The 138,559-nt window shown below is 34.8% G+C and overlaps 3 protein-coding genes across 3 annotated transcripts; all 3 read left to right on the top strand.

The window, feature by feature from the left end:
* Positions 1 to 8,369: 8,369 nt before the first annotated feature.
* Positions 8,370 to 11,386, top strand: LOC308649500 (activator of apoptosis harakiri-like; the record flags this gene model as incomplete). Its single annotated transcript, XM_081295034.1, has 2 exons — positions 8,370 to 8,394; positions 9,875 to 11,386. The coding sequence occupies 2 exons, from the start codon at positions 8,370 to 8,372 to the stop codon at positions 10,282 to 10,284; spliced, it is 435 nt and encodes a 144-aa protein (XP_081151160.1). The 3' UTR covers positions 10,285 to 11,386.
* Positions 10,603 to 77,764, top strand: LOC308649501 (jouberin-like; the record flags this gene model as incomplete). The annotated part of the gene is given in 18 exon segments (XM_081295035.1): positions 10,603 to 10,782; positions 23,414 to 23,958; positions 26,132 to 26,313; positions 31,179 to 31,398; positions 32,468 to 32,660; positions 35,542 to 35,637; positions 37,752 to 37,937; positions 39,068 to 39,106; positions 39,110 to 39,220; positions 44,234 to 44,366; positions 48,018 to 48,141; positions 52,329 to 52,558; positions 54,535 to 54,641; positions 57,908 to 58,026; positions 62,060 to 62,190; positions 63,491 to 63,631; positions 76,627 to 76,823; positions 77,744 to 77,764. Coding segments are annotated over 18 exon segments (2,955 nt in total).
* Positions 77,765 to 90,216: 12,452 nt separating this feature from the next.
* Positions 90,217 to 90,633, top strand: LOC308649730 (histone H3-like centromeric protein A; the record flags this gene model as incomplete). Its single annotated transcript, XM_081295513.1, has 1 exon — positions 90,217 to 90,633. One exon carries the CDS (start codon positions 90,217 to 90,219, stop codon positions 90,631 to 90,633), a length of 417 nt encoding a protein of 138 aa, XP_081151639.1.
* Between the last annotated feature and the right edge of the window lie 47,926 nt (positions 90,634 to 138,559).

Genomic DNA, 138,559 nt, shown 5'->3' on the forward strand with positions numbered 1-138,559 from the left:
CGCGCCTGAGCCCATGGCGAAGGGACCCGCCGCCGCCGCCGCCACCGCCGCCCAGCCACCGCCGCCAGCTCCCGGGCACCATGCGAGCCGCCCCGAGCCTCCGCGGCGGCGTCTGCCTGCTGCTCGCCGCGATCCTGGACCTGGCGCGCGGCTACCTGACCCTTAACATTGAGCCTCTGCCCCCTGTGGTGGCTGGGGACGCGGTGACCTTGAAGTGTAATTTCAAGACGGACGGTAGCATGCGCGAGATCGTCTGGTACCGGGTTTCTACATCATCTACAAAAAGTGATAAGTTTTCTATTCTCTTCCAACACCTGAGAGACAACGTCTCCTAAGTCAGGAACATCCGTGTCCTGGAACCAGATCTCTTGGATTCAAATCCTAGCTTTGTCATTCAGAAGCTGTGTGACTTTGGGAGAGTTGCTGTGCCTCTCTGTGCTCTAGTTTCTCCATCTCATGTAATGAACTCAGGACAGTGCCTGGCACTGGGTCGTTGACGTGGTTACACTTACGGAACTTATTATAATTTCTTGCCTTATTCCATTGTCTAAAATCTCCAGAATTCTTGTAAAAATGTTGCCCTGTCTTGTTCCTGGTTTTCATGGAATTGCATTTATTGGTCGACCGTGGCATGAGGTATTTGCTGCTGATTTCTGATAAAGGCTTCCATCTGGTCACAGACAGGAAGGTGACTTCTACTCCAATTTCTCCTAGACTTTTTATAAAGAAAAATTAATTAAATGCTTCTTAAGAATCTAAAAAAAATTAAGACTATTATAATAAATACAAGAAAGTACAACAAAATTCTGCTTTTTCCAGGATAACTGTTTTGACATTTTTTAAATTACCAAAATCTGTAATAACAAATATGCTACTCCCACAAACAAACAAAAACCTATTTTGGGTCTCCTGTTTTACCTAGAGCTTAATTAGGTAACTGAGTACTCCAGACCTGAGTCTTGTTTCAACCAGATAGATCATTTGGATCTTGATGCAAGGTGTTATAGGCTGATTCATGCTCCATAAAATTCATATGTTGAAATCTTCACCCTGGTGCTTCAAAATGTGACCATACTTGGAGATGAGGTCCTTTACGGTCATATCCACCCTTCCTACTTCATTTTTATTTTTCTTGTTTTCATTTTATTTGTTCACTCTATAATTATATGCCATCTTAATCTAAAAAATGAAAATTATTTTTCTCCAATTTATTTATATCAGTAGGACATGTGGATGGATTGAATCCAATATGACTGGAAGAGCATACAATACAGACAACACACAGAGCAAGGGGTGACTATGTGAGAACATAAGGAAAAGACAGCTAGTTGGAAGCCAACAAAAGGTGCCTTAGAGGAAATCAGACTTGCCAACACCTTGATCTTGGATTTTAATCTCCAGAATTGTGAGAACAGATTTGTGTTGTTTAATCCACCTAGTAACTCTAGCACACTAATATAGTAGGTGAACAATGTAGCAGCCTATTTGGCTTCCCTGCCTTGGGTTATCTGTCAGTGCTGTCCTCAGTAGAGAAGTTCGCCATACGCAGCGAACACCGGATCTGCCAGTGTTCACTCCCATCTGGTCTGCAGCCAGTTTTAGTCCTGGTTCTTCCTGTTCTCTCTCTCTCCCTTGCACACTGTTATTACTAGAAACTTCTGTAGTTAAGACTGCTCATGTATGCTCTGCAGGAGGTTCATAATTTCAAACTACACCAAATTCTCCAGACGTTCCCAAAGCCCAACTATTATGCATATTAGAACAAGTTTAACCAAAATATTTTATTATGAGTTGATTTATAATGACTGGCTAAATTAATACACATTTTAAATTATTATTAATATTTGTATTTAATAACAAAAAATTAGTGATTAGATATTAAAGTATTATTCTTGCCCTAGGTGAGCCAAGAATTATTTACCTTTATTAAAATTAGAATTATCTGTGTGATATTTGTCATTAATTTAAAAAGAGTTTAATGAATATGCAATAAAAAGTCCTTGATAACCTAAGAAAAAAAATTTACCTGGATGTTTTAGAGGTGAAACCAATTTTTCCTCTTTGCTAGCTTCCTGCTTTTGAATTAAATAAATAATTCTATGACTTTATGTTATTTACTTTAAACTGAAACTGTACATCAGAAGATGTCACTCCTATGCTCACTCTGCAAAAGGTCCTCATTTGCCTCCAAGAAACAACTTTTAATGCCCATAAGAGCCGACCTGATTTGTCTCCCCATGACCTGTACCCTCACCCCTCCAGCTTCTCTCTTACTACTCTCATTTCTGTCCAGATAGAGTGGACTCTTTATTGTTCTTAAACATGTCAGGAGCATATTTCCCTAGAAATTTTTTAATGACAGCTTCCTCCATCTGGAATACTATTTGCCTATATTTCCTAGAGATAAAAATCCCCTTAGTCTTCGCTCAAATGTAATATTTTCCATAAGGCCTATCTTGATCAACCTATTCAATACTACAACTATCTCAATGTCCCATCCCACATACTCGTAATTTCTTTCAAGGATAGGGATCTTTGTTTTTTCACAGATGTAAATCCCAAATTCTAGAAGTGTGCTTGGAACAGTATAAGTGCTTAATAAACATTTGTTGGAAAATGATAAACAAAAAGAGCAGATTTTTATGTAATACATTATTTGTAAACATTATTTATAAATTCACATTAATTGTATAAATGGAGGGTTTCACTGTGACGTTTTCATAAACTCATATACATGTTTTGATCATATCCATCCTTCCTACTTCATTTTTATTTTTCTTGTTTTCATTTTATTTGTTCACTCTATAATTATATGCCATCTTAATCTAAAAAATGAAAATTATTTTTCTCCAATTTATTTATATCAGTAGAAGATGTAATAGGCAAAACAGTACATACTTGAAGTTTGGTAAACATAGATTTAAATCTTAACTTTATCACTATTAACAAAAATGTACTCTATGAACCTCAATCATTTACAAAACCCTCTAAGATTGTTGTAAAATTCTAAATAAATTTATTTTCAAATTTATTGTGAGTAAATGTATAGGAAATTGTAGATGTCAAATAAATATTCCCTGAATATTATTCTACTGAATAATATTCTACTGAATAATATTCTACTGAATAATGTTGAAATAGTAAAATGCTGTGTTTATTTGAGCATGTTTGCTCAGATGTCTCCTGAGCTTATTTATAATGTTCACTTTCCATTAGCTAATGGGTAATTACATCTCATGCTATTCACTTTTTCATTTTTAAGATATGTATGACATTCTTTCACTGTCCATTAGCTGACCTCAATTTTATTGATTCCATAACACATCAAATGAGTATCCAGTATTTGATGGTCCCTTCCAAGAAAAATATGAGCTAGTGAAGGCACAACATGAAGACATACAAAATAATTGGAGAAATATTAAATATTATCTAGGTAAAATTGAATTTGAGTACAGTGAAATGAAAGATCAGAGTGGATTGGAGAGATTAGAAAACTCTTCATGGAAAGAACAGAGTATTTGAATGGATACCAAATAACCAACAATGGCATCAACAAGAAGAAGCATCTTTATAGTATTTAATATGCTCCAGGAACAGTTACAAATTCTCTGTCTTTATTAACTTGCTTAATTTCATTATAGCCCTATGAATTAGTACAATTTTAATTTTTTATAAATGATAAAAGAAGCAGAGTGAAGATTGGTAATTGCAGTTTTCAATCTTCCTCTTCAAGTCTACAGAAGGGTAAAAGAGGTTTACCAAAAGACAGAGTCTGTTATGAATATTGTAGGGAAGGAATCTATTGTAGGGAAGGAATCTTTATCATCTGACAAGGTACACAATTTCCAGATACTCTTTCATATTTATCTCTAGCTTCAGCACAATTATTTCTTCCTGCCTCAGTGTTATTCATCTTGACCTCTGCGTTTATATTTACTGATCTTTTACCATTCTCCAAGATCCGTCACAAAGCTTATTTCCTTATAAACATTTTTCATGACATATCCCAAGAAAAATTTTTGTATTTTTTTATGGTACTCATAATACATTTTTATGGATACTTATTTTTATTTCTTTCTTATATTATGAGCGATAGAAAAAATAAATAACGCCTTTTTAATTTTGATCTTCCTGATTCATTCCTTTAAGGCTATTCCCCAAACATAGTTGCTGACATTTATCCTCTGGCCTGTGCCTCTGGCTCCCTCTAGTGTTCATTATTTGTTACTTCTGTGATCTGTAAATACAAGAAGAAAAAGACCACCTCTAAGAGAAATGTCTGCTAGAAACCTGAACCTGATTTTCAAAGATCCCAAATGGCATTTAATGTGATTAATTTCCTAGTTTCCACTTTCTCTAGGCCCCTAGTGTCCTTTAATATGATTAATTTCTTAATTTCCATTAGAATTTCTCATTATTAGAAAAACTATGTTATTGAATGTATTTTAGAGTGTTGCATTTCCTAAGATCAGATTTTCTTCCCTTCCTTAATGTTATTTTTTTAATAAAAAATAATGAAACTGACTAAATACTGTTCACTTCAGGTACGACTATACACAATGGCCTATTATTTATATTTATAATAAGCTCATAACATTTTTTAAAAGGAAACTGTGATATATACTTACAATGTAATATCATTCTACAATAAAACTGGAATGAAATACTAAAAAAAAGATAAAATATGAACACATAGCAAGTGCTTCTCTTGAAGGTATAATTTTACAAAAAAGTATACAGATGTTAAAGGCATATGATTTCTCCTATTTATTTAAATGATTCACTAGGATATTGGAAGTTCAGAATATTTCTATATTATGGTTGTTTTATCATTAAATACATTTAAAAATCATTCTCTTAAATTAAAAACACATGGTCCCTTCTGAGATGTTAGGAAACAAGTACAGCACATTATAATATTTAATGTTTTATTTACATTAATAACTATGTTACAGAAATCAATAAAATGTCTGAAATTCTGTTTTTATAGGCATGAATCCATTGAGTATTAAAAACAGGCAAACTAAACTTCAAAGATGCTTTAGAAATGACAAGACCAGTCCTCCCCAAACCTGCCAACATCAAGAAAAAATACTAAGGGAAACAGAGAAACTGGCACAAAATGAAGGCGACTCAGGAAACAAAATTACTATAGGTAGTGTGATATTCTGACTTGGATCTTAGAATACAATAAGATATATTGAAGTTAGAAAACATAAAATGTGAATGAAGCTGTAGTTTATTTAATAGTAGTGAACAAATGTTGGTCTTTTGGTATTAACAAATATATCTTGGCACCGTAAAAAATAACATAAGGGGAAACAGGATGGAGAATATTTAGGAACACTTTGTGTTATCTTTGGAACTTTAACAAATAAAATTTTATTCCAAAATAAATTTATATTTAAAATTTCAAGTTTAATTAAATTGATCAATTTAATTAAAGAGATTTATGGTAAATTAATTTTTTTAAATTTAATAGCACTCATGTTTAATGCTTTAATTCAATTTTACTTTTTGTAGATTTTTAAATTAGTTCTATAGCAGAGCTTAAAAACTCATGGGATGGGGCTGGGGATGTAGCTCAGTAGTGGAATACTTCCCCAGCAGGCATGATGTGTGAAGACCTGGGTGAAACTGGGAGCACCAAAAATAAAAAATGTGGGATAAATGTAAATTTGGCATCTCTAGGTTTTGGAATTGACTCTTTTCAATATTTTTTAAAAAGTATTTTTTTTTTTTTGGTAATCAAAGCAACACATATCTTTTGTTAGAACAAAAAATAATAAGAAAGGTGACTAATGAAAATTAAGAGCCCTGTAACTGCTTTTCCCATCTCCACCATATCACTCATCAAGAGACATTGATATATATATATATATATATTATTTGTATGTGGCACTCATAATGCACCAGACCACATTATAAGTGACTTACATATATTGACTTATTTAATGTTCCTAATAAACATGAAGAGGCCACACAAAATGAACATGTACCGCTATTATTCTCATTTTATAGATGAAGTAAATGATGCACAGTGGTTTATCTTAGCTGTCACACAACCAGCATACCACTAAGGTATCTTCAAAATATTCTTATCTTTTGTATTCCTAGATTTACCAATTGTGAAGGCTCTTTATTGGCTTCTTGCAATGATAGATGAAGATTTAGCTCATTTTTACCAAGCTCTCCTATATCCTGATCTTGCAATTTGTTTTAATAAGAAAATCTGTCTTCTATAGAATCACTTTAGTTCCTGCCATTTTCAGTTTTATGCTACCTCGACCTCTCGTTTTTCCAACTGTGGAGAGTGTCTTTTCTTTCCACTCTGTGCTACAGGAGCAGCCTCCCTGCTTATCTGGTCAGTTCTACTTTCCCTTCTTTCCTTTCTACCTCCAGACAACAAAGCCACATCCCCAGTCCTCTTGACCTTTCACTTTTAATGAGGTTCACACCACTGCATTCTACTCTATAGCCACAAGACTTTCATACTTTCTCTGTAAGTTGATTCTAAAGTACAAAATTCAACAGAGTGTTAACACTATTATGATCCTGTAAGTATTGTTGAAATATAATGTCAGGAATGCATTATATTTGTATTTCCTTTCTTTTATATCTGTTTTTTTTTCTTGTAGTTTCTAATTTTTTTCTCTTGCATCATCTATCTTTCTTGGATTTTAAATTTTATTAGAACTTCCTGTCACGAGTCCCTGGTATTGTAGGTCTTTTTGCCACCTCGTTCCTGCTTGGAGCTCTCCAACTTCCTGATCCACCCTGCTGTCATCCTGGGACTCACTATTGCTCTTCTGAAGAGGATTCATTGTTTTTTTGAACTTTCCTCTTTCTTAGTGTATTCCCTCCTTTTTTTTTTTTTTTTAAAGAGAGAGTGGGGGGGGAGAGAGAGAGAGAGAGAGAGAGAGAGAGAGAGAGAGAGAGAGAGAGAATTTTTAATATTTATTTTTTAGTTCTCGGCGGACACAACATCTTTGTTGGTATGTGGTGCTGAGGATCGAACCCGGGCCGCACGCATGTGAGGCAAGCGCGCTACCGCTTGAGCCACATCCCCAGCCCTATTCCCTCCTTTTGATGAATATGTTACATCAATTCTAAAGAAATTTCATCAGAAAGCACTATAATAACTGAACTTACTCATTACTTACATGTCAGAAGATATTGATTTTTTCCAGCTCTCATATTTGGTGAATGACTTTGCTGGGTGAAAAATTATTTTCCCTCAAAATTTTGAAAACATCCTTTCATGATTTTCCCTGATATCTAGTACTGCTGGTAATTCTGATGATAGTCTGTTTTTTTTTTTTTTTTTTTTAGGGAATTTGTTTTTATCTCCACACTGGACAACTTATTTATAAATTATATTTGTATGTTTTATATTTATAGTTTTGAAGTTTTATAATGATATATCTCAGCCTATGTCTTTCTTTTAGCTATTGAATCAGATACATCATGGATGCTTTAAATTTGTTGTTGTTGTTGTTGTACCGTGGATTCAACTCATGGGCACTCGACCACCGAGCCACATCTTCAGCCCTATTTTGTATTTTATTTAGAGACAGTGTCTCACTGATTTGCTTGGCACCTCACTTTTGCTGAGCCTGGCTTTGAACTTGTGATCCTCCTGTGTCAGCCTCCTGAGCTGCTGGGATTACAGAGATGCGCCCCTGTGTCGGCATGGATGTTTTCAATTTGCTGGCTTCCATGTAAGAAGCATTTTAGCTGCAGGAGATTTCTTCTATTTTTATTTATTATTATCACCTTTTCCTGTTTATTCTGTGCTCTCTAAAGTTGGACATCTGCAAGTAAACCATGTCTCATTTTCTCTTATATTTTCTATTGCATATTTAATTTTATTATTCTGAAGATTTTTTAATATTAATATTTTAATTTGCAAGAACATACTGATTTTTTTGTGGGGGTACTGGGGCTTAAACCCAGGGATGCTTCACATCTGAGCTACATCCTGAGCCCTTTTTATTTTGAGACAAGGCTTGCTGAGTTGCTGAGTGAGGCTGACCTTCAACCTGTGATCCTCCTGCCTCAACCCTCTGAGTCACTGTGATGACAGGCCTGTGCCACTAAGCCTGGCTTTCTTATTTCTAAGAACATCTTGTACTTGTACTTTTTGTTTGTTCTGTAGATAAGAAAAATATCTTCCCAAATATCTTTGATGGTACCATCAGAAAGGTACCTATCTGTCCATCCGTCCTTCCTTCCTTCTTCCTTTTCTTCTTTTTTCTGTGTTGATGAATTATCTCTTTTTTCTGGAGTCACTTTTGCTTATTTTGAGCTTTCTCATATTGCATTTTTTCCCTCCACATTTTTGGTGGTTCTTGCTGTCCGTTTGCACTATGAAAGCAGTAACAGAAAAACCAGGTGAGTTTCTGTCAGGTGCTGTTATTGCACTAGCAAGCTTTGTTCTAAGATATGTGGGTGGGAGCTAAATATTATAGTTTTAGACTCCTGAATGTCAAAGTTCCAACTCCCACACAAGCTGCCCTGCTTCTTCCAAAGAACCATGTTAGATTTTATAGAGAAGAATGGCAGGTTTTACTCCTTCCTTCCTTCTTCCTTCTTTTCTCTTTTCTATCTCTCTCTCTAGTTGTGATGGGGTAAATCTTAGGCAGCAGCTGAACCATCTAAGAAAGCGTATGGGTGAAAGAGATGGGTTTGGGGGAAGGTGACATGCTTTGTTTGAAATCTTTCAATTAATCTCTCCATTTTTAGCCTATGCCTTAGTTCTGTTCTCCAAGTTGATCAACCCTTCAAAGTTCTCAGTTCCCCGGATTCTGTGGGGCAGAACATCTTGCTACTTCTGCCTTTTCTATGTGAGCACTTGATAGCACTTTCCATTGCCTTATTTATCAGGCACTGGTTTATCGTTTTTCATTCTTCCCAGTATTTCTTGAAATTACTTCTCAAATGCCCTCTTTTCCCCTCTTTTTCTCATTGCTGGCCTAACCTGTGTGCGTGTGTGTGCGTGTGTGTGCGTGCGTGTGTGTGTGTGTGTGTGTGTGTGTGTGTGAGAGAGAGAGAGAGAGAGAGAGAGAGAGAGAGATTATGTGTATACTTTTACTACCAGTTTTGTTGGTTTGTGGCAAAGAGAGAAGATAACTTTTATCTTTTATCTTTTTCCTCCCGTTAGAATGAAGAACAAAATTACCATTCTTGTTCATGGCTGCTGTGTGGTGAACTGGACACAGGCAATGGTGTGGAAGGGAGATGAATTTGGTAGTTAAGGCAATTGCTCATGTGTGGAGTGTTAATAATTTGCACTAGAATTGCAGAAGTGGAGATGGACTGGAGTGAACAGATTGGGGGTGACTTTACAGTGAAATTGGCGATCTGGATGATGCACTAAATAAGGAAGTAGAGAGTTTTCCAAGGATGACTTCAATAATGCCACAGAATAAAGAGGTGCACTTGAAGTTTGGGAGACACAACATAATACCTTTGAGCATGTTGAGTTGAAATGCCTTTCAGACATACACATATAAATTATAAGTTGTCTTTTAGATATTCAGAGGTGAGATCTTTGTTTCAGATATTAATTCGGAGTCATTGGATTATAACTGAAATTTTAAATGAGATTTATTAGGGAGAGGGCAAATACTGAGAACAAATGAAGGCATAGATTTAGCCCTGATTAGGTGTTTTTGATATAGCATAACATGGTATTTCCTCATTAAAAATGTGTTCATAATAAATATTGTTAGAAAATAATAACACCACAAGTACAGAGTTTCGTATTAAAAATGTTTACTCATAGGAGGTGATTCAACCATTAAAGCAACTCACTTTGTTACAGGGATGCTATGAGGCCTAGAAAAGTAATTTCTAAAAATATTTGGTGAAGGCACAACACAAGGAGAAACTTGGTGTCCAGGGGAGGCCCCCGGCTGCTGGAGCGCGGCGGCGGCGGGCGCAGAGGCCGGAGGCAGAGGAGGCGAGGGGCAGCCCGAGCGCGGGGAGGGAGCGAGGCGAGCGGTCTTGTGCCCTTCCCCCCTGCACCGCGGCCGCGGCCCCCCAGCCGTGTGCGCCTGCAGCGCGGGCCGCCTGGGTCTGCGCTCCTCTGCCGCGCAGCTCACCGCCGCCCGGCTCAAGGCGCTCGGCGACGAGCTGCACCAGCGCACCATGTGGCGGCGCCGCGCGCGGAGCCCGAGGGAGCCGGCGCCCGGCGCGCTCCCCACCTACTGGCCCTGGCTGTGCGCGGCCGCGCAGGTGGCGGCGCTGGCGGCCTGGCTGCTCGGCAGACGGAACTTGTAGGAACGCGGGGCTTCTTGGTGGGGCCAGAGCCGAGACCCAGCCGGATCGAGCAACAGGTTGGCGAAACCCTGCGTCCTTGGTGAGAGCTGCTTCCCATTTCCCTGAGGGGGAGCCCAGAGCTTGACGTGCCGCCGTCGGCGCTTGGAGAAGGAAGAGGAAGATAAAGACAGCATCTGGAGCGCAGCGGGACACGGGACGGGACTGGGGACGCCCTTGGGAAGCCCAGCTGCAGACACAGACACCCCAATGCTATTTATGATATAGCTCTATATATACAAAAAAAAAGAGAGAAAAAATATGACTATTCCGTATCAGTGCATGCCTTGTCTAGGACGTGGCCCCCTCCCTTTCGACACCTCGGATGTGAACTCTGATACTTGGTCATGTCTGGGGCACCAGAAGACAGATGCCTGCTTCTGTGTATCTAGGAAATTTGCAAAGACTGGCGGGAATTGGCCTCTGCCTTCACCTAATACCCCGGGCGCAGATGCTGGTGGGGTTGGTTAGACAAAGCAAGTGAGGACTTGGGGCCAGTTTTGTAGGGACAGTCTGGGATACCTCCTTTTCTTGACACGTCCTAGCCTCTCTCTGTCCCTGTCTAGATAGGTCGCTAAGATCCTACTGTCACAACCAGAGAAATGGGATGTGTTTTCCCCCGGCTGCTTGCCAATCTGGTGTGTCTGGTGCTTTACTTCCATTTTGCCGGTGCTAAGTGTGTCCTTTCTGGTGTCCCCATGATCTTCTGTAGACAGACCTGGAAGCCCAGGGGACGAGAGAGATTTCTATTTTGCTCTTTGGATTCTTTTTTATTTCCTCCCCCCCCAAAGGCATGAGTTGTAAAAGTGCCATCTGAGAGTCTCTTTCTCCATGTGGGAGCGAATGCGCAGAGTTGCTTGGGGGCAAAGCCTGGGCTGCATTCATGACTGTCTGCTTGGGAGGACAGAGAAAGCTGGCCTCAGGTGCCACTTGGTGGCTGTCTCTTCCACCCCCAACAGAAGTCTCCTGGGACTTCAGCCCCTGGCCTCCCCCACTCTCTAGGGGGATTCCAGGGCTTAGATTTTATGGATTTAAGAGCCAAGAAATGGCGACACTTCTGGTTGGGGGTGATTTATAAGCGAGGGACATTGGGGAGGGAGTGGGTCATTTAAATGACATGTACCAGCATCTCACTGACTGTCAGAGGCCTGATTTCCTCCCCCCCCCCTTGGATAAGCTAACTATTTTCAGAAGTTTCTAGAAGGGCTAAAAAAAGATGTGTGCTGGACTGAGACTTGGCTGCAAAGACTCTTTGGGGAGCCACAATTCCTTTTGGCTTTTATTTTTTTTAAAAAAAAACATCCAGAAAAAAAAAAAAAAACACAGGTATTATTCCTTGAGGCAGGCAGGGTCTCCCTGCCCCTCACCTGCCCTTACTTGTCCCGGCTAATGATGAGGTGAAGGTCCTGCCCACAGACTCAGTCACTCTCCAAGGCTGGATTTGCAGGTCACCACCCAGTGCCTAGAGATGGGGCTCCCATGGGCTGATTGGCAGACACCCCTGCAGTTCTAAGAAGCCAGCGCCGGGATCCATAGTCGTTAAGGTACACGGGACTGGAGTGACCCCCGTATATGCCTGGCTGAAGGTTATTACCGGGTCCTTTACACAGCACGACCTGTCAGGGTTGCTGCAAGCAGAGAGCTGGGTTTCTTTCTTCTGATTTTTTTTTTAAACCCATTGCTTATGCTTTTCTAAATAGCCCCTTTAAAGAAAAATGCGGTTCAGAATGGCTGAAGGTGAGGGAAGCTCACACACACACACACACACACACACACCCCAGCGCTACACTCAGCAATGCAAAGCAAGCAGGCTGGTTTCTGGAACACTTGTTTCTCTCATCACTCCAACCTTCCCCCAGCAGAGGCTTGCAGGGGACCCTAGAGCAGGAAGGGCTGCAGAGGATAGAAGGGGACATCCCCACCCAGCCGGGAACTTAGAGAGGGGGCAGGTTCACTGGAATGGTAGGAAAGAGTTTCTGCTTGTATTTGCTGATTTTCCCAGCCAGAGACAAGAATCCTAGCCCAGCCATTTTTTTTTTCTCTCCTTTTTTTTCTGGGAATGGTTTCCATTCCTACAGTTGTGTGCATCCGGTTCTCTGCTTCTTTGAGGCTGTACCTTCAAGGCTTCAGTGGGGGGACAGACTGACCCTGTAGATCCAGGAAAAGGGTGAAAGGTCAGAGGATCCTTTTTTTCTGACCCTGACTTGCCAGACTAGCTGACCACCTTTCCCTTGGAGGACCCCAGACTCCAAACGCAGGGGCAGGCATTTGGGGCGATTTCCATTTCAATGAAGCCACTTTGCTGAGAGAAGCGGGCACCCACCGCCCCCTGTGGAGCTTTACAGCCAAGTCCCTTGTACATAGTCTCATGCATTATCAGAACCTGTGTCTTTATTGAATCCTGGCCTTTCCTTGCACATCATTAATTTGAGTGCACTTCTCGACTGCTCCGATTTTTGACAGGGGGTTGTTTTTAATGCTTGTTTTTATATGAGATTTGACTTCTTGATGGACCTTTGTATTAGGAAATTGAAGCATGATATATATATATATATGTCTATAATGTCTCCACCATCTCTCCTGTTGCATTACTTGGATTGCATGAGATAGTGGGATGGGATTTTGTTTTGTTTTGTTTTTTCCTACAAAAAAAATATTTCCATCGTGTGCAGAGGCTGGCACCAGCCCTCCCATTCTCTCCCCCCCCACCCCTTTCCTCCGGCTGCCAAGGAGCCATTGATTTTGATTAGCTTCACTGCAGAGCGTCTGTGAGGAGAGGGAAAGGGAGAGAGGGAGGGAGGCTTTGAAATAAATTTTAAAAAAGATCTCATATCGGGTTTCAGCAGACAGCAGTGTGTGAATGTGAGTGCGTGTGCATGTGCGTGTGCGTGTGTGTGTGTGTCCGTGCAGAGCGGAGGGAGGCCTCTGAGATCATCGCTTAGGTAGCTCGCTGTATAATGAGCCCAGGGGCTGTACACCTCCTCCATCCTGGTCTCAGGCGGGGGTCCAGGGGCCATAGGGGCTGAAGCCCCATGGGACTTCAACCTTTCAGATTCTCTTGTCACCCCATCCTCCCCAGGCTCGTTTCAGATCTGAGGTTCCATCTTCTGTTCCTTGAGCATTGGATTCTTTGGGGATCCCCCCCCCCATTGCTGACCCTGCTGGATGCTGTCTGTGGTCCTAGGCTGGGGGCCCTCTCCTAAAGGCAAGGCCTGTCCCCACCTGGATCCCTTCATTAGCACATGGGGGACTTCTTCTCCATTTCTCCCAATGGTCTTGTTTTCTTTTCTATTTTGATGAAAGGGGGAAAAAAAGGGTGGTTTAAACATTGCTGTCACAGAACAATGAAGCTGTGACTGGTTTTACAATTCACGTAGCTGATCTCATGTTCTTATAACTATTGTCACGTTTCTGACAGTGACAACATATCGCTCTTCCTGCCAGTGAACTGGGGGGGGGGGGAGTCCCAGTGTACCATCCTCCCATGCAAATATCTTTTGGGGACACTGCAGCACCCCAATGGACATTCTGAGTATCCACTTGGGGTTAGAATCTGCAGGGACCAGCCCATAGGCTTTGTTCTTCTGTGGATACCAATTTCCTTTCTGAAAGTTCCCTTAAGTGAACCTAATAAGGCAATGAGTCAGCACTCGGTCAGTAAGTTAAAGGGGACAGGCCAGACACTGTGGCCGAGTCCCACAGAAGCTGATCAGAAGCTCCACAGAGGGAGCAAGTTGATGTCAGCGTGTCAATTTTAAAACTTAAGCCAAAAGTTTACTTTTAACATTTTAATTGAATCATTCAACACATATTTATTGAGCATCTACAGTACGCTAGGTTGCAGAATTCCACCTCAGAAGACTGACTGACGGATCCTTCAAGGGCAGTCCTGCCTGGAACCAGGCCATGTGAAGCGCCCTTTCCAGTCTGGTCCACAATTTTTTTTAAACAGATTTGTCAGGTCACCACTGTGACCCCAAGCTTTGCCGGCAGATTGTTCTATAGTATTTACTGTGTGCCACGCTACCAGCTGGTCAAGTGAAGTGGGCGACCTTGACTCGTTTCCCAGCATGAAGACTGGTCCTGGATGCTTTATATCCTAGTCAGAGCTCTCCTTTGCAAAGCTTTTGCCACTACCAGGCACTGTGTGAAGTGCTTCCTGCACCTTTCCTCTGCCATCCCTCACACCCCCTCTAGCAGATTCTACAGCCAGGGAGCTGGAGCTCAGACAGGTGTACAACTTAGCCTAAGGCCACCTGCGGAGTGAATGGCTGAGTCGAGCTGGGACTCAAGTCTTGGCTGGGACTCAAGTCTGTGACCCTGAAGCCCATGAGCTACCTGCTCTGCTACTCTGGACCTTTTTGTGTGGTGCTGCTAGTTCAAGGGCAAGAGTACACGTGGCCCTAGCAGGGAGCTGGGGATCTGAGTAGGCCTGCTGTATGGTGTCATGCCTGGGGACATTTGAGACTAGAAGGGTGAGTGTGAAATTTTACTGACTCATTCCCCACCCTTTGTGTTCCTGTTTTCAGTGAGGTCCAGGGCCAGAGCATCTGACTCACAAATAGGGCCTGTCTGAGGTCGTGAGAAGCTTCTCTCACCTCCCCCCTGTCCTCTGCCCAGGCCCCCTGCTCCCCCACCCCCCATCTTTTGCACTATGAATGTCAAGGAGCCTGTGTGTGTGGCAGGGATGGCTGGGAGGGTATTTGGAACCCAGGTGGGGCTTCTGGCCCAGCTGGAGAGGCCATCAGCTTGGCGACATTCCGTTCTGGGTTCTGACGTTGTTGGCTTGTTGTGCTTTTTGTAAGAGGGATTTCATACCTTGGAGATGCTTTGTACATATTTGTAATGATTTTATTAAAAACTTGGTTGTGCACTTCTAAAAAAAAAAATATTTGGTGAAAAATTCAGATCTTCTGGTTTTTTTTTTTTTGGTAATAAAATGTTTAGGTTTGGAAGTTTTTCTAATCTATGTTTCAGTTTCCTTGTTTAGATAGGAAAAAAAAAGGAAAGACAGGTTTTTTTTCCTTGTGTAAACTATTTATTGACAGCACAAATGATATATTTAATTAATAACAATAGATTTGAATGTTAGAGGAAAATATAGTTGTGCTGTCTCCAATTTATTAAAGGAGAGTTTAAAATATATTTGAGTGATAAGTTTAAGTAATTGCAAATATTTGTGCTAGATTCTAATTGATATCTGACTTCATATATATAATATTGGATGTCATATTCTATCAGTTCTACATGAAAATCATCTTAGGTAGATGAAATTGTCTCTATTTTACAAATCAGATTTGTTTCTATAACCCACACAAGCGGTTATGTTCAGTGCAAATCTTACATATTTTCCTGTAGGTGGTGCACAAGGCACAGTTATGCTAGAAAATCAGTAGACCATTCTTAAGACCTTTCTATATTTTATTCTGTATCTGAATAAAACCAAATCCTTTCTATCTATCCACTATAATTTAATAATTGAGATGATATTACATCATATGTTTGAGATATTGAAATGTATACAATATTTTTTTTGAAAATTGCTAGTATACTCTTTTTCTTGGTATTATAAAACTAATTCTTCATTTTTAATAAGGAAAAATTTGATATGCATAAGATCCATTCTTTCAGTTATTTCAAATGAATGATGAATATCTAAATATCAAGACCACCATAACAAAACAGCTATCAGTGCAAAATGGAAGATGTATATGAGTGCAAGTACTTCGGTTGAGTTCTTCAAAGGTCTACTACTTCCATATACATTAAACAATCCTTGTCTTTTCCCCAACCCTGATCATAAGTACAGGAAATCTGAATGATCAGCATATGCATTTAGGGTTATCTTCCCTTTACTATAAACACTGTTGAGGATGTTTGCTGCAAAGGAGGGAAACCACCACAAGAGTGCAGGGCAGCTTCTTGTAGGAAATGATACAGCCGTGGATTAATGATCATTCAACTAGATGTTTGGACAGAGTTCATTTTTAAGTATCAATATGATAATTTTAACATTTTAAAAAACTTATCCTGCTTTTTTATAGCTATGTTGTGTTAGTATTATCATTATGAACATTTCTTAGGAACATACTACTTGAAGGTATAAAATCACAGAACACTTTCCTAAATCCCAAATATATAGTGTTGAACAGTAAGTCTAATACCTCTAGTGTTCAGAGTTCTGTTGACCTCTCACACAGGAAATTGTAGACCTGAAGTACAAGAAATTGTTAATTTTTAAAAAGATACTAACCAAGTAGATTTGCACAAAGGAGCACAGAAACTAGTATATACTAAAGAAATAATTTTTCTCATTTAAAAAAAAACTTTAATTAAAAGATAACTTTTAAGGCAAGAGTGAAAACAGGGATAGAATGTGTGTGTGGAAGCAAAAGGTAAGAACATAGTAAATAGGGGAGGAGGTAAAGTAGAATTATACTTTTAAGGTTCTTAAAGTACATGGGAAGTGGCATTATTTGGTAAGTTTGGATAAAGATTTATATTATAAAACCTGGAGCAATCACTTAAAAAGTGGGGAGGGGGATAGATTAAAAAACCCAGCAATGTTATGATGGAATAACAAAAAGATAATGAGAAAGATGGCAGAAAGAGAGGGAAAAAAAACAGCAATACAAATAGAAGCAAATAACAGTATGGAATACTTAAATTCAGTTGTATCAAAAAAATCACTTTAAATATAAAAGGAGCAAACAGACCCATTTAAGGATAGAGATTTCAAATTGACAAATACATAGGACCCTGGTATATATTTACTATAAGAAACCCCCTAGATATATAAAGACACAGATGGGTTAAAGTTTAAAGGACAGACAAGAAGATAATACCATACTAATAGTAGTTGAAGCAAAGTTGGAGTGGTTATAGTGATATCAGAAAAAGTATATTTTAGGACATAAAAAGTTACCAAGGATAAACAGGAATATTGCCTAGCTTAAAGAAGAATATTTTATAATGATAAAAGTATTGTTTTTTCAGGAAGAAAATAATCCTAAAAGTGTATAAACCCAGTAAAAGAACTTTAAAATACACAAAACAAAAACTAATGGAAATGAACTGACAGACAAATCAGCAATTATGATTATATATTTGAATATTCCCTCTTAGAAATTGATAGAGTAAGTAGTCAAAAAATCATTAATAATAGATGACTTCAAATCACTGTCGACAAATTTGGAACATTGTATCCAACAAACAACAGTAATCAATTTCTAGCACACTGAGACAAATACCAACCTGTGCCATAAGCCTAGATATTACTATTTTAAATATAAGCAAAAAAAATATAGATACAAAATAAAAACTTTAAATGATACAGAACATGTTTTAGACCATGACAGAATTAAACTAGAAATTAAATTAAACTAGAAAGAGATATGTCTGATCTTTCAATATTTGAAAGTTAAACAGGATCCAAAAATGGCCATTATATTAAAGAAGAAACCTGAAGAAAATACTTTGAACTAAAGAAAAATGAAATCACAATGTATCAAATGTGGAATGCTTCTAAAGCAGATGGAAATTCATAATACTGAAATTAAAGAGGAACTTTATTAGAGGAATAGCAGTCTCAGATCTATTATTGAAGCCTTCTTAAACAGTATGAAGAACAAATTAAGCCCCAAATAGAAAATGGAAATAATAAGTGTAAACAGTGAAATGAGAAAAACTATAGTCAGCATGAGTATATTCAAGTGCAGATCCTTTTAAAAGAAATTGATCATCTTATGTATTGGGCATTCTAATGGCCTACTTCAGGCTTGATAATTCACTAGCGGGACCCACAGGACTCAAAAGCTCTGATATGTTCATATAGTTTATCACAGCAGAAAGAAACATTAAAGTCAACAAAAGGAAAAAGTGCATGAGGCACACTGCAGGAGAAACCAGTAGTGTGCTCCCTGTAGTGTTGTACAGTTCTTACTTCTGCCAGCAACTGTGAAAATGGGAAAAATGTTGATAACCAGGAACGTTTACCCAAGCCTTCTTGTTCATGGTTTTGTGTATGTGTGTGTCTGTGCAAGGTGTCATATAAGCATGCAGTGCCTGTGTGAATGACCTTAGTTACTCTGATATCAGTCTCCCAGACCAAAAATAGATGTTTACCATAAATCGCATTATTAGTATTTGAACAAATTGGTACAGTGTTGCCCAAGGCTTTAGGCATATAAAAGCAGTCTTATCACACATAACATTCCAAAAACTCAAAGCTCAGTTTTTAGGATCCTACCTACAGCTGGTCCCCAAAATGGATCTTATTTGGGATTTGCTGCATTTTAGCAACTGGTCTCGAGTCCCCCCCCCCCATAACCTGTAACCAGATTAATTTGGAAAAAAGAAAAAAAAACACAAATTACCAATATTAGGAATCTGAGAGGAAAGTTACTGTAGATGCTATAGATTTTAAAAAGATAATAAGGGAGTATAATGAATGATTTTCTGACCATATATTTAGCAGCTGAGATGAAATGCATAAATTACATGCAGTATACAAACTCCCAAAGCTCCCTCTAAAAGAAATAGATAAAAACTTCACAAATAAAAGTGATTCTAGGTGGGGTCATTGTAAATTTCACCAAGCGTTTGAGGAAGAATTAATACCAATTCTATACAAGCTCTTAACAGGCTAAACTAATTCTCCACTCCTTCTTGTAAACACTCATTACCCTGATACCACGACTAGAAACATTACAAGAAAATTACCAACCAATATTCCTAAGGAACACAGATTCAGACATCATCAATGAAATATTAGGAACTCATTCTTACAAAAAAAGATAATACAAAATGACTTTTTGGAATATATTGTCAGTTCAGTGTTAGAAAAACTATTCACTGGAATTCTTTTCATAAGGCTAATTCAGAAAACCATATGATCATCTTAAATATAGAAAAATGATCTGGAATATACATAGCACTCAAGGATAAATGCATCAAAAATGTGCAAGATGTTGAAATTTGCTGCATTTTAGCAACTAAAGTCTGCTGAGTTTTTTTTCTGCATAACCTCTAATTAGATCTATCAGGAAAAAGGAAAGAAGACACAAATCACCAATATTTGGAATCTGAGAGGAAAGTCATATGCTATAGATTTTAAAAGGATAATAAGGGAGTATAATGAATAATTTTATGTATATTTACATTTATATTCAGTGTATATACTGAAAGGCCCCAAAATGCTAACAATAAAGATTTGCTTAAATAGGTATCCTGTTCATAGTTTAGAAGAAGCAGTGTTGTTAAATATTCATTCTCTGAAAATCTTTTGATTCAGTTCAATACTAGTCAAAATGCCAGCAGGTTTTTAAATTGGAAATCTAAATATGAGATTTATTTGGGAATATAAACAGAATAACGAAACAATTTTAAAAAGAACAAAATTGGAGAAGTTACACAGTTTGAATAGAAACCCATAGTAGAGCTGTAGTAATCAAGACAGCTTGATATTGCATAAAGATAGGCATATGTATCAATGGAGCAGAATAGACTTTAGAAATGGACTCAGTTCTTCCTTTTTCTTTCCTTCTTCCCTACCTCCCTCTCTTCATTTTTGTACTGGGGATTGCACCCAGGGCCTTGTGCATGCTAAGTACGTGCTCTACCAATGAGTTACACCCCATTCTGGTCACTTAATTCTTAATTGTCAAGGTTAATTCAGTAAGGGAAAAGAAAAACTTTTCAACAGTGGTCCTGAAATAATCATATATCTATATGCAATAAAATAAATTGTGACCATATCATGTTTGGAAAATAGCTAGAAATGGATCAAAGACTTACATATAAGAACCAAAGCTATATAACTTACAAGAAAATTACCAACCAATATTCCTAAGGAACACAGATATTAGGAACTCATTGGTATCCTTGGTATCCTTGCTCTGGATATAAAAGCATAAGACATAAAAAGAAAATGAGATAAATTGAGGTTTTCAAAAATTAAAACATTGCTAAGAAAATGAAAGGATTAGCTTTGGGTTGAAAGAAAATATTTTCAAAGCACCATCTGATACAGAACATTTTAAGAATAGTTATAACTCAGTGATATGAAAACAATCCAATTAAAATTAGAGAAGAGGTATGGATAGCAAATAAGAACATGTAAAAATTCTCATTTTCATTAGGAGTTAGGGAAATGTATTTTTTTAATTTTTTTTTTTTTTATTTTGAGACAGGGTCTTGCTAAATTCTGGAGACTGGCTTTGAACTTATGATCCTCCTACCTCAGTCTCCAGAGTCACTGGGATTACAGGCATGCACTATCACACTGGCTTCAGGAGTTGACTTCATAAAGACATGCAGGGTGATGGAAATACATCATGATTATTGTGACCATATAACTATACATTTGCCAAAGTCGATTTATATACTTAAAAGTAGTGAATTTTTGGTAAATCATTTTTTTCAGAATAATTTTAAAAGCAGACACGATGAAGAATGGACAAAGATAAATTAGGAACATGAGCAAATGTCTTTGGGCCATTTCAAATTCAGTCACAACCAGGTCCATGAAGCTATTAAATTCCACAAAGCAGACATCTGTTATTGTACTACAACAAAACAAGAAATTAATCAAGTTTATAATTTATAAATAACTTATTCCATTAAACTATAAGGGGGAAAAAGGAAATCAAAACCACAAAAAATAAAGTGTTTAAAAAAATAATGAAAATATAATTATTATCCTTTTAAATGTATAGGATGTTACCAGAGATAAGCTGGGGATTATATTTATTGTACTATTTAAAAAAGAACTGAACAAAGAAAAAGATCAATGACAGATACAAAGTCATATAAAATTAATATTATTTGTACAAAGGCTGATGGATCAGAGTGAATTAAAATATTAAAAAAAACAAGCTTCATCTTATTAGTTTTCCCAAAGTTTCATTTAAAAATTTTTTTGAGACCACAAAATATTTCTTATGTGTCTAATTCTTGATTATGTCTTTTTACAACTATTTCCTCACAATCTGTGCAATATTGGTGCTACATTTCTAGTATTCACTGAAAAAGTAGAAAGATAGATATCTATATGGCCCATTTTAACATAATGGAAATTCAGTGTTATTGAAGTATGACTATATTCATAGAAAGAAACCAAAGAGAAGTTTCTAAAAAGATCATCAATCTTTTTCTTTGTGGAAGGCAATCAAGGATGAACTTTGGGTTTCTAATTTTGGGGGGTTATTTTGTTGTTTTTTAAAAAAAATATTATTTTTTAAAGCATATATCACTTCTAAAACAGAATATATGAAAATTGATTTCTTAAAAGAGGCAATTTTTTTTTTTTTTTTTTTTTTTTGGTATTGGGGAGTGAATCCAGGGGCGCTCAACCATTGAGCTCCATTCCCAGCCCTTTTTTGTATTTTATTTAGAGGCAGAATCTCACTGAGTTACTTAAGGCCTTGCTAAGTTGCTGGAGCTGGCTTTGAACTCGGGATCCTTCTAAGGGAAGCAATTTTTATTAGCTCTGATTATGGAAGATTTTTTAAAAAGTTATGGCTTCATAATTTATCATTAAATATAGACAGAATTAGGAAAATGCTTTAAGTGAGCAATCTTTCCTCTGCCTGTTTTTTGTTTTTAGCATAGTCTACTTTTGCTGTTTGTGGGGTGTACCTACCTGAAGCATGCTACCCTTTCTTTCTATGTTGAATATGTATTGAGCTACTTTATGTTTGGTGTTCTTTCAGCATTTTCATCTCCTTTTCATATGTAATCAATGTTTTCTAACTGCTTTTAAACATGAAGAATTTTAAAAATTGGGCCTCAGTATTCAGTAGTAAGCATATCCATTTTTTAGAGAGTTCTGAATTGTGATTTTAGCTTTTGTCCATTCTGATTTTCATTGCATCTATTAAGTTTTTATTTCTGTCACTCAGAATTTTATTTCTAATATTTATGGTTCACCCAACATTCTTTTGTATTTCTTTAATATGATGCCTATTTTAAATTCTTACTAGTTTATACTATTTATATTCCTTTGGTATTCATTTTTCTCTTTCATTGGATTTCATGGCTCACCTTAATTATACTGCTTTCCTTTAGTGTCTGTTAGTTTTTACTTGTCTGGTTGTCTTTATGTTGAGAATCTTTCCTCTGCCTGTTTTTTGTTTTTAACATAGTCTGCTTTTGCTGTTTGTGGGGTGTGCCTACCTGAAGCATGCTACCCTTTCTTTTTATGCTCAACTGCTTAATCCTCTGGGTGAGCTACCACAAGAGTTATCCATTCCAGCTCCTCAATAATAGGTTGTCCTCAGGCATATTTGCTGCTTCTTAAGAATAGCTGACTCTGATTCTTAATTGCTTCTCCAGAACCACCTGTATCTGAGGACGTCTTTCCCTATCAGTTGTGTTTTTTTCTCTGATGGTTTCTTAATAGATCTAATCTTGCCTACTTAAATCTTTGGAGAATTTCTCAAAATACTTGTTTTACTACTAGTAACATTTGTTTGTGATTTTCAGCCTCTTTTTTCCTATTAAAATAATATCTCATTTCAAATAATACTTTATTGGAAAAAGAAGTATAGCTGTATGCTTAGTTTGGCATTTGATTTAACTTGATATTTAACATTTAGCAGTGTTTTAGTTATACAGTTGGACTCATTACAGGATAATCTTAGAGCTAAAGACTTTGGTTTTCGAGTATAATTATGGAGCAAGACAAATGACCCATGTGTGTTTTCTCTTGAGGAACTAGAAATGTTTTACCCACAGTGACTCTTTTAGTAGTTTCTCATCTCCTAATTAGATTAGAGTTTGGATCATTTTTCCAGTGAGGAAAATAGCATTTAAAATTTGAGCAATTAACTCATATCTGAAAAGTCCTTAAGGACTTTTCCCCATGTTAATTAACTAACTCATTTAATCTCCAGTTACTTTTAGAGATTACTAGTCTAATTCTGGAACATAAGCTAGGATAATGCTCACCAAAGGCTCTACACTGTTATCACTCTGTCTCAGCAGAACATAATCTTCCTAATATTCCACATTGTTGAACATTAGTCATTGTTTTTCTCTATATAAACTTCATCTGTCCTTAGCTAAAGCTTTGTTGTTGTGTCTTATTCCCTAGCTTGGCACTGTTAAAAGCGGTCTTCAGAATATTAAAGAAACCAAAAGTGATGATGTAAGTTGTATTAACACTAATAACCCAGAGAAGAGCATTCGAGTCACTAAAAACAAATTGAAGAATACACATTCAGCAGCTGAAGATTCAAATGATGATGTCAGTATAGAGGAAGACAAGCAAGGGAAGCCAAGTAAAAAGATTACAAAGACCACACAAGAAATGGAACCAGAAACTTCTGAGAAGGTAGATTTTGCACATCAGAAAATGAGAACAAAGTCATTGTCCGGTGTTGATCATCAAAAAAGTGATAAGACAAAGGAAGGAAAAGAAAATAATACTTTAGAAGGAGAAGAAGAACTCATGCAAGCATACCAGCTCCAGGTAGCTGAAGAAATGGCAAAGGAAATTAAGAAGAAAATAAGGAAGAAACTGAAAGAACAGTTAACTTACTTTCCCTCAGATACTTTATTGCATGATGACAAATTGAGCAGTGAAAAAAAGAAAAAGAAGAAAAAGAAAGTTCCAGCCATGTCTAAAGCTGAAACAAGGTACTTTACATAGATACATATTTTTTTAATATATTCTTATTTTCAGCTCTTGCATGACATCTGTAGTTTAATAAAATTCTTGATCTTTCATTTGGAGACACTGCCACTAGGAGAATAGCAGCTGACCTTATGTAGCACCTTAAGTTTGTGGTAGGAGCTTTATGAAAATTAACTCATTTATTCCTTATTACAACCCAATGAAGAAAAGTAATATCATTCTGTTTTTCTGATGTGGAAATTAAAAGGTTTAAGTCACAGAGGCTGAGCCAGATCTTGGCAGCTTAACTCCAGAGTTTCTATCTTTACCCACGTACTTCTCCTTATAAATAATAGAAACCTAATTACTTCCCCCTTTTTGAGTTATAAATGCCCATTTGGACATATGAATATAACTTTCCTTATTATACAAATAACATTTTCTCATTGTAGAACAATCATTCAAAGATAATCACTGTTGGCAATTTGGTATTTAGTCTTTATATGTATATGTATATACATGTATATGTATATACACACACATACATATACATATATACATACATATACATATATATGTATATATATAATGACTATACATATATACTTGTGTTTATCATTTGGGTTTCTGTGAGTATATTTATATTTATAGATTCTCTCTTTAGAGAAAACAGTGAGATTTAAAAAATGCCTTTTACCTGCCATAATTTTTTTCTGCAGTCATCTAGAAGCAACTTAAGGTGGGAACATTCTGTAGATGACTATTCCTTGGCATTCCAGGGCATTTTCCTCTAAAGCTCTTGGCTAAAAGTAATTCCCCTCTTATCATCACAAGTTAATGGACCAGTGGTAACAAAGAGAAGGATAGTCAGTTTGCTAAAGGGATATGTTAGTATATATAATATATATTATATATATACTACAACAGTTACCTGTTGCTGCATTAAAAAATTACCCTAGAACATAGCAGTTTAGAACAACAAACACTTATTGTCTCTCAGTTTATGTGGTTTCAGGAGTCTGGAAATAACTTCATTGGGTGCCCCTGAGTCTGGCAGGGTCTGTCACAGGCAGGAGTCAGGATGTTAGCTGGGCCTAAAGCTACTGCTAGTCTTGATAGGGGCAATCTGCCAGTGGACATAGCCATTAGAAGGCCTCGGAAGATCTACTTCTAAGATCAGTCATATGCATGTTGGCAGATTTCAGGTCCTGACTGGCTTTCAGCCAGATATCATTGCCCTGCCACGTGAACCTCTCCATGTTTGCTATTCACAATGTGGCCATTTGCTTCCCCAGAGCAAGGGATCCAAGGGAGTGAGAGCAAGACAGAAGTCACAGTCTGTTTAAGATCTCATTGTAGTATTGGGTGACTCCACTACTTCTCATACTTAAAGAGAAGGGGGTTATACAAAGAAATGATTATGAAGACACAGGAATCATAAGGGCTGCTAAAAATACTGTAAATACAGTGAATCTTCCTTTTTTCATAGCTTTTTTGATGTAGAGCTAGAAAGCCATTCTTACTATAAAGTAGAACTATTTCACAAATTTTAATTAAAACCATGTCTTATATGACGATAGTATGCAGAGGGAAGCTATTATCCTTAAATAGTTGCAAACAAACTTTCATAGGCCAGCTTCTCTTTAAACTTGGTATACTTCTTGGCTGCTCTTTCTTATCATTTATTGGTTTATATGATGCAGATTTTTATTTTAATGATAGCCTTCTGAAAATATAGTCACACTGGAAAACACACGGAATTAGTTTTTACCTAGAAACCAAAAGTTATTTATCTGAAACCTCCTGAAAACAGAACAGACTTATAATGCTTTTTTTTTTTTTTTTTTTTTTTTTGCCTTTACACGAAGTGATTCAGAAGTTCATTAATTATTTACTTGGCATCAGTGGTCCTATGTAAGACAGATCTATTGCTCATAAAAGACTATTTCATTTTTTTCCCCTGGGGTTTAGAGCTCGATGTGTTGACCTTGGGGTATATAATTCCTCACCAAGCATAAAATAGTCCCTATAATACCTAGTTTGATGTTTGATTGTTATATAAGAAAATACATGCATCTTCCAGCAGAAGACAACATATCCTTGCTTCTGTTTACCATTCACTCTGTTCTACAATGAATAATGATTATTATAATATTAATATATTTGTAATTTCTTGTACTTGGTTTATATTTGCAGCACATTGAACATCTCTGATGACACAGTTGAAGATGAACAAAAGAAGTACTCGCCAGTTGGAAACATTACTTCAGATTCTCATCAAGATGATGAAATAAGCTCAGTGGAACAAAATGCAGATGATAACATGCCAGATAACACAAAGTCCAAACCAAAAAAGACAAAAAAGAAGACTAAAGCAGGTTTGTTACACTAATTAAATGAGAAATGGTGTGCTTTTGACTCTAGGAATTTTAGTTCTTAAAATTAAGCCTAAAGATATAGTTTAAAATAATCACATGTATAATAGTTGGTACTTGTTCTGGATTCATCTTGATTAAAAGCATTCATTTGTAATTATAGGTTGCTGTGATGGGTTTGTATTACTTGAGTCATTTTGAGTTCTTAATTTAATTAACTCTAGAATAATACAGACTTTGTCATTACTTTTGTGGCATAGAGAATTTCTTCTTTAAACCATTGAGTTTAGAGTCTCTAAGTGGTTAAGACTCTGTTGTGAAAGATAGAAATGGTCAACAGTCAAAAAATATTTCAGATATTCAGGCTGTGTCCCTGTATTAAACATGGCGTCCACCTGGTTCCTCAGCTAATTCAACTGCTCTCTCCTCTTCCAAATTTCCCTTCCCACTCTTGCTTTCTGTCTCTACATTTTCTGATTTTTTCCTTTTTCTTTGTGTATTCTTGCCCTTTTCCTACCTGTTATTCTATTTTTCCCCCAATCCCATGTAATTGGTAAAACGTTGGGACAAAGATAGACAATTTTAGAATTTGTGGTTTTTTAGTCATTAGAGGATACTATTGATGTTTTCTGATTCCATTGATGTTTTCTGATTCTAGTAGTTAAATTAAAACACTTGTTGAAGCACAATATACATACAGAAAAGTATATGTATCACAGTGTATTTCTTAATGAATTTTCACATACTGAACTTACCTATAAACTTGTTGTCTAAATCAAAAAACAGAACATTATTAGTCCTCAGACACCCTCCTCAGGCCCCCTTTCTCTTTATTGCTCTGGAGAGAGAACCACTACCTTGTTTGCTAACAGATCATTTTTGCACATCGATACAAATAAAATTATAAAGGTACTTTTTGTGCCTGACTTCTTAACTCAGTGTTATTTTTGAAATTTATACCAGCAGTAAAGACAGTTGACTTTATACATTCTCAGTTCTTGATTTTGTACAGTATAGATTTCCATTGTGTAAATATACCACAGTTAACTTACCTAACCTATTGATGGTTATTTGAGTTGTTTTTGGTTTTAGGCAATTACAAGTACAGCTGAAAGGAACATTCTGTTCACATCTGTTGTGAGCATATATATACATTTTTGTTGAGCACAGTCTTGGAGTTGCTGTGTCATAGTTTATGTATATTGTTGCTCTAATCATTACTTTCTATTTTCCCTGCTTGGTTTACCAATAGACACTAGCAGTGTTTGAGAGTTCTAGTTGCTCCACATCTTCACCAGCATGTACATGGTGTCTACCTGGTTAGACCTCTGAATTTTTAATCATTCTTAGGGATATATAATAATATATATCCCAATTAACCTTGACCTTAGCCTGATCCCAATTAAAACTAGTAATGTTGATTCTTTTCATGTTTATTAACTGCTTGGATTTCACATTTATAAATTTGTTCAAGTCTTCTATGCATTTTAAAACAAAATAATTGTTGTCTTCTGATTGATATGTGACACTATTTTATATACCTAGATATGAATCTTTTCTCAGATATAAATATACACAAATAGTTGCAAATATGTTCCCACTCTAGGCTTTATTATTTCTTATTGGTAGTTTTGAAAAATAAATTTTTATATTACCCAGTTTCCCTAATTTTTTTCTTTGATGGTTAAGAGCTGTCTGTGATTTGTTTAAGAAATCTTCCCTAAGTCCTGAAAATGTTTTGCTAAAAGTTTTACTGTTTGACTTTTCATGTTTAGGATTATAGTTCATCTGGAATTGATTTTGTGTATGATTTTTTGGGGACAAAAATAGACAATTTTAGAATTTATGGTTTTTAGTCATTTGAGGATACCATTGATATTTTCTGATTCTAGTAGTTAAAAACAAGTGTTTTTTAAATTTAATTTAATACAAGTGTTTTTAAATGTAACTACTAGAGCAAGACATTTTAAACACTTGTTTTTTAATTTAACTACTAGATCAAGACTTTTTTTTCACATGAGTATATAATTGACTTAGTAATTATTTACTGAAGACTATCTTTTTCTCTTTATAGTGCAGTGTCAATTTTATGATAAATAACAAGACTATGTTAAATGTGGATCTGTTTTTATAGTCTCTACTCAGTTACATAGACAGTTTGTATAAAAAAATACCTTAATTACTATAACTTTATAATAGGTCATGATATTTAGTAGTGTACTATAGATTTTTTTCCTTCTTCAGTATTATCTGTGTTATTCTTTACTCTTTGCATTTCCATGTGAATTTTACAAGTGATGTCTCAATTTCCCTCCTCCTATCCACCTTAGTCCTGCCAACCAAGCTCAGTTTTGATCTAAACTGGATAAATCTAAAAGATTCACAATATACCAACTCTCTGAGTAGACCTGGCATTTTTAGATATATTTATCTTGAAATCTATGAATTTGGCATGCATTTCCATGTATTTGTTTCTTATAAAATTTATCTTGATAATATTATAAATTTTGGCAGTCTTTCTGTAGATTTATTCCTAGTATGTGATATTACTTAATAATACTGTAAAAGGCATTTTTTAAAAAATTTGTTTCTTATTTCATATGTACTTAAATTTTAAACATAGTACCCAGTAATCTTGCTAAATTTATTTATTACTTCTAATAGTTTATTCTTAGATTATTTTGACTTTTTTACATGTATGATCATTAATATGTTAGTAATGGTAGTTTTATTGTTGCTTTTTCAGTTATTGTATCTTATTCTTTTTTTTTTTTTTTCTTCTCAATACATTGGCTAGGACTTCTATTATAGTCTTAAACAGAAGTGGCAAAAACAAGTATTCTTTTTTTTTTTTTTTACCAGCCTTGACAGAAAACTCTTTCATCATTGAGTATGATGTTTGCTGTGAATTGTCTGTACCCTTTATCAGATTAAGGAAGTTACTTCTGCTTTGCGAAGGCTTTTATTTTTCTTTATCATGAATTGATTTTGAATTTTGTCAGGTACATATGTGATCATCTTATCAACATGATCATATAAATTTCACCTTTTTTTTGTGTAAGTGTGGTTAACTGTTATTTAAATATTAAGCCATCTTTGTGTTCCTGGGAGGGTTGAAGGTACCTACTTGGTTGTGATGGATTTTCTTTTTTTTCCCCTCCAAATCTCTTTTTTTATTTGGCTTGCCATTACTTTGTATTTTTATATCTGTGGTCATGAGATTAGTTGTACTTTTCCTTTCTTAAAATGCCCTGAATTTAGACATAAAAGTTTTGGTTGTCTTAGAAGAATTAATTGGGAAATGCTTCATCTTTTTCAGTTTTTGGAGAAAATATCTAAATATTTAGAAGAATTTACTGATAAAATATCTTCTAAATATTTAGAAGAATTTATTGATAAAATATTTTAGACTAAGATTTTCTTTATAGGAAGAATTTTAATCAGATTTAGTTTATATCAGAGTCTTCACATTTTCTATTTCTTCTGGCAACTTTGTTAGGATATATTTTTTAAGGAATATGTCCACTTAATTCAAATTTTCAAGTTTTGAATGTATATAGCATCAAGAAGATTGTACCATTTTTTTTTCATTCATAATATTGTCGTTTGTTTTTTTTCTCAATTTTTGATCCACTCAAGGATTTTTGGTCTGAGTCTTCAAAGACTCAGCCTGTAGCTTTGATATTTTTTTTTATTGTACATTTGTATACTATTTTTTCTTCTATTTGTATAATTTCCTTCTTTGTACTCTCTTTGGGTTTGATTTGCTGTTTACTTCTAGCTTTATAAGATGAATTTTATAAGAAAGATTTTAGTCTATCTTTCATAGGCATGTAAGACTTTAAATTTCTACCTAAGTATTGCCTTAAGCTGTGTCCCTAAAATTTTTTGACATTCTGTATCTTTATTATCATTCAACCAAACAAAATTTTTATATTTTTATTTTAATTTATTTGGTTATATATTATTTAGAAGTCTGTTGTTCAATTTTGAGCAGCAATTGATTTTTTAGTTATCTTTTTATTATGGGATTCTATCATCCATTGAAAATTGACCAAACCTAGGCTTTCCTCTTTGCCTGCCTGTTTTGTTTCAGACCTTTTCCCCTAGTGTGATACGTTCTGCTAGCACCACCTAGCCACCAGAAGATTTCACTACCTCTCCACCCTCCCAGAATTCAATTTGTGAGGCAAATTGGCCACGTGCTTAAGGCTTCTCCGTTTTCCAGTTTTATCGCTTTATTCACAGGAAACCACTGAAAACTTTGCTGGTGAACTTCTTTCTGCTTGGACCAAATCTTGATTCTCAGCCCACACCCTGAGTCAGCAAATATTCCAGAGACAAAAGCAGCTGCCATTCTGTCTGTTTACCTCTGACTGAGTCAGTCTTTGCCCCACACCCACACCCACTTTCTCTCTCTCTCTGGAATTTTAGTCCATCTAGTACACTGTTACTGTAGTTTTCTAAGGTCTTTAAAATAAGATTTTTGCAATTGTTTGTGTTTTTTTTTTTCCTGAAGAACTGACTTGCTGCATCCTACTACATTCTACCCCAAAACAGAAGTTCCAGTTATAAATTATTTGAATGAAATATATTACACAAAGAAAATAGATAAAATTATGTTTCGACTCATTTTTTGTTATTGGTGCTTGTTGGGAAAAAACATTACTCACCCTGCTATAATATAATGCATTAGTAAATATATTTTACTCTATGTGTGCTCTGCTGCTCTCTGGCCTTTACTTCTTTTCCCTTGAAGTTCCTTTGTTAACCATGTGAAATAATCATAGATCATAAGGTTTAAATCATATGTAAATTCAAATATGAGGCTAGTTAATTACAACATTGATTTTCTTCTATACATGTAGTTTCAGATGATAATGAAGACATTGATGGTGATGGTGTTCATGAAATAACAAGCCGTGATAGCCCAGTTTATCCCAAATGCTTGCTTGATGATGACCTTGTCTTGGGAGTTTACATTCACCGAACTGATCGACTTAAATCAGATTTTATGATTTCTCACCCAATGGTAAAAATTCATGTGGTAGATGAGAATACTGGTCAATATGTCAAGAAAGACGATAGGTAATATTTTTAATAATGCAGCTAATCCTTGACATTGAAACTGTATGCAGTAGAAGTTGGTATTGTCAATGGAAATAGAGTTATGAATTTGTGTAAGAGTAGTCGACTAGTTCTAAGTGTTCATCTACCATCTAACTGATCAATATGTTTTCGCAAAAGAACTGGAGAACATTTGTTCATTTCAAGTAAAAGAGGTTCTCCCAAGCTAATTAATGCCACAAAACTTTGAAAATCATCTTATATTCATGTAAATGTTCTAGTTGTGTAACTCAGTTTTTTTTTAAATTAATATGTTACCTGTCATTTGCCTTCAGTGAGGTAAATGAATCTTGAATTTGCTATTGGCAATACATACTTGAGGGCCAAGTAAAAGAACAAGGTAAATAAAATAGATGATGATACTAACATTCAAAAAATTGGTTGTTCAGAAATATGGCAGTGGCAGAAAACATGAAAATTGTCAAAAAAAAGGGCTTTCACTTATTCAGTTGTAAAGAAAATGTGATAGCTCCAAAAATTGTGCTTTTTTTTTTTTTTTTTTTTTTTTTTTTTTTTAGTGTACCCAGGATTGAACCCAGGGGCACTAAACCACTGAGCCACATCCCCAGCCCTATTTTGTATTTTATTTAGAGACAAGGTCTTACTGAGTTGCTTAGCACTTTGCTTTTTCTGAGGCTGGTTTGAAATCATCAGCCTCCTGAGCCACTGGGATTATAGGCATGCATCACCACTCCTGGCCCTGGCCCTTTTTTATATTAACTTATTGTGCTATCATCATAAATTTGTTTAAAATTCTGAAGGAATTGCTTTATTTCCACTATATAGTGAAGGTATAATTATGTCTCACTTTATGTTCCTATAATTCTGTGAAAACTGATGGTATATAAATACAAAATGATAGTAAGGCACTATTTTACTTTAAAGTTTTATGAATTTATAATTTTCTAGATGAACTATGAAAATAATTTTTCCTTTTATATTATGATTTATTATTTCTGGTTGTGTATCATAATTTTTTCTCATCTAAAAATTATGAATTTTGTTGACAGAAATGTCTTTCTTTGAACAGTGAACGACCCGTGTCATCTTACTATGAAAAAGAGAATGTGGATTATATTCTTCCTATTATGACTCAGCCTTATGATTTTAAACAGTTAAAATCAAGACTTCCAGAATGGGAAGAACAAATTATATTTAATGAAAATTTTCCCTCTTTGCTTCGAGAGTTTGATGAGAGTCCTAAAGTCATCTTGTTCTTTGAGGTATGAATTGGATTAAACAATTCAAACTAAATTTTAGTTAATATTTAATTGTGCAAACATAAGTTGTTAAATGTAAGTGGTAAGTAGTTAAATAATTCAACAAAGTAGTGTGCAGTATGCTGTGAAGGTACAGATAAAACAGTGATAGTTTTCAGTGCCAGAAGTTAGCCATTTGACCTATGCTGTGACATCATTTAATCCTTACAGCAGCCTCATGACTGTTAATTAAAGTGATAAATCTTATCTGTATGAGTGCAGTCCTCCATTTACATAGTATAAGCTTATTTAACTGAGTATTAGACTCCATAAGAATATGTGTACCACCTGGATAAAAAAAAAAAAAGAAAGAAACATACATAGATCAGTTAACTAATACAATGTCATATATAACCAAAAATGATGAAGAACTTATTAGATGTGAAGTGAAGGGTCAGAGTACTCAGAGAAAGATTTATAAAATAGATAGTCTTTGAGCGGATTTGTAATTATAAGTTTTTCCTTTTTTTTTTTCCCCACTGAAAAGGATATCAAGGTTTGGCGTAGAGTGATTTCCTTTAAGTTACTCCAATTTTTAAGTTAGGTAATTTATATTTGATGATAATTTCAACCTTGAATACCACATTTAATTTCTCTATTTTATGTTCTCTCTCTGCTAGCAAAGTGAAACAGAGAAAGCCTGCTTTCCAGTTTAACCAAACTGGAAAATTTTAGTATGGGAACAAGGTGCCTGGCATGACAGGAGCTGATGTTTCATTTTGTAGAATGGCTTATTTTTATGATCCTTGACTTTCAGATTATTTATGTTTGTTTATAATACAAATATTCTATCATTTCATCTATGATTATGTTATGTGTAATGTATATAAAGTTTCTAATTTTTTAAAAAGAAATGTAATTTGTATCTCAAGGAATTTTTTTCTTTGTTCTAGAAACTTGTGATTTGGGGGTAACCCGTAATGGGGTCCTCTTTAGCCCCTGCAAGAGTCCTGTTTCTATACTTCACACTTGAATAAATCCCACTCCTTTAAAAAAAATAAGAAGAAGAAAAAGAAAGAAAGAAACTAGTCATTGTGATTTATTATATGTCATTTTATAATCACTTAATTATTAAGTGGTATAAGAATGATAGATTATTGGATTATCAATTTTGGTTACTTAAGTTTTACCACAGTGTGTTTCCTGCCTGCTGATTTCAATTTTTGAAGAGTTTATTGAGGAAAATTTTATAATGTCCATCAGAAGTCTTTAAAACTGTTATTCTACTCCAAGATATTTATCCTAAAAGGAAAGTAACATGTGTACAAAGATGTATATGCAAATATTTATTTCATCTCTGTTTATGGCAAAAACTTGAGAGACATTAAGGAACCTAATTTTAATCAGTAACAGATTTGATTAAATAAATTATGGCTTTTATTACATTTATTTTGTTTTATAATACAGAATTTTAGGTAGACTAGTCTAGGCAGCCATTAACATGATGATATTCATAGGTTGCAATGACATGGAGATATAGCCAACACATGCTATATGAAATAGTTTGCAAAAGAGTGTGGTATTTGTAGTCACATGCTTACATATATTTAGAAATGCACAGAAAAAGGTTTACATTTGTATAAGCCAAATGCTAATGGTAGTTATTTGTAGGTCTGGATTACAAATTGTTTTACTTTGCTTCTGTATTTTTCTATATTGTCAGTGCTTTTTCACTGGACATGTATTATATCTGAAACAAGATTTAAGAATCTAAAGAATAGGGATGGATGAAATCCATATTAATGTTTAAGCAGTCTTCTATAAAGTTTTAATATCTCTCAACTGATCTTTTGATAACCATGAATGCAAAGCAATAGCCTCTAACAAGTACCTAGAATCAATCTCTGTGGCAGGTTGATAGCAAATCCCTGAGATTTAATATATGGATAAGATGAAGGTATGAAAGAAATCTCTTGAGAAGCCTAATTACAACATGTATCCAAAGAGAAAGCCCCCAACTTCAGGAAGGTGATCCAAGCAAGGATTCAGAAAAAATGTCCTGAGTTTTTAAAATAATGAATCCTTTGAAGTCTGCTCTGATACATATTAAATGATAAAGCTTAAGAATTTTATGCCTGGTGTATTTGTGCCTAGACTGCACTTAAGTAATTATCTTTTACATTTAGGTGACACATTATAATTATACATATTTATGGGTTACATTGTGGCATTCCCATAAATGCATACAATGTAAGATGATTAGGGCAGTGTAGTTGGCATAGCCGTAATATTTGAGGTAATTAACTCTTTGCCTTAGGTTTAAAATAAATCTTAATAAAAGATTTACTAATAAGAGATAAGAGATAAAGTGGCCAAAAAATGAACCCTCAATAGCGGAGTTAACTCAAAGGTGAATGAAATGAGATAAAAATGATTTTACTCTATATAAAGAACACATTTTTAAATATTCAAATGATTTTTCAAAAAATTTTAACCATATGGGGCTGCTCAAGCAGTAGCCTGGCATGCGTGCGGCCCGGGTTCGATCCTCAGCACCACATACAAACAAAGATGTCGTGTCCGCTGAAAACTAAAAAATAAATATTAAAATTCTCTCTCTCTCTCTCCCTCCCTCCCTCCCTCCCTCTCTCCCTCCCTCTCTCCCTCTTTAAAAAAAAATTTTTTTTAACAATATATTAGGCTGGGGTTGTGACTCAGTGGTAGAGCACTTGCCTGGCATGGGTGAGGCAACTGGGTTCAATTCTTAGCATCATACACAAATAAATAAAACAAAGGTCCATCAACAACTAAATTTTTTTTTAATTTTTAACAATATTTTATTAGAAAATATTAAATTTTAGATAGTCTAGTATTCTATGAAGTAATTTTTGGAATTTACTTGCAGATTGTTGATTTTTTGAGCATGGATGAAATTAAGAATAACTCTGAGGTTCAAAACCAAGAATGTGGCTTTCGGAAAATTGCCTGGGCATTTCTTAAGGTATGTTTTTCATTCATTTTAAACACATTTAAAATAATCTCCAGTTTTGGTTGCTTTTCCCTAGACAGTTTAGTCTCATATAAGGAGTTAGAACTTAAAGGAAGATTGCATCGTGAAAAGTGATGTTAACACAAACTTGGAGACACTCGTTAAGAGTCTCAAATATTTACTGATTGCCTATCCTCTACCACTTCCACTTTTTGGTCCTGGGGATGCAGCACCAAGTAAGATATATATGACCCTGCCAATTTTATTCAATTCAACAGATATTCAGTAAGCCATTTCTATGTGCTGGCCACTGTTTTAGTCAGTAGACTTAAAGAAGACAAATTTGTTGACCTCATATTCTAATAAGAAAAACAAGCATAAAATAACTAAATAGATAATTATTAATTTTTGTAAATACTGTGAAGAGTTATGGGTTGGATTATGAAGCAAGGGTCCTGTGGGATCAGGAAAACTTTCCTAAGGAAGCACTACCTAGGTGGGAGCAGTGGAGTGGAGAGTTCTAGGAAAATCCAGTTATTATAAGTAGCAAGATCTATTCAGATAACAACAACAACAAAAAAGGCTGCTAAGATTGGAGAGTAGAGACTGAAAGAATGGTGCATAAAGAGGTTACTGAGGTCAACAGGGTCTTGATTACGTAGGACTTTCAAGCCATGATAAAATTTTTAAAAAGTAATAGGAAGTCATTACAGGATTTAAACAAAAGGATAAAACAATCTGAACCATGTTTTGGAAAGATTACTTTGATCAATGTGAAGAATGGAGTAGAATGGGAGCAATTGTATATCCTTGAAGATCCACATAGGAAATTCTTGCAGTAGTCTGATGTCCTACTTTTGATTTCATATGAAATTCACTTCTCTTGGACCCACTTTCCTTTTCTGTCCTTCAGATTTGTAAATGCAGTTACTTACTGGACATTTTAATTCAAATGACCTATAGATATCTCAGACTCCCCCAGAGTGAACAAACATCCTAACTAATCTCTTACCCATTTTCTCTCTTCTTTTTTCAGTTGGTAGTACTGCCATCTTCCCAGTCTCCCAGTTACACTGTCCATTTTGGTAGCTGCAAGCCACTTGTTACTAAATAAGTTTAGATTAATTAAAATTAAATATAACTATGAATTTGGTTCTACAGCCCCTTGTGTTTTGTAGCCCCATGTGACTAGTGGGTTCTGTTCTAGAAAGCGCAGGTGTAGAGCACTTCCACCATCATAGGAAGTTCTATTGGACAGTACTCCCTTGGAGTCTTTCTTGACTCTTTTAATGTTTCAAGTTATCAGTCAGTAAATGTTATTAAATATGTCTTCTGCACTCACTGACTACTCTTCTTTTGGTTTAAGTCACCTTCATACTGTGCCCAAGCTAATGTAAATTCTCACAACTATCACTCTACTCCTAATTTGTACAGGACACAAATATTAAAAAGATGTTTCCTAAGGCTTGGGATATAGTTCATGGTAGAGCACTTGCCTAGCATGTGTGAAGCCCTGGTTTTAAGCCTTAGCATTGCAAAGAAATAATTGATTTCCTATTTAGAGTTGTGTTCTATTGAAAGAGTTGGTGAGATTTTTGAATTTTTCTAATAAGAATCTTTACTTAATTCATTTTGTTTAGTAGGTTTCTTTAAATAGACCATTTTAAGAAGATGAACTAAAATATTGGGAAAATATAATGATTTGTTTGAATTAGTTTAAGTATCTTGATGATGTTGACTTTTTAAAAACATAATAATTTAACCATTAAAAATAGTAATAAGGAATAAATGGGAAATTGTTTCTGTTTAATATGTATTGATCACTCCTTTGTGCAGAGTGGCATCTGGTTCAGTAATGTAAATGCTTTGTATTCTGAAGTGGTTGTACAGATAAAAAGGGGGCTATTGAAAAAATATTTTACCTGTCATTTGGTTTACCTTTATTCAAAAATAATCCGAATCTGTACTTAACCAACTATGTCAATGTTCTTTCCTTTGCTTTATAAATCCAAGAAATTTCAGCATGCCACATTGATCATTTATAAAAGAGTTTCTGACTACATATTATTGCTTTATTGTATTATTTATTTTCTGTGAAAGTAATGTTTTATATGAATTCTTTTAAGCTACTGGGAGCCAATGGAAATGCAAATATCAATTCAAAACTTCGCTTGCAACTGTACTACCCACCTACTAAACCTCGATCTCAATTAAATGTTGTTGAGGTTTTTGAATGGTGGTCCAAATGTCCAAGAAATCGTTATCCTTCAACATTGTATGTAACTGTGCGAGGACTGAAAGTTCCAGACTGTGTAAGTTAATAGCACATACAAATGTATACCTTCTATTGTTGAAATTAAATGATGATATAATATGTTTTCCAGTTTTAAAAAGATAGGTCTCAAAATTTTTAATGGATTTTTATAATAGGAAAATGCCTGAAGAGATGATATATATTAAGCTTATGGTTAATAATGGTTAATACTCAGAGAGATACTTAAATGAATTTTAAGTTTTTAATGTAGATTTCAGTGTTAGAAAAAAATGTTAAAATTTGTTGTTTTTTTAGTTAAAATGAAAGGATGATTTTAAAATTATGAGAAATATATTTCTTATAAAGGGCCTGATAGTAAATAATTTAGAGTTTATAGACCATATAATCTCTCTCAAAATTACCCAAATTTGTAGTGTAAATGTAGCAATATAGATATGGAATCAATCAATAAATAAATGGATGTGATGTGTCCAAATAAAACTTTATTTATTTATTTGTTTATTTTTAATATTTTTAGTTGTAGATGGACACAATACCTTTATTTTATTTATTTGTATGTGGTGCTGAGGATCGAACCTAGGACCACACACATGCGAGGCAGGTGCTCTACCACTGAGCCAAAACCCCAGGCCCCCAAATTTTATTTTTAATAAAATAATCTTTCAGGTCAGTTGCACTTTCTGTAGCTGATTTTATATACTTTGACCACATGGTCAATTGGTTTAAATGGAGTTAAATCACTAAGAAATAAGGGTTTTTTAAATTTTTAAATAAGAGTTTTTATAATATTAGTTTTGTCATTTCAAAAAAAAATAAGATGTAAATATCATAGTATACCATAGCCGTGGTAAAATATCAGATAGGTATTAATGAGGAAATGAAAATGAAAGGACAAGGTTATTAGAACCATTTCATGCAACCATTAGAATCAACTTTTTTCAAACTTTTAAAACTTTTTGATTATAGAACTTTTACTTGAAATAATGAAAAAATAAAAATAGAATTTTTTTATGGATTGCCTTTTATAAAACATTTCGATATTTGTCTCCATATTTTAAAAGCAATATATATGTATAAATGTGAATATATATATACATAATATACATATTTTTTTTGCTAGGAAACATGAATGTGATATAAATTTTCTCATTTTCTATACATGTCTAGATAAAACCATCTTACCGCTCTATGATGGCACTTCAGGAGTAAAAAGGTAAACCAGTGTATTGTGAACGCCACCGTGAATCAAGTTCAGTCGACACAGAACCTGGATTAGAAGATTCAAAGGAAGTAGTAAAATGGAAACGACTTCCTGGGCAGGTGAAGTGTTTAATAATACTGGATTGATTTAGATATTTACTTATTACCTTAATCTTAGACTTTTAATTAATCCATTTGACAAATAATAGAATTCTATTATATGTATAGTAGATTTTTCATTTGGGTACCAGAGAAGTTATATTAGTTTGCTATGGCTGCTATAGCAAAATACCACAGGTGAAGCAGATGTTTATTCATTCATTCATTTGTTTGTTTATTTATTTATTTATTTTGTGGAACAGGGATTGAACCCAGGGATGCTTTACCACTAAATTGCATCTTCAGTTCTTTTTATTTATTAAGTTGCCAAGCCTGGCCTCGAACTTGTGATCCTACTGCCTTAGCCTCCCAAGTACCTGAGATTGCACACAGACCTTTATTTCTTACTGTTCTAGAAATAAGTGCCAAATTGTTGTTAGCTAATTTGATTTCCTAATTTGATGAAAATCCTCCTGGCTTACAAATGTCCTCCTTGCTATATCCTCACATGGTAGAGAGAGAGAGAGAGATTATGTACCACATGTTTCTTCCTTTAAGTGCAGTGATCCTATTTATGAGGACTCCACATTTATGATCTAATAAGCTCTCAAAGGCCCCGTCTTTAAAAACCATCCCATTGGAGATTAGGGTTTCAATATATGAATGTTGATTAAGGTGCCAGCAAGGCTGATATCCTCTGTGACATCTCCTTAGCTTGCAGATGACTACCCTCTTGTTGCTTCTTCTCATCATCCTTTCTTTGTGTATGGTTATATCAGGTGTCTTTTCCTACTAGAACACAAGTCTGTTGGATTACTACCCTACCCTAATGACTTCTTCTTACTTAATCATACTTTTTTAAATACTCTTATCTCTACTGCTACTTTAACATGAATTGGGAAATGGACACTATTTAGCCCATAACAGAGTCAAAACAGATTTTTGTTATGTAAGATACATATCTCCTAATCTTTATGAATTCATGAATTTTTTACAGCCTCCAGTTTTCCTGAATCACATTTTGAAGGAGATAGCATACATATGCATATCCTTCTACAACAAGTTGAGCAACATTTAAACTTTTTCCTAAGTTATTCTAACTTCGTTAGTATTTTTTGTAGTGGCAAAAACATTGGTAGTACAGCTTTATAAATATCTTACTTATTTCTACAAAGGATGGAGTAGTTCATTTTATACATTTGAGCCATGGGCAGAAGTTATCCAAAATCTAAATTTTATCCAAATCTCTAATGTAGAAATAGGAATGGTTGTTTTTCTAGGCCTCTTCATTTGCTGTGTGTTGTAACACATTTAACTTTCTTTTGAGACCAGTTTTATAGATGCATTTTAAAATATCTTTATTGGGGTTGGGATACTTCAAACAATGCAGGTAGAACATCTCTAATGTGAAAATACAAAACTCTCAAAAAGTTTTGAATTCTAGAGAATTTGAGATTTCAGATTTTCAATTTAGGGATGCTCAGCCACAAATGTCCAGGTAAATACTCCAAAAGCCAAAATATCTCCAAAATTTGAAATATTTCTCATTCCAACTATTTCAAATAAGGATACTCAACCTCTAATATAGAGAGAATGACACTAGATTATGCCCTTAAGGAAAGGAGAAATTAGTGATGTTCACTTTCATGTGAAAGTCTTGAGGAAAAATAAATATAAATGTAATTTTATACATCAGTTGTTTTCAAAGTGTGTTCAGGGACCTTCAGGAATCCTGAGGCCCTTTCAAGGTAATCCTCAAAGTGAGTCTCTTTTCATAATGATTCCAAGGCATTAGTAGTCCTTTTTATTTTCATTCTGTTTCAAATACATGCTGCAGTTTTCCAGAGGCCAAATGGCATGTGATATCTCAAGAGGGTGAATGCAGAAGTAGTTATGAAAACCTAGCGTTTATTAAGCCAGATGTTATGGAGATTTTCAAATCTGTACACACACTTTCACTTCATGTAGTTATTTTTCATAAGTGTTCTTTTGTTAACATTTAATGGATTTGTTAGTATTATTTTTGAAGTGAATTAAATATTTTTAAAATTTCTCCATTTTAAATTCTAATGAAAAATTTCCATGGATATGTCTACATAAACAAAAGCTTTGGGGGGATCTTCAAAAACAATTTTAAGACTGAAGTAATCCTGAAGCTAGATAAAGTTGAGACTTGAAATATGAAGAAGGTGAACTAGAATGGATAAAGAATATTCATTCACAAGAGGGATTCTGAGATACTAGTATGGATGATTTAGGCGTAGTGAAGAAGGATTGAGTAGGGAAGGATATTTCATATGGAAACAGAGTTGCAAATAAGTGAAAAGGGCTTCTTTGCATTTATTAGACTCTTGCAACACTTTGCTGACTGGAAAGCAGAGTTTGCATAAGAGGTAAAGTGTCTTGCCTGATACTTGATTGTGTAGGATGTGAGAAATAATGGAAGGTTCTGGGAAGAAGAGAAATTTAATCATATTTCAGATAATAAATGTTGACAATGTCATGTGAAAGTCCTAAAGCAGGATACATTAGAATTAGAGAAATATGTTGAATGGTATTTGGACATTGATGTGTGAGGTGATGAGGGGCTAACCTTGGGTTAGTTATGACAAAAATTTAAAGCAAGACATGGATATAAAATGTAGAAAATAAGACCCTGCCTGATTTAGTGACTGCAGGAAATTAACAGAGGGATCACCGGCAAAACTGTTGAGGATCTTTGTTGTTGTTATTTAATTTTTATAGAATGGGATACAATGTCAAACCCTGGAAATACACATAACATGATAGTAGCTTCAGTGATTTTAGCTGGATGATTAGGTATGGTTTTCCTCAGTTACACTTTCTCTAAAAGCAGCAGCAAGTGGTTGTAAGTAAAACCTCCAAACATCTCCTTCAGATTGTTTTTTTTTTGTCTTCCATGATGTCTGATAAATTATTTTTTATTGATTTTATTTTTAAAACACATGACAGTGGAATACATTATAATTCTTATTACACATATAGAGCACAATTTTTCATATCTCTGTATATAAAAGTATGTTCACACCAATTCATGTCTTCATACATGTACTTTGGATAGTGATGTCTATCACATTCCACCATCATTGCTAACCCCCTGCCCCCTCCCTTCTCCTCTTACCCCTTCTTCCTATCAAGAGTTCATCTGTTGTCTGATACATTATTATTCCACATTCCTAGTAGCAAATACATTCCTAGTAGCAAATTCCTAGTACAAACAAATCTTTTGAGATTTGTTTGTACTAGGAATTTGAGTTTGCTCTCCCATCTAGAGAGCAAGCCTAATAGTCTTTGAGTCCATTAAGCTAGACTTAACTCTCTGAATATCCTTATTAGCTATAGTTAGCTAATAATAGATACTCTTAGCTAATAGCAGGGATTGCTTATGGTGTTTCTCAAAGGCATTTATAGTAAGGTACAATATTCACAGTACACAACTAAGGGCTCAGTATATGTTTAATTCAGTTTTTTTGAATGACAAGAAATACAAAAGTAAGACCCACTAAAGGTTAAGAGAGAGATATTGGGGGAAAAAATAAGTAGAGTTTTCTATAGTAGATATTAATACCCAGAAAATTGGAATAGGGAATGAAACCATATAAATTATGAAGAAATTTTAATGAAATTAATGAATGAGAGACCAATAGGGTATGATTAATTACTCTAAGTATCCAATAAATACATTTTAAGACCAGAGATAGTACTAAACCCTCCATAGGTTATCTGTTCCTCTATTTATACATAACTGTTTTAAAGTTTAATTTACAAATGAGAATCTGTAGACTCCCTTCCTTGCAATAAATGGCTTTGTGTCACTCATTTCAGGGGATCCTTCGCTAAATTTTTGTATAGGCTCAATGTTTTCTGATGTTGCTGTCAGTTGGAACACCTTTTCTGTTCATGTCTTCAACCTCCAAATTTAGTGCCTTTTCCATTTTAACAAAGCACTTATTACTCACTGGAGCTATAACATGCAGTTTGAGGTATGACACAAAATTACCACAATTTTTTTCTTCATAATTTCACAGATAAAAACTTATTATAGATCTTTGCATCCTCAGTATATGATTTCTTTTCTATAATAAATCTAGAACCTTCACCTCTTCATTTAAAGGAATTATTTCAAGGCTTCTCTTTGGCATATTTGAATTGCCAGTACTTGGGTTCTTTGGAGCCATTATTGATTAAAATAAGGGGTACTTGAAGATAAGCACTGAGATATGATAGTTGATCTGATAACTAAGAAGGCTATTAAGTGATAGGTAGCATATTGGTATCTATACTTACATCTGTTGATATCTATGTCACATAGATATGCAGGATGAAGAGGTGATTCATGTTCTAGATGGGGTGGAGCAGGACGATGCTGTTTCATCACACTACTTAGAATGGTACCAAATTTAAAACTTATGAATTATTTATTTCTGGAATTTTCCATTTATTATTTTCAGACCCCAGTTGCTGTTACTAACCAAAAACCTCAGAAAGAAAACCACAAATAGGTGGGCAGGGAATTATGGTATATTTTAGAAACAGTCACAGAGGATGGTTATTTTAAGAGAGAAAAAGAAAAACGAATATTTGTATACTCTGGGCTTAAACTAGGTCATATGTAGTTTTAAAAACAAAGTGGTTATGTTAAGGAAAAAAAAACAAATTTGTCACATTAGCAAAAGTGACTTGTTAGTTGCTGTTACAAAATAAGGTGACATATATTCTTTTCTGTGCTTGTATAAAAGCAATGTGGTAGTGACAGCTTTAGAGTATCAGATATTGAAATGTTTCTATTCATATTTTGTATGAATTAAAAACTAGTTAGACATGAAGAACAATTTCACTTAATTTTATGGAGAACCAATTCTCTGGTTAGTAAGTAATTTACTATGGTTTTTCATTATTCTACCTACTTGCTCTTCCCTTTTTATTAAGAAAAGACACTATAATAATTTAAATTTAACTAGACTTTGTATTTTTAATGTTTACTAACATGAATTTTAAATGTATGTATTTTAGGCTTGCAGTATCCCAAACAAGCACCTCTTCTCACTGAATGCAGGAGAGCGAGGATGTTTTTGTCTTGATTTCTCCCACAATGGAAGAATATTAGCAGCAGCCTGTGCCAGCCGGGATGGATATCCGATTATATGTGAGAAATGATCCTACCTGTTAATCTGATTGTAGTCTGTGTGGTGGACATTGTTTAGTTTTTAGAATTCATTGAAATCTTAATTCGAGTAATCCCCAATACCAGTAAATTAAACAGATTTCTTCAGGTAAACAGTTCTTTTATACTTTTATAACTTTTGTATTTTTATAACTTGTATAAATTTTAAAACTGTTATAACTTTTATATTTTTTTCAAATATAGTGAAAATTCTGAAATGAAAGCTATTAATTTTTTTAAACATGCAGAAGAATTTTTGTAAACATTTTCTACTTTAAGTACAGAAATTTAGAAATATAAGGGATTAATAATTCTCATGGGAGATTTTAGTTCAATATGGTTAGTTGATAAAGGTGGTTATTTGAATTATAAAAACTCATAAACTTGTGCACTAGAATGCTAATAATTGGCTTAGCAGGACCCAGATAAAAACTTCTTATTAAAACAGGGAAGTCAACAGAGAGGCCAAGAAAGATTATTTTTCTGTAGCTTTAGAGATTTTTTTTTTACGTGAGCATTATCATACTGTTCTAGATTTAGAATTCTGTGTTAAATAGTCCCGTATTTATGACTCGCTCTTGAAAGCCAGCTCTCCTCAGGAGGAAGAAAGCAGCTCCTCATGGCATTAACCTCCTCTGCCTTAACCCCCAGATCATGTTGAACTTCACTTAGCTTCACGTAGTTTGTTATGCCTTGGTTGATTTAGTCAGAATTGATTCTATTGGCATTTTTTGAATGACTATTCCTTCTCATTGCAATAATAAACAGATTTTTAAAATACAAAATTATTTATGTAATTCAATTACCACTGTGCTATTTTAAAATTCACCAAGAAACCTATGTATAGTAGAAAAAGATTCTTGGGAAATATGCTCTAAGATATTAATAATATATTTTTTCTTTTGGGGGGATAGTGAAATAATTATTTTCATTCTGGTTTATATGTTGTAAATTTTTTGTGATGGACTTGTTACTTTATGCTTAAGTTACTTGTTAAAAGTGCTATGTGTATTGCTTAAATCTTAAAATAGAGGATGACTTTTTGATTTTGAACTATTATGATGTGTCCAAATCTGGCCATCATTTTAGCTTGTTAAATGTATGGATTACTGTTTTTTACAAATATGCTAAGTATTCAGTCATTCCAGTGTTCTGTTTGCCCCTCTCTTTCTTCTTCTGGGACACTCCTTGTACCTGTGTTGGTGGAACTAGTAGTGTCCCACAGGTCTCTTGAGACTTATTCATTTATTTTTTTAAATTCTTTTTTAAAAAATATTTATTTTTTAGTTGTAGTTGAACACAGTATTTTTATTTCATTTATTCATTTTTATGTGGTGCTGAGGATCGAACCGGGCCTCACACATGATACGCGAGTGCTCTACCGCTGAGCCACTACCTCAGCCCCTTAAATTCTTTTTCTTTCTGTTCGTCAGACAGAATAATCTCCAGTGACCTGACATTGTTTAGTAATTCTTCCATCAGTTCAGAGCTGCTGTTCAACCCTTTTAGCAGTTGTACATTTCAACCCTAAAATTTCTGCCTTATTCTTTTTTATTATTTCCGTTTCTTTACTGATACAGTCTTTTTTGATGAGAAATCATTGTTATACTTTACTTCTTTAGACACGGTTTTCTTCAGATTTTTGAACATATTTATAATATTATGTTTTTGTTGAAAAAGACCAACCTCTGGGCTTCTTCAATTTCTTTTTTATTTTTTCTTCAATTTCTGTATGGATAGTTTTTATTGACTGCTTTTTTTCCTCCTGTGTATGAGCCATACTTTCCTATTTGTTTTTCTGTGTATCATAATTTTGAGCTGAAAACTGGATATTTAAATTAAAAAAAGTAATACAGCAGCTCTGGGAATCATATTCCTCTTCCTATTTCCTCTCATCCAAACCAGGATTATTATTATTGCTATTTGTTTAGTGACTCTTTTTTTTATTGGTTGTTCACAACATTACAAAGCTCTTGACATATCATATTTCATACATTAGATTGAAGTGGGTTATGAACTCCCAATTTTACCCCAAATGCAGATTGCAGAATCACGTCAGTTACACATCCACAATTTTACATAATGCCCTATTAGTAATTGTCAAGTAGGATTCATCCCTGGGATGCAAGGATGGTTCAATATACGGAAATCAATAAATGTTATTCACCACATCAATAGACTTAAAGATAAGAACCATATGATCATCTCGATAGACACAGAGAAAGCATTCGACAAAGTACAGCATCCCTTTATGTTCAAAACATTAGAAAAACTAGGGATAACAAGAACTTACCTTGACATTGTAAAAGCTATCTATGCTAAGCCTCAGGCTAGCATCATTCTGAATGGACAAAAGTTGAAGGCATTCCCTCTGAAATCTGGAACAAGACAGGGATGCCCTCTCTCACCACTTCTATTTAATTTAGTCCTTGAAATACTAGCCAGAGCAATTAGACAGACAAAAGAAATTAAAGGCATAAAAATAGGAAAAGAAGAACTTAAATTATCACTATTTGCAGATGACATGATTCTATACCTAGAAGACCCCAAAGGGTCTACAAAGAAGCTGCTAGAGTTAATAAATGAATTCAGCAAAGTGGCAGGATATAAAATCAACACGCATAAATCAAAGGCATTCCTGTATATCAGCGACAAAACTTCTGAAACAGAAATGAGGAAAAACACCCCATTCACAATATCCTCAAAAAAAATAAAATACTTGGGAATCAACCTAACAAAAGAGGTGAAAGATTTATACAATGAAAACTACAGAACCCTAAAGAGAGAAATAGAAGATGATCTTAGAAGATGGAAAAATATACCCTGTTCATGGATAGGCAGAACTAACATTATCAAAATGGCGATATTACCAAAAGTTCTCTATAGGTTTGTTTAGTGACTTTCCTGGACTAATTCTGTAAAGTCTTTATTCTTTGTCATGTATTAATATTGTAGTCTCTACTCAGTTTAGTGGTCAGCTTATAGGTCAGGCAGAGTTTTTTAAAAAATAACTATGAGTGGATAGGTCTGATGTCCTTGGCCAGGAAGCTGTGTGTATGTGTTGGAATATGCTTTCAGTGTTTTGGAAGACAATTTAAAACTCTGCCTTAGCCTTCACTTTTTACTGGTGCAGCGCCTCTTCAGGTCAGCCATAGTGTCTATACATTAGAATTTTTTTCTGACAATAACAGTTTAAATTTCTTATTACTATAAATAATTACAATTGGGGTCAGCATTTAGTTCTTTTTCACGTAGAATAAATAAAACCTTATTTGTGAAGCCCCATATTATAGACTATTTAAAGTAAATTGCAATGTAAATGTTATTTATTATAAGACTGATCAATTAATTATCAAAGATACTTCGGGGTTGCTTTGAGAGATTAAAATGATTAATAATATATAACTTTAGCATATTATAAAATTTTATGTGTAAATTCTTATATCTAAAGGTAATGAAAAACTATTTTTAAATACATTGTAAAATTTTGTTTGTACTGCATATGTCTTTGGTTGTATTTTTCTTACACAGTTTTTAACATATGTCTAAATTATTATGAATTGTGTATTTAGGTAACATTGAATTAAATATCCTCTATCTGGAAGCCTATTAATTTCTAAATATTTTTATTAGTATATGAAATTCCTTCTGGACGTTTCATGAAAGAATTGTGTGGCCACCTCAATATCATTTATGACCTTTGCTGGTCAACAGATGATCGATATATTCTTACATCATCATCTGATGGCACTGCCAGGTTAGTATACTCAGCAAGTTCTGATTTTGCATGCTCTTTGCCATGGAGTAAAGCTAAGAGAAGATGAAGTCATACAACTACACTTATGCTTCTGTTTTGTTTTACCTATGAAGGGACCGTCATAAATATGCATCATGTAGACTGACTGATTAAATAAGTAGTCATAAATTTCTTCCTTGAAATAATTCTTCTTAAATATATTTATTTATATAGTATGTAGGATTTCTGGTCCTAACCATCTTGAAATGATCATTAAGTAAACTCTTTGATTAATAGCTTGAGATGAGGTTATTATACACTTGAAATTTTTCCTCTGATGTCAGAGATTCCATCTTTAATCTTCAGCCATGGCTGGATTCAGGGGCTAGAACCCAATAGAGCTCATTAGTTAGATATAGTGACGTAGAGGGAATAAATAAGTATGTGGTTTATGTTTTAAAGAGTTTTGTAGATTGTTAATTATTTGCATTTTCAATATCTTCTTAAATTGTCCCTTTTCAATTTAGTAAGTATCAATAATTTTTTAAAAAGCTAAATTTTAAAGTTTTATTTATACTGTTTTTAGATGCTTATTTGACTTTGAATGTGTTCTAAAAATGCTAGTAGATAATTTTTCAAAATGCTTTTATATACATCATTTAATTTGGTTCCAACAACTATTAGGAGGACACGTTCTCTCTATAGTTTAGTGTGACACTTAGCATTTTAAAATCCATTATGACTTCACTCTCATTTACATTTTTTTTGCTTCCTCTTTACTTAGCATGTGACTTGTAGCCTCTGGGCCCCTTTTTCTATTGATCTTACTCTTCTTTTCTATATAAAATGTCTAATTGATAATGATTTTTATCATTGTTTAGTTTATATGTAAATGAAAAAGATGACAGTTTGTGACAATTAACTTCCCTCTTTGTTTAGCTGGGAACCTACTTTCTTACTCCCCCTTTACCAATATGCTCAGGAACTGATCAGGAACAGTATTCTCAGGGGCATCCATTTAGTCTGATGTCTGTAATACTAAAGGAAAATGCATAGCTCTGTTAAGGATTGTTTGTAGATTGGTGAGTCTTAGTCACCTGAGCTCTTGTCCCTACTGAGTAATCTTTATTCTTATTTTTATTCAGCTCCTTTTCCCATTCCTCTGGTAGCAGATCCAAAGCTCACTGTGCACCAAGTTCTCTAAATCACAGTCTTCAAGTTCTCTATACTAAATTACAGTCTTCCAGTTTTTGTTAGATGACTACCTTCAGTTTACTGTCAAACTTAGACATGAACTTTCTTTATTTCCTTCTGGTTTCCTTCCTAATATCCATAAATGCACCCATCTTTATCTGTTTTGTATGTATATGGCAATTTCTCTCCCCTTCCCCAGCTTTGAGTCTCTTATGTGCTAATGTCTCTGTCTCCCACCTTTTTTTTTTTGAGTTTGTCTTTTCAAACTGTGCTCATCTACTCCATTCCCACCATTTCTGTCCACATCTAACAAGCACTGAAGTCTGCCAGTTCTCCCTCTTCAAAGACTCAAAATTCTGTCACATCCCTTCTGTTGTTGATGCATTTGCCTTATTTCAAGCCCTAGTATCTCTTCTTATGTCGGTATTTCACTTTCCCAGCGTTCAATCTCTAGCTCTTCTGCCTCTGCTGTGCTAAAATCTAATCTTTCTAAAACCATCTTTAATAATACTTTGACTTTAAAAAGTCTTTGAATACCCATTGCCTTTGGGAAATGTTCTAACTCCTTACCACGGCATAAAGACATATCCCTCATTGATTGTTCTTACATTCTTCTCTATGCACTTGCCAGATACCCTTTGCCTGACCTACACAATCTTTGGAAATACCCTTAACATATCTTCTTTGTCATCTCATGCCATTTTACCTTAGACTTATTCCTCCTATACTTAAATGCCCCTCTCTTACCTTTTTTGCCTAATTCCATCATTCCACGAAAAATTAAGTGCCTTTTATGAGCCATAGTGAATTGTGGTTGTCATTTAAAAATTCAGCCCAAATTTTCTTGAAGCTGTCCTGGGTTTCCCCACACAACATACAATACATTATAGAGAAGTATGTTATTCTTTATGTAGCTTTGTTTAGACTCTACATTGTAAAAATATTGTGAAATCATTAACTGAATGAAGGGAGAGCAAGGACAAGGAGGTTTTTGAAAGAAATAAAGGATATTTGCAAGGAATAAGCTAAAGTTAAAAGGAAGAGAATTAGGATTCCTAATAATCAGAAGTGGCAAAATGTAATTACTGCCCATGTCTTCTTCTCTTTTCCTGGGAATCACTGCTCTATGTTATCACTAATGTCTCCTGAGTAACATTTTCTCACTGACTAGCTTTCTGCCATATGCCTTTAGTCTAAATCCTCTTCTTTAGCCATTTGTAGAATTGTGTGTGTGTGTGTGTGTGTGTGTGTGTGTGTTTTCACATCAACAGTTCCTAATACAATCTGAGGAATGGTTCTCCAATAGGCCCATTTGGTGTACCTTACAATACTGCTTTTTTTTTTTTTTTGTAGTTGTAGATGGACAGAATGCCTTTTATTTTGTTTTTTTATTTGTATGTGGTGCTGAGGATCGAACCCAGTGCCTCATGCATGCTAGTCAAGTGCTCTGCCACTGAGCTACAGCCCCAGCCCTCACAATACTGTTTTAACTTTGGTCTTTGGTATGTTTTTTTTCATCCCCAAATATAATTATTTTGGGGTATGTGCTCACCCACTCCTTACAGATTTGTGTTTCCTTGTTCTCTATGAGCACCCTGATTTCCTCTAAACCCATTAATATATGTCTTTTGATCTTGTATTCTGTAAAAACCACCACTAGTAACTGATCAGGTTTTATACAAAATGCTTCATTTTTATTTTAAAAATATTGTATCTACTTTAATTGCATGGAGCTGTTTTAAAGATAAGTTTGTTTCATTTCTGCCTGTTTTATAATATTTCAAATAATGCCACTAAGATTTATTAACAAGCAATTAAGATTTTCTTCTTTTAACTATTTTAGCAAGTTAGCAATTTTGTTCTTTTAGTAGGCATCCTATTTCATGTAGCATATGTTTATTGAAATTTTTACTGTGGTAAAAATGTTTATGTAGTGACACATGTGCTTTATTTTCATTTGAAAACATGTTCTTTCATCAATAGTTTGGATTCTTAGTAATTGAAGAGCATATTCCATATTTTAAGCAACTGCTGAGAAAATTCATAGAATGTTATTTTTAAATAGTCAACTATATTTTTCTTTTATTTACAGTTTTATAGAGGTCTTAATTTGCTTTAATTCTTATGCAGTAATTCAAAACATTTTGAACTATAATCCTCCCTGATTTAAAAAAAAATTCTAATTCTAATAACTTAACCAAACATATTTTAAAAATTCACTATTCCACATTCATATAACACCTTTTTGTTGCTAGATTTTGCCTAGTTTTACACATCACAGAAATGTAAAATACCTAAAAAAACAGTTTAACCCTTTGGTTCACTCTTTGATCAAGACAATAATAATATTAAGTTTTGTATAAAATCAGCCATTATTTAGAGGAAGAAATACTGAGAGGGTTGAACACAGAAAGAGTGCCCAATGTAGCATAGCTTATCAGAATCTTTGATATTATTTTTATTTTGCTCAAGAATTCAGAGTAATTTCAACACGGCTTTAAAGTCTTTGGGATCTTCATGTTTATTATCTACATAATCAATTTTTTTGAAATTACAGATGTAAAAATCAATAGTCAATCCTGTTCTCTAAACCAGCGCTAGTAAGCATTTTCCAGAAGCAATATATACAACATAAATGGCCAATCATTTAAGTTTCTCTCCATATTTTTAAAAATACATTGTACTAAAAGCAATATTTTACCAACTATTCAATGTGGTTTAAATAATATCGAAAATAGGTAGATTTTAAAAATATAGAGATATCCAAATAAAAATACAGTTTTTAATTTTACCCTATAGGTTATAATTAATAGATATATTATGCTTGAGAATAAGAAATGGCTAAGTGTGAAATTTTTCAGCCATCAAATACATGGTCATATTTTTTTATTGCTATAAATGTTGCTTTACCTTGGTCATTGTTAATTACTTATTTAAGGGTTATTTTCTATTACCTTTTAGATAAACTGTTAAATGCCTTTCAGAAACAATATATAACTTTTCTATTTTTACAGGATATGGAAAAATGAAATAAACAATACAAATACTTTCAGAGTTTTACCTCATCCTTCTTTTGTTTACACGGCTAAATTTCATCCAGCTGTAAGAGAGCTGGTGGTGACAGGATGCTATGATTCTATGATACGGATATGGAAAGTTGATATGAGAGAAGATTCTGCCATATTGGTTCGACAATTTGATGCTCACAAGAGTTTTATCAACTCTCTCTGTTTTGATGCTGAAGGTATGTCAGAGAATATGTTCACAAGGAGGGCTAATTGAATGAAGAACTGATTTTAATTTTCATTTTACTAATAAGCTTATTTAAGCTTGGGGGATTTTATGTAATGATGATTATTTGTGAATATTTAGGTACAGGTTACATGTAGGTTTGACACTGAGAGAGTTTTGTTTATATTTTTAAAATTATTAAATTTCTCAACAGATTCATTTGATATCTACTCTCAACAGTCAGTTGTGTATCAGATTTTCTTAATGTATTTACTTGGATTGGTGATGATTATTCTTAGTTAGTTGTTTTTAAGGACCTTTTAAGTTAAAGGATCCAAAATTAGGGAAATGTGGGGGAAAAATTTCAAAAGAATGTAAATATATATGTTAAATGAGCACCAGGATTATTTAAATAGTAAGTGTTTCTCAGCTTTTCATCACTGATCAAATAACTCAAAAAAGAATTTGGAAGAACAAAGATTTATTTTGGCTCACAAAGATTTTAGTCCATGGTTGTCTGGCTTCATTGCTTTCAGCCTGAGGTGAGGCAGAATCAAGGTAGAAGAGTGTGGTAGAGCAAAGATGTTCACAGTAGAGCAGTGGGGAAGCAGAGAGGGAGAGGAAAGGACAGAGGACAAGTAATACCATCCCAGGGCACATCTCCCAGTAACCTGTTTCTTCCAACTGTCCCACTGCCTACAGTTTCTGCCACCTTTCAGTGGTCCATTTAGCTATAAGTGGGTTAATCCTCTGATGGAGTCAAAGCCTTTCATGATCCAATCACTTCCCTGAAGCCCTACCTCTGAATATGGCTCCCCTGGGGACCAAGCCTTCAATACTTGAGTTTTGGGGGCATATCCAAATCATATCAAGTACACACACATATAAAAGGGAAAATTATAATCATTTAAAGGTTTCTCCTAGCATATGAATAATGTAGATGATATTTTAAAGATATAAAATATAAGTTATTTTTCTTTAAAGAATTTTATTAAGTCTGTTAATTACTCACTTTATACATTATTTCAGACACTAGCTATGTAAGCTATAGCATTCATTAATTAAAATGGGATTCAGATCAAAATGATAATATGTATCTGTAATAATAATGTTCATCTATAAGGATGTCAGTAAATTTGGAACATATACATGAAAGGCCGTGAGAAGAAAAGTGTCTTGAAAAATTGTCAGAAGTAGCTCAGGTTATAAAAGAGATAATTAAAAAAATATTTAGCCATAAGATATGCAAATGTGAAAAATGTCTCTCTAATAGGTAGAATTGAGGCCAAAGCTACAGAAGTCAGATTTTTCTTTGCTCAGAATTAAAAAGAGCATTCTAACACATAGAGCAATTCACCAGTTGAATAAGCTATTTTATAAAAATAATAAATTTACAATTAGCAAACACCCTTCTATTAGTAATGGTGTATAAGAGATTCCTGAACTTGATGCTTAAGATCCTATTCAACTTTAAGATGACTTAATGCTAAAGAATTGAGGTTAAACTATTAACATTTGTTATTTATTATTTTATTCATCTCTGTTCATTTATTGAGTTTTCAGTTGGTTTTAGGTATTATGCTTTTCTAAGCCTATAAAGCAGATTATATAGGATAACAAAGATTAGGAGTAGAGGTGCTGGTTGAATAATTCAATTAATCTGGCTGTAGAGTATGAGCTGTATACCCATACACTGAAATGCTCATTTGCTGTGTTAAAATTCAGGTAAGGGAGAAACGGAAATAAGTATTCACAAATAATTTAAAAGAATGAAAAATTCACTTAAAGATAATTGGAATTAGATTGGAAGTTATTTTGCTTTTTGGCTTTTCTAAACTAACATGCCTTTTAATGGCACTCCAGTTCTTTGATTGTTCCACTGGGTTGTGGTTTCTTCTCCCTAGACTTCATAGCTTTTGTTTTTAACTCTTGCAATATTCATAGCTGAGTTTGGGTTTTTTTTTTTTTGTTGTTGTTGTTTTAAAATAGGCCATCACATGTATTCAGGAGACTGCACAGGGGTGATTGTTGTTTGGAATACTTACGTCAAAGTTAATGATTTGCAACATTCAGTGCGCCACTGGACTATAGATAAGGTATGAAATCATATTTTGTAATTTGGAACGTAATTAAAGAAATTGGGAAAAATATTCAACCACATGACCTTAAGATAGGACATAAAGATATTCTTTCTAAAACAGCAGCTCTTTCTCAGTCCCTAAAAAGTCAGTTATCATTAACTGTCACATCTTCCTGATGACTAATTGATGACAACATAGTGAATATTTTCATTTGGGCCAGGACTTTGTGTGTGTGTGTGTGTGTGTGTGTGTGTGTGTGTGTGTGCGCGCGCGCACGCGGGGGCGCGCACACGTAAGCGCACATGTGTTGTGCTGTGTCTTGATTCTACAATCTCTCGCATACCAGGCAAGCACTATACTACTGAACTGCATCCTAGCCCACATTCTGCCATCATATATAACATATTTAAATAAAGACTAAAATAATAAATAAATTAAATAAATGAAAAAGACAAGAAATTTTTAAAATAAGTAAAAAGTAAAGAAAAAATAAAAAACTAAAGAAGTGAGGCAATGAGCTAGAATGTCTTTTTAGTGGAAAAATGCCATATGACAAACTGGAGAAACAGTGATTATATCCTTGGCTGTAGTTCACCAGCAGTGTGGGGAATGCTAAGTTACAATCATCTGTCCCTTAGCCATGAAGCACTCATATACTGTTGCACATACTCTTAGTCAGTCATAATACTCTTCAAAGCAAGGGCTTTTTTTAGTTTGAACATGGATGTAATCAAAGAAAAATATGGAGGAAATCACCAGACACTACAGGCATTAAATCTGGTAGCAACTTTCTCAAATTTGTACCTAACACTTGTTCTGCAGTTTTATTTTTTGTCACTTTTGCTCCTGTTCCAGTTGCTCAACTCCCCACCAGTGCTCTCTCACCTCAAATTTGATGTAGTTTAACTCACTGAAATCCTCATCTGTGGTGTGTTTCATTGTTGTCTATGACTTAAAAAAAAATAGCTGGCTGCAGGTCTTAGTGACAAACGGTGGTAGCAGGGGCTCAGCAGCTAATATTAGAACTGTAGCTCAGTGAAGCCCACCATGACCAGTGCTGAAGAAGTCCAGAGACACTCTTAAATGAAGGGAGTGAAAAGCAATAAGGGAGAAGGTGGCTAATTTAGAGTTCTGCCTGAAGGTTAAGAGACTTTTCTTTGAGTTTTTGGACTTTAGCCTAAGTAATATTCATTTGCAATTCTTTTCTTTTGTCTGGTAAGCTAAAAAAGAATAACCTTTGATAATATTCTTTTGATTTTTAAAAAATTAATTTTATTGTGTATATTTAAGGTATATATGATATTAGGAAAATACATGCATACAGTAAAAAGGTTACCATTGTGAAAAATTAACAAATCCATCATGTGGCATAGTTTCTCTTTATTGTTATTTTTGTGATGACCAATTGGAATCTACCCCTTTAGCATGAATCTTCCATTCAATACAGTTTTACTACCTGTAGTTCTCATGTTATACATTAACTCTCTAGACGTGTTCATTCTATGATGTATCCTCTGACCTACATCTTTACATTTCTTTTACCCCTGCAGCCTCTAATAATCTCTCTCTTTGAATTTTTTATTTTTTAACTTTGCACACATAAGTGAGATCATGCAGAAAATTTTTGCAGTATTTTTCTTTCTTTGTTTGACTTATTTTACTTAGTATAGTATCCTCCAGGCTCATCCACATTGCAGGAAATGGAAAGAACGTATTCTTTTTTAGGGATAAATAATAGCCCCACCCCCATTCCGTGTGTGTGTGTGTGTGTGTGTGTGTGTGTGTGTGTGTATGTTTATAGGTATATATCACAGTTTATCCATGTATCCATGGCTGGACACAGACTGTGTCCATATGCTGGCCATTGTGAACAATACCCATTTATTTGTTTTTGTGGCCTGAGTTTTGGATGTAATACCCATAAACTCATTACCAAGACTAATATTCAGAGGCTTTTCCTGTATTTCTGTTCTATGAATATTTATAGTTTCTGGTGTGAACATGGAAATGGGAGTGCAGCTATCTTTACAAGATGATGATTTTATTTCCCTTAAGTGCCTGGAAGAGGGACTGCTGGGTCATATGGTAGTTCTCATTTCAATTTCTTTGGAAACCTCCATAATCTTTCCATATTGACTCTACTTTCACAACAGCAGTGTAGAACAGTTCTCTTTTCTCCACATCTTTAACTTTTGACTTTTTGATAACCATTCTGGCGGGTGTGAAGTATTATCACATAATGGTTTTAATTTATATTTCCTTGATGATTAATTATGTTGAGCCTCATTTCTTATTCTTGTTGGCCATTTTTATGTATTCTATAGAGATAAATGTCTGTTTTGATCTTCTGCCCATCTTTTACTCAGGTTACTTGTTTTTCCATTACTACGTTGTAAGAGTCTTTATAAATTTTGGGTATTGGCCCCTTATTAGACACATGGTTTACACATAATATTTTTCCCAATCTGTAGGCCACCATTTCGTTTTGTTGACTGTTTACTTTGTGGTTCAAAACCTGTTTAATGTCATCTCATTTATTGATTTTTTTGCTTTTGTGGCCTGAGGTTTGGATGTAATACTCGAAAACTCATTACCAAGACCAGTATTCAGAAACTTTCCCCCTATGTTCTCTTGTATGAATTTTATAGTTTTTGGTGTTACATTTAGATCTTCTATCCATCATGAGTTGATTTTAACATACAGGGTAAGATAATAGTAATTCTCCTTGGGCAAGGCTGGTGTAGGCAGGTATCTTTCCTGACATCATTATTTAATATCTTCTTTAGCTGCATCAAATAACTGTATCTCCAAACTCCCCAAACCCTACCTAAAGTTATAATCTAAATTAAATGATTTCAGAACGACATGTCTGTAACTTATGATTTTTCAAGACAAGTAGAAGTATATGAAAAGTATGAGATTGGACTGGAAACTGAAAAGTGAATTCTGCATTTAGGTTTGAATTTTATAAAAATTAGAAACTTTCTTATATGATGTTAAACCAAAAATGCAGTGTCAGAAGATGTGTATGATGAATGTGCCTTTTGTTTGGGACTGAAAATGAACAATATACAAAAAACACATACTAATTAAATGCAGTATTGCATATTACAAAAAATAAGATTTGTCAGCTTCGTTTTCAGTCCAAAACTGCAGTTGCTGGGAATCTTTTTGCTAACAGTTTTACAGTATTCTATATACTGCAAGAATTGCAAGTGATGTTTTTAAATTAATTTTCTACTTTTCAGGCTCCATAGTTTATGATTTTTAATTCATTTTAGGAAATTAAGGAAACTGAATTTAAGGGGATTCCAATAAGTTATTTGGATGTTCATCCCAATGGAAAACGTTTATTAATTCATACCAAAGACAGCACTTTGAGAATTATGGATCTCCGAATGTAAGTATATTTTAGTATCAACAAGATGAGTACTCGTAGGATAATTAATAAGTTAATTTATATTTATAAAATGCAGCAATGGTTCTTAACTATGCAGTTTTGCCCCCTGGGGATATCTGACAGTGCCTGGAGACATTTTGTTTCTTTTTTGTTTGTTGTTGTTGTTTTTAGTTGTACATGACAGTAGAATGTATTTTAACATATTGTATATACATGGAGTACAACTTCCCATTCTTGTGTTTGTAGGTTATGTGGAGTTACACTGGTTGTGTATTCATATATGAACATAAGAAAATTATGTCCGCGATTCATCCTACTGTCTTTCCCATTCCCATCCCCCTCCCCCCTTCTCCCCATTCTCCTCTATCCAATCTAGTGAACTTCCACTCCCTCCCACCCCCTCGCCTATTATGAGTCAGCATCCACATATCAGAGAGAACATTCAGCCTTTGGTTTTTTGGGATTAGCCCATTTCACTTAGCATGATAGTCTCCAGTTCCATCCATTTACCAGCAAATGCCATAACTTCATTCTTCTTTATGGCTGAATAATATTCCATTGTGTATATGTACCACATTTCTTCATCATTCATCTATTAAGGGCACTTAGGTTGGTTCCATAGCTTAGCAATTGTGAATTTTGCTAAGAACATTGATGTGTCCATATCACTATTGTATGCTGATTTTAAGTCCTTTGGGTATACACCGTGGAGTGGGATAACTAGATCCAAATGGTGGTTACATTCCAAGTTTTCTGAGGAATCTCCACACTGCTTTCCATAATGGTTGCACCAATTTTCAGTCCCACCAGCAATGTATAAGTGTACCCTTTTCCCCACATCCTCCCCAACATTTATTGTTACTTGTATTCTTGATGATTGCCATTCTTACTGGAGTGAGACAGAATCTCAATGTTGTTTTAATTTGCATTTCTCTAATTGCTAGTGATATTGAGCAGTTTTTCATATATTTGTTGATCATTTGTATTTCTTCTTCTGTGAAGTGTCTGTTTAGCTCCTTTGCTCATTTATTGATTGGGTTATTTGCTTTTTTGGTGTTAAGTCTTTATATGTCCTGGAGATTAATTATATATCTGTGATGTGGGTGGCAAAATTCTTCCATTCTGTAGGCTCTTTGTTCATGTTCTTGATTGTTTCCTTTGCTGTGAAGAAGCTTTTTAATTTGAAGCCATCCATCCCATTTATTGATTCAACTTCTTGCACTTTAGGAGTCTTGCTGAGAATTCTCTTCCTAAACCAAATGGTGGAGACTTGGGCCTATTTTTTTTTTCTAGTAGGCACAGGGCCTTTGGTCTAATGCGTAGGTCCTTGATCTACTTTGGGTTGAGTTTTGTGCAGGGTGAGAGATAGGGGTCTAATTTCACTTTATTACAAATGGATTTCCAGTTTTCCCATTACCATTTATTGAAGAGGCTATCTTTTCATTTGGAGACATTTTTTATGTATCTGTTAGGTTAAGATCAGAGATGCTGCTAAGCATCCTATGGCTCATAAGAAACTGCCCCTGACACACAGAATTATCCAGCCCCAAATGAGAATAGCTCTGGGGCTAAAATGTAGTCCACTGCTTTCTGTCTTCACCATTAAAAACAGGAACTTCTACCTTCAACAATGAGAGCATATCTTTTATCTCTTTGAAACTGCTATAAGCATCATATTGGTATATAACTGAAGCAGATGACTTTTGGTTAATAGATATTTGGTTGTTGTTGTTTGTTTTGTTTTGTTTCTTTCTTATGTATAGCAGGAAATTGGGGGTAATGGGATTGAGTCCAGGGGCATTTACCACTGAACTATATCCTAGCCCTTTTAAATTTTGAGACAGGGTTTCACTAAGTTGCTGAGGTTAGCCTTGAACTTGCAATCCTCCTGTTTTAGTTTCCCAAGTGTCTGGGATTATAGGTGTGCACCACCATTCCAGGTTTCTTTGTTTTTTGTTTTTTTCCTAAATGAAGAGAAAATTTTTTAAATAGAAAAGACAGAGTAGAGTTCTGGGAAAATGCCTGGGATTTTAGTATGCTTTTGTCTCCATGGTTCTGTAATAAAACAAATGAGAGAAAGCTATTTTATTATATTTCCTTATTGTATTTAGAAAAACGTGGTGATATTAATTGGTAAGATTAATATATATTAGTTTGATTCTGCAATTATCTTTTTAGTGCTGATCATTAACCTTCACTGTTTACATAGACTAGTTCAAGATCCTGGCATGGATTTGAGACACTGATAAAAGTATTAGTCCATGAAGAATTAATAATCTAGTTGCACACCTCCAAAATGAAATAAAAATATTTAGTCAGACTAAAATATGAGACTTTCACAGATTGGAATTTGTTTATTCTTTTTTCATGTCATGCCTGGCATTAAATAGCAAGCACTCAAGATAGATTTTATATATATAATATGTATACATATATATGTATGTATACACTCAATACATTTATACACTATACACATGTACAAATGTGTATATATATTCACACATTATTTTTAATGAATATAAGTATATAATAAAAAATTATATTTTTCATGGCAACAATAAAGCTGATAACTATGATATAGTCTTCTGTTAAAGGTTCTATTTAGAGGAGATTTGAGCTGAATCTTTTTTTTTTTTTTTTTTTTTAATATTTATTTATTTTAATTCTCGGCGGGCACACACAACATCTTTGTTTGTATGTGGTGCTGAGGTTCGAACCCGGGCCGCACGCATGCCAGGCGAGCGCGCTACCACTTGAGCCACATCCTCAGCCCCTTGAGCTGAATCTTGAAGGATGGACAGAATTTAGATAAGATGGAAGTGTTTCAGAAGATGGAAAGCATGAAATCAAGTTCAGAAGTAGGATCATGTGTGTTCAAGGCAGAGGAGGTAGTCCATATGAGTAGAGGTTTCTTGACAAGGAATACTGGGAGTAAATTTTTAAGAAATAGTAATTAGAAATAGATTGGAAGTCCAGTCTAAAGAGTTTGGTAGTTCCTTTTTAAATAATATCACGCCTCAGCTCTAGAGGTGCACTGCTTAAAGTCAAATGCTTCACCCTTTCTAGCCAGTTAACCTTTCTGTGCCTCTCTTTTCTCATTTCTCAGATGGGAGAAATAGTATATCTTACTTATAAGGGTTTTGTGGAGGAATAAAGTAGTTAGAACATGTATATACAATAGTAAAGCACATAGAAAGGACTAGAAAAGTTTGACCCAGTAGCTATAGGTCTGGAAATTCATGTTAAGGAAAAAATTGAAAAATAGTATAAATATATATAAATACACAGATTGCTTATTGACATCATGTTCATGGTAAAGGAAACTGGGAAACATTGTAAATGTTACACAATAGAAAATTTATTAAGATACATTTAGGCAATGGTAAATACCCATTAAAATTATAATGCATAATGTATTTTTTCTGACATGGTGCTCAACTATTCATTATTTATTGATAGACTAAAAAGAGATTAGTGTTTCTGTATAAGTGCTGAAACAATGTAACTGTTATTTGTAAGTGAAAAAGTCTGAAAGATTGTACACCATATTTAATGTATGATTTGATAATTTATTTTATCTACTATTTCTTCAGGGACCAACTATTCCTCGTATGATTTTTAAAATCCATTAGAAGAAAGATATTATAAGAATATAAAAATTCTGTCCATTTCTTTAGTAACCAACTCAAATGTTACTTCCATAAAATAGTCTGTCTCTTTAATAGCTAGTTTTAATTTCTTTTACCTAGATCTGCAAAGCACTCTTTCTTCTCTTCTTTTGTGGGATACATTCTGTATCCATCTTCTATTTCACATTGATACAATCCTTCTTTCCCCTGCTAAATTCTAACCTTCCTGGGCACTGGGACCAGCTCTTCTTTATTCTGCAGCCATCAAAGAATCTCTTTTATACGATAGAATCTCAAAAAGTATTTTGTTGAATGCAAATTAAGAATTTAAAAGGAAAGTTTTTCTACCAGTAATCTTTTAAATGATTATATCATTATTTATTTGTTTATTTTGTGGTCTATAGATTAGCAGCAAGGAAATTTGTCGGTGCAGCAAATTACCGGGAAAAGCTTCACAGTACTTTAACACCATGTGGGACTTTTCTCTTTGCTGGAAGTGAAGATGGCATAGTATATGTTTGGAACCCTGAAACAGGTATTTATTGGGCTTCAGAAATCTTTTTTTAAGGGGGAGGTATTGGTTGGGGCCTGAAGAAGTATAAAAATACTATCATTTTATGGAATAATTTTTGAAATTCTGATTTCAAGTTTTTAATTATTTTTTTAGATTGAATAGCCTTTAATGGAGCTGAGCCACAATCTAAACATCTCAAATTCTGTTCTTTATTGTTTTATTATCTTTATTTGATTTAAAATTTCACTTTAAAATTCAAGGTTTATTCTTTTCTTGTCTATGAGATAATGCTGCTCTTAGACATTTAATGACTGTAGTACAAAATACAAAATTATGTAAGCTGAATTGTAACTACATAGATGATTAAACACCTCTGTATTCTTTAGAGTAACAAAAAGCCTCCTGTGTAATTTTTTGATGCTTGAAACTAAATTAGCAATTTACCTAAATTTTAATAAAATTTTTTTTAATAAATTAAACTGTTACCTTGAAAAGTTTATTTAGCCTTACCTTGGCTTTCTAAAAGAAAATCTGAAACTTCTTGAGCATTTCTTTAACTAGAAATTGAAAGAATTTTTTAAATTCCTTTAGTGAACTGTGTTTGATTTCATCTCATTGTTTTGTTCTTTCCTTTATCCTTAATTTTGACTAGGCAGCATACTTGTGGAATTTTTTTCCCATATACCGTGTTTTAACTTCAATTCAAAAGCATCAACTGTCTCCTTTAATAAATGGATCTAGATCCTTTGTTTTTTTTTTTTTTTTTTTTTTTTTTTTTTTTTTACTTCTGGCTGATTTTCTTGGGTTCTTTTCACTTCTGCTTTAAGCATATTTTAGTCATAATCATAGGTATCTTTCAAGCAGTGGATATCTCAAAGAGCCTACAGGGGTAAAAACAGAGTAGAAAAAATTAATACCTCAGCAGTCCTCCTCAAAATAGAGAATTTCTTCAGTTTTAGAGTTTCGTAATTCCTCCCCTAGTTTTGCCTAGAATTCTTTGTTAGTTGTCTTTTGCTCAGCCCTGACAGACCTCAGAACCATGTACCTCTATTCTTCCTTCTAATCACTTTGTGTTTATTTTGTGCCTTGAAAAGCTCATTGAAGAGGTTGGATTGAGAAGTGGAAAGAGAAGGACCAACAGAATGCAAAATAAAGATAATTGTTTAATACAGGGTACTCAAATACACTGAAATATGTGAGCTTCATTAGAACTATAAGTATTTTTAATAAGTTGCAGAATAGTCTTGTAGTAAGAAATACCACATACAGTACAAATTATTGAATCTCCTTTTTTTTCCTTTTTTTTTTTTTTTAAATTCAGGAGAACAAGTAGCAATGTATTCTGATCTGCCATTCAAGTCACCTATTCGAGACATTTCTTACCATCCATTTGAAAATATGGTTGCATTTTGTGCATTTGGGCAGAATGAGCCCATTCTTCTTTACATTTATGATTTCCATGGTAAGTCCACTCCACATCACTCACTGCTTGCTAAGTTAAGAATATATGTAGATTCTGGGGCTGGGGTTGTGACTCAGTGGTTGAGCACTCGCCTAACATGTGTGAGGCACTGGGTTCCATCCTCAGCACCACATCAAAAAATAAATAAACAAAATAAAGGTATCATGTCCATTTACAACTAAAAAATAAAAAGAATATGTAGACTCCACGGATATCATACCCTAGGTAAATGTGTGATAACACAAATGGTGTGACTCTATTTTGTGATAACTAGAGGCATGAAAAGTTGTGTTCCATTTGTGTACTGTGAATAGAAAGGCATTCTGCTGTCATGTATAAGTGATTAGACCAAATAAACAATTTTAAAAAAATATTTAGTTTTTAGTTGTAGTTGGACCCATACCTTTATTTTATTTATTTATTTGTATGTGGTGCTGAGGATTGAACACAGGGCCTTGCATGTGCTAGGCAGGCACTCTACTGCTGAGCCACAACCCTACCCCACAAATTAATTTTTAAAAAAAATAATATATGTAGACTAATCTTTATGTTTAGACTGGACCAGGAATCATGAGCACTGTGAAATCTGTTTATCCTTTGAATTAAAAAATCCTCATGAATATATATAAAAGTAAAAAAGATTAAATAGATTGTATTATTATGATGCTACAACATTTTATTTTGTTTTCTGTGAGCATGATTAATATGAAAATGTTGTCAAAAGTATTCATAATGGTTGTGCTCTATGTTGAATCACAGAAAGGTAGCTGTTACTTTCTTTGTAAGTAAACATAAATAAGCAAAATTCACCTAAAAATTATTGGAGAATATGTTAACTAAATTTAAGAGATAATAACATATGTAGAAAATATGAATCTTTAATGTTTTGAGTTGAATATTGAATTTCTTATTCTCTTTATGTTTTTTATTAAATCAGTAAGTTGAGTTTCTTAACAAAAAATGAGGCAAAAATTAAATTAACATGAAAACAAGATCTGGAATTAAATTCTAATGTCTGTTTCACCTCTAAAATTACACTATTCTATCATTTGGAGAATAGTAAGGAAATTAAAAGTTTGAGTGCATTTTTCAAGAGTAGACTGTCATTCTAAGAATTGTTTATATTTTTTAATTTCTATTCTGAAATTAGGATTTCACTCTTTACATTAAAACTGTCTTTCTCAAAATTACAATTTAATTTTCTTTATATATATATTTTTTAAATTTATTTTTTATTTTTCGGTGGACACAACATCTTTATTTTTTATTTTTATGTGGTGCTGAGGATCGAACCCAGCGCCCTGCATATGCCAGGCAAGCGCGCTACCATTTGAGCCACATCCCCAGCCCCTTTATATATTCTTATATAAAAAAAGGTCTTGATTAGTCTTTTTGATTTGTTTAGAATATTATGTGTCATTATTTCATAAGCTAATATTGTTTTATACACATATAATTACATAAGCACTATAAATATATAAATATGTATATAGCTACAACATTAATTAGTACTATTTGGACAGTAATTAAATGAGAAATTAAGTTTATTATGTTAATACATATTAAATTGATTAATTCTCTGATAAGTGCAAGTTATTAGACAATTAAATTATTTACCTGGAATTTTTTTATCATAGTAGATATTATATGATACCTTTCCCAGTGAATTATCTTCAAAAATAATACATAAAATCTAGATTCTTCTTATTTTGAAAAACCTGATAGAAAAGAATTAAATTCTGCAACTCATATTCAGATTTATAATAAAACACTCCATTACTAATGTCAAGCAACATAGTACCATTTACATTTACTAGCATGTTAGCAAAAAATAAACACTGCCTTATTATAGGAATAAACAGTGAGTTTCTCATAATTATCCCATGGCCAAATCTGGTGTCTAATTCTAACATATATCCTGAAGTAGTTTCTTTTTTCTTTTTCTTTTTTTCTCTAAATCTTCACAATTACGAAGAGTTATACCTAAGTACTTTATAATTGGAACTGTTACACAGGAAATAGGCAGCACAGTTATTTCCTTAGACTCTTAAGAGATTTCACAATGGTCTTCATTCAGTTTCTAATTTGCTTTATAGGCTTTTGAAATTTTCACTACAAATGCAAATTAAATTTATAATCTTTTTTTCTTCAAGCCAGTTTTTTTTTTTTTTTGGTCATTGACAGAAGGATTAGCTTAGGATAGTTAGGTTTGCCAATTTGTTTTTTAGACTATAGGTATTTTGTTTAATAATTCCATTCTAGATGAACAGTGAGAAGAACAAAATATTGTAGCAATACAGTAACATGAGGCTTGGGCTCCTATTATGTTTTTCAGTGATGTTACATAAAATTCTTGCCTTTCTGGACTTCCATACCCTTATCTATTAAAAGGTACTGCTAGTACTAATAGCTGCCCTACCTAACAGAGTTATGTATGAGAATATTATGAGACGGTGAGGGTAAAAGTGTTTTATAAACTCATAAGCACTATATAAAACAAATAGAAGATAAAATGAGTTGTTATCATGCCCATCCATTTGATGTTAAGGGAACTTATGCTTTAATATGTTGATAAGCATCTCCATATGGAATGGAATTTAAAAAGCTTTTTTCCAACTCTCCTTTACTCTATTGGTCAGCCTTTTCTTTTCATTTGTTAAAATATATGCCATTCCAGGTCAATTGTATTACAAAATAAATGCATAAAGTTCTTTTAAAGACACACTATATCCACACTGTCTTACTTTGGAAGAGAAAGGATTTCCATAGGCCTTTTAGAAATTAAGATGCTCAAATGATAACACCTGAAATTACAATTATTTTGTACAGTATATTTAGATCAGTTTTTTAACACATTAACATACCTTTACAGATTAAAACTCACAAAGTTTTAACACATTTTCCCAACTCTTCACTGCCTATTTTTAAAAAGAGGAAGCTTAGGAAGAAGTAACCTCAAACCATCCAAGATTTAGCACAGTTCTTGTGAATGGTATAAATCTATAAGAAATGAAATATTATTTTAGGCTCTGAAATGTTTTACTCATTAAATACAGACCAGAATCATCAATTCAAATTGTATTTTAATTTTTTAATTGAGAATTAAAATGTTTAATTGACCTATCATAGTTTTATCTTTTATTTCTTATTTTGCCCCAAATCTCTTGTCTGAAAATAGTTAACAAAATTTTTAATGGTATTATAGATGATGATTTTTTAAGTGATTTTTAAAATATTATTTATCAGCACTTCTGATAACCTTCAAAGCAAAAGGAGCAAGCTGATCGTTTTGTAAGTTAAATGACCTATGAATGAGACCACAGTAGTAGCTAAATGTATCATCCATCTTTCAGTTCTAGCAAAATCTGTGAAGAGTCAGCAAGCCTCTTTCCCTGTGAAGCATATGTTCAGGCTGTGGTCTTTTGAGTCTTTCATTATACTGACTTTTTGCTTTTTTTGGTAAGAAATATGATTTTTACTTTCAGAAGGCAGTTTTATTTGCCTGATGTTGAAAGAATTAATCATCTAGTAATTCAAAATTTAGTCACAGAGTACCACAAATAATGTACTTTTAGGATTCCCATAATAAAAAGGTACTAGTCAGAGAAATGGCTTCTATTTAATTAATTTATCAAGCTAGACTTCAGCAATCAATTTTTTTATTATCAATATTTGTCTGCTTGAGTCTCTAGGATGCTATTTTACAAGTAAGAATATTTATTGTACCTCCATAGCACATTTTATGTCTTATTACTATTTAAATTTTTACACTTAATTTTATCATCTAGATTCCATTATTAGCCCCAATGCACAGGAGCCAGGGCCAATTCCATATTCTTGTTTGATACACTTAACTGACTTATTGGTACCTTCCCTGAAATACTAGCTTTTGAGTATCCAATAAACAAACTTCATGCAATTCCTTGTGTATCTCTGTGGACAGTATTTTTTCTTGGTACTTTTTATTCTTTGTAGGAGGCAAAGATAGAGGTTTGTTTGTTTTTTTAATTACCTGTACTACATCTAAATACTGGCATATAATTAATGTGCATGTACTGTTTTAAGTAAGATCAAATCTTAATTTGAGAAGTTTCTTAGCATTATTTTAAAATCCTAGGTAATGAGCCTAATTTTTCACTAGGTGGCAGTGTCTCCTCTGAATAAGTATTAACTTGAATGCATTTTAATCATAGTGTCTTGGGCAAGATAAATCTTAATTGAGCATCTATTGTGTGCCCAGTTGAGCTGAGCTATGAAACCCGGGAATTAAGCTCAGATGACCATATTCTTTTCTAATCCTTGTGCTTTTTAAGTAGTTGGTTAAACCTCTGGAAGACTTTAGTCAAACTAAAAGGCAATTCTTTATGCCATTGACATGGCTTTATTAACAGAATCCATATTTATTGTGGTCACCTACCTTGTCATTTTTGTAGCTTTTTGGTTCTTACTGTGGCACTCTTTACCAGAGGTCAAGTAATATTACATTCCTATAAAATTTTTTAAATATGTGCACATCACCTATGGCATTTATAACATCATGTATTTAACTTAGTACCTGGCATATTACTAACATGCAGTAAATGTTCTCATTAAGAATTTCAAATCTTGTGCAAAGTCATTTCTCATTAAATTTTGTAAAAATACAGAATGAAGGTATCATCAGTAAGTTCAAAGCTTATAATAATGGTACTAGTAGTAGAAGCTAACATTTATCAAGTATTTACTATGGGTCCACCACTCTTACGAGCATTTTCTCATACTGCCTTTGAGGTAGGTACTGTTATTGTCTACATGTTGTGCATAATGAAACTGAAACACAGGAAAAATTAAATAATTTTCCTAGGGTCACACAGTTGGTAGTGCAGCTACTGTTTGATTCCAAGCTGTTAGGCTCCAGAGCCCATGCTTTTAATGCATTAAGCTGTCAAGACTAGTTAGTTTGCTTTTCTTCATCATGAAGTAACTTAAATGAAAAAGATAGCTAAAGGGCTGAGATGTAACTTAGTGGTAGAGTGCTTATTTAGTAAGAGGGAGGCCCTGGGATTAGTCCCTAGGACCCAAAAAAGGGGGTGGGGACAGGCAGCTAAATATTCATATTATAAAATGTTTGTTTTGATATTTAGGAAAATCTCTTTAAGATTAAAAGGAAGTTTATTTATTTAGTATTATTATTATTAATAGTTCACCTCTGTAAAAATTTGGGGTATAATAATTAAAGTGCATCAAGTCCTCATATTCTCAACAAAGTGCATAATATAAATTTTCTTTTCATGTAGCATTGTTTTAATGCTTTCACAATATTTTTGCAATAAAATAATGTATACTTGAAATAAAGTTAATTTTTGGTTTTCTTGTAATAGTGGTAATGATTGATTCAAAAGCAAACTTAGATTTTTAATTCTCGTACTTGGATGAAATTATGCCATAACAAATATAACAAATCATAGGATAGAGTTTTAAATATTTATTTTTAGCCTAGTAAGATGAAGTGAGAGATATAGATGCCACATTTTAAGAGATGCTGAAACTACTTCTTGGTTATATCCTAAAAAATGTATTTTAATATTCTTTATATCTTGAATACTTTGAAAGTTTATGCCATTCAAGGATTCAGAATATAATGAAAAACTACTCAATGACTTTAAGCATAAACCAGAGCACCAAATTCCTCATCCAGGCCTCTTTTTATGCTTACATTGGTGCTTCTTAAAGTGCACCAAAAGGAAGAATTGTGCAATACAAAGTAAACAATACTGGAGTAGAAGTCAGAACACCGGGGATCTAGACAAAATCCTGTCACTTTCTCTTTGGCCCTGGAAAGTAATTTAACATTTCTGTGTTGTTTTTTTACCTGTAAAATAAATATAATACCTATTCTATTTTATCGAAGGGAAATTGTCAAGCAAGGCATGAAGTGTTGGTATTATTAGAGTTCATGGACCAGACTCTAGTAGGGAAATCCTGGCTATTTTTCATAGCAATATACATGTCACACACTTTGAGTTTAATAGCTTAATGTGTGATTATTGATAATGGAATAGGAGACCAAGAAAAGAATAGTATGTGCTGCAGGGGATATAGATAGGTTATCATATTATAGATAGGTTATCATAATTTAATGTGCTACTAATGGATTTGTCAAATGATGGTACAGTCTCCCATTTTTTATTATGAGACTCAGATCTGCTACATATTCTTGTATAGCTTTTTAAACAAGTTATATTAGTAACACATACATTTTACTTGATATATCAAATTATGTCAAGGAAGGGCTGCGGATAAGGTCGTGAAAGAGTACTTGCCGAGTATATGCAAGGCTCTGGATTCAATCCCCTTTGACACAAACATAAATAAATAAACATTAAATTATTTACTTCAGGGGAATATTGAATTACTAACAGTCCATGAAACATACCCAGGCTCCCAGAATTGAAGTGTTATTCAATAGAAACTGGATCTATCTACATAGTATCAAAAGATTATCTGAATTGGGAAAAGTAAAAGGTAAAAAACAATAAAAAGCATAAGCTGTTGAAGCTTCTCTGCATAGAGCAAATGTTAAAGAAAGAGAAGTAGAATTCTGCCTTACTGGTAAAGGCTGGGAAGCTGCAAAATGCCTGTTTACCGTAGTAATATTATACTTCAAATGTGATAATTTATAAAGCATTTAGACGTATAAGATGGCTTTGTGTAATAACAAGGTAAAATATTAATAGCAAATCTTGAGCAAAGGAATTAAACATTGACCCAAAGGAAATCTTACTGTTAACATAGTGTGCTAGAAATAATATATGATGATTTCTATTTGAACTTTAAAGTCAATAATGTAAGTACACATAGATTTTAATAGCAAACCTTATATTTGCTTTAAATGCAAAGGGCAGTAGATTAAAATATTTTATTTCCTCCATTCTCCTATTTAGAGAGAAAATCCTCCTGAGAAAACCATGTGGTTTTTCATTATTTTTTTAGTTGTTGATGGACCTTTATTTATGTTTTTTTAATTTACATGAGGTGCTGAGAACCGGACCCAGTGCCTCACATATGTAAGGCAAGTGCTCTACCACTGAGCCACAATCCCAGCCCCCCATGTTATTTTTTATAATTATTTAAGGACAGAAAATGCATAAAAGCACTGAGATTATATAAATCAAAGAATTGTCAGTTATTTTAAGAATTTCTTTGGAGGTGAACTTAGAAGTGTTTTGATATATATAACATTATTTAAGCAAAGAATTGCCACCCATGTACTCTCAGCACCTTTCCCTTCCTCTGCTATCCCACTTAGCACTTTACACTAATCTGTTCACTTCCATAAGGCTGAAACTCCAAGACCAGAATCTTTGTATTCCCACGGCCCACTCCAGTGCTTGTAAATGATGACTCTCAAAAAATGATGAAAGAAAGAGGATGAGATTGTTAAAATCATGAATTTTAAACCTACCAGATTAGGACAAATCTAAATTTTAAACATGCAAATTTATATTAGCAAAAAGAAGAAAACTGAAGTAGAAAAATGTAGTTATTTCATTGCAATGTCATAGTCCAGCTATGACCTAAAAGTGTTTTAGAAACCACTGAAATATTAAAAGCATAGATCTTAAAGGAATACTTGGAGCCATCTATTATAACCTTTTTTCACAATGAAAGAATATACAGATGGGTGTACAATCAGAGATATGAAAAATTGTGCTCTATATGTGTAATATGAACTAAAATGCATTCTGCTGTCATGTATAACAAATTTTTAAAAGTATACAGGTGGATTGAGTGTGTATTTGTGGAGAGTAAGGGAGGGAAGAGCCCAAGAACTTGTAAGCAGCTTCCATTTCTAGTGTCTGATAAACTGAGACTTTGTGAATCTTTTGCACATTTTTTTTCCTCATTCTTTTTTCTGTTTTTAAAATTTTTTATTCCAATTTGTTATATATGACAGCAGAATGCATTACAATTCATATTACATATGTAAAGCATAATTTTTCATATCTCTCCTTGTACACAAAGTATATTCACATCATTCATGTCTGCTTCATACACGTACTTAGAGTAGTGATGTCCATCTCATTCCACCATCTTTCTTTTACCCTCTTTCCCCTTCCCTTCTCTCCCTCTCCTCCCTCCCCTTTGCCCTATCTAGAGTTTGTATAATCTTCCCATTCTCCCCCTCCCAACCCCACTATGAATCAGTCTTTTTATATCAGAGAAAACATTTGGCATTTGTTTTTGGGGGATTAACTGACTTCACTTAGCATTATCTTCTCCACCTCCATCCATTTTCCTGCAATCGCCATGATTTTATTCTATTTTATTGCTGAATAAATATTCCATTGTGTATATATGCCACATTTTCTCTATCCATTCATCTGCTGAAGGACATCTAGGTTGGTTCCACAGTTTAGCTGTTGTGAATTGTGCTGCAGTAAACATTAATGTGGCTGTGTCCCTGGAGGATGCTGTTTTTAAGTTCTGTGTGTTTAGACTGAGAGGGATAGCTGGGTAGAAAGTTGGTTCCGTTTCCAGTTTTCCAATGAATCTCCATACTGCTTTCCGTATTGACTGTACCAATTTGCAGTCCCACCAGCAATGTATGAATGGACCTTTTTCCCTACATCCTCGCAACACTTACTGTTGTTTGTATTCTTGATAGCTGCCATTCTGACTGGAATGAGATGAAATCTTAGAGTGATTTGCATTTCTCTAATTGCTAGAGATGTTGACATTTTTTCATATATTTATTGATTGATTGTATATCCTCTTCTGAGAAGCATCTGTTAAGTCCTTGGCCCATTTATTGATTGGGTTATTTATTTTTTTTTTTGGAGTTTAGCTTTGTGAGTTCTTTATAGACCCTAGAGATTAGTGCTCTATCTGATGTGTGAAGGGTAAAGATTTGCTCCCAAGATGTAGACTCTTTATTCACCTCACCGATTGTTTCTTTTGCTGAGAAGAAGCTTTTTGGTTTGAATCCATTCCATTTATTAATTCTTGATTTTAATTCTTGCACTATAGTAGTCTTGTTAAGGAAGTAGGAGCCTAATCCGATATGATGGATGTTTGGGCCTGCTTTTTCTTCTATTAGGCACAGGGTCTCTGGTTTAATTCCTAGATCCTTTATCCACTTTGAGTTGTGCATCATAAGAGAGAGGCTTCATTTCATTTTGTGGCATATGGATTTCCAGTTTTCCCAGCACTGTTTGTTGATGAGGCTATCTTTTCTCCAATGTACATTTGTGATGCCTTTGTCTAATATAAGATAACTGTAGTTATGTGGTTTAGTCTCTGTGTCCTCTTTTATCTACAATTTGTCTACCAGTCTCTTTTGGTGCCAATACCATGCTGATTTTGTTACTATTGCTCTGTAGTATAGTTTAAGGTCTGGAATAGTGATGCCACCTGCTTGACTCTTCCTTCTAAGGATTGCTTTAGCTACTCTGGGTCTCTTATTTTTTCAGATGAATTTCATGACTGCTTTTTCTATTTCTATGAGGAATGTCATTGAGATTTTGATTGGAATTGCATTAATCTGTGTAATGCTTTTGGTAGTATGGTCAATTTGAATATATTCATTCTACATATCCAAGAACAAGGGAGATCTTTCCATCTTCTAAGGTCTTCTTTAATTTCTTTCTTTAGCATTCTGTAGTTTTCATTTTATAGAGAGGTCTCTCACCTCTTTTGTTAGGTTGATTCCCAAGTATTTTATTTTATTTTATTTTTGAGGCTATTGTAAATGGGGTAGTTTCCCCATTTCCCTTTCAGAGAATTTGTCACTGATATTCAGAAATGCCTTTGATTTATGGGTGTTGATTTTGTAACCTGCTACTTTCCTGAATTCATTTACTAGTTCTAGAAGTTTTCTGGTGGAATTTTTTGGGTCTTCTAAGTATAGAATCATATTGTCGGCAAGTAGTGCTAATTTGAGTTCTTCTTTTCCTATCTGTATCCCTTTAATTTCTTTTGTCCATCTAATTACTCTGGCCAGCATTTCAAGAACTATGTTAAATAAAAGTGGTGAAAGAGGGTATCCCTGTCTTGTTCCAGTTTTTAGAGGGAATGCTTTCAATTTTTCTCCATTTAGAATGATGTTGGCCTTGGGCATAGCACAGATAGCTTTTATGATGTTGAGATATGTTCCTGTTATCCCTAATTTTTCTAATGTTTTGAACATGAAGGGGTACCATATTTTGTTGAATGCTTTTTCTGCATCTGTTGAGATGATCATATAGTTCTTATCTTTAAGTCTATTGATGTAATGAATTATATTTATTCATTTCCATACATTGAATCAACCTTGCATCCCTGGGATGAACTTCACTTTATCATGGTGTACTATCGTTTTGATATGTTTTTGTATTTGATTTGCTAGAATTTTGTGGAGAATTTTTGCATCTGTGTTCATTAGAGATATTGGTCTGAAGTTTTCTTTCTTTGATATGTCTTTGCCTGGTTTTGGAATCAGGGTGATATTGTCCTCATAGAATGAGTTTGGAAATGCTTCCTCTTTTTCTATATCCTGAAATAATTTAAAGAGTGTTGGTATTAGTTCTTCTTTAAAGGTCTTGTGGAACTCCATCTGGTCCCAGGCTTTTTTTTTTTTTTGGTTAATAGGCTTTTGATGGCATCTTCTATTTTCTTGTTTAAAATTTGATCTGTTTAAATTGGATATATTATCCTGATTCGATTTGGGCAAATAATATGACTCTAGAGTTTGTCAATACCTTTGATATTTTATATTTTATTGGAGTACAAGTTTTCAAAATAATTTCTAATTATCATCTGTATTTCTGTAGTGTCTATTGTGATATTTCCTTTTTCATCACGTATGTTAGTAATTTGACTTTTCTCTCTCCTTGTTTTCATAAGCATGGCTAAGCATTTGTCAATTTTATTTATTTTTTTCAAAGAACCAACTTTTTGTTTTGTCAATTTTTCCAATAGATTCTTTTGTTTCAATTTCATTGATTTCAGCTCTGATTTTGATTATTTCCTATCTTCTACTGCTTTTGGTGTTGATTTATTTTTCTTATCTAGGGCTTTGAGATATAATGTTAAGTCATTTATTTGTTGACATTTTCTTCTTTTAAGGATTGAACTTCATGAAATGAACTTTCTTTTTAGTACTGCCTTCATTTGCACACAACTTTTCATTTCTCTGGTTGCACACGATGTAGCTTCACACCATATGTGCAGTCATACATGTACATAGGGTAATCATGTCCATCATTACACCATCTTTCTTGCCCCATGCACTTTGCCCACCTCTCTCTCTCCTTTCCCAAAATAAAAAAGTTCTTCATTTGTTCCATCCTCCCACCCCCCCAATTAGGGATCAGCATCCACTTATCAGAGAGAACATTCGGCCTTTGGGTTTTTTTGGGATTGGCTTACTTCACTTAGCATTATCTTTTCCAACTCCATCCATTTACCTGCAAATGCTATGATCTTATTCTCTGTTATTGCTGAGTAATATTCCATTGTGTATATATGCCACTTTTTTTTTATCCATTCATCCACTGAAGGGCAACTAGGTTGGTCCCACAGTTTAGCTATTGTGAATTGTGCTGTAGTAAACATTGATGTGGCTGTGTCCCTGTACTGTGCTACTTTTAAGTCCTTTGGGTATAGACCGAGGAAAGGAATAGCTGGGTCAAATGGTGATTCCATTCCCAGTTTTCCAAGGAATCTATATTGCTTTCCAGATTGGCTGCACCAATTTGCAATCCTACCAGCAGCGTATGAATGTACCTTTTTCCCCACTTATTGTTGTTTGTCTTCATAATAGCTGCCATTCTGACTGGAGTAAGATGAAATCTTAGAGTAGTTTTGATTTGCATTTCTCTAAATGCTAGAGATGATTAGCATTTTTTCATATATTTGTTGATTGATTGTATATCCTCTTCTGAGAAGTGTCTGTTCAGGTCCTTGGCCCATTTATTGATTGGGTTATTTGGTTTTTTGGTGAGGAAGTACTTTTTAAATGATGATTGCATACATTTTTCTCCTCTGTGTATACAGATAGGCATTTAAAATTGTTTCAGATTCATCTGTTTTAGATGATCACGAGATAAAATATATGAAAGCTTCCTAAAAAACATAAAAGTACAGTGCAGTGTTCTCATGGCTGTGGTCGTCATTGTGGTCATCATCATCAAAAAACGTCACCTTTGAGTCATTGAGTCATCTTTCCCGCTCGCTCTGGGGAATTAAATACAAAATAGAAAATATGTTAAGAAGCGAAGTCCACTTTGAAAGAACTTATTCATGCAATGTCTATAATAAGGAAAAACAGAAAACGTTGTAAATATTCAGTAATTGGAAAATGCATTTAAAAAAATATGTTACTTCATTAGATATTACAAAACATGGTAATTGTATCATTGTAGATATATGAGAATATTTTCATTTAATTGAGAAAGCATTAAAATATATTCACCTTATGGCATTTTTTTATAAAAGTATGTAAGTATAAAGATTGGAAGAGATATATAGAAACATGAGAACAATTATAGTGAGATGGATTCGTGAATATTTATTTTTATTATTATAACATCTCTTTAAATATCTTTGATCCATATTTTTTTAATATTCTGTTTTATATATACCTGTGTTCAACAAGTTATGCTCCCATATCAGTTTGCATGGCCTTTAAGGCTCAATTACAATACTTTTTGACATGAAATTGTGAAGTAATTATATTTCTTTCTTTTTTTTTTTTTTTTTTTTGCGGTGCCAGGGTTTGAACCCAGGGCCTTGTGCACGCGAGGCAAGCACTCTACCAACTGAGCTATATCCCCAGCCCCCAATATTTCCTTTCTTGTGGTTTTAGTGTATCTAGTAATTTTATATTTTGTCAGTTATGTTGTCTTTTTAACCTAGTTTTTAAAATTTTATGCAGTATCTGATCATTTGTTGAATGCTACAGTTTCGTGGCTTAATCATTTGGTTATGCTTTTGCAATGAAGAATCGAACTAATGATGGATTCATTTTTTTTCAGTAGCCCAGCAGGAGGCTGAAATGTTCAAACGCTACAATGGAACATTTCCATTACCTGGAATACACCAAAGCCAAGATGCTTTATGTACCTGTCCTAAACTGCCTCATCAAGGCTCTTTTCAAATTGATGAATTTGTCCACACTGAAAATTCTTCAACAAAGATGCAGATAGTGAAGCAGAGACTTGAAACTGTCATGGTATGTTTAATTATTATTAAAAACTTAAAACCACTTCTATTGTATTTTATATTGCCTTGCAAATGAATATTAATGAAGTAAGTTAATTTCTTAAATCTAGGTTTTCATATACTTTCATACTTCCTTTCTGAAATCATTAATTATAGTAGACTAACTAAATTTAGGATAATCTGTCATATACTGTCTTGACTTGTTATTTCTGTAAATACGAGCCCAAGACCTAGTTGTAAGGAAGGCTTTAAAGAAGAGCATAAGTAGGACTTGACACATATGGTTGTGACTCCATTCCTAGGAAAGGAAGAGAAATGGTAGCCTTCTCAATCCTGCCCAGTAGGATCTCTGAGGGACAAGAGGAAGTTAACAGCCTCTGACCCTCAGCCTGTGAATTCTCAGGGTCATACCACAGGACCACTTCTTAGAAAGATGATAGTATTCAAACAATCTCTGTCTAGGTGTTCAGATTCCCATAAAATCTTGCTCCAAATCTCATGTTTCCTTCAGTGGTTCTCAAACTTTAGTGTGTATCGGAAACACTTGATAGTCCTATCAAAGCACAGCTTGCCAGGGTCCACACCTAGAGTTTGTGATTCAACAGATCAGAGATGTCTTATGATTTGTCATTTCTGACAAGTCCCAGGCAATGCTGCTGGTCAGAGGACCACCCGCTGAGACCAACTGGTCTAAATTCACAGTTCCCAACACTTAGAAAGAACATAATAAATAGGTGTTTTATGCTCTCATCTAAACTGTAAGCTCCCTGAAGGCAGTTCTCTGTATCCCCTAGTCTACATAACTGATCTTCATTAAAAACTAAAATAGACTAGGTGATCTAAGGAAAAACTAAATTCCTAAACTTCCCTTTACACAAGTGCTATATCTTATTTTGTCTTTAACCACTTTTTTTTCAGTCTTCATTTCAGGGAGATCAGTCTGCACCTTAATTTTCTTTCCAAAACTTTCCCATTCTTTACATTTTTCCCAGCTCTTGACCTTCCTCCATGGTTTCCTATTTTCTAATTGGCATTCTCCTATCTGATACCATACATTTGTGTACTGAGTACCTGCTAATAGCCTCTGCAAAAAACCATTTTTGCTCTCTACACCTGTGCACTATTTTTGTAGAAAGTGTTGACCAAATATATCTTGGACTTCCAAGTTGAGCTCTAACACTTGGAACAAAGAAAGTTTAGTTATTTCAAATATTTATTGATTATCTACTATATTGAAGTCACTCCAGAGAACATAAAAATGTTAAATCCTTGACCTTTATTTACCTCAGGTCTGGTAGGTAGTGACAGGTATTCAAACAACTATTAATTAGAGTCTTTTCACTGTAGTGCTCACATTGCCTCTTTTATTGTTGTAGTAGCCTTGTAAGATAGGCATGATGGTGATGGTTACCCTTATTTTTACAGACAGAAAAACAATTTCTGTTCAAAGGATAGATATAAAGTTTTTTAACATAAAATTGGAATATTATGTGCATAATCTCCCTTACTATTTTTTAAAACATATCTATCATTATAAAAAGTAGTAGTAGCTAATTGTTTTTCCATGTGTAACTATTGAGCCTCTACTAGTGTTATACTGTGGAGGAATTTTGTATGGAAACTAGTGAATGAGATCACAGAGGCATTAGATAAAGAAGAAGCAGTATCACCCAAACTAATAAAACAGTAGCAGTTAATGAAAAAAAAAATCGTTGTACCTCTCAGGAGTAAATTCTCTTCACAGCCCCCAAAAACAAGACAGGAACAGCATATTCCATTTCATTTCAGCAGAGCCACAGAATAAGAGTACTGAAATCCACCGGAGATAGGTTTAGGGGCTGTACGCAACCCACTGGACAGCCTGAGTTCAAAATGGTAAAATTTATTGATCTCATTTAAGGCCAGAGATGGGTCATTAAAAAGATAATGTGCATTAAAAAAGAAAAGAAAAGAAAAGGCAAAGCATATCTTAAAATAATTTGTTCTAATAAACAGAATGTTTTAGGTTTTGTTCTCAATAAAATAGAAGAAATTGGGGTTTCTATTAATGAAGAAATGGAAATACAGTCTGGGATTTTGATGTAAAAGTTATCTGGCTAAGATAAAAAGAATTTAAAGAAGTTTAAAAGGCAAGGTTCAATTAATTCTACATTGCAAATGGTAAAGGGGAAAATTGACACATAAAAATATCAGATCAGTAGTATAGCCTGGAGAACTAATTTCAGAAACATCCTTAAGAATGCAGAAAAAAAGATAAGTGAAAATAGTTAAGGCTTTACAGCTTAGGCACAGACATAGGTCTGTGGCACCAACCTATACCTGCTTTGTTATTCCAGATAAGTAAGCCTAATTTTTCCTCATCTATAAGACGGGAATTCTATTATTTCTTTATTCTTTTTATATTTTGCAAGTTTTGGGGTTGACAGGATCCCCACCTTTTGTCACAATGTCTTTTTTGTTTGTTTCTTGTAATTATTTTTCAATAGACTCAAAATTCCTTTTTTTTGTATAGGTTATTCATCAATTTATAGAAGAAGTCTGTTATTAGAGATAATTGTTTCTTTGTTACTAAAATTGGAGTATTTTCTAATAGATTATAGTTCAGGTTTAGGATGTGATTTTGTGTGTGTGTGTGTGTGTGTGTGTGTGTGTGTGTGTGTGAGAGAGAGAGAGAGAGAGAGAGAGAGAGAACTGTATAATAAATTCAGCTCAGAAGGTATTTAAGAGGTGTTTGCTCATTAGCAAATAAAGGACATATCAAAACTCCCTGTTTTGGTAACATTACCATGTAGTAAAAATATAAATTGTTTGTCTCATAGTTAGACTTCATTGTATGTTGCTGCCATAGCAGTACCTAAAAGGCATTCTGCAACCTCAGTAAGACTTCACAGGTACATATATCTCAAAAGTTTTCAGATCCAAAAATTTGCTCTTACCAATGTATCCACAGTTGCTCAGAGTTTGGGTTACCTATTAAAAGTAATCAATCCTACAAAAAGTTGATTAATAAACCTGAAAAATATCTTTTAATGAAAGGTAGACCTTCCCATCTGTTGGGAAACTTAAGATCAGCCTCCCATTCTAACCTAAGTCTGTAGATCACAGAGGTACTTATTAAGTAGCATCAGAGCAGAAAGAATTGGATGAATTTTAAAATGTTTTATGCCAGTTTTGAGAAAAGTTGATTAATTTTCTCTACCTCACAGGAGATTTCACCTTATATTGGCCATTGATAATATCTGTTTCATTATAAGTAATAATTGACATAATATATTTCTGGCACTGTTCTAAGTCTTTACATGTTTATTTAATCCTCAAACCATTCTGTAGGATAGTAGTGGGTACTAGTATTATCCACACTTTCCAGAAGAGGAACACTCTTTCAGTAATTAAATTACTACTCTCCTTTAGATACAGTACCTTAGAAGTTTCTGAATAAAAAATTGATATATTTTATTTTCAGTACTCTTTTTTTTCTAAACCCTATGTTGATTATTACTCTTTTTCTTTAGTTCTTTACTAGACTGATGATATATACTGGTTAACCTTAATTTGACTTATGTATTTTTGGTGTTTCCTTAGGAGAAAAGTTTGTAATTTTCTATTATGTATTGACTTATTAGTTTCCCTTTCATAAATGATCTTTTCTTGGCCTTGTCCTATGAATTGCAAGTAGTTTCCTTTTTTAGCTTTTTAAACACTAGTCATATTCTTTACCATTCAGTGGTGTTTTTGAGACGTCCCCTGGTATAAATTATTAATTTAGAAATTATATTTATGGATATTTTATAGATGTAATTATACTACAGTTAATTTGGGGTATCTTTTAGACATTAGTATTCTACTGCAGAATTTTAGTGTTTACTCCAGGTTTATTGAGAAGACAGGTCTTTATTGAGGCAGACACATATGGGCTCTCACAAGTCTGTTGATTACTGCCTTTAATTTATACTCCTTCCAACTTATTGGAAACAATGCAGAGTAATAACTGCAGGGTGATAAACTCTCTGTTTTTTGGTTATTACAAGGTCAATATCTGAATGAATTGAAAAGAGTTTATACTTTATTTCAATGAAATTATGAATACTTCTTTATTGTACTGTATGTCTTTTAGGAGGTGATATGATCCTGTGCTGCAAAAGTAAGTAGTTCTTAATACCAGGAAGGTAACTTTAAACTATAGTTTTCATTGTGCTACACCAGAGAGTTGCAATGCATTCTTGTAGAGTTTAGAACTTCTACATAAATTAATCTGGTATATACTTTCCTTAATTGGAATTAGAATTTTTCAAGGGATTATTACACTGGGATCTTAGAATTCAGTAAAAATTACTTGATAAAAAATTTAGCAAGTAATTTCACAATTTTGAAGATTTAGGAACAGTAAATGAAAAAAGAATAAAATAAAAAGAATATTGTGATGGGGTATATTTTCAGTAAAGAACTAGCAGGTTTTTTCATTCTCTGAGAAAAATTTTATGCTTTTTTTTGTTTTGTTTTGTTTTGTCTTGTTTTGTTTTGAGGGATGGGGTGCTGGGAATTGAACCCAGAGCCTCACACACACAAGGTAAGCACTCTACCACTGGGCTATATTCTTAGTCCAGATAAATTTTACATGATAATTAATACATAGGAGACATCGACCAGTATAATCTGATGGGTATATGCTAAATAAATTTTGTAAGTATTGAAATGCATACAAGTTGCAGTTAATTATATGTTGTGCTGATAATGCTTTAATTATTTATCAAAGTGTTTTGTACTCTTTCCCCATTTAATCATATAATAATCCTGAAGGACAGATTAGATATTATTGTTATTCTTAATTTAGAAAGGAGGAGGCTGAGGCTTAATGAGTTTGTGGTTTACCTGAGAATCCAAATTTAATCTAACAACTATAGTACACAAAGAGACCCTTGATATTAGAGAGTGTGAACTAAAGTGTATGAGATATACACAGCAGCAGTCCTCCTTTTACAAACAAGACTATTTTATTTATTTATAACCTTTAACTCAGTTGTTGAGAAAATAAATTAAGGAGTTGGAATGGTCTGAGTGTTCTGAACAATTAAAAGTATGGAAGTTTCTTTTTTTCATCTTTTTTTTTTTAACTAAAGTGATGATATTTTCTCTCTCCTTCCCTCCCCCTTTCTCTCATTTTTTCCCTTCTTATTTAGAGAATTAGCATAGTACAAAGAAAATTACCTTCAATTTTGGAATTGATAAATTCAACAACAATTATATTTTAAACATCTACTGTATGCTTGATTTTTTAGCAACTCATAAATGAATTAAACTATGTTCATTTTGATAATATTTAAGTGAATGGATATATTAATTGATCTCTCCTGTTTCCTCAACTCTAAAATGGAGCTGTGTTAAAATAGGCCTACTGAAAATGAAGTAATGATTGCCAAGTTCCTAGAACATAATATATGCTTATGAAGTTATCAACAAATTATTTTTGGTACATAACTAATTTTCAATATGTTTTGAAAATATACTATACTCCAGTTGAGCAAAAGTTACTTCCACATTTGATACAGTTGTATGCTACCCATTAGTCTGTCCTTTGAGCTACCAAAGCAGGTATATGCCAGTAACCAGAAACCAGATATAAGCTGCAGAATGTCCTTATAAAGCTGGAGAACTTTATACACGTCTTCAATCCCATGGTACTTTACGAACCAAAGTCTATCATGAACATGAAGAAAAGGCAAAGGGAGTGTTCAGCCTGCAGCAGATTTTTCTTTCTTAGTTTGTATTCATTCTATTTCATAATAGCAATATGAGAGCCAAGCAAAATGATTTCTGGTTGATTTATACAGTACTTGGAAATCACTTTGCTTTTGGCCGTGGGCCTTGCAATCGTCACCTGAGGTAGGGTTTGTGATAACCACTCAGAAAAGTGTGCCCAGCAGGTTGTCATGCTAAATAATCTAGTTTTGTTATTTCACTCAGCAGTAATGTGGCTTTGAGGAAGATGAGCTTAATGCCAAACACTCTTTTCTCAAGTAAAGCAAAGTTCAGGTTTTAAAGGAATAGTTTCTCACTTTGAGAGGTTTCTGATCATTGAATATTATGTGGATGTCTGCTTTTTCAGTATGATAAAAGAGCAAACAATATTTTCATTTTCTTACAAAGCAGAAGGAGGTTCTGAATTGAAAGTGAATTTTGAAGATTTTTCTCAACATTTTCATGTTTGTCAACTGAGGTTTTTGGTAACTGAATATATGACTGTTGGGAACTAATACTTATAGCTAACATGTGGGGTTTTGGAGGGGTGTCAGGAGCTCATAGATTATCTGAGCCAGACACTTTCATTGATGATAGATTGATTTCTATGAGGTCAACATGACTAGTTCTCTGTAGGTGCCAGTTAGTGTCACACAGAAGCACACACTGTTCCTTGGCACAGGCTTCCTTCAAATCTCTGGTTAGCTATCCCTTACATACTTATTCAAAATTGAAGGTTGGAACTAATATCTATTATTGGAAATCAACTCAGAGTTGCATCTAATGACAATTCTGTGGAATTTCATCTATGAAATCATCTTACCATTAATTATCCCTTCTAGTAGGGAAATATGGGGGGAATGATAAAAGCCATTAAATACATATTCAGAAAATGGTGCATTGAGTAATTTAGGGATTTTTCTAAATAGTTTTATTAGTTATTTGTGCATCAGTGATATCTTTTTTTGAGTGGGGAGGGTACCAGGGATTGAACTCTGGGGCACTCAACCACTGAGCCACATCCCCAGCCCTGTATTATATTTTATTTAGAGACAGGGTCTCACTGAGTTGCTTTGTGCCTTGCTTTTGCTGGGGCTGGCTTTGAACTTAAGATCCTCCTGCGTCAGCCTCTGGAGCTACTGGGATTACAGGCATGCTCCACTGTGCCCAGGTGCTCTGTGATATCTTAATAAAACATCATGGTGATTTCATAGCTTAGCTTATTAAAATCATCATCTAATTGACATTTTTGGTTGACCACCTGCAATTGCTAGTGGCTGTAGAGTGCTGTGTCATGGTAGACTCTTTGGTATCAGAGGTCAATAATATATACTTTCTAAAGTTACTGTAAAACTTGTACTTAATACCCTTAGCATCAGTAGAGGAACACAGTAATTGTTTAATCAATTAGGTTACTTTTCCTCTTGAGATTTTTATAAGTCTAGCAAGGGGGATTGATATATGTGCAGTCATTTTTGTCATTGCCATGAATATTGCAAATAGTATAACTATAAGAAAAAAGATCATCAATGCCAAAATTACTTAACAATGGAGAAACCATTCAACAGAGAAACAGCAATTTCTAATGTTAGTCAAAAATGCAAAATACATTCTTATCTTTTCACTAACTCAGTAGTCTGTATCCAGTCTCAAAACAACAAAACAGGAAACTAATAAGCTTTCTGATTAAATTAATTTTGTTAATTTTCTGAAGGTATTTAATAAGAAACTTTGTTGTTTATATCCCTATGTACTTTATTTAAAAATGCACACATAAAAAGTTCAAAGTAAAAAGTCCTTCCTGTGTACATGAGAAACCAAGCAGGACTCAGTTTTTATCTTTCCTTTTTACTGATAAATTTCTCTTGAGGGCTTGGAAAGTCAGATGTTCCAACTTTTATTCTTCCTGTTTCATTATTGGAGCTTATTCTCCTCTGAGACTTGTGGAAAATAGAAAAGGTAGAGGAAGGATATATTGACCTGAACTGTAAATCCTAGTTCTTCTGTGTAAGACATTTTTCTTACCATCTCTTGATTTATTTCCATGACAAGCATCCAATAAATGCTTTACACAAAGCCATGTTAGTTTTAAAGCACTTAAATTAATGTTTTGATTTTTGGTGGGGAAGGGTGAAATTCATGTGGGTTGTTGCTGGAACAAGCTGTGATTTGAGACTCTGGAATTCTATGATTTTTAACCCACTGTGCCTCTCAGGGTTGAACATGCTTGTGTCATTGTTAATATTCGTTTGACTTATCTTCAAAAGGAATTGAAATCCAAAGACAAAATGAGCTTCCAGCTTGTTAGACCACCCCTTTGGCAATTTGGGATGCAGAATTATCCTTTTGAAATAGTACTGAATCATGACTACACAAACTAATTAGTTCTGTGCTCCTGGGAAGTGTTAAAGTTTTAATTTCTTATAAAACCCCATGAAACTTCTCCTTGATGGTAGTAGTTCTCCAGGAGCATTACTAAGATGACAATATATCTGAGCTATATCCATTTTATACATTTTGATAGCTACTCAACATCATTTAGATTCTCCATATCCTTTCAAATGGATATTGCTACTTAACTGTTGCTTGAATTTGTTCCCAGTGAATAGCTTTAGTAGCTATTATATTTCACTCCAGGAAGATCTCAGTTTTAGAAGTGAAAATGAATTAGCTATACCTTGTAATGAAGCTTAGTAAGATGCTGGAATATAGAATGATGTATGTACAAATGATTACCATAAAATTACTGTTAAATTTGGTCTTAGCCCTGGGATCATAGGTAAAGAATAAATAAACTTTTGTGGTAAACAAACCATTAAAGTAGAAGATATAACATTTGGTTCCAAGGCTTAAAACTGGCACAAATTTGCTTTACGGCCCTGCTTAGTTAATAGATCTATCTGTGCTCAGTTTTGTCACCTATAAAATTACTGTATTCCACATGTTTCCCTCACTACTTTAACATTATGGTTTAGGTTGTGTGTAAAGATCATCAAATTTCCTGCTGGTGAAAAGCCCAGAAATATCCTTGAGTACAAAAGGTTTAGTTTGAAATGATGTTAGAAACTAGGACAAAAAACAAGAGTCAAGGCATCCTTGAATATGGCAGTTGTATATTGGTATAACACGGGAGAAAATGTTATACCAGCATAAGGGAAACCAGAGGGTTCAAAGTCTGAGCTGTCTTTGCTTAAGACACTGATAAAAGCCTGAAGTGTAGGGCAAGTGAATGAACAAAAGGACCAATTTAAGGCAGCATCTCCAAGAAAATTTCAATAGTTGGGGTAATACTGTCTGCCCAGTTCCTTACACCCTTATGGTTCAGGTAATATCAAACCTCATTTGTTTCAGGTTTAAAATAAAACAGGAATATAGCTCATATAAATTGAGTCTGGGAAAATAGAGTAGCAGAATTCATCCTTAAATGTGTACATCAGACCAATTTTTGTCTTTCATTTACAATTTTTAATGAAGATAGTTTTTTTTAATATACCATTGAATTTGGGCACAGATTGATATTAAGGTCACATAGTGTAAAGCATAACTTAAATTGATAATTGTCCTATTGATGGCCTCTTAATTCATGAAAAGTACTGTGGATAATGTCAATGTTTTGAACATCCATGAAGGATGACCTGAAATTGAGAACATAAGCTAGAAATTTGATTTATTTACAAAAGGAAAGGATAAATTCTCATTGAGATTCCCCCCCTCTGGATTTATAGATACATTAGAGACAACAGAGAATACCCACATGACTTCTATAAATGAAAAATGAAAGGGAAGAATGCAGCTTCTAGGCTAAGGGATTAATTGAGGTACCTAGTGGGTACATTCACTTGAGGATAAGGCCATCAATATGTCTGCTGAACCCTCTCTTCTGCTTTGCAGTCCCTATTGCTTTTCTAATAATATCTTTTAGGCATCCAAGGTTAAAATTCAAAATCCATCCTTCACTTCTTCCTTTTCTTGTAGCCAGGCAGGTTCTAAGCCCCACTGACTCTCCAACTAAAATGTATCTGGCATCTAACTTATTTTTCTTGTTATTTTATCATTAAATTAGAGATGATACTTGGCTAGATAAAACTATGTTACTTACCAAGAAAAAAATTAAATCACATATTGAAAAAGAATAACTATAAATTTCTGATAAAAGATTAACTATAAATTTCTGATAAAACATTAACTGTGTTGTTCAACTGAAAAGGAACAACATGAAATTATTGAAAGTAACATAATTCACTGTAATGTGCTAAACGTGTTGCATTCACTGTAGTGATAACAAACATAAAAACCTTTTGACATTTCTAACTTTATACTTAAAAGAAATGTTTCCTTTCCTCCTCCCCATAATTTGATCTTACTAGTCTCTAGCAGACATTATTTTTCCTGAGGATCCCTTTAAAATTTGTCATAGGATGCTTTGATCACAGTTAATAGCAGCACAGAACTATAAGGTCAAACTGCCCATTTATATTTAGAAGGATAGATCGAAACAGATGTCAGCTGGCATATATATTTGTCCAGCCACAGGCAAGATTACTCAGCAAATACTTAGTAGATTGTGTTTCTTTATTTTTGTATTTTATCCAATACTTTATTTAACTGGTAATTTGCTTTTGAGGCAGCATCATACAGGCATTTGTCAAAACATTGACCATTGCAAGATATTAACCAGTTGCTAAATTTTAGATGTAATTCAACCAGAGAAACAAATATTTAAACTGAGGGTCAAAAGAACTAGGAAAAATTGTCACATAATGTCCTCAAATTCACCAAGACCAGAGAAGATGTATTTACAGAGAATTCGTGACTTTCAGGACTCCTCACACATATAAATTCTCTTTAGAGTTTAAGTCAGGTATAAGGACATAGATGAGGCAGCAACAAGGCAAAAAAAAGTACAAAAGTAAACAACTAGTAGTAGGGTGGGTTTGCAGGCTTCCTTCCCCGTACTTCCCCATCCCCACCAATGGCACCCAGGGTGGCCAACCCCACTCCTTTTCAGGCTTATAACTATGCATTGTGCAGTCTTCAGGGATTCTGAGATCTTTATGCAATGTTAGTGCTCCCAGAATATGCTCTCTTGGGTTGGTCTTAAGCCATGAGGGATATAGGATTCATATTCCTGTTTAAATATGAACATTCTTCTCCTTTCACCCATGGGTCCCTTCCTTGTCTTTCTTGGTGAGGTGGTATGAGGAGGGCACCATGCAGTCAACGTTACTATACGATGTGTTGTTCCGCATACATTCTGTAAGATTCTGAATGATAAATTTAATGTGGCCCATAAATGAAGTATTGCCCAGGCTTCCTTCCTCCTCTGTATAAGACAATATTTGTTAATCATCATTATTCTTTGAGAAGAAAATCAGCAGCTGGATGAAAATATCCATGGGCAGTATGAGGGATAATTTGGAATCATCAGTAATGATATAACCAGCATTCAGCAAATAGTATTAGGGAGCTGCATAGGTAAGAAGATGTGCATTGTTTCAACACAAACAGGTTCTGATGAGGCATGACATTGGATAATAACAGTCTCACAGTAGGAGATAATGAAATTAGCACAGTTGAGAACAAAGAACATAAGAGGATGGTTCCTAGCTCTGAACAGGAAGAGGTGACATCTGGACACTGTGAGACTTCACATGACTAGATAATAAACACACAAATACTTCTTTTCTACCCATTATTATAATCTTCATCAATACCTTGCTAATTTTACAGTGACCTATTAGATCTGCAATTAATTAATTAATTAATTTGATGCTGAAGACTGAGCCCAGGGGTGCTTGACAACTAAACCACATCCCCAGCCCTCTATAATTTATTTGAAGTCAAATTATTTAGATAGGGGTTCTACAAAAATATTTTCCAAGGTCTCAAAAAGCTCACAGGGATTTACAATTATGTAAGTACTCCCAGTTGCAGTTTCAGGCTTTTTTCCCCCTAAAGTTTTGATATAATTAATTTTAATACTTAGGAAAGAATAATGAATCAAACAAAATGGGAAAGATAAACTTTGCTGGGCTTCTCCTACAGCATGTTTTAATCAGTGCTGAACTTTGGAATTAGGAGTTGGAACTTGAAATTAAGATATAATTGGGTGAGGCCTTAGTTCTGCTATGTTTGTGTAATCCTCAGCAAGTCTCTAACTGCAACAAGTCTGTTCCATTTTCCTCATAAAGTTGTTTATGAAGATGGAATAAAAGAATTTTATAAGCAACTAACAGTGTTTTTCAATATTTTCATAAACCATTAAATGGAGAAGACAATGCACCAAAATTGTATGCTAAAGATACTGTTATAATTAATTTATATTTTTTTGTTATTTGGAAAATTTTTTTTTGAGTTGTAGATGGACACAATGCCTTTATTTTATTTGTTTATTTTTATGTGGTGCTGAGGATTGAACCCAGTGCCTCACACATGCTAGGCAAGTGCTCTACCACTGAGCCACAACCCCAGCCCTTTTTTTTTTTGTTATTTTTTACCATAAAGATAGATTGTAAAATTTTTATTTGTGCTCTTAAAAATAAAAAATTGTACTAATATTCAGTAAATCCATAATTGTTATTATACTTAATCTTGTACTCAGAATCATCACAGGGGTTGACACACAGGTATAATCTAAAAGTACCAACTGATGTTCTTGTACTTCAGGTAGTGAGTATAAGAATGAGTAAGTATGGGCTGGGGATGTGGCGCAAGCGGTAGCACGCTCGCCTGGCATGCGTGTGGCCCAGGTTTGATCCTGCACCACATACAAACAAAGATGTTGTGTCCGCTGGTAACTAAAAAATAAATATTAAAAAATTCTCTCTCTCTCTCTCTCTCTCTTAAAAAAAAAGAATGAGTAAGTGGAAAAGTAGAAGGAATCTTTTCATCATCTCTTACTCCAAAAATTTGTAGTTAATTTGAAGGAAACCAACACTCACGGAATTCCATGCTTCCTTTCATTTAATTCAGATTGCTTGTAATGGATAATACCTTTTCTGAGAGGCTAGGGTTGACCAACACCTTAAGTCCCTTTATATTTCTGGGATTCTACACATATTTACAGTAGGCCCTCCATATCTTACAGTAGGCCTTTCACATTTGTGGATTCAAACCAACTACACATAGAAAATATTCGGAAAAAAGAAAAATTGTATCTATACCAAATATATAATGATATTTTTCCTTGTTATTATTTCCCATACAACACAGAATAACAGCTACTTTGATGGCATTTTCATTGAATTATGTGCTATGAATAATCTAAAGATGATTTAAATTTCCAGGAGGATGTGCATAGGTTATATGCAAATATTATGCCATGTTATATAAGGGTCTTGAGCATCTACAAATTTTGGGCTCCACAGAGGGCAGGAAGGTGGGATTTGTGTATAGAGGTGTCCTGGAAGCAATCCCTGTGGATAACAAGGGGATAACTATAGTGTAGGTGAGAGATAGAGTCTGTCTTATATAATAGATATTCTCATACTTGATATTTGTATCCCCAGAGTACTTTTGATATATGATGTGAGCACATGACCTTTATTCTACCACCTAGACAAATACACAACCTCGTCCTCTGTCGGTAACCAGCCTTCAGCTACGGGACCGCAAGACCGAACAGGATCCGTGGGGCGACCGGGAGCCGGGACCCTTTGTGGCCGGCGATGGGCTCTCGCCGCCGACGCCGCAAGCCAGAGACCCCGAAGAGGCGCAGCGCGAGTCCACCTCGCGGGACCCCGCGGCGGGAAGCCTCCTTAGGTTCTTCCTCTCGTCCACACAGTCGGAGAAGAATTCGCTGGATTAAGGAGATCAAAAATCTACAGAAGAGCACAGACCTCTTGATAAGGAAGTACCCCTTCAGCCGCCTGGCAAGAGAAATATGTATGAAATTCACACGTGGTGTGGACTTCAGTTGGCAAGCCCAGGCCCTGTTGGCCCTTCAAGAGGCAGCAGAAGCATTTTTAGTTCACCTCTTTGAGGATGCCTACCTCCTCTCTTTACATGCTGGCCGAGTCACTCTTTTCCCCAAGGATGTGCAGCTGGCCAGGAGGATCCGCCGCATCGAGGAAGGACTTGGCTGAACTCCTACAGCACTGTCTCTGCCTGTAATTCCAGCAGCTCCAGAGGCTGAGAAGGAGGATCATGAGTTCAAAGGCAGCCTCAGCAACAGTGAAGCACCAAGCAACTCAGTGAGACCCTGACTCCAAATAAAATATAAAATAGGACTAGGGATGTGACTCTGTGGTCAAGTGCCTCTGAGTTCAATCCCTAGTACAAAAAAAAAAAAAAAAAAAAAAAAAATTCTAACATTTTAATCAATTAGTGGTTCACTCAACAAAACAGAAACCACTTGAACTACTTCAAGCAAAGAGGAATTTGAAGAAGGGATTGGCTATAATCACTTCAGGAGTGAAGGAGGAGCAAAAGGAAAGAGGACAAGGATCAAACAACTGTCAGGGCCCAAAGCCCATCCTCACTGCTGCTTTGCAATGCAGGCCCCTGCCACTACTGCATTGAACTGTATCAGTGCTACTGAGGAAGAAGTCAGAAGCCCCATTTTGCCTGCTTCTGCTGGTGCTACTGCTGCTGCCACTGCCTCCACCAAAGGCACTTCCAAAACAGGAAAGAAAATGTCTCCTTTGTTCCTCCCACCTTCCAGGACCCCCTAGCATCTCACACTGGCAGAACCTAAACAGAAGCACCTTCCAGGGAGCCTGGAAATGTAATTGGCTAGCTTCTAACCCTGCTGTGTTACAGAGAACTTGAAAAGGTGGGAATGGGGCTTGGAGCCAATAGATGGAATTAGCACACATCCCACCCTTGTTTCATGAGTGCAATACCATTTTAAGGGCATTTTATTATAAGTTCTTGTTTTGCTACATAGTTTGTTTTCCCTTAGTTGCCTTACCCCTATGTCCTACATTTGTTCTGGTCTTTCTTTTACTTCTGATGTGTTCCTTTGATTTCTAACCAGCCTTGTGGGTAAAATGGAAAGAAAAAAAAAGCTCATTGGGAGTTCTGAGCAGTTTAATGGGACTTGTTGACTTTGAGATTTGCTGTGAAGTGATCAGGTGAGCCTTTTGAATGGGAATCCCCTGTTATCTTAGACTAGACACATGCACAGAGAACAGTCATCCAGCCTTCTTGGAAAGCTAAAGCCTAACTGCTTCTAGGGGCTGAGTGCAGAGGGAGAGCTGAGAATACCCATATTCAAAGTTTACTATGCATAAGCCTACTTACTATCCCTGGATTTGGCCTCCATAAGTCCACAGACCCTCCATCACGTCATCTCTTGAACAAGGACCCATCTATGGGGATGGAGAGGCAATCATCCAGTGAATGAGTGGTAGGGCAAAAATGTCCAAAGATTTGTTTTTTTCCTAAATGGCTTACAACCAATCTTCTACTTTAGCCAAACATTTCCCCCAGTTGCAAAAGTATTTGATAACTCTCAGTTTCTGAACATTATGAAGATTTTGCAGTGTGGATCCTGATAATTTTCCATCATCTACTGCTACCTTAGGATTCTATAGTCTATGAAATCAGTTTCTACTTGTTTATTTGCTTTTTAAATTTTTTACTGTTTTGCATCTCTTGTTCTCCCCATCTTTGTGAATTGATGTTGATATTCTTACTCTGTATAGAATTACATATTGGCAGTATTCTTTTTTCACATGAAAAAGTTAATTTCTTGGTTTTTTGGATTCTGTTTTTGCTGTTGAGATGTTAGTTGTCAATACAATTGATTCTTTGAAATTAAAAAAAAACAAACAAAAAAAACCAAATACACAACCTCTTCTAACTTTTTTAATGTTTCATATTAATTATTCAGAATATTGTGTTTCATTGTGGCATATTCATAATGCTTATAACATAGTTTGATCAGATTAATTTCCTACTACCACCTTTTACTCTCCCTTATGCCTCCCCTTTCTCTACAGTAAGTTTCCCTTTTACATTCATGATGTCCCGCTTCACCTCTTCCTTTAAATTTCTCATATGAGAGAAAATATACAATACTTTTGAATCTGACATTTTGCTTAGCACGATGGTCTTCATCTCCATCCATTTTCTTGTAAATGATAGGATTTCATTCTTCTTTACAGTTGAATTAAATACCATTATGTATATATACATCATATTTTCTTTATACATTCATTTCTTCACAGATACCTAGACTAATTTCATATCATGGTTATTCTGAATTGTACTACTATAAACATAGGTATGCATGTATCTGTAAAGTATGCTGACTTTGATTCTTTTGTGTAAATGTCTGGAGTGGTATAGCTGGATCACATGGTAATTTTATTTTTAGTTTTTTGAGGAAACTCCATACTTATTTCCATAGTGGCTGTTCTAATTTGTATTCTGACCAACTATGTTTAAGAGTTCGTTCCCACCCCTATCCTTGTCAATATTAATTATTATTTGTGTTTTTGAATACTGCCAGTCTGGTTGGAATGATAACCTCTTCTGACTTTAAATAAGAAGTTACTGATTCAAAGGAGTAAGATTTGGAGAAAAATCCATTTTGGTGATGAATAGTGTCAGCAGAAGTGTCAGTAATACTGTTTCTAGCAGTGTTACTATGGCTTTACTACAGTATTACTATAGCAGTATTACTATGGCGTTCGATGTTCAGTGCCAAAAGCTATGGCAGACCTGCTCCAATGTTTAGTAACAGAAGCACTGGTGACTTTTATGGACTGGTTCTGGAACTTGGTCTTGCTTTGTTGCCCTCATTTCCTCCTGTTCTCCAATGCAAAGAACTGTGAACAACATTGTAAGATCTCAAATAATACCCATTTTCGAAAAGTTGGTGTGGGTTTCTGTTGTTTGCAACTTCAAACCTCTAATGATGAAAGTTCCATGCTGCTTCAACTATTGTTTTATTGTGATACTGGAACCCTTCCCTGATTTTCTTTCCATTTAGGCATCCACTGAGGCTCTTCTCATTCTGATCTCACATTTTTTTTCTGATCTCCTCTCCTACTGGAGACAGTGTGATATTCTTTATTGTTGAACATTTTACATTGAAAATTAGTCCTTTTGCTTCCTGGAGTCAACTTTCTAGAACAGAGATTGTTGAATGTTGTATAAAGAAGAGGCCACTATATCTGAATAGATTAAGCTCATTTATAAGTCTTTATCTTTATCTTTATATAAACATATTTTTATATTCTTTAGCAACTTCATACTTGAGATGCAGATATTTTGCCATCAAATTATGTGCACTTATTTTTAGGTAATTTTCATTTTGTTGCATGATAAAACTTCCATTATTTAGAAACATAAAATTTCAGAATACTTTTATTGATATCCCTTCCCCCTTCTCTGGGAGTTTAAAGTTGTGCATGTATGGGGCCCAATTCCTGATGTTTTTCCATTGCAATATTTGTACTAATTTCTTCCAACCAAGATTATAACTAATTTAGAGTTTATTAAAAAGTTATTATGTTGACATTTAAACTTATTTGGTGGTAAATGTGGCAGAACTTTCTTTAAATACCACTAGGAGAAAAATTTTAACAAAAAAAAATCATTTCATAGGTTTTCAATTATTTTTTTTTTAAACACTAATGGTGACACATTTTGAACCCCTAAAAAAACCAACAAAATTTCACACTTAAAAATTGGGCTCTACTTAATTAGTTTAAGTAGTAAATCTTACTCTAAAATAAAAATGAAACCACCAATTTTGAGTACTTTTTAAACAAATTCCAGATGCTCAGTTAGTGCAATAAAGTATACTATATTGTCATACACATGCACCACTGACTCTTACATGAAATGAGTTTCCTTATAGTTTTGAAGATTGAAAATGAAGTAGCAATTCAGAGGACAAAAGTTTCACTCAAATATTATCTAATTTTTAAAAAGAGAAACCCATGATATTATGTAGACAATTTGAGTTAGTTCTTTATTCAGGAAAACACTAGTATGGAGAATCTATTAGTTTTCTATTGCTTCTATAACAAATTACCATATATATTGGATTAAAACAATTTTTACAGCTCTGCAGAAGTATAAAATGAGTCTCATTGAGCTAAAATCAAGATATAAATAGGACTGCATTCCTTTGTGTAGGCTGTGGAAGAAAACTGGGTTCTGCTTGTAATCCAGCAGATCATGAGGCTGAAGAAGGAGGATTGCAGGTTCCAGGCCATCTTAGCAATTTAGCTAGACCCTGTCTCTAAATAAAATATAAATAAGGGCTGGGGATGTGGTTCAGTGGTTAAGCACCTCTGGGTTTAATCCCCAGTATCAAAATAAATAAATAAATAAATATCGGGTCCTCATGTTTTCCAGCTTTGAGAGGTTGCCCATATCCCATAACTGCCCCATTGTGTAGCCTGTCGGTGAAAATCTGGGCATCAACCTAGAAGATCATTGGAAAGGTAGATTCTTGGGCTTACCACATACCAACTGATCTAGGATCTGCAGTTTAAACAGGATCCTCAGGTGAGATTCATGCACATATTAAAAATATGTAGAAAATCTTTCTTTTTCTCTTCTTTCTTTCTTTCTTTCTCTCTTCTTTCTTTCTCTCTCTCTCTTTCCCTCCCTCCCTTTCTTTCTTTCTTTCTTTCTTTCTTTCTTTCTTTCTTTCTTTCTTTCTTTCTTTCTTCCCAGGTGTATTTACCCACTGAGTCACATTCCCAGCCCTTTTTACTTTTATTTTGAAACAGGATCTTGCTAGGTTGCTTAGGACTTCATTAAGTTGCAGAGGCTGACTTTGAACTTGTGATCTCCCTGCCTCAGCCTCCCAAACTTCTAGGATTACAGGCATGCACCACCATGCTGTGCTTTATTTCTTATTTTCAACTAGAGGCACTTTAATCATGTCTGCTTCAGTCATTGGACTACCATTAAGTAGTAGAAAGTAGTCTTTCATTTGAAGAATCATAAGGGAACTGAAAGGAATCTGAAAACCTCAGGTGTGCACCATGCAGAAGCATCTCCTTTCAGCCATTTCTGTTCTCACTGTGAGCCTGTCTTCATTTTTAGCATTAGTAAGTGCCTAGTTCGATAGGAAGAATCATTATTTTCGTGCTAATTGGGAGAAAGGGGAAGGATGGGGGATGAAAAGTGACAGAAAACTGTGAGTCAATTGCTTAATTTCCAGAAAATAAAAAGAGAGAACTTGGAAACAATAGACCTGAAAACATAATCTCAATATCTATACAAATTATAGAGTGAAGTAATAAAACATTTGTGAGTATTTAGAAGAACTTTGGAGAATTTGACATCGCAATATGAGTTTACTGAGAACAAGGCATAAGAAACCTTATATTCATTCATAATGGAATCTTTAACATGGTAAATCAGAAAAATATGCTCACAGTGTATCCTGAGTAAAGCTCTAGGTATGCTTGGTGAAGCCCTTGATATGATTTGTGAAGCAATTGATACAATGTTGGGTGAGTGACAGAAGTGATGTGCTCTAATCTGATAATAACCATTGTGCCCACCAAGACTTAAGGAGAGCAGAGAGGTGTCTGTCCTTGTCTCCATACTACTCATATTTGCAAAGGCCTTTTAAGAAAAAAAATACAACTTTTTTTTTCTCATCCTCATACAAGTTGAAAGGGATAACAAGCAGACTATATAGTTTGGAAAAGGAGAATAAAAATTTCCCATTAAAAAAGGAACATTGTGATTAAAGTCAGTGAACTTCACAGTTTGGGAGGTAAATTTCTCTGCATAGCAATAGAGAGAGGTAGTGATCAGCTTGTAGAAATACAAATGCAGAAGAGATGGAGTTTTAACTAATTATAAACCCTCATGATTTAATAGGGTAATACAGCTATAGGACGGAAGGAAGGAAGCCTTCTTTGATTTTAAATTCCCAAGGCCTACCTAAAACTTAGCATTTAGTAGATACTTGGTGAATTATTTTTTTTAATACTGTGCATTGAACCCAGGGGTTTTAAAACTATGGAGCTATGCCATAGCTCTTTTAATTTTTAATTTTGAGATGGAGTCTCGTTAAGTTGCTTTGGGCTTCACTAAGTTGCTGAGGCTGGCCTCAAACTTGTGATCCTCCTACCTTAGCCTCCTGAGTTTCTGAGATTACTGGCATGCACTACCATGCCCAGTGATAAATATTTGCTAAATGAACAATCCTTGAATTATACAAGCGTTAGAATTATGTTTGGTTGAAGTAATAGAAATTTAAAGTCTATGGTATATAAAATGGCTAACATCCAAAATATTACATCTGCTTCTGAGTACCATATATTTAGTATTACACTGACAAAATGCTATTCTGTAGGAAAACTTGGAAACCTCTTTGGAGAAAAAAAACCTGAAAATTATCTTCTGGGAAATGTTTTAGTGAAATAAAAAAGTAAAAGGGGATATTTTAATTTTTTGCAGTGCTGGGGATCATATTCAGGGCCTAGCACATGTTAAGCAAATGCTTTACCACTGAACTGTATCCCCATCCCCTAAGGGGATATTTTAAACAGGCATTAAAAATCCTTAAGTAAATCTAAGGATGGGCTCGTTGTTCTAATAGACAGACACAGAGCAAATGTAGGAAAGCTACAAAGTAGTAAATTGAATTCTAACATAATTTTCTAACCAGTAGAGCTGGCTAATGATGGAATAGGCCTCCCTTGGCGGTGATGCATTTTCTATTTTTGGAGGCTAAAAGTTCATTGGTTACAGAGATGCTAGAGATAGGAGTCTTCATGGCAGGATTTCTTAAAGAAAATTCTGATTCTTAAGCGTGTTCCAGCATGGGATTCAGATTTTTGTTTTTTTATCCTACTATATTATTCAGGAAACATTTATTGACTTTTCATTTGTTAACTTGTAGAATTAATATCTTCATTTTACTTCTGTCATTTGAATGAGACAAAGTGAGAGATGATGATGGGACCAGGGCATAGAAATTATAAGAAACAGGACTCTACAAGACATTTAGAATATTTACATTTCTAGGTAAACTCCTACTTGCTAGATTTCTTTGCAATTCTTGTATTGATTTCTTTCCTACAATGAATAAAAAAAATTTTGATATGTTAATAAAGTAGAAATTTCTCTGAATTTCTTTTAATTCCTAAGTAACTATGGCAGATTTGTATTGTTGGAAAATGTTTTTCTCAGCTATTCACTGATTTTAGGAACAGAAAAATCTTCAGATATCGCCCAAAGAATGTGAGGACACAAAACTTACATTTATAAGAGAAAAATGGATCTTTAAAATTCATGGATGTGACGATCATTGCCACTAAAAGTGTTACATTGTTAAAAACAGCTTTGCTTTTCATGTGATATGACAGTGAAATGTTATCCTTGAGTGATTTCCTAAGGGAGACAGATGGATATACAAAGAAAACTTGGCAGGTATAATGGCTCATGGGCTAGGACACTCCAGGAAGGTGAATTAGATGGACCTTATAGCTTAGTGACAAAACCTCTTAAAAGGAGATGAGAAATAATGGGCTCAATATCTAGGTCAATAGTTTCGGCTGATCATACTGAGTCAAAGAGCAAATGTTTTGTGTCACAATCAGACCACATAAAGTTCTAGAAAAATGCTGCAAAATTACATAGAAAAACTAAACAAAAACACTTGAATTGATATTTGTCACAAACCACCCCCTCTGCTTGTAAATTTGAGGACAAAGCCAGTATTCTGGCTAAACAAAAAGATTATTTTGGGCATGACAATGTGAAATAAAAGATTTTTTGTCTAATTCTTCCCATATGCTGGACAAACTAAGTTCATTGTTCAGAGTACTTTGATGAGGAAAAAAAGTTAATGAAGTAAAAACAAGAAATGAATCCAGCAAAGTCATTATAATTTTGAATATCCCACTGTCATATGATGCTATTAGTTGTTATTAACATTGCCATTTCTCTAGGGTAGGACCTACAAATTATGTCTATGTATAACTCAGTGTTTTTTCCCCTTAAAAAAGTTATTTGTAGGCTGTATAATAGGATAAAAAGCAAAAATCTGAATCCCATGCTGTAACACACTTAAGAATCAGCCTACAAATTTTTTGAACATTTTTGCTTTATAATCATTAAAAATAATAATTGGTACATAAGACTAGGTGTAACATATATTTAAGATCTAAAACATATACCACATAATGCACACCAAAAACTCATCATTGCAGTTGACCATACTCTTTTCCAAAGTGGTCATTTTGATTTACTCTTTCTGTCATGTATGCATTGCAGTTGATCCTTCTCCTCTCCAATATTTGATATTGTTAGTCTTTTCAACTTTTGCTAATTGAGTTAGGTTATATTATAAGTGTCAAGATTTATAGACATTTTTAAATAAAAGATATATTAATAAAATGATAAGTCAGTGAAAAATTGACATTGCTCATTTATTCACCAAATATTTATTGTGTGCCTAATAGTTACCTATCACTAAGAAAACCATTGAAGCATATAAAGAATATTTTTAAAAAAGAAGATACAAATGCTCTTACCGTAGATTACAATATACGCAAAATTGAAGCATTCAAATAGTTCAAAATGACAGTATTATCATTTTTCACTTTTTGTTTTCCTTCTTCTCTCCCTTCATAGTTTGTTTCTATACCTTTGGACTTTCCAGGAAAGAAACCTAGAAATGACCTCTAAATCTGTTTATTTTTGTTTTATTCCTGCCATTCATCCTGTTAGCTCATACTTTGATTGCCAGTAATGTTAGTTCTCAGTCGTTATTTAAATACCTGAGGTAATAACTTTATACAGAGTAAAGGTTGGCTCAATTGCTTTTGTACCTGTGGTGAGGCTGCACTTCATGGTGGGGTACACATGGCAAAGAAAAGCTGCTTACCTCTCTGGGCATGGTGGTGCTTGTCTGTAATCCCAGCAATGTGGGAGGCTAAGGCAAGAGGATTGCAAGTTCCAGGCTAGTCTCAGCAATTTAGCAAGGCCCAAAGCAACATAGCAAGAACTTGTTTCAAAGTTAAAATAATAATATAGGACTGGGAATGCTGTTCAGTGGTAAAAGTGTCCCTGGGTTTAATCCCCAGTGAGGGGCGGGTGTAGGGGGAAGCTATTTATCTAATGGTCAGAAAGTGAAAGAGAAAGGGGAAGAACAATGTCCCACAGTCTCCTTCAAGGTCCTTCAAGGGCAAGTCCCCAAAGGCCAGAAAATCTCACTCTAGATCCCACTTCTTAAAGTTTGTACCACCTCCCAATAGTGCCAAGTTGCAGATCAAGCCTTTAATGCATGTGACATTAGGCGACATCCCAGATCCAAAGTATAGTTCTATTACAATATTCTGATGAAGGATGATCCAGATATGAATGTGGGCAGAAGGGAGAGGAGAATGAGGGAGGATTTTTGATTGCCTGAAAAGATGTACAAAAATTGAAGGAAGGAAGGTTTTGTTCAGAACCTCTAGTGCAGGAGCTTAAATGTCAGGCTGAAAAGGTGTGGACATTACTCTGTAGTCAACAAGGAGCAGCTAAAGCAATAAAAACTTTTTTTTTCTGATTTATTTAGAAAGGATTATACTTGTAAGAAATTTATTAAAGCTAAATGTACAAACAAACAAAAAAAGACATATATATATATATATCCCTAGAATGTGTGTGTGTGTGTGTGTGTGTGTGTGTGTGTGTGTTTCCATAGAGTAAATAAGAGTAAAATAGCTTGTGATAATGAAGTCAGTATCTAAGACAATCTCAAAACTGGTATATTCCACAGATACAGCAAAATTATCCAGACCATACTGTCTAAGGGGAAAAAAAGAGGAATAAAATTAACATTCTTGACTTCTTACCTGGCATAAATTATTCTGGATACATTTAAAGCTTACTCTAAAGTTGTATTATGTTTCCAAATAGTTTATTGCTTTAATATTTAAACTTTTGTTTTGTATTATTTTAATGTCAAACATGATTAGTTACTTTCCTAATTTGTATATAACACAAATTCCTACCAAACCCTGTAGCTCAGTATTCACTGATTTGGACTTTTAGTTTACATTAGTCAAACATGTTTTTGGAATGACTGTAAAGATCAGCTTAAAGACCCAGAGTCCAAATAAAGTGGAACAAATGAGAATCATGCAATGGACTGAATGAAATTCAAAATCCCTGTTTCTCTTGGTAGCTCTTTACAGCTGCTATAAACATTATGTACAATGTCTTTAAAGATTGTGTTGCTTTGAGACTAATGCAACTGAGCATAAATTACCCAAAGATGACTGACATACTTTGAGGTACAGGCTTCCTTACCAGGAGTTCACATATATACCTGCTAACTCTGCCTTGAAATGAATTTTCCTGGGCAGTCAAACTTCAACTTGATTACTGAATATGGGTTCAGTGCAGAACAGGGACAGCCTTTGTATCAGCACGTTGTCCTCCTGTTGGAGCAGATTCAAGAGGGAAATTAGCTTGCGAGGTCCACACAAAATAACTAAATCTCACTCTGGCCTCAGCAGCTGTCTGCTTTTCCTGAGCTGTCTGTACACCTCTTTGTTTTTTAATTTATCCATCTAAGAAATGAGAAGAACACCTGCTTCTTATTGTAATACTGAGATGTTCTGAGGGAAATGAGGTTTATTCTCATGGAACAAAGTTGTATTTACTTAAATACAAACAGAGGCACAGACTGGCACTCATTTTCATCATCAGACAGGACCCATATAAGATACCTGTTGCTTTTATTAAAACTTACTTGAGAATCAACCTCATTTCACAATGTTGTGGGAAGAATCAGACATAAAACATTTCTTAAAGCGGATTAACATTGGATTAAAAGCACTGGTATCCTTTTATAATTTCTTATTTCATTTTTTGATTTTATACATAAAATTAGACTGTTTATAAACTGCAGTCTGCATACACTCTTTCAGTACTTCAAACACATCAGCTTCCTGCCAAGGAGTCCTTCTTAGCTTCTGTCCTACTGGGAAACACTTTCCCTTTGCTTCCCAAGTATTTAACATCCGTACCTTTGTTCATTTCTGAATCCTATCTGATTTCCCAGTGGCTTGTAATTTTGTTCTGGATAAATTATCCTAATACAGTGTTTCATTCTTTTATGTTAAATTTCTTGATAACTAATCCTAATTCCACATCCTTATTCCCACCCTTACCTGACAAAGAAGAGATTTACTCAGTAGTTTTGTAAAATACCTACTAAGTACCTTTAGTCAGTAGATATTCTGCTACTCATTTTTCTTTGTCCAGTGCTGAAGGGCCTGGGTTCTTCAGTAATTGGGATGTTAGAACTAATACCTGGGGAAAACTTAGGCTTGTGAAAATTCGGTATAAAGTATTTTGTTGCAATATCAAAGGGGAACAAGGACCTCATCCTGACTGGAATATAAAAAAAAAAAAAGAAGTTCAGCCCCTTCTTGCTCTCTCCCACATTCCACTGGGGGGAGACACAATAAAATGTCCTTCCCCAGAGACTGAGAAGATAGGAGTGTCATGATCTTGGCCTTTCTGACTTCTAGGACTATGAGCCAATAAATTTGTGTTCCTTATATATTACCCAGTGCGACATATTCAATTACAGCAGCACAAATGGACTAAGACCAATAATAAGGAGATTGAATGATGGTGAGCTTCCACTATATCTTCAAACATTTTTTTTTTATAATTCTTGCATTTCTAAAAGCTTAGAATATTTAACTTTTTCCATTTTCACACTTTCAAGTGCACATAGAGATTCTTCATCTATGGAGACTACTCATGATATTATTTGTGTTTAATTTAGTTTATGCTGGCACCCACATGCTCCAATCCTTCTAGTTAGTCACACTTCATCTCAGGAGGTCATCTTTTGTCAGGTAATTCAGAGACTGCAGCAACACACCTTCAGCAATCCTCCTCTTGATTAAGGTAGGAGAGATTGCTAAAAGGCATACTGTCAGAAAGGAGTTTATATTAGTGAAGCCATTGCCTTAATTAGCATGATAAGTATTAAAAATGGGCTCTCATCAGTGAAACAATGCCTAACTCTCAAACACTTCCTGTCTTTTGAGAGACACTCTTAAAAAAACCCCAAGAGTTCTTGATCCATTTGCACAAATTAACTTCCTTTCTATTTGAACTACTTTATTGGTGATGCAGGACTTTCAGTAGCTGGGGAATCAGAACAACACCAATAACTTCTTAGAGACATATTTATTTTGAGCGTCAATTAGCCAGTATGTTAATAGGACTTTGGATAAAGCTCCCTATGAGGTTGAAGATAGACTATGCTGACAAATATTTATTTCCTAGCAACCATTATGGTCCTGATTAGTGAACTCTCACTTCTTGACTTAGTTTGGGGATTGGGAGGAAAACCAGAAATGTAGCTGTTAATTCATTGCTCATTATTCTTTGCTGGGGCCAATGGCAAGCCTCAGGTACGTCTTAGATATCTAATTTAGAGGAGAGCTACTGCAAATTTGATGATAGTGACCTTTTTCCCTCTTGTACTCTCAAATTGATTTTTCCCCCTAATTGATAGCTTCTTCCTTTATAATGAATTATTAACACTGAAAGGGGATTTGGTTTTGTTGTTTGGTACAGTGATAAATTATTCTTTTGTTCTTAAGGTAAATAGCAGTCCCTCATGCCCTGTTCATGCTGTAACATTTGTCAGTGTGTACAAGCAAACAAACTATTGGAGATGTAAATTTAATTGTATCGGAAGGTAAACTAAAAAAAAAAAAAGATCACAAATTTATTTGTGTATGGGGCAAACATGATAATATAAATGTGCAATTGGTGAGTGTAAGACAATGGGGAAAACTGTGACATCAACAAAAACACTTGTGCTTATTTTCTTTCTCAGCTGTTCAAACAAAATTGATCTGTGGGCCCAGTGGATTGTACCAAGGAAAACACTAGATTTGAACTTCGCATTTTCTAAAATTCAAGGTTTTTACAAATAAACATTTTGGTGGGGAAATTGATATTCTACATGCTTAAAAAGTACTTGTCATAATGACTATTTATTCTGTGAACAAAATGATACAAGGATTGAAGTAGGTAGTTTTTAATGTCAAGAGCATGTGAGCAGATTTTATACAGGTTGAGATAATTATAGCTAGATTATAGAGCAAGGTTAGATGTTTCAAACCTGTTTTCCTGTCATAAACATCAAGTGAGTACATTTATTTTCTCAGAATGCCTGCATTTCATAATCTCAGGATTAATGCTTAGATGACAATTAGTCATTATAGTTAAAAGTAAAATACAGTTGGGAAACCTCTAAAGAACAAAATGCTTTTCTAATAACTACAAATCAAATATATAAATCTTACAGATGGATATTTATTATCTATTAAATATTTATGATCTTGGTGTCTTTGGAGGATGTGACTTGTGAATATTTAACTTAGTTCTAATGCATGATATTGTGACTAGTTTGTGGGATTGTGTTTTCCAAGCCCCGTGTCAACTGATGAACTCATCTTGACTTCTCAAGGCACCCACCATTAAAAACATATAGTTTCTGATGTCAACTTCTAATTCTAAAGAATTCTAAATTCATTAATGTTGATAATCTTTGAATTCTACAAATGTTGGCATCCACAATAATACCAACAAACAGGCTAATACCTTTGTGCTTGGAGTCTTATAATATTTCAGGTGAAAACATCAGTCATTGGGTTTACTCTAGACAGGTACCATTGACTAATTTGCCTCCAACAACTTAGCAATGGATGGATCTGTAACTGCCACCCAGGCTACACCGGCAGAGTTGAATGAGAATACTTAGTTTTTGTGAAGAGCAAGAACTATGGTGACAGCTTGTTTTGATTGTAGAGCTAGTAGGATTCCTACCTTCGGCTGAAATGGAGGGACAGGGCTCTGGAGGGAGCTTGCCAGCCAGGTGAGGATGATGACTTTTATAACTTTGAAAGATGGCTATTGATCTGTGAGAATCAGTCCATGAATATACAGTGTCAGCAATGATGTCGAGGGTCCAGGATAAAGTACTGTTTATTAATAACCCTACCTAGAACAGATTCCATCAACTGGCCAAGGCCTCTCACTCACTGAGAGTGGGAAGTTCACCACATCATGTTACAGTTTATCTGTTTTATGTTTGTTGTTTCTAGGGAAATGTGCAAGATATTTCATTTTTTTTGTACATACAACATATGAAATATATGTTGGTACTGGGAATGAACCCAGGGATGCTTAACCACTGAACCACATCCTTAGCCCTACTTTTTTTTTTTATTTTGTATTTTATTTAGAGACAGAGTCTTGCTGAGTTGCTTAGGGACTTGCTAAGTTGCTGAGGCTGGCTTTGAACTTATGATCTCATGATCTTCCTTCCTCAGCTTCCTGAACTGCTGGGATTACAGGCATGTGCCATTGTGCTCAACCTGAAATTAATATCTTGATAACAATAATTTCTTGATATACCTTGTCCTTTGATAAATATACCTCTAATAGGTATATTTACAGAAAGTCTTTTGTTTCCAAGATACACAAACTTCTTTTGGGCTAACCTAGGTTAAAAATGTGAATTATAATATGGGGAAGACCACATCCAGGAATCATAAAAGAAAAAAAAAACAGTAAAGATGGAAGATTCGAGAAAAGGTGTACTTCCTAGCAGTTTCTTAGCTGAAGATTTAAAAAGTGCAAAGACTCCTCCTCAGTGAGGTGGGTAACTAAGGGAACTCACCAAATTTAATACTGGACAGTTAAAGAAATTGTAGAGATACAGAAAGTCAGAACTTCAAATATAAGCACCAGCTTATCTGGCACTGGTGGCTGCTAAGGGGAGAGGGGACACAGGCAGAGAGAAGAAAACACAGTGAAAAAAAAATTGGCTTGGGAGAACCTCTGGAATACGGAGGGAGGCTGATCATAATGGACCCAGAAATTGTAGGGAAGTTATTCAGTTAAAAATGACAAAAATCTCTGGGCCAATGGTTGGATAGTCCATGGGAACCTTGAAGCAGCTGGTGGAGGCAGGAAATCTGGAATTCATAAAGGAATTTGCCAGCCTGACCTAGCAGTGGCCTAATGTGGGTCCCAGAGTGTGCCTGGATCAGTGTGACTGAAACAGGTACAAAGACTATACCCAGGAATCCAAGCTCTGAATACCAAGAAGATAGAGCTCCTTTGGTTGCTGGTGACCCACAGAACCCACAGAGAAGCATTTGCACTTGAGGGCTGATATTGGGTAATTCCCATCTATAGCAGTGAATGTGAGACCTGTGGAGATTTAGACTCCTTACACTAAACGGGGAGTGTGTGGAAGGTTTATATATCTGCAAAGCACTAATCAAAATTAAATAAATAAACTAGTGAAAGGAAAGCCAGCAGAATAGTGAAAGGAGAATAAGGGGAGGGAAGAGGAAAATGAGTGGGGCTAGGGACTGAAATGGAATAAATCAAATTCCATGCATGTCTGATTTTGTCCAAAGGAACCCAACTATAATGGCTAACCATAGTGCACTAATAAAATTAAAATAAAAAAGAACTAAGCAACTTGGCAAAATCCTATCTCATCATCATCATCATCATCATAATAATAATAATAATAATAATACTAGTAAAGGACTGGGATATGGCTCAATGATTAAGTGCCCCCTGGTTCAATCCCTGACGCCAAATAAGAAAAGAAAAAATAACAAATAACAGGTACTGGGGACATCAATAGGATTTCTGCCCATTTCTGCCTCTGCAAATTAATTCCTCTCTCTCTGTGGATCAGTGTTTTCTTCTCCTTCAGTCCACTTGTTGGTGCACATGGCCCTCAATGTTCCTTGACATTTATACAATTGATACATAATCAATTTCATGATGAGAAAAGGTTTCTTTCTCAGTCTTAAGCCTAAGTTCTTTGGGAAGGGAAGCTGTTTTCTACACCATAGGATCAAGTTCTCACCTCTGGTTTCACTCATGTCTGACAAAGTTATTGGGCTCACCCACCTGTGATAGAGCTACATGGAGCATGAAGGGGGCCTGTTTTTAGAAATTGGTGAATGAAAAAATTCCCAAATCAGGTAGTCTGATATTTTAGAGGAATCAATGTTAAAGTAGCTTAAGAAATACACATATACATGATATATATGTATATAATATACAAGATAACAACATGTTAATATAGTCATTAAGGTCTACTTACTTTTTAGGGACTCATCCTGGTCCTAGTAAAGTTGCACAAAGAGTGAAAGAATCTATATTAGATGCTTCCCTGAGAAATTTGTGTTGGATACTGGGTCTTCAGAATTGAAAAGAAAGCAGATGCTGGGTTCTGATGAGGCATAAGTTCTTCAGCTCAGAGTTTGTGCTTAATAAAGGCTTCCTCTTTGCTTTCTCCTGCCCTTCCTCTCATTTTCTTCTTTCCTTCCTGTAGGAATAATCCTTAACAATGTGGCTTCTTCCATTCTAAAAAGTCTTGTTTTGGTAATGGCATAGGTCTCCGGAATGAGAGGAATTGCAAAAGATTAAGAAAAACTGAGTAAATTATTACCAAGATAGGTGAATTGGATGGATGATAAATATGATAGAGGCAAACAGACATAAAAGATTTAACCTATTTATTTAAAGTTTTTGTACATTGATGAATGTATATGCATTCACTGTATTGCACAGATATTGGGGTTTCAGTCAGAGAGTTTTCCTTATGTTTAATATTATGATTCAGTCTCATAATATTATGATTCATCTCTTATAATGGTTCTAGGCACTATTAAAGCATTTTAAATTTTTTACTATTCAATTGATATTACAAATTATGAGATAGATTTTTATCCTTTTATAGAGAAGGAAACTGAGTCATAGAGAAGTCAAATACTTAGACCAACATCGCATGGTGTGTGGCAGGGTGAAAACCAGACCCTGTCAGTCTGGTTCTAGAGTTCCCCTTCTCATGCGTCCTTCATAATCCTCCCCTTCCTTTTCTGTGAAGGTACAGTGGCATGACATCTATGTAACTGATAGAGTTAAGGAAAATATAATTGGAAATGTTTGAATGAATGAAAACTGAAAAATTATATAACGAAGAGGAAAGGCATTCCATTTGCCACAATTTCTGGTGTTCCTCTCAGTTCTAAGGTGACAGATGGGACTAATTTAGCAGGATGAATGTCTTCAAGAACTTCAGGTTTCTAACATTTTACTTTTTGTCCAGACACAAGCCTGTGATGAATGAAGTACTGGTTTACGTTTCCCTGGCTTTCAGGCTTACACAGAAGGTCTCTGGAAGAATGTACAAGTCTAAGTAAAGACTTTAGTGGCCATCCATCTCTTTCCAAATAGGACCATTGAAATGATTTCAACAGAGAATTGCCTTCATTAAAACTATAAAATGTATTTAAAATCTCTTCTTTAACCTTCTCACATAATTGGGCATCTTACCTGACAACTGCATGTTTATTATCCCTCCTTTCTCCCACTGGAATTTAAATTGGCATACATCTTAAAGGCTCCCACAGTAGAATAACTTTCAAATTAGTTTTCCAGTTCTCTATCACAGTGTTTTTCTAACCCCAAATCTTTTTATGTTTGTCCCAGCATTAATTCTACTTTCAAATGTCAAGGTCATGGTCACAAATGAGCAGCCCTAGAAAAAGTAGATCGTACATTACTACCCTTTGAAAGAATTGTGACCTAATATTTAAATATTAGAAGTGAAGGACAGACTTGCTGTATGTATCTGGTGGGTCTTAGTTGGAAAGTACTATTCTGCATGTGAAATATATGGCTCTAGGCTCTTGCCAGGCCAAGAGCAGCAGATGCTCTGTTTCTCAGTTGTTTACAAGCATCACACAAAGTAAAGACACCTTGTCCATCTAATGTAATCTAAGCATTTGATTTGGCACATGGATGAGGGCAGAATTCATGCAATGTAATCCTTGTAAATCAACTCATCCTACCCATTATTTACTGCAGTCACTCCAGTGGCTTCCTGTGTTATTCAAATCCTCTGTGGAAAATCCTCCTGGAAATCTTCAAATTTCTAATTTCCTTTGCCTGCAAAAGCTCTTTAGATGTTTGCAAGACCCCTGCTGTCACCTCCTTTATGTCCTTTCTCAAATGCATCTCAGTGAGGCTCTCCCTGACCACTCATCTCCTAGCCCTTCTTTTCACATTTGCCTCAATTATTTTTTTCCTGAGTAGTTATTACTATCATACATTTTATTACTTATGTCTATTTTATATAGATTTTTTGGCCTCCATGAAGTAGATATTTTTATCTAGTTTTATTTATGGGTATATCAGCATATGCACAAAAATAGAGATAATAAAGGGAGTTATGATTAACTCTTTAATGGTGTTAGAAAATGCTTGAGAATCCCTTTTGGAGAACTTGACATCAAAAATAGCTTTTTAAGGATGGAAAGCATTTTTTTCAAGATGGCAACACGGAAAAGGAAATTTCACATCGCTGAAACAACATCATATGCAAAAGCATAGATAAAAAGATTAAATAATGTGTTTAGAAAACTCAAAGTTTTAAAATATCAGTGCTCTGTACTATATTAAGAAAGACATAATTTATCATTGAAATAATGATAAACTCCTATGAGGCATTTTAAGCATGCATAATAGAGAATCACGTTGTTCTCTGGTTTCATAAAGATCCTAATGACAGCAATGTAAGTATAGATTTGAAGACATTGAGGATTGATTTAGGAATATAAGTTGAAAGTGGTAACAATAGTCCAGGCTAAAGAGGATGAGGGCTGTATCACAGGATGGAAAGTGGGAATGGTAAAAAGCAAAACAAAACTAGGAATAAAGGATTGTGTGTGTGTGTGTGTGTGTGTGTGTGTGTGTGTGTGTGAACCCAGGTTTGTGTTGAGAAATTTAGCAAAATGGAAGAGCTACACTTCTAAATTATCCATTCTTGCTCTTGTTCATTGATATTGAGGGACTTCTTAGCGTGATTCCTATGCTGTTCACCTTCATCTGATGTATATCAGGAGTTCCAGAACCCTGTAATAGTGACAAAGGAATGCAGTTAATAGAGAAATAGGCCTTTCTCTATGAAAATCAATGAAAATATCAGCAAAACATCTCAAACTGAATTTTTCTCAACATGAATAATCTTAAAACCTTCTATAAAATCTCAAGACTGCTGAAAATTCTCTTTAAGCTAATAGAAAACTATTGATTTTGATTCACTCAAATAAAGTAAGAACTATTTCCTGACAAATCCTCCACCTAGAATTATTCTGAATGTGAAATATATGGCTGTAGGCTCTTGCCAGCCCAAAGTGCACTGTTCAGTAGAAAGAACAAAAATAAATAAATAAACTTGGAATTCAATGAACTGTCTCTGACATAATTGTTGGCAAAGTTATTGGGCCACCATGAATTTATTTCATAAGAGAAATTTTTACGAAAATCCATATCACAGGGTATTGTGGGATTTAAGTGAAACAACATATAAGTTGAAAGTCTTTTGATTCTGAGTATAATGAACTATGAAAAATGAGCAAAACAGTATTAGTGGAAGGAAATCGGTACTTAACATAATGACTTGAAACTGGACAATGGACAGAAATGACGGTAGAGGAATCATAGGAATCATCTCACAGCTTAAACAAGGTGGTCTGTATGCACCACTGGAAAGGGGGTGTGAAAACTATATCTGTTTTTCCTCCTTTTGTCACCTGCTAATGACTCAAAGTCCAAGGAAAGAGTATACAGCTAAAAGACTTGGTCCCTTCTAGCTTTCATACTGGGAAGCAGGCCATGAGATTTCCACCCCAGCAAGACTCCACTCATTCAGAAAAAAATGATTCCGCAAAAGGAAATTGGGATCTGGGCATGGTGGCACATGCATGATATCCCAGCTACTCAGGAGGCTGGGGCAGGAGGCTTGCAAATTCAAGGCCAGCCTGGGCAACTTAGCAAGACTCCTGTCAAATTTTTTTAAAAAGCTGAGGATGTGACTCAGTGCTAGAGAGATTGCTTAGTATGCACAGGCCCTGGAGTCAATCCACAGGAATGCAAAAAAAGAAAGAAAAGAGAATTGGGAGGCCGGGAAAAGAATCTGCTAGCTAAAACCATGAAAGAGATTAACTTTAAAGTTATCCTTTAAATCAACAACTTTCTATTTGTTTTTACTATAATCCACACTAAGAAGTGCCTTTTACACCATGACTTGGGTTTTATGTATGAATGTATTTATAAATAATCAAGACAAAAATTTATCTAACCCAAACTTATTCTTACCATATATGTTCAATCCCTGTTTTGTTCTATTTTATTCTATTTCACCTTTAAAAAGCCTGGCTGTGGCCCAATAAGTTGATTTTGTGACTTACGAGTGGGTTGCTAACTATGGACTGAATATATACATAGAAAATTGAGGGAATTTTGTAAATGTCAAGTTCTCCTGTACATATTTTCCCCTTTACTCCATCTCCCTACCCTACCAATAAAATTACAGACAGTGGCTGAATGACCAGGATATCTTAAGGCATTTTATTGCCCCAGTGATGTAGTGTTAATTGTATTTCCCTGAAGAATAGAGTTGTATCAAATTCAGGATTCTTAAGAGACCTAAAGAATAAAGAAAACAGTATGGAAGAAGAAAGAGTAAGTAAAGAATACAAGATGACTTAAAACTAGCAGAGCTATAATTTATTTTTGAAATACCATAGAATAATTTTCTTTTCCACAAACACAACATATGCCGATGCTATTTGATTTACGACTTAGAAGATTAAGCACACATTTCTTAATTTTGTCTGTGTTAAAAGAGCTATTTGAGTTTTTTAGCATGAAAATATATTTGGGGCTAAAATAGCAAGATAATTGTTTTTTACATGTTTAGGGCTTGGATTAACAAAATAATTGGCTCAATTCTTTATTTCAATTTTTGTGGTCAGCCTATTTGCTGTCAATGCATTAGAATCATACTATATTCAACCCAAAGAACATGTATATGTTTATATGATTCTAACATAGATATTTTTAGGTTTAAATGTTTCTATTTACATTTCAGTCACTGCACATTATTGTTTAAACTCCCTCAAAGAACCTCTTTTCCCCAAATGTACTGGGTTCATTTTATATCTGCATTAGCTACCCTTACTTCCTTACTTCCCACATTTATTTTACTTTTCTGGGCTCTGTATTCCACTTGTTAGAAGAACTATGACAATTCCCTTACCTAATTGGAGTATATGCTTATCAAACCCTACAGTGATTTTTCTCACATGTATTTGAGGCCTTCCTGGGTGAGATTTCTCTATTTCTGTCTTTGTAAATAGTTTTCCTTACCTGAAGAAGCATTCTAATTTTAAGGAAAACCACTTCATATGCTTCTCGTTCTCAATCCTTTCTTCCTTTCTTAGACCCAAGTTCCTTAATTTTGTCATTTCTCATTTTCTTCTTCAAATTGTCCTTCTCCACTGGTAATCTCAAATTTCTACAAATGCTTCCAGATACCATACACTACCAAAGCCATTTTGCCTCAATTTTCTTGTTTCCTCAAGCCACCAAACTATAACTCCATTTTTCCTCACATGCTGCATTCCTTGAAAATATGTACAAGGAGAAGGTGTCTGGGGCAGGGCACTCCAGATGCCCAAGTAGGATGCGGGTCTCCTTCCCTCTCTTCTTCTTCTTGCCCCATCTAATAGTTTGGGGAGAGACACAGGCCAGGGCACAAGATAGTCTCCAGTCTCTGAGATTGATGTTTTGGTAAAGGGCCATGAGGAAGAGGGGACCAGGCCCTGGGAGAGTGGTAATGGTCACAAGGACAATTTGCCAGAATCCACAGCTTTCTGCTTTTAGACTGAATTACAACTCAACCAAAACACAGACAGTACCCATTGCTCTTCCCCACCAGGCCTGTAGGGGAGAGGAGAAAAGGAATGAAGTTTCATGAAGGCCATGATTCTCTTGCTTCTGGCCAGGGCAGTGGGATGAAGGACAGGGACTTACCAACAGACAAACAGAATTGAGAAACTTAGTATAACATCAAATATATTCTGTGAGAAGGGTCCAGCTAAAGGCCAGGCCAGGGTAGAGGCTGGCTGAAGAGGGGTTTCTGTAGTCTCAAAGGTCATTACTGCCACCATCAGTCTGGGAGTCAGTTTTTTGTTTGTTTGTTTGTTTGTTTGTTTTGTTTTGTTTTGTTTTGATTTTTTTGGCTACATCTTTGATTACAACAGTTGCCTCCTCTGTCATGGTGAAAAGAGCTATGGTCTTCACCGTCATACCTCTGCTCAGTCTCCTTGCTGAGCTCTTCCTCAGGCAGATGAAGCTCCTCTAACACCTCCTTACTGTCCTGGAACATTGCTAGGTACCCATCCTGGATGTTAATCATCTGTAACTCATTCCTTTCATATTTGTGGATATCCATATTATGAGTCGACAGGCAGATAACATTTTTCTCCCTTCCCAGTAAAGATGTCAATACCATCCAGGTGTACTTTAGTATGGATATGCTTGTCAGTCTTCAAAGTATACATCATGATGCTCTTGCATGTCCAACCATTGAGCACCACAAAGCCATTCTTACATAATGCCGAACACTGCATTGGGAAGGTGACTGAGGTCCCTACATCTCCTGTCTTCAAGTGCAAAATGGCCATTGTAAGTCTTCAATTCCAAACCTGACTGGCCAACTTATTTCAGATGAGCATTGCGGGTTGGGGGAGCTCCAGGGGCCCATGAGGTTGGGAAGTGCTAATATATTCTTGCAGTAGGCCCTCTAAGATAGTCAGAACCCAGATCTTGGATGTCTCTGAGTTGGTTATTGCTGGCTCATGCCCAAAAAGAGCTGTTTTTGTCTATTTGATTTCGCTTATGTTGCACTATTTTCATTCTTTGATTCCTTCCCTGGGTTTTTTGTCCTCAAATTGTCCCCTAAACCTGTAAGCATTTACTAAAGTCTCTCCTGATACCTCCTTTGATTCAGTTGTGAGTGAGGTACAAGGACTTTGGAAACACATAGCCTTAAGTTCAATTTGGAGTCTACTATCATGAGTTGTGTCATCTTGCCCAATATTTTTACCCTTTCAACACTCTAAAATGTAAATAATGGTTGCACCTTAGTGTTATTTGAATATTAAATGAGAAAATATTGGAAAAGTGCTTGGGTGGTAGTAAATATCAGCCATGATTCCCCACCTCAAGGAAATAGAACCCATCTGTTGTGGGTAGGGGAACATGTTCTCCCACTTCTGTATTAGGGATTCCCTCCACTCTTCTACTCTTAGCCTTAATCTGGTCCTTCACTCTCTCTTTCCCTGGTTTGTTTGGGGAAAGGGTCCCAGCATGGAGTTCATCTTCCTTCATCTTCCTTCTTCTCTGCTCTCCTCCTTCATTATCTGAATTTTGTAGAACGATCTACCTAATGCTGAGGTTTCTTAGGAGGGAGGCCATTGTGTCACACCCCTAGGCTATGGTCTTTAAGACTTTTTGTAATGATCTGCCATCTCCCTCATCAATTTTAGTTGATCCAGAACTTGAGCATAAAAAAGAGGGTGGTAACCCATTAGGCCTCTTCAAACTAGACATTTTTTTCTTTTCTTTTTTCTTCTTTTTCTAAAATCATAGTACATTGAATTCTAAATTCCAGGCTTTTCCCATTGTAATTCATCCTACATATCACTGCCTATAATCCTCCTAGAGAAAAGCCTTCACAATGTCATTTATCTTACAATAAATACAATTTCCCTTCATTATTTAAAAAATTGTTGTGGATCTCAGGGAGGCATTCATGGCCCTGTACAGCAGGGTCTAGTTCTCCCGCAGTTTCTCTTTATCACTCCATGCTCCCAGCTTGACTTTTCCCAAATAGCACAGGTTTTCTGCTTCTATACTTTAGCATATACTGTTTTTCCATAATTCCTCTTTATTTTTTTAAATTCTAGTAATACTTTAGGACCATCTCTGCTATCATCTTTTCAGTTAATGCTTTTTTAGTCACTCATCTGATATAATTTAATTATTTCTTTTGCGTGTATTTTCAATATTTTATTATATTTATATGTGCATGTACTTATGTATTTTTATATGTATAGTTTTATTTATATGTATACTTATATTTGTATGTATTCTTATGTATTTTCTTTATTTATATGTGCATGTAAATTTAATAAAAAATATGTGTATGACATCTTTATCTTAGAATGTACAATGGAATTATTTTCCCCTTACTCAATAAGATCATAATCTATTTAAGAGCAAGATATACAATCTCTTTTTCTTGTAAAACTTCATTGAACTTAGAGCATTGATTAGGGGGACATGTGTTAATACATGATCAGCAAGTGATTTACTACTTAAATTGAAATCAATTAATAATACAATGTATTAGGGTTCTCCAGAGAAATAGAACCATTGGGAGTTATCTATCAATCAAGATATATGACTTATTAGAAGGAACTGGTTCATATGATTATGGAGGCTAATAAGTTCCATAATATTCTGTCTGCAAGCTGGAGACCCAAGAAGGCCAGTGGTGGATGTCTGAGTACATGCTGGGGACAGAAGCTCAACTTAGGCAATTGACAGTTAATTCTCCTTCCTATCCTTTTTGTTTTATTCATGTTTTCAGAGGATAGGAATACTCCTGTCAACAATGCAGAGGGCCATCTACTTATTGGATCCACTAATCAAATGCTAATTTCATCTAGAAAACTCCTCATAGATACCCCTAGAAATGGGGGTACATGGTCTCCTCATGTACCAAGTTAACATCTAAAATTAACCAACACATTCAGGCTTTCCAAAGAGCAGCCTTTTTACCCATTCATTCTTTTGCTAAAATAGTTTTTCCCCCTTAGATGATGATTATGGTTTTAGAGCAATACAACCCATTTCTTATCTAAAATGCACAGTTACCAACCTTGTATGAGTAGTTATATTCAGATTTTCAGATTGGAGAAGTTGACTTAAGGTCTTAAAACTTATACTGAAATTAAAAGCAAAAGACATTATTGGTATAATGATTGGTGATTTACCTGGCTTATTGATAACAATAAGATTTATGCAAAATTTTCTGTAAAAATGAGCTTCTTAGCACTCTAAAAATGCCCTTGGTGGTTCTTTTTCTTGAACTATATCAACAAAGCATTTGATATGAACCTATAAGGCATTCGAATAGGCAAAACTTAATTTTAATGACCATAATTCCAAAGATAGGCCACCTGCCCTGCTGTATCTGAGAGAACATTCCATGGCACTTTCCCTTTCTGTACCATAAACAGCTTATTATTTGTATCTTTCTCCCTGTATTTCTTCTTTTTTGTTTATAAGTCTCTTTTATATTTTACCTTGTCTTCTTCCTACATAATTTATTTTTTTCCTGACATACCTACCTTAGGGTTTATTTGAGGGCCCCAAACATGAAAATATTCAAACAAGTTTATTTTACTTGTGATGTGCTTGTGAAACCTCTGAGAGTATCAGAGAGATCATGGAAATAAAATGACCTAGACATCAACATTACAACAGGCAAGACAGTAATAAAATCTATGAGATCAGGGATCAAGTGTGCCAATGTTGTATTGTAGTCTTTGCCTCTTGTTCAGTGCATGGAAATAGTAGATATAGTCACCGAACAATAAATTGGTAAGAATGCTATTACTTGAAGAAGCCCTTTCGATCACCTTTAGGGTACTAAAGATACCTTGCCTTGGTCCTATGCCCAGGGCTAGTGAAGACTTTTCTGCCAACATCCATAAGCTGTCTTCCCAGCTTCTGGAGAAAGGTTAATGCTTCTAGAAAACTCTTTCCCTCCAGTCTCTTCTCTTAGCATACCCCTAATCATAGTTTGGTCTAGTTTAGACAATTACTTTTTATACAATTAAAATCTACATTGGGTACTTTTACATTTGGGATATGAAATATTCCCTCAAACCTCCTGTGTTAATGCAGGAAGTAAAGTGATTAAATTATGAAAGAAATAACTTGATTGATGGATTAGTGATTTGACAGGACTAATGTTCTGAGTGGTAACTGCAGGCAGGTGGGACAAGGCTCAAGGAGGTGGGTCACAGGGGCTTTGCCCTTGAGGATTATATCTCGTTCCTTAACTCCTCTCTTTCTCTGTTTTCTGGCTATCATCATCTTCCTCTGCAACTTGCTTCTGCCATCTTGTTCTGCTTCTCTTTGGAGCCAGAGCAATAGCATCAGCCTACCTACCATGGACTGAACCTCTGAAACTATAAGCCCCCAGTAAACTTTTCCTTCTCTAAGTTTTCTTGTCAGATATTTTGGTCACAGTGATAACCAACAGAAAGTAATACAGTGACTGACAAAGAAATTAGTACCAAAGAGTTGGGTAGTTGCTGTGATTACACCTGACCTTGTGGCTCAGAAACTTTTGAAACAAGTTTATGGAAAGTGTTTGGAAAAGTTTGGAGATGCAGGCTAGAGAAGCCTGAGAATGTTGTAAGTGTAGCTTAATGGGTAATACTGGTGTGAGCTCACCCTTCCAAGCACTCAGAGGCAATTGAAGCCATGTATCAAGGGGTCCTGGCTACTGCTCAAGCTGGTGACAGATATTGACAGCATCTATGTGGTGCTGGTTTTGCAGGATTGAAGGATGCTGGAGTTAGGAGGCCATGGGAGCTTCCACTGAGATTTCAAAATACTGAGCTTCCACTGGGATTTCAGAATACTGGTGAGAAGTTTCAGAAGGAAACAAGGACTCTATTGGAGTTGGGCTAGAGGCCATTAAAATCACATTCTGGCAAAGAACTTATCTACATTTTTTTCATGTCCCGAAACTCTGTGTGAAGCTAAATTTGAAAGTGATGGACTAATTATTCTGGCAGAGGAAATTTCAAGGAAGCACAGCTTTCAGGCCAGGGCATGGGTATTACTGAAAGCTTTTAGCCATGTTTATTGTGAGAAACGATTTAAAAACTTGCAGTTTGGCCAAACAAGAAACACATAAAATCGGGACCAACAAAGTTGTGATTGCTAAAGAGATTATTTGCATTGAAGAAAAGATAAGTACTTTTCACAGAGAACTGACAGGACCACACTGATGGCTGGCTCAAGGGTGTAAAATTGAAAAGTCATTTGAGAGACCATGGGCATCTTGCTCACATAGGGGTGCTCAAGAAGTTATAACTCCAGGATTTGCTTTGCCATGCTCAGCCTTCCAAGAACTCAGAGGCAACTGAAGCCATGTATCAGGGGGTCCTGGCTACTGCTCAAGCTGGTGACAGATATTGACAACATCCATGTGGTGCTGGTTTTGCAGGAATGAAGGGTGTTGGTTTAGGAGGCCATGGAAGCTTCCACTGAGATTTCAAAGGAAGTCCTGGGAGGCCAGACAAAGTCTATCAGGGTCAGAATACATGCAGGCAGCCCCTGAGAGGGCAATGTGTAAAGCATGTGAGAAGGAAATTACAGTGAAAACCCCTATGGATTAAAAGATGCCACTAGTGTGGAGCACCTGCTGAGGTAATATGCTGGATGTGGACAAAGCTAGCCTAAGAGAGAGGCCATGTGGCCCCAAAAGAGCAAGGACAAATCGGCAGGGCTGCCCAAGTCCTTTGGAGATCATATCTCACTGATATGTGTCCCAGATGTGGTACATGGACTACAGACATGTTAGCACACCTGGATTTCAGCCTTTGTTTTGGTCCAATCCCTTCCTTCTATGTCCATGTTCCTCCATGTTAGAATATAAATTCTTAATCTGTGCCACTATAAATTGGATATATATGACTTACTTTTTATTTTTAAGGAGCTCACAACCAAGAATTTGCCTTGTGTCTCAGAGGGGACATTGAACTTGAACTTTTGTACAATTCTGGAACTGTTAAGAATATGGGAACTTTTAGAGATTGACTTAAATGCATTTTACATTGTGAGATGGGCATGAGAGTTTAGGGGCCAGTAGCAGAATGTTATGGTTTGGATATGAGGTATACCACCCCCCCAAAGCAATGATTAGATCAAGAGAGCCATAATCTATTAAGCAGATTAATCCATTTCATGGATAATTTCAAAAGACTACTTTCTGTACTGGGTAGTTAAGTTAGGCAGGTGGGGCATGGCTGGAGCAGGTGGGTCAGTGGAAGGATGCCTTTGGGGTTATATTTTGCTCTTGGCTCCTCCCTTTATCTCTCCACTTCCTGTCATGAACTAAGCAGGTTTCCTCTACCACTTTCTTCCACCCTAGTTGTTTTAGTCAGATTTTTTTTTTGTCAGTATGACTAAAAGATTTGATAGCAACAATTTTAAAATGAAAAGTTTATCTGGGAGCTCATGGTTTCCAGGTCTCAGTCCAAAGATAGCTGACATTGTGCCTTGGTGATGGAGGTGAAGCAGAACATTATGGTATAAGGGTAGGGCAGCTGAAAGCAGCGGGGAACATCACCAGGAAGGGGGGAGAGAGAGAGAGAGAGAGAGAGAGAGAGAGAGAGAGAGAGAGAGAGAGAGCGCTCCACTCAACAAGGACAAAAAGTTAGGTGCCCAGGGACCAACCAGTTAATTCCTGCTAGGCGATGAATGCACTCATTAGGTGAAGGCTCTCTTAAACCAATCATTTCACCTCTGGACCCTCTTACATTGTCTCCCACATGAGCTTTTGGGGGACATCTAATGTCTAAATCATAATAATGATGTTCTGCCTCATCTTGGCCAACCTCTAGAACCATGAGCCCCAAATAAACTTTTCAGCCCCTAAGTTGTTCTTGTCATTTTGTCACAGTAATGAAAAGCTAACCAACACAGGTCCCTCATCTCAGATACCATTGCATTTTGCTCTCCATAGTACTTACGATGTTTTTGTTTTTCAATTGTGGTAAGAACATTAAACATAAGATCTAACCTCTTAACAATTTTTAAAGTGCATTTTAAGTGTTGTTAAATATAGGCATACTGTTTTACAGGTCTCTAGAATTTACTCATCTTACATAACTGAAAGTTTATACCTATTGAATAGCACCTTTCCATTTTCTCCTTCTTTTAGCCAGTGAAAACCCAGATTTCCACTCTGCTTCTATTAGGGTGACTATTTTAGATACTGTACTAGTCAGCTTCATTTTATTAAAAAAATGACCTGAGGTAACTTATAAAGAGAAAATGTTTGTTTTTTCTCAAGGTTTTGGAGGTTCCAATCAAAGACCGAGTGGTTCCTTTAAGTCTCTGATGAGGCAGCTTATCATGGTGGCAGTATGTGGCAGAACAAACTGCTCACCTCCTGAACCAGGAAGCAAACAAAGAGAATGAATAGGGGCACACCCAATGACCTTAGGATCTCTCACAAGGCCCCACCTCTCAAGGATTCCACTACCTCCCTATTCTGGCACAAGGAGAAAGATTTTAATGCCAAGAAATTTGGGGTACACGCATCTGAATCATAGCAGATACCTCATGTGGGTGTAATTGTGCAGTTCTTATTCTTCTGTACCAGAGCATTTTACTTTGTAGGATGTCCTCAAAGTTTATTCTTGTTGTTACATATGAAAAGATTTTCTTCTTTTTTAAAGCTAAATAATGGTTTGAACCACATTTTCTTTATCCATTCATCCATTAATGGACATATGTGTTGTTTTCATATCTTGGGTTATTATAAATAATGCTGTGATGGACATGGGAATACAAATATCTCCTTGAGATGCTAATTTCACTCCTTTTGCACAAATACCCAGAAGTTGGATTGTTGGATCATATGGTTCTAATTTTATTTTTTTGAGGAACCTCCATACTGTTTTGCACAGTAACTTCACCATTGTACATTCCTATCAACAGTGTATAAAAGTTCAATTTATTCACATCCCTGTTGACCCTGACCCTTTTTATTTTTAATAATAGCCATCAAAAAAAGTGAGAAGTGACAACTCATTATGGTTTTGGTTTATATTTTCCTGATGAGTAGTGAGTATCTTTTTATATATTTGTGGATCATTTTCATGTCTTCTTGAAAAAATGTCTATTCAAGTCCTCTACCCTTTTTTTTTTATAATATTTTATTGTTGGTTGTTCAAAACATTACATAGTTCTTAATATACCATATTTCACAGATTGATTCAAGTGGGTTATGAACTCCCATTTTTACCCCGTATACAGATTGCTGTGTCACATCAGTTACATTTCCATTGATTTATAAATTGCCTTTCTAGTGACTGATGTATTCTGCTGTCTATCCCATTCTCCACTATCCCCCCTCCCCTCCCCTCCCCTCCCCTCCCCTCCCCTCCCCTTCTCTCTCTCCACCCCCTCTACTAAAAATCGTTTCTTCCACTTATATAATTTTTATCCTACTCCTCCTTTCCTCTTATATGTAATTGTGTATAACCCTGAGGCTCACCTTCCAATTCCATGCAATTTCCCTTAACTCTCCCTTTCCCTCCCGCCTATCATCCCTGTTTAATGTTAATCTTCTTCTCCAGCTCTTCCTCTCTACCCTGTCCTTGGTTACTCCCCTTATATCAAAGAAGACATTTGGCATTTGTTTTTTAAGGATTGGCTAGCTTCACTTAGCATAATCTGCTCTAATGCCATCCATTTCCCTCCAAATTCTATGATTTTGTCATTTCTTAATGCAGAGTAATACTCCATTGTGTATAGATGCCACTTTTTTTAATCCATTCATCTATTGAAGGGCTTCTAGGTTGGTTCCACAATCTTGCTATCGTGAATTGTGCTGCTATGAACATCGATGTAGCAGTATCCCTGTAGCATGCTCTTGTTAGGTCTTTAGGGAATAGACCGAGAAGGGGAATAGCTGGGTCAAATGGTGGTTCCATTCCCAGCTTTCCAAGAAATCTCCACACTGCTTTCCAAATTGGCTGCACCATTTTGCAGTCCCACCAACAATGAACAAGTGTACCCATTTCCCCGCATCCTCGCCAGCACTTGTTGTTGTTGGACTTCTTAATGGCTGCCAATCTTACTGGAGTGAGATGGTATCTTAGGGTGGTTTTGATTTGCATTTCTCTGACTGCTAGCGATGGTGAGCATTTTTTAATTGACTTTTTTTTTTCTGTTGAGTTGTAGGAGTTCCAATTGACTTGTCTATTTGTCCCTTGACTGTTAATTTGGTTTTGGCAGGAATCTTTTCTTTCTTGCTCACTGCTGTATTATCAACATCTGAACACTATTTTGGCAATACCCAGAAAAGAGAAGAGACACTGAATGAAAGCTATTAATGAAAATATTTAAAAGGGAACTCTATCTCAACCTGGCTAATCATCCCTGGTATTCTTGGAAGAACAGTGGAATTTAAGGGTGTCTGACTGAACTATTAATACTGGTTTGAGTGAGAAGTTCAGAAAGGTTTGACTTGTAGGCTATAAACTGTAGGATTATGGAGGATTTGTAGAACAATAACCCAGGATAAAGCCAGAATAAAGTGTCAGATGACAGTCTAACTGAAGCTTCTTTGAGAGGAAGGTGGGAAAAAATAGAGATATATTGGCCTAAAAGTAGACATAGTGACACTGAAAATGAGTATGAAAGGAGAACAGACTGAAGTTCCTAAAGACCTTGGAACCCAGCCAAGGGGTTGTGTTATAGACTTTATGACCTAGAATACAAACTAAAATGGAATTTTTTAAGTGTTCCAGTTTGGCTGGATATAGTTATTTTCAGTTTACTACAAAATTCCTCATAATATGGAGAAAAGAGAACAATGTAATTTCCCAGACTAAGTTTGATTCTAAACCTATTGTTAGTCTTGGAAGAATTCCATTCATTTAACATTTTGGAAAATATTAATACTTTCTTACCTGAAATAGACCAAACCCAGGTGGCCTGATGGAAATTAGCCCTAAACCAAACCATCTTTCATTATAATTACTATTATTATTTAGTTTCTCATGTGATTTTTATCAAAAAGCAGTTCTGAGAACTACTGTTATGCATATTCTTACTTAATTTCACTTTGGAGGGATGGGATTGAGATGGCCTTAACAAAATTTAGAGGGCAAAGTAAATAAACAAATTAATAATAAAGTAGAGTATAGATGTGAAAAAAATAAAAAAAGAAAGATTAGCTAATAATTATGGATATTTCACAAGAAAGGACAGAGCAATTAGAACAGAAATAATGATTGAAAACAATTTTAAAAAGATAACAAGAAAGTTCTTCTTAAAAGGCTATTCCCTATTTCGGGTGAAATGAATTAAAAATGAGTCCCCTAGATAAATATTTGAATATTAATGAATTTCAGAAATGAAAATTTCTGGTGGAAAACAGAACAAATAAAAATCAAGGCCATTGGGAAGAAAGCTATAAATCTTGCCTAGCTTTAAGTTTCTATGATAGAAGAAAATAAAAAAGCAACCAAGAATTTTGTGGATGACAGTTTGTAGTTATCTGTACCTAATCAAGATGTTGTTTTCATGGGAAGGCAGGAGAGAAACATTTTTATTGAGGATACTATGTAGAAAAAAATTATCTTGCCAACCTGCTGAGAAATTATGCAAATATCCTCATTGAACTAGTTTTCAAGAGTCATTAAAATTTTATTTCATAATGTAAACCAAATACATCTTATACTAAACTATATGTATGTCTATATTATTTATGGCTTTATCTGTATATTAACAGTATAATGTAAATATAAATATTTCACAGTAATGATATGAACCAAAAAGGAAAGTGTTTATAGTATTAACTCATTAAACATTCTTCTTTACAACATAAATCATGATAAGCAAAGTTTAAGGAAAAACAAATTAGAGATATCAGATTCTTCATTGTGTGTGTGAATATAAACATGTACATGCACATATATATATATATATATATATATATACATGTGTATACATAAACACATATATACAAATGGTAAAAACAAAAAATGTAAAGCATATGAAAACTTGACATGGGGAAATGACATGTCATTTATGCATAAATAAATAATTACAACACAAAAAATATTAATTTTATGAATAAATATTTGTCAAATGTACAAACTAAAAACTACTACATGTTTATATATCTGTATATTGTAAAACTGTGTATACACATATATGTATAATCACACTATGAAAAATTTGAACAATTGGAAACATCAGATTTCTCTATGCTGGTAACTGTATTACATGGGCAATTTCATAAGCTACTGAATGCAGATACTACTTCAAAAAGTAAATTGGCAATGTTTTCAGAACCTTTAAAAAATTTATTTCTTATAATATATAAGATATATAATATTATATATTATCATAATTCTATAATTATAATGTAGTCTATAATAATTACATTATATAATTATAATCATATAGTATAATAAATATATTATTATATTACATAAATTTTTATAGAATTTATTTCTATATTCTCTTCTTGATCTGATCCTTAGAAGATTATCTGGACACTGACCTAAATGTATGAAAGGAATAGCACTCACTACAGTGTTATTTGCAATAGGAAACATGCTAGAAACAGCTAAAATGTCTAGCATTAGCATATGTTCTGGTAGAATATATTTCTTTCTTTTTTTTTTTGTTTTAATCAGTCTTTTATTAGATCATTAAAGTAATCATATAAACTTTTAAATCCATCCAAAAGCCAATGTTTTTTAAAATGAGTCCTAAAAAAAAAAGAGCAGAAATTTAAGGTTTTTGGTAAGAAAGAGGAAAAGAAAGAATAAAAAAGTAAGAAGAAGAAGAAAGGAAAACAAAATAAAAGAAAGTGCACAGATGAGCATCTTTGGGTAACAAATTGGCAAGTATTTCTAAATATCACCTGGAGGCTGGTATTTCTTTCTTTTAAAAAAAAAAGATAGAAAGACAAGAGAGAGAGAGAGAGAATTTTTTAATATTTATTTTTCAGTTTTCGGTGGACACAACATCTTTATTTTATCTTATGTGGTGCTGAGGATCAAACCCAGTGCCTGGCGCATGCCAGGCAAGCACATTACCACTTGAGCCACATCCCCAGCCCTAGAATATATTTCTTACATAGTCATAAAAAATACATGATGTGGGGAACATTTTTATTATATAATCATAACTAAAATACTAAGTATAAATTTTAATATGATTTGAATTTTATAAATAAAATATGTTTCAAAATAGATTGGAATTAACCAAGCATAATACTGTTATTCTCTAAATGGTGTGGTACTAGTTAATTCATATGATTTTTTAAAAATGTTTTTATATAAAATATCTTAAGTATATGGCAAAAAAATTACACACTAGTGAGGATTATTCTGTAAATAATGTACTGATAAATAGCAATTTAGAAGCAATTTAACTTGAATCTTTATCTTACCTTGTACTCAAACATAAATTTATTTTTTACTTTAGTGTAATATATTCTACATCTATCTGAATACCAGCAAAGAAACCTTTGTAGCCTCACTATTTTACATTTCAATGACTAAAGTCTGTATGATGTTTTAGGAAAAAAAAGAGAATGATTTGTTTAATCTATTATACAAAATCTAAATGCACATTTATAGAAAAATCACATCTTTCCTTTACTTTGGGTCTTTAATTTTCTCACATAAAAAAGTAGGTTAATACACAAGCTCTTAGCCTTTTGTGATAATACCATCACAAATCAATTTGAGAGAATGTAGGCAATTCTTATACTGTCGGGAATATGCGGCAATTACATCACTCCAGAATGCTATTCATGTAGAATGTATACTCACTGGAGAGTTAAGTAATGTTAAATAAATTAGCATGTTAATGAAAATTATATATTAATACTGTTCTTCCTAAGTAGTTACTTAATTCCAGTAAATCAAGAAATTCATTTTTTGCTAAATAAAAATCATTGTCTTGGAAACTGAGCTGCTCCATCTGAGCATTTGCTATTATTTTAATATTTAGAGCTATTATTCAGAGAAAATATACTCATTTTGAGGACAATCTGACTCGGAAATTTTGATTACTGTCCTATATAAGAAATCAAACATGCATTTCAATGCTCTCAAGTGAGTCTATTACTAATCCTGCTTAGTTAAAAAATGTGATATATAAATCTGTATTGCTCAGATAATGAAATTTTAACAATAGTTCTATTATAAATTTAAGTCCTTAAAAGATACAGCTCAATCATAGACAGTAAGGTTTTTATCACACACTACAATAGAAAATGAGTAGTTTTTGAATAAAAATTTTAAGCCAAATGATTTAGACTTTTCAATGAAATTAAGTATGCTTTTAAAAAAATAATTCTTATTTAAAAAGTTAACTTTAAAAACATGTCATATATGTTAGAAAACATGATAATACAGCATAAAATAGGCAAAGGATATTTAAAATAAATTAAAAAGTTTGCAGGTAATATTTGATCTTAGATTACGATTATATAATATATAAATCCAAGAATAGCTGCACAAATCACTTTGTGACATGGTATAGAAGGCACAAGTGTGTGTTTGTAGTTAGTGTATATATTTAAGTGTATGTGTGTGCGTGTTGAGTGTGTGTGTATTTCATGCTATACATGAATTAGGGTGTTATCACAGGTTTAGTTTCCAAGGAACATCAAGTCTTATTCTTCTGTTCATTTTGTCCTAATTTTGAGCTCCCTGAATTGTCTGTCTTGTCTTGGCTGGTTCCTTGATATTTTGACCACTGGCATCCATCATCCAAACAGAATGAATTGGCTGTCATTCTTGACTCTTTCCTTTGCCACTCACATCTAATTAACCACCAGAGACTGGAGCCTCCTCCTTCACAACTCTCCAACCCTTCACTCAATTCCAGACTGTTCTGTCTTCCTAACTTGTTTCAAAATTAGTAGCTGGGTAATGGGTCTCACAAGAGAAGCTCACCTCATTCTATCTCCATGAGCTGCCAGAAGGATCCATTGGAATACATCTCTACTCATGTCCCTTCTTGCTTACATCCTCTGACTGCTCCTAGTTCAAGACCCTCTGTTGAATAGCTCTCTGTGTGTTCAAGATTAAGAGAGAACTCCAAAGAAGGGCTTTGGGGGCTCTTTGAAGTCTGATCCATTCATAAAATTCACCCCCTTTCCTTGTCCCCTTCTGCTAACCATTTTCTAGTTCTATGGAACTTGCTTTTCTGGAGACTTGTCATATTTTCTCTTAGCCCAACGGTTTTTTTTTGTTTGTTTTGTTTTTACTTAGTAAAATATAAGTATTTTCAAACATTTTTTGAATGATTGAACACACAAAGCAACTTTCCATTGCCTGCCCCCAGTACTTTAGCTGAATACTATTTTGTCCATGTGTCTTTCAGAAGTTTGTAACTTCTTCCCCAAAGGCTTTTGTAACCCTCAGTACTTCCTTCTCTATTTTTACTGACTACATTGTATTTTCATGCATTTACTTATTTGTCTCTTCTGCGTTCCTTGATAACAAATATCTATTTATATTTGTGTCTTCAATGCTAACCAGGTACCAGGTAATAGTAGTTTCCAGTAAATACCTGTTAAAATTTTAGTTGTAGAGATTTATTTTTAAAAGTCTATTACTATCATCCTGATCATCAAGACTCAGCTCAGGTGCTGCCTCCTGCAAAGGGCTTTGTGGATGCTTTTTCCTCTGCCAACTGTATATTATCTTTCATTCTTGGAGCACTTGAGTTATTTCTCTCTTCTAACTCATGATATTGTTTCCTATATGTGTGTGCTTGTGCGTGTGTGCGTGCATGTGTGTGTGTGTGTGTGTGTGTGTGTGTGTGTTCTCCACTGCTTCAGCTTTAAGCTTCTGAGGTGCTACTTCCATGCTCTCCTCCTCTTTGTATCCCTTCAGTACCTGGGGATTTTGAAGGCACTTGACTGCCATACCACGGTGAGTCACAGCAAGATAACCGAAACCATAATCCAGCCATATTTTAGATCTACTGGAAATAAGACTTTTTTTATTCCATTAAAATAAATTCTCATTATGAACCATAGATCACGTTTTTCAGAATGATGAAAAAAAGTGATCACCCTCCCTTTCTCCTGAAATAATACGAAAATGATCTCTGTAGAATTATCATTATTTTATGACCTGCAGTTTTATCATTTTCTAAAAATTTCTTATTATTCACTATGACTTTTTAGAAAATTGCCTCTGTCTTATACCAATTAAGATATAGTCTGATGATAACTGACTTTTTCTGTCATGATTCCCAGTCAATATTTCTGCATTTTTTCATAAAATAATTGAGCTGTTCTGTTAAAAACAGTTTCAATATGTTATAATACTGTACAACTCTAATGCACCAATTTTAAAAATGTGAGAAAAAGGTGAAATGTTAAAATACATTTTAAAAAAGTAGGAAAATTGCAATCTCACCAATAGTAATTATTGCTATAGCATTAAAATAAATACATAATTCCCCTTATTCTAGGTAGACAACTGAGAAAACGCTAAAGTTAAGATCTGAAAAATAGGTCTGTTATAATTTCCATGGCCAATGCAGCCTGCAGCCATTTTCATGTGATATTGATTAAGATACTCTGAAATGTCCAGCGAAGTAATAGCAGAGAGAAAATACTGTCATCATTCATCTAAAACTTTCATTGGAGTTTAAGTTCATTTTTATTTTTACACTTGCCTAGGATATTGACCATCATAAGTACAGAAAAAAAAGCAAATAAGCAAGCATTCCTTAAGGAAAGAGCTTCTTCTTCCACCCACCTTGACTCCTGAAGCAGGTCAGGTCAAATGAGTATTTGTGATGTCAAGTAAATTATGGTTCTAACAATTGACCTGTAAGATAAATGTTTCTCTCAGCCTGGATTCTGAAGGGGAACAGGAAGCCAGATTCCATGTTATCACTGCATAAAGACATAATGATCAATATATAATTTTGCACATCTCTAATTAACATGTACATGATGTTCTGTTATATATTCAAAGAGGGTATGCTTTGTATCTCATTTAAGCATCACAACAACTCTGTGTGTTAGCATAGAATTGAAAAATTGAGAAAGACAATGGAAAGTGCATGAACACACTTAATTCACAATAAATACTGGCAAAATATTCACTGAACTGAATTAAATGGAATAATGTAATGTAGGAAACCAACCTCTTTCAATATGAACCAAGAAATGAGAGAAAGTCATTTTCATGAAATCTGGACATAAAGTAATGTTGAATAAAACTAAATTTACACTCTCTTTGCATTTAGGCAAGCAAGATTTTATATTTTGGCCCATCACAAGGCCAGGCTAGTTGGAAAAAAATTGATTTAGGTGGATGAATTATTTTCTGAACAAGAGGTGTTTTTGATAATTTTTTTAAAAGAAAAAGGAAAAAAGAAAGAGAGTTATATTAAAATTGCTTCCCTTACAAGACACTCAGGATTAAACTTTTTAATTTTTTTTCTCCTTTTCTGTCAAAAAGACAAGAGTGGTATACAAATATTTTGAAAATAAAATGAAGCAATGTAGAATCCAGTAAACACGTTTTATCTGGTTCTACTTAAGTCCTTCATTCAAACTTGTTTGTCTCAGAATCTTCATTACATCAATATTTCAAGAATAGCATTGAAAAGAAATGTTGCCTTTCAATGATTTTTCTCCCTAATTAATTGTTGTGGGAAGGAATTCTAAAAGACTGGCAGAAAAAAAAAATCTGTCACTGAAGTACATGTTGCCCTCTGAACACAGCAGGAGTTACTCAGGACCCTCTCAGGGGTCTCCTTGCTCAACTTCCCTTCTCCATCTTCTCCTTTGTGATCTCTGGATAGTTGGTCAGTGTCTGTCTACAAAAAACTTACCTGCTCTGAATCACATGGAAATTGAACCTATAGACTCTGTTTCATGAACCCCTTTTTTTGGGAGAAGAACAGATTTATGAATTTCTCTAAAGGCTGAGTTTTAAATATTGCATATACTGAAGAACACTTTCTTTTTTAAAGTAAGCCTTAGTGGTGTCCAGTTGAGAGGATGCCAGGGCTCCCTGGCCGAGAGCCTGGAACCAGACTGTGAGTAATGAGGTAGGAGAAGTTTACTAGGTCTCAGAAATGAGCCTGTTGGGAAGTTGGTGGAGCAGGATGGAGGAGGAGGCAAGTGGAAAGCAGACAAAGGAGCCACTTAGGGAATCCTGGAGAGGGGGAGGAGGGCTAGGAGTTCAGAAAGGCTTCTGATAGGCAGGTGGCCTTTTGAATGTTTGTCTCCCTCAAACCCAATTTCTAAGTCTTTGAGGTTTGCCTGTCATTAAGTTTTGTAAGCATAGTATTTTGTTTTCCTAAATGTAGGCTATTTGTCACCTTAAAAATTGCTGGCCTTGTTTGTAGAAAAGAATGAAGAGCAGCTGCCCAATTGAGCCACCTAATTTTCTCTCTGTGTGAGTATAGTTCAGTAAATGGCCGTTTTTAACAGAATCACACAATTCACAGATATTGCTGCGTTATGATTTATAAGCTAAATCACTCATTAGGAGAATGTGTCTTCCATAGACACATAGGACATAATTTCTTATGTCTAAAATCTGGTAGTCTTTTATTTCATTAGTAATTTTCAGCTTTTGTTAGTTTCTGTATTCCTGCCAATAAACAGAGCTTTAAAAAAAAAAATGACAGTTCCCTTTCAGTGTTGTTCAGAGATCCTCCACATTCCTACATTCCATGAGTGTGTGCTGTGTTCCACGTTTATGTCCAGACAATAGAGCTGCTCTGCTTTCTTTATGAAATCTCATTCATAGAGATGTGAGTTTATAAAGTAGACATTTGGCTCTTCTTTTCAAGTTTGAAAAGGCCCAAGAAAACCCATTTCCAGAAAGTATATCACCTGAGGGTGCTTGGAAATGTTTTAGCTCATTATTTAAAAAAACAAAAAAAATACAAACTAATGTCATCATCTTCTAATATTTTAGCTGGAATTTATTTTATGATATGAATTTCAATTCAACAAACATGTATCAGCAATATTTTACATGTGAAATACAAATGTATTATTTTTTAATAATACAAATTAGTATTAGTTGGACACAAATAAAAAGTTATCCTTGCACTTGAATAGTTTTTAAATGATTGGACTGTGAGTTTTGTGAAGTCAAGTCTTATAGTGCCAAGCATGTTAGAACTTCAGATTTATTGAATAAATATTTATGAATGATTCTAGTATATTTCTTTCTTTCTTTTTTAAGAGAGAGAGAAGAGAGAGAGAGAGAGAGAGAGAGAGAGAGAGAGAGAGAGAGAGAGAGAGAGAGAGAAAGAGAGAGAATTTATTTAATATTGTTTTTCAGTCTTCGGTGGACACAACATCTTTATTTTATTTTTTCCTGTGGTGCTGAGGATCGAACCCAGCGCCCCCGCGCATACCAGGCAAGCACGTTACCACTTGAGCCACATCCCCAGCCCCAGTGTATTTCTCATGTATAAAAATATTTACCACCAATATGGCATATTAAAGCATCATAAGAATATTTTTAAAAATGTTTTAGAAAAGAGTAAAATTAATAGTGGATGTTTCACTTAGCTTTATTGTTGGATAGGATTTAGGCAGCTGGTGGGACAGGGTTATAAAATTTCTATTAAAGAAAAAAGACAGATTTCAAAGAAAAAGGGTAATCCTATTTGAGAAAAAAGCTGATGCCTGTTGTGAAACATGATAGGAAGAGAGGAACAGAAATGAGGTTTTATGGATGCCTTATAAAGAAACAACATTATCCCTAAGATTAGAAAAAAACGGGGGAGGGAATCTTTTTTCTAGTAAGTGCAGGTCCCTGGTCTAATGCCTAGGTCTTTGATCCACTAAGAGTTGAGTTTTGTGCAGGGTGAGATATAGAGGTTTAATTTCATTCTATTTATTCAATATTCATTTGTTGAAGAGGTTATCTCTTCTCCAATGCATGTTGATGGCTCCTTTGTCTAGGATGAGATATGTGTTTGTATGTAGATGTTCTCTGTGTCTTCTCTTCTGTTGCATTGATCTTTATGTCCGTTTCAGTATCAATATCATGCTTTTTGTATAGCTCTGTAGTATTTAAGGTCTGTATTGTGATGCCTCCTGCATCACTTTTTGTCCTAAGGAGTACTTTAGCTATTCTGGGTCTCTTATTTTTCCTAATAAATGTCATGATTGCTTTTTTTTATTTCAGTGAAAAACGTCATTGGGATCTTTATAGCAATTGCATTAAATCTACATAGTGCTTTTGGTAGTATGGCCATTTTGACAATATTGATTCTGCCTATCCAGGAACATGGGAGATCTTTCCATTTCCTGAGGTCTTCTTTGATTTCTTTCTTTAGTGTTCTGTAGTTTTCATTATAGAGGTCTTTCACATCTTTTGTTAGGTTGATTCCCAAATATTTTTTTGAGGCTATTGTAAAGGAGACAGTTTTCCTGATTTCTCTTTCCTCTGATATATCATTGGTGTACAGAAATGCAATTGATTTATTGGTGTTGATTATATTTTATTTTTTATTTTTTCAAAGAATTTATTTATTTATTTATTTTCAATTTTATGCTGCTATTTTATTAATAGTTTCCTTTTTAACAGAAGCTGTTTAGTTTTATTTATTTATTTTTTTAAAAATTTTTTATTGTTGGTTGTTCAAAATATTACATAGTTCTTGATATATCATATTTCACACTTTGATTCAAGTGGGTTATGAACTCCCATTTTTACCCCGTATACAGATTGCAGAATCACATCGGTTACACATCCATTGATTTACACATTGCCATACTAGTGTTTGTTGTATTCTGCTGCCTTTCCTGTCCTCTACTATCCTCCCTCCCCTCTCCTCCCCTCCCCTCTTCTCTCTCTACCCCCTCTACTGTAATTCATTTCTCCCCCTTGTATTTTATCCCCTTTCCCCTCACTTCCTCTTGTATGTAATTTTGTATACCCCTGAGGGTCTCCTTCCATTTCCATGCAATTTCCCTTCTCTCACCCTTTCCCTCCCACCTCTCATCCCTGTTTAATGTTAATCTTCTTCTCATGCTCTTCATCCCTATTCTGTTCTTAGGTACTCTCCTTATATCAAAGAAGACATTTGGCATTTGTTTTTTAGGGATTGGCTATCTTCACTTAGCATAATCTGCTCTAATGCCATCCATTTCCCTGCAAATTCTATGATTTTGTCATTTTTTAATGCAGAGTAATACTCCATTGTGTATAAATGCCACATTTTTTTTTATCCATTTGTCTATTGAAGGGCATCTGGGTTGGTTCCACAGTCTAGCTATTGTGAATTGTGCTGCTATGAACATCGATGTGGCAGTATCCCTGTAGCATGCTCTTTTAAGGTCTTCAGGGAATAGTCCAAGAAGGGCAATAGCAGGGTCAAATAGTGGTACCATTCCCAGCTTTCCCAGGAGTCTCCATAATGCTTTCCAAATTGGCTGCACCAATTTGCAGTCCCACCAACAGTGTACAAGTGTACCCTTTTCTCCATATCCTTGCCAGCACTTGTTGTTGTTTGACTTCATAGTGGCTGCCAATCTTACTGGAGTGAGATGGTATCTTAGGGTGGTTTTGATTTGCATTTCTCTGACTGCTAGAGATGGAGAGCATTTTTTCTTGTACTTATTGATTGATTGTATGTCCTCCTCTGAGAAGTGTCTGTTCAGGTCCTTGGCCCATTTGTTGATTGGGTTATTTGTTATCTTATTGTTTAATTTTTTGAGTTCTTTGTATACTCTGGATATTAGGGCTCTATCTGAAGTGTGAGGAGTAAAGATTTGTTCCCAGGATGTAGGCTCCCTATCTACCTCTCTTATTGTTTCTTTTGCTGAGAAAAAACTTTTTAGTTTGAGTAAGTCCCATTTGTTGATTCTAGTTATTAACTCTTGTGCTATGGGTGTCCTATCGAGGAATTTGGAGCCCGACCCCACAGTATGTAGATCGGAGCCAACTTTTTCTTCTATCAGATGCCGTGTCTCTGATTTGATATCAAGCTCCTTGATCCATTTTGAGTTAACTTTTGTGCATGGCGAGAGAAAGGGATTCAGTTTCATTTTGTTGCATATGGATTTCCAGTTTTCCCAACACCATTTGTTGAAGATGCTATCCTTCCTCCATTGCATGCTTTTAGCCCCTTTATCAAATATAAGATAGTTGTAACTTTGTGGATTAGTCTCTGTGTCCTCTATTCTATACCATTGGTCCACCCGCCTGTTTTGGTACCAGTACCATGCTGTTTTTGTCACTATTGCTCTGTAGTATAGTTTGAAGTCTGGTATCACTATACCGCCTGATTCACACTTCCTGCTTAGCATTGTTTTTGCTATTCTGGGTCTTTTATTTTTCCATATGAACTTCATGATTGCTTTCTCTATTTCTACAAGAAATGCCATTGGGATTTTGATTGGCATTGCATTAAACCTGTAGAGAACTTTTGGTAATATCGCCATTTTGATGATGTTAGTTCTGCCTATCCATGAACAGGGTATATTTTTCCATCTTCTAAGATCTTCTTCTATTTCTCTCTTTAGGGTTCTGTAGTTTTCTTTGTATAAGTCTTTCACCTCTTTTGTTAAGTTGATTCCCAAGTACTTTATTTTTTTTTTTTGAGGATATTGTGAATGGAGTGGTTGTCCTCATTTCCATTTCAGAGGGTTTGTCGCTGATATACAGGAATGCCTTTGATTTATGCGTGTTGATTTTATATCCTGCCACTTTGCTGAATTCATTTATTAGCTCTAATAGTTTCTTTGTAGACCCTTTTGGGTCAGCTAGGTATAGAATCATGTCATCTGCAAATAGTGATAATTTGAGTTCTTCTTTTCCTATTTTTATGCTTTAATTTCTTTCGTCTGTCTAATTGCTCTGGCCAGTGTTTCGAGAACTATGTTGAACAGAAGTGGTGAGAGAGGGCATCCCTGTCTTGTTCCAGATTTTAGAGGGAATGCCTTCAATTTTTCTCCATTCAGAATGATGCTAGCCTGAGGCTTAGCATAGATTGCTTTTATAATATTGAGGTATGTTCCTAGTTTTTCTGAGTTTTGAACATAAAGGGATGCTGTACTTTGTCGAATGCTTTTTCTGCATCTATCAAGATGATCATAGGATTCTTATTTTTAAGTCTATTGATGTGGTGAATAACATTTATTTATTTCCGTATATTGAACCAGCCTTGCATCCCAGGGTAGAATCCTACTTGATCATGGTGCACAATTTTTTTGATATGTTTTTGTATCCGATTTGCCAGAATTTTATTGAGTATTTTTGCATCTAGGTTCATTAGAGATATTGGTCTGTAGTTTTCTTTCTTTGAAGTGTCTTTGTCTGGTTTCGGAATCAGGGTGATGTTGGCCTCATAGAATGAATTTGGAAGTTCTCCCTCTTTTTCTATTTCCTGAAATAGCTTGAAAAGTATTGGTATTAGTTCCTCTTTAAAGGTTTTGTAAAACTCTGCTGTATACCCATCCGGTCCTTGGCTTTTCTTAGTTGGTAGTCTTTTGATGGTTTCTTCTATTTCCTCAATTGATATTGGTCTGTTTAGGTTGTCTATATCCTCCTGACTCAATCTGGGCAGGTCATATGACTTAAGAAATTTATCGATGCCTTCACTATCTTCTATTTTATTGGAGTATAAGGATTCAAAGTAATTTCTGATTATCTTCTGTATTTCTGAAGTGTCTGTTGTGATATTGCCTTTTTCATCCCGTATGCTAGTAATTTGAGTTCTCTCTCTTCTTCTCTTCATTAGCATGGCTAAGGGTCTGTCGATTTTATTTATTTTTTCAAAGAACCAACTTTTAGTTTTGTCAATTTTTTCAATTGTTTCTTTTGTTTCGATTTTATTAAATTCAGCTCTGATTTTAATTATTTCTTGCCTTCTACTTCTTTTGCTGTTGTTTTGCTCTTCTTTTTCTAGGATTTTGAGATGAAGTATGAGATCGTTTATTTGTTGGTTTTTTCTTTTTTTAAGGAATGAACTCCAAGCAATGAACTTTCCTCTTAGAACTGCTTTCAATGTGTCCCATAGATTCCGATATGTTGTGTCTGTGTTTTCATTTATCTCTAAGAATTTTTTAATTTCCACCTTGATGTCTTCTATAACCCATTGATCATTCAGTAACCTATTGTTCATTCTCCAAGTGATGCATGATTTTTCCTTCCTTCTTTTATTGTTGATTTTCAGTTTCATTCCATTATGATCAGATAAGATGCATGGTATTATCTCTACTCCTTTATATTGTCTAAGAGTTTCCCTGTGACATAATATATGATCAATTTTTGAGAAGGATCCATGTGCTGCTGAGAAAAAAGTGTAACTGCTTGATGTTGGGTGGTATATTCTATATATGTCAATTAAGTCTAGGTTATTAATTGTGTTATTGAGTACTATAGTTTCCTTATTCAACTTTTGTTTGGAAGATCTGTCCAGTGGTGATAGAGGTATGTTGAAGTCTCCCATGATTATTGTATGGTGGTCTATTAGACTCTTGAACTTGAGAAGAGTTTGCTTGATGAACATAGCTGCTCCATTGTTTGGGGCATATATATTTATGATTGTTATGTCTTGTTGGTGTATGGTTCCCTTGAGCAGTATGTAGTGTCCCTCTTTATCCCTTTTGATTAACTTTGGCTTGAAATCTATTTTATTTGATATGAGTATGGACACTCCTGCTTGTTTCCGAAGTCCATATGAGTGATATGATTTTTCCCAGCCTTTCACCTTCAGTCTATGTATATCTTTTCCTATCAAATGCGTCTCCTGTAGGCAGCATATTGTTGGATCTTGTTTTGTGATCCATTCTACTAGCCTGTGTCTCTTAATTGGTGAATTTAAGCCATTAACATTTAGGGTTATTATTGAGATATGGGTTGTTCTTCCAGCCATATTTGTTTATTTATGTTACTAAACATGGTTTGTTTTCCTCTTTGATTATTTTTCCCCCCTTTACTGTACTACCTCCCGCTGTTGGTTTTCATTGTTATTTTCCATTTCCTCTTCGTGTAATATTTTGCCGAGGATGTTTTGAAGACATGGTGTTCTAGCTGCAAATTCTTTTAAATTTTGATTATCATGGAAGGTTTTAATTTCATCTTCCATCCTGAAGCTTAATTTCGCTGGATACACGATTCTTGGTTGAAATCCATTTTCTTTCAGTGTTTGAAATATGTTATTCCAGGATCTTCTAGCGTTCAGTGTCTGTGTTGAAAGATCAGCTGTTATCCTGATTGGTTTACCCCTAAATGTAATCTGTTTCCTTTCTCTTGTAGCTTTTAAAATTCTCTCCTTATTCTGTATGTTGGGCATCTTCATTATAATGTGTCTAGGTGTGGATCTCTTATGATTTTGCACATTCGGCGTCCTGTAGGCTTCTAGGATTTGGGATTCTGTCTCATTCTTGAAGTCTGGGAAGTTTTCTCCTATTATTTCATTGAATAGATTACTCATTCCTTTGGTTTGGACCTCTATAGCTTCCTGTATCCCAATGACTCTTAAGTTTGGTCTCTTTATGTTATCCCATATTTCTTGGATGTTCTGCTCATGGTTTCTTAACAGTCTTGCTGAGCTGTCTATGTTCTTTTAAAGTTGAAATACTTTGTTCATTGTCTGATGTTCTATCTTCTAAGTGTTCTACTCTGCTGGTAGTATTCTCAATTGAGTTTTTAAGTTGGTTTATTGCTTCTTGCATTTCTAGGATTTCTGTTTGTTTGTTTTTTATAACCTCTATCTCCCTGTATAGTTGATATTTTGCTTCTTGGATTTGTTTATGTAATTCATTGTCGAAGTGATCTTTCATTGTCTGATTTTGCTGTCTAATGTCTTCCTTGAGACTCCAGATCATCTGAAGCATGTATATCCTGAATTCTTTATCTGACATTCCATCTGCTGCAGCTATTACCTCTTCTAAAGTTGAGTTGACCTGCATTGCTTGTGGTCCTTTCTTTCCTTGTCTTTTCATACTGCTCGCGTTTCTTTCTGCTTGGTGAAACTGTTGTGTTATTGAATTTTCCCCCTATATATTTATATTGCTCTTGTATAGTTGAAAAGTCTCCCTTGCAGGGGCAGGCAGCGGCTGTGCTCCTCCTCCAATTGGGGTGATCTGTCTACCACGCTGAGGGGCCGCTGGGCCTGTTTTGCCAGTCGGTCGTAGGTCTGCCTACCTTGCAGGTGCTGGCAGCAGCTCTGCTCTGCCCTTACTCCAATTGGGGTGACGTGTCTACCACGCCAGCAGGTCACTGTGCCTGTTCCAGGTGCAGGCGGTGGCTCTGCTCTGCCCCTACTCCAATTGGGCTGACGTGACTACCACGCCGGCGGGTCGCTGGGTCTGTTCCGGGATTTTTTTCTTTCTTGAACCTCTTATTTATTGAGCACTGTGCAGAGCTCTTATACACCAGAGTGTTCTCCCCGAGCAGGCCCCCCAGTGCTTGGCTAGCCCAAAGGCGGCGGCGGGAGGAGGGACTGAGCCCCGCAGAGCGCTGAGACGCCGGCCGAGAGCTGTGGCTTGGTGGGAACTCGCCGCCACGCATTGGTGTTGATTTTAAACCCTGATACTTTGCTGAATTTATTTATGGGTTCTAGGAACTTTCTAGTAGAGATTCTGGGGGGTCTTCTGAATACAGAATCATTTTGTTGGCAAATAGGGATAGTTTGAGCTCCCCTTTTCCTATTTGTATCCCTTTAACTTCTTTCTTTTGTCTGATTGATATGGCCAAGCTTTTGAGGACTATGTGGTGAAAGAGGGCATCCCTGTCTTGTTCCAGTTTTTAGAGGGAGTGCTTTGAGTTTTTCTCCATTTAAAATGGTCTTAGTGGGCTGGGGATGTGGCTGAAGTGGTAGTGTGCTCACCTAGCATGCGTGAGGCACTGGGTTTGAGTCTCAGCACCATGTAAAATTAAAAAAATAAAGAGATTGTGTCCACCTAAAACTAAAAATAAATATTTAAAGAAAATTTTTTTTTAAAAATTAAAATGGTCTTAGCCTTGGGTTTAGCATATATAGCTTTCACAATGTTCAATTATGTTCCTACTATCCCTAGTTTTTCTAGTGTTTTGAGCATGAATGGATGCTAAATTTTGTCAAATGCTTTTTCTGCATCTATTGAGATAATTATGTGATTTTTGTCTTTAAGTCTATTGATGTGGCGAATTATATTTATTGATTTTTGTATGTTAAACCAAACCTTGCATCCCTGGGATGAACCCCACTTGATCATGGGGCACTACTTCAAAATATTCTCTTCAAAGGGCATTCCTTAGTATTTACTAGGCCCCACTTCCAAAGGTTTCCACCATCTCCCAATAGCTGATTAAGCCCTGAATC

Source organism: Spermophilus citellus, assembly GCF_964194105.1.
Source record: "Spermophilus citellus genome assembly, chromosome: 5".
NCBI lineage: Eukaryota > Metazoa > Chordata > Mammalia > Rodentia > Sciuridae > Spermophilus > Spermophilus citellus.